The sequence below is a fragment of the Magnolia sinica genome, chromosome 2, assembly GCF_029962835.1.
Source record: "Magnolia sinica isolate HGM2019 chromosome 2, MsV1, whole genome shotgun sequence".
NCBI lineage: Eukaryota > Viridiplantae > Streptophyta > Magnoliopsida > Magnoliales > Magnoliaceae > Magnolia > Magnolia sinica.
The window spans coordinates 4,701,653-4,845,831 of NC_080574.1; the positions used below are offsets into that span (position 1 = coordinate 4,701,653).

At 39.3% G+C, this 144,179-nt stretch overlaps 7 protein-coding genes and 1 non-coding gene across 11 annotated transcripts; 4 read left to right on the forward strand and 4 right to left on the reverse strand.

Moving 5' to 3' along the window:
• Positions 1 to 3,125: 3,125 nt before the first annotated feature.
• LOC131238021 (phenolic glucoside malonyltransferase 1-like) lies at positions 3,126 to 4,825 on the forward strand. Its single transcript, XM_058236149.1, has 2 exons — positions 3,126 to 3,431; positions 3,475 to 4,825. Exons 1-2 carry the CDS (start codon positions 3,164 to 3,166, stop codon positions 4,653 to 4,655), a joined length of 1,449 nt encoding a protein of 482 aa, XP_058092132.1. The 5' UTR covers positions 3,126 to 3,163; the 3' UTR covers positions 4,656 to 4,825.
• A 20,221-nt stretch (positions 4,826 to 25,046) lies between these two features.
• Positions 25,047 to 27,369, reverse strand: LOC131232404 (transcription termination factor MTERF4, chloroplastic). Its single transcript, XM_058228628.1, has one exon. The coding sequence runs from the start codon at positions 27,010 to 27,012 to the stop codon at positions 25,159 to 25,161; it is 1,854 nt and encodes a 617-aa protein (XP_058084611.1). The 5' UTR covers positions 27,013 to 27,369; the 3' UTR covers positions 25,047 to 25,158.
• A 14,430-nt stretch (positions 27,370 to 41,799) lies between these two features.
• On the forward strand, positions 41,800 to 46,032 carry LOC131232412 (pentatricopeptide repeat-containing protein PPR5 homolog, chloroplastic). Its single transcript, XM_058228636.1, has 2 exons — positions 41,800 to 42,280; positions 44,600 to 46,032. Exons 1-2 carry the CDS (start codon positions 41,918 to 41,920, stop codon positions 45,710 to 45,712), a joined length of 1,476 nt encoding a protein of 491 aa, XP_058084619.1. The 5' UTR covers positions 41,800 to 41,917; the 3' UTR covers positions 45,713 to 46,032.
• Positions 46,033 to 47,874: 1,842 nt separating this feature from the next.
• LOC131232420 (uncharacterized J domain-containing protein C4H3.01) lies at positions 47,875 to 57,838 on the reverse strand. The gene is made up of 5 exons (XM_058228644.1): positions 57,404 to 57,838; positions 52,689 to 52,763; positions 51,158 to 51,297; positions 49,704 to 49,841; positions 47,875 to 48,270 (listed from the first exon to the last, which is right to left on the reverse strand). The coding sequence occupies exons 1-5, from the start codon at positions 57,660 to 57,662 to the stop codon at positions 48,061 to 48,063; spliced, it is 822 nt and encodes a 273-aa protein (XP_058084627.1). The 5' UTR covers positions 57,663 to 57,838; the 3' UTR covers positions 47,875 to 48,060.
• Positions 57,839 to 63,783: 5,945 nt separating this feature from the next.
• LOC131232429 (alanine--glyoxylate aminotransferase 2 homolog 1, mitochondrial) lies at positions 63,784 to 76,627 on the forward strand. 2 transcript variants are annotated; one of them, XM_058228656.1, is made up of 9 exons: positions 63,784 to 63,996; positions 65,597 to 65,827; positions 72,423 to 72,593; positions 73,594 to 73,737; positions 73,850 to 74,029; positions 74,210 to 74,435; positions 75,860 to 75,973; positions 76,059 to 76,145; positions 76,300 to 76,627. In XM_058228656.1, the coding sequence occupies exons 1-9, from the start codon at positions 63,784 to 63,786 to the stop codon at positions 76,341 to 76,343; spliced, it is 1,410 nt and encodes a 469-aa protein (XP_058084639.1). In that variant the 3' UTR covers positions 76,344 to 76,627. The 2 variants fall into 2 exon arrangements, with proteins under 2 accessions (XP_058084639.1, XP_058084632.1); XM_058228649.1 differs by lacking the exons at positions 63,784 to 63,996; positions 65,597 to 65,827 and adding an exon at positions 69,113 to 69,391.
• Positions 76,628 to 82,802: 6,175 nt separating this feature from the next.
• LOC131232439 (transcription factor TGA1-like) lies at positions 82,803 to 94,425 on the reverse strand. Of its 3 annotated transcripts, none has more exons than XM_058228677.1 (9): positions 94,266 to 94,425; positions 90,571 to 90,792; positions 90,401 to 90,475; positions 87,115 to 87,174; positions 86,938 to 87,015; positions 86,777 to 86,843; positions 85,682 to 85,953; positions 85,355 to 85,591; positions 82,803 to 83,309 (listed from the first exon to the last, which is right to left on the reverse strand). In XM_058228677.1, exons 2-9 carry the CDS (start codon positions 90,730 to 90,732, stop codon positions 83,157 to 83,159), a joined length of 1,104 nt encoding a protein of 367 aa, XP_058084660.1. In that variant the 5' UTR covers positions 90,733 to 90,792; positions 94,266 to 94,425; the 3' UTR covers positions 82,803 to 83,156. The 3 variants fall into 3 exon arrangements, with proteins under 3 accessions (XP_058084660.1, XP_058084651.1, XP_058084663.1); XM_058228668.1 differs by having other exon boundaries at positions 86,777 to 86,849; XM_058228680.1 differs by lacking the exon at positions 90,401 to 90,475 and having other exon boundaries at positions 86,777 to 86,849.
• Positions 94,426 to 122,677: 28,252 nt separating this feature from the next.
• Positions 122,678 to 128,857, forward strand: LOC131225977 (ABSCISIC ACID-INSENSITIVE 5-like protein 3). Its single transcript, XM_058221610.1, has 4 exons — positions 122,678 to 122,895; positions 123,493 to 124,328; positions 124,456 to 124,527; positions 128,478 to 128,857. The coding sequence occupies exons 2-4, from the start codon at positions 123,522 to 123,524 to the stop codon at positions 128,556 to 128,558; spliced, it is 960 nt and encodes a 319-aa protein (XP_058077593.1). The 5' UTR covers positions 122,678 to 122,895; positions 123,493 to 123,521; the 3' UTR covers positions 128,559 to 128,857.
• Positions 128,858 to 141,788: 12,931 nt separating this feature from the next.
• Positions 141,789 to 141,895, reverse strand: LOC131238130 (small nucleolar RNA R71). Its single transcript, XR_009167543.1, has one exon. It is a non-coding gene; the product is annotated as a small nucleolar RNA R71 (small nucleolar RNA).
• Between the last annotated feature and the right edge of the window lie 2,284 nt (positions 141,896 to 144,179).

The following is a 144,179-nucleotide window of genomic DNA, read 5'->3' on the forward strand; positions in this document are numbered from 1 at the left end:
TAAGAAACTCCAATTTTCATACAAAGTTGGAAAACTTTAAAAACCACCTTTAATATATATTTAGTTTTCTAAAATAGACTTCTCGCTGCATAGTTTGTTTAAAATAGATTTTACGCTACGCAGTTTTTCAAAATAGACTTCAGAGTTCATAATACACTTTTTCAGGACGATTTCAGGATTCTTCACTTCAAATCTTCGATTCTCTTCATTCCTCACTTAGTTTTCTTAGATTATTGGCATGTGAATTCTTCAATCTTGGTCTCCTAAAATCCATCCCTTGCCTTGGTGATTCTTGAGCATCAAATCCATGCTTTTAACACCATTTTTCAATCCAAGCACTTAAATTCACCTTGCAATACATACATGAGTAAAATAGAATATTAAGTTGATTTATGTTCATAAAACCAAGATATAAATGGGGAAAATTATGCAATATTTGAGTCTCAACAGTATACAATATTGCAACAAAACACTCAAATCAATATATCAATCAATCAAACAATCACAAATAATTTATTTTAATTTCAATGAATCATGAGACATGTTGGGTTACTCACTTGAGTCTGGTAATGTAGAATCCACAAGGTAATCAAGTTGGTTTGAATTCAAAGATCGTATCTATTATATAAACAATTATTATTCATCTGGCTATATATGTTACACGGTGGGGCCCACCTTTGATATACATCTTAGGTGACCAAACCCTAAATGATCAAATAATTAAAATTATATGTTTATTAAATTTAATTATCAAATTTTAAATTTTCTTTTTAAGATCCTAAAATTGAATGTCAAATAATTAATTGAGGTGGCCCACCTAATGATTAGGTCATCCAGATTCTTAAGGTCTTGGCATATTTTGCTCTACACATTAGATAAATGATATAGATCTAACCACATATACATCGATGTCCCATCTCGACTTTTTACGTTAAGTGATACCAATCAATTATGCAGAAATATAAACTTTCCTTATTAAACATTTATAGATCTAACTAGTGAGGCCCATCCGATGGTCAGATTAATCTGAAATTCAAGGCACTGTTATCTTTTGGTGCTTAGGATCAAATGACCCATTCAGATCTATCTTAACACAATCAGATTCCATCCATTAAATTTATTCCTAAAATATTACTGACCAGATCTGAAATCATAAAGCATTACTTTGTTACAATTTTCTTTACACACCTATACAATGATCGTGTGGATGATCCACACCATCCATTATATAGATCGAGAAGAAATTAACAACATAATAAAAAATTAAAAAGATCTAATGGTTAGAACTCACCTGATCAAGCCCCTCTCATAAGCACATCCTTCCTTATCTTGAATTATGACATTTGATAAAATTTATCATTATTATTCCAAGAATCAATCCCTAAACCTCTTTCTCAACTAAGAATATCTCTACCAACTCAACTGTTGGCTTGTTTTTATTTTTTATTAAAAAATAAAATATTTAAATATTTATTTTAGTTTTTTTTGCACCAAAATTTAGGGTTGTTACACAGTGGGCTCCACAATCAAGGGTCCCACCCACCTCGGTGGATCCGAGTCCCACGTAAGTTAACCTTTTGATGTAGAGCGGGTCGCGGACAGTTTTATGGCCAAGATGGATCAAAAAAGGCCCGGTTGACGACAGAAGTAATCCAGACTATCGGACCTTAGATTGGGCATATCTCGCAATTCGGAATGAGTCATCGGGCGTAGAATATAAGATTTTGGGGTAGAATAAGCTACTTTAGCCACCCAACCCCGCTATGTCAGGTTACGTAAGCCGGATTTGCGAAATACCCCTAGATCGATGATCATTTCCCTATTTTAATTCCATTTTTACTATAATAGTAAGTTTTAGTTTGATTATAAATCTTCATCTGTTGGGCTTTAGGAGTCGCTCCCAACGCGAAAATTGCTTAGAATAATTAGGAGAATAGCTTGGTGAAGCCAAATAGGACACTATTTTTGGCCGAAAACCTTACGCACTAGTATACATCATGATTGTCTATAAATAGTAAGTTTACTATTTATAGTAATTTGCGAATTCTACAAGTTTTAGTTGTAGTTTGCTTCTGATTTCTCTCCCATTGCTTGGTACCCCTATTTAAAGTGCTGCGAACTCGTTTATTTCATTCATCTATCAAATTACGAATTTATTAGAATTTATTTCTATTTTTCTTGCTTTCTTTTCTCGTGGATTTGAGAAGTCTATGTAAGGAATTCAGAGAAGTTCCATGGATTCGGAGTAGTTATCCTTGAGGAAGACAGTGATCAACCTCATCACGTTCATTCCCGCGTCACCTTTCCACATATCACCCCTTTCATGACTTAAACACTAGATATATTGGATGTATTGTTGGCTCTAGGACTAATTGTTAATAACTTAACTAATAATCCAATTGTTATGAACCTAACTACTAATCCAAAAGCCCTAGAACTGATGGAATGGGACCGTACGACACACATATCGAATCATTGCTGCCAATTGATTTTGAGAGTGTGGCCCGCGTAAGAAAGGACCTTCTTGGTCTTTGCCCAGGCCATCTTGTTGATGATGCATGCCTCCACCTTTTGGACGGATTGAATGTTTTTTGTGCACGTTCGCTGTTAGTTCACATAGAATATTTACATATTGAATCCGAATTTTAGGCACAGCCCACATATTGCCAACAGCAACTAGTTACAACTACCTAAAAGAGGTTATGTGTTTGCGTCGCCCATATTTTTTACTAATAGAATAATCAACCGAGTCAATGAAAACTGGACCGATCGACTAAGTTAGGCCCAAGCCCAAACTCAGGTGAGTTTCATGAGAAATCGACTACTCACACAGCCCACTCCAGTAATGACCTGATTCATACAAGAAATTCGCTCATTCTTGTCGTGATCTAACTCACTGGGTGAGTCGGTTCGTGTTTCCAAGCTACCCGGCTTGAAATTTCACCAAGTGACTCTGTTTGAATCGCACCGAGTCAAGTGAGTTCCCAGCGACTCGGTTCAAAACCTCACCGAGTCGAGTTGACTCGTCTAAGTTTCGAGTTGAATTGGCACTAAAGAAATAAAATCTCATTTAAGTACTCTTTATAAAATCTTATCTCATTTAAGTACTCTTTATAAAATCTTCTCTCTCTCTCTCTCTCTCTCTCTCTCTCTCTCTCCATCCATGGCGCCACCCCACGCAGTAAAGCTGCTCGAGCTTTGTCAGGTCTCTGCTGGGCTCGATTCTGTAGCCTCAGCTTCTCTCCCTCTCACCTTCTTCGACACCCTCTTCTTAAAACTGCCTCACATCCAACGCCTAATCTTCTACGAACTACAGCAACCCAACAACACCGCCATCCATTTCCTAAACACTCTTCTTCCAAAGCTCAAACACTCCCTTGCTCTCACCCTCCATCTCTTCTATCCTCTCGCCGGCAAGCTGACCTACACTTCCTTGCTCTCACCCTCCATCTCTTCTATCCTCTCGCCGGCAAGCTGACCTACACTTCCTTGCTCTCACCCTCCATCTCTTCTATCCTCTCGCCGGCAAGCTGACCTACACGTCAGAAACCGGGGAGCCGGAGATCCGCTACATTGACGGCGATTCGATCTCATTAACTGTTGCAGAATCCGATGTGGACTTCCACCGGCTCGTGGAAAACTACCCAAAAGACGTAACGGAATTCCATCCTCTCATCCCTCAGTTAGACCTACCTTCCTTACTATCCCTGCAAGTCACCCTCTTCCCGAATTCCAGCATCTCCATTGGATATAGCGTGGACCACGTCGCAGCTGATGGCTCCACCTTAGCCCACTTCATTAAATCCTGGGCGTCCATCTGTAGATCCGGAGACATCTCCTCCATCACGTCGTTCCCGTTTTACGACAGGACCGTGGTTGGAAACCTCGACTCTTCCAAGCGAAGCTTCTTCCTCAAGCAGGACAAAGTCGCCCAAAGCAAAGATGCGTCTGATATTACGACGCCAGCCACCATGGTTCGAGCCACGTTCGTGCTGAGTCGGGCCCACATCGAGTGGCTCAGGCAACGAGTCGTTGCCCTACGTTCAAAGGCGAGCCAGGAACCGTTTCATTTCTCGACGTTCGTGCTGACGTGCGCACACGTGTGGGCTTGCTTGGTCAAGGTACGAGTGCGCGAGGGTAAAACCGTCCAATTCGTCTTCCCTGTCGACTGCCGGGCTCGGCTGGTCCAACCGATACCCGCTACGTATTTCGGGAACTGTCTCGGCACGGGTTTCGCTGAGGCGGAAAGGAGCGAGTTAGCGAAAGAAGATGGGGTGGGTCCCACGTCGGAAGCGATTGGGAGAGCGATTCGAGAGTTTGAAGCAAGCGGTGTCTTGAAAGATGCGGCGGAGGGCTGGGCTGGGCTTTACAGAGCTTTGACTCGGTTGGGTGACGGAGTCGTTCTTGTTGGCGGGTCTCCAAAATTTCGGGTCTACGAAACGGATTTCGGATGGGGAAAGCCAAGGAAGACAGAGATGGTATCGATTAAGAGAGCGGGAAGCTTTTATATCGGAGATAGCAGGGACGAAGAAGGTGGGGTCGAGGTCGGTTTGGCGCTGCCCGAGGACGAAATGCGTATCTTTGCTACTCTGTTTGAGCAGGGTGTGGAAGCCCCCTCTCGTTACGTTTGGCCCACTTTTTCGTTGGTGATCTGATAGTGGTAAAATAATGAGAGGCCCGCTTTCATCTTTTCAGCTTAATCAGGACAGGACGTTCATCGCCTAACACCTCACACTTGGGAGGTCGAGAGGTAGATCTTATCCACCCATCTTGTTGTTCTCAAACGGATGATCCTAGCCATCAGTTTCTACTTTTGGATTGCTTTCCTCTTGTAGCTTACACGCGTAGGATGTGAGGGTTTATTTGGGTATAATTGGTGAGGATCCATTGCACGAACGGTCCTGATCACCTTATTTCCTGCACATGTGGGTTATTCGGCTACCCAGGATCCTTCCCGGTCGGACATAGGGCTTGGTGGTCTGATATGCCTGGTTCGTAAAGGGAGATCCACCGAGGTGGGTGGGACACCTGACTGCATGTATGTGCCTTAAATCCACACCGTCCAACCATTTTGAAACCTCATTTTAGAGTAATATCCCAAAAATGAAGCTGACTTAAACCTTAAGTGGAACACACCACATGAAACAGTTGTGATTGAATCCCCACCATTAAAAACTTCATAGATTTCACCAGAATGTTTATTTTCCATCCAACCTGTTGATAAGGTCACAAATACCTAGGCAGAGGGACCACACAAATATCATCTCGATCCAAAGCTTTTGTGGCCCACAAAATGTTTTTAATGGTCAATCCCCATGGTTTCTTTTTCAATGGTTCATATGGGATTTGGAACTGTTTCATTTTTTGGATCATGCCTTAAATGAGTTTTCAATACGGATGAACGGTGTGGATACAATCACAAAGGGGCGGGGACAGGCGCGGTTTGGCTAGTGATGCTGCCACCAGACAGGTGGCTAGTGGTCTGTGCTACTACGTGGACCCTGTAAGTTAGGTGATGCCCACTCTTGATGTTTGTGGGAAATCCATCTGCACATTCATTCCTTTTTCAGATTACATGGCGTCAGGGACTCAAATATGAGGCAGATCCAAAACTTAAGTAAACTGTAAGGGTGAAAATTTGTGGGCCACAAATTTTGGATCGGGATAATATTTTTGTGTTTTCAGTTCATCCTAAGTAAGAATGGCAATGTCCGCATGATGACATATAAATGTCATAATATATCGTGGGAGTTTTCAACCATGAGTATTTTCTTAGCAACTTCTTTCTTGTGGCCTTCTTGAGTTTTATATTCGCCTTGTATTTGAGCCAAGGGTCCGAATATGATATTTAAAAAATGGATGCAGATTTGCTACAAATATTATGGTGGGCCCTACGTAAATTTCCATCACATAAAGTTCTATGAACCTTTCCCATAATTGACTACTTCAGGTCAAGTCTTTGTGAACCCACTGTGATGTATGTGTTTCATTCACTTCAGCCATTAATTTTTGCATATCATTTTAGGACAGATCATGAAAATAAGGTAAATCAAAATCTCAAGTGAACGACATCACAACAAATAGTGTTAATTAAACGCCCATCATTAAAAACCTCTTAAGGGCTATGAAATTTTTGGATGAATCTGGTATTTGCTTTCTTCGTTCATCTAGTTTTATATGACCTAATTAATAGGTTGGATGTCAAATAAACATTACAATGGGCCCTAAGAGTTTTTTAATGGCGTACATTCAATCATTACTGTTTTCTTGTGATGTGGTCTACTCAATATTTAGATGTCTCATTTTTCGAATAAAACTTTAAAATAATTTAGAAAATTGAATGGACGACATGGATAGAACATATACATTATGGTGGGGCCCATAGAGGACCGACCAGTAGCCCCATGGCCGATGTTAGCATCGGTGGCCAATCCATGCCCCAATTAGACCTTTTTTTAATTTTTTTTGGTTAACACACATGCACACGCACCACCACACACTCATGCCGTAGTGGGATTTCACCACCCATGGGTACTCAAACCCTTGAGCAGGTGTTGAAACTCCTTAGTGTCTACCAATGGAGCAAGACTAAGGGCCCGCCCCACTTGGACCTAGCTAGAGAAAGATGGAGGGCTCTATGGGGCCCACTGTGATGTATGCATTTTATACGAGCTATCTATTCATTTTGACAAATCATCTCAGCTAATGAGCCCAAAAATAAGGTAGATCAAATGCTTAAGTGGACCACACCACAAGAAATAGTGAGGTATTGAATGCCTAAATTTGAAATTTTCTTGGGAGCAGTAGAGCTAATGGATCAAGCTGATATTTATGCTTCCCTCCATTCAGGTCTATTTAACCGTGTGAATAGAGTGGATGGTTAATAAACATCACAGTGGACACTAGAAAGGTTTCAACACTAGGAGCTGTTATCACTACCGCTTCCTGTGGTGTGGTCCACTCAGCCTTCAATCTGCCTTCTTTTTTGGCTCATGCATTAAAATAATCTTACAGAATGGATGGGCGACTTGGTCGAAACACGTGTATTACGATGGGTCCTCTAAGGGTAGTACCCAATCCACGCCTTTGATAAAGGTAGAGGCCGTTGCTAGGCAATTCAGACCGTTCATCTGATGGACCCAACCATGGATCTTCAAATTAGAAGATGCACAATCTTTAGTTCGGATATACCATGCGCAGGAACTTCCTGCGAAAGGTCATTCCGGTTTATTCAGACCGTTCTATCCCATTTGCTCATAGTTCGGATAATGATGATGATCCATTCCGGTTTCTTTGAAACCTGATTCCCCGTGACATTTTACCGAGTCATTCTATTGGCTACCACTTGATTTTGACAGTGTGGTCCGCCGTAAGTATGATTTTATTGTGAGGCCGATTTCCTGGTAAAGACTTTTGCGGAGCCCACCTTTTTGTTCGTGAGAAACCTACTCCGTTCATCCGTATTGTGAGCTAATTTTACAACATTCAACTAAAAATGAGGTGGATCCAAAACTCAAGCGAGCCACACCAGAGGAAACAGTGGGGATTCAGTAAGAATTGTTGAAATATCCTTATAACCGTAAAAGCTTTGTTTCAGGCTTCCTTCTTCTTCTTCTTCTTCTTCTTCTTTTTTTTTTTTTTTTTTTTTTTTTTTTTAAGTATTTTCACTTCATCCCAATGGTAATGACCTCATAGATGGTTTGGATGGCATATAAATATAAAGCGGAGCCCAAGAAGGTTTTAACGGTAGATATTTTTTTCCCCAATTTTTCCTCTCATGTGACCCACTTGAGTATTAGATCCACCTTATTTTTGGTGTCTTATCTTAAAATGAGCTCGCAAAATGGATGAACAAGGTAGATTTCCCACAAATATAGAGGTGGACCCTATCCACCATCCTTGCCAAGGAACTTCATCCAAACCGCGTACACTTTATCTTGGGAAACGAATTGGCTACTCTCCTGCAACCAGCCCGGTGGCTGGTGGTCGGTGCTATGTGGCGCAACCATGATGTATGTATTTCATTCATTCCGTGCATCCATTTTTACAGATAATTTTAGGATTTAATCCTAAAAATGAGAGGGATATAAATATCAAGTGAACCACACCACATGAAAACAATAGTGATTGGATATCCTTGGTTAAAATCCTCCTAAGGCTCACTGTACTGTTTATTTGATATCCAATCTATTGATTAGGCCATACAAAACAAGATGAAGGGAAAAATAAATAAAGATCAAGTTGATCGAAAACTTTTATAGCCCCAGAAAAGATTTTAATGGTCGACGTTCATTCAACATTGTTTCCTTTAATGTGGTCCACTTGAGACCGGGAAACATCTCATTTTTGGTCTTATACCATGAAATGATCTACAAAAATAGATGGACAGCATGGCTGAAACACATACATTATGGTGGGGCCTACAGAGCACCCACTACCAGCCATTGGCTGGGGGCAGGGGGAGTAGCTAATCCGTTTCCGTCATCTGCCCCGACCTCATGAACATCAGTCTTCCACTTTTTCGACATTCTGTCCTAGAAAATGACATTGCCGGCCATGTCTTTACCTTAAATATTAAAATATTTACTGAAGTAGTCTTGAGCATGGGACATTTTAGTCTCTCAAAATTTTAAAGAGGCCATCAAAGTATAAAATAAAAGGGATCTTGACAAAAAAAAAAAAAAGTATCATGGTATTCCGAAATACCCAAATATTAAGTATGATTAAATAAATATCCGGCTTAATCACTCGGCACCTCTTAAGAAAAAGTTGGGATGAAATTACCCCTTGCTGCCTTCTGCGTGGAGCCAGCATGAGAAATCCACATTGTTCCGTGCGCTTATTATGGTGTTCGTGAGAAATCCACATTGTTCGTATGTTTACTCAAATCATTTTATGACATGAGCCCAAAATGGAGGTAAATCCAAAGCTCAAGTGGGCCACATCGAAAAAATAGTAGAGATCATATGCCCACGTTTGAAACATTCATCGGGCCGCGGAAGCTTTGGATCAAGCTAATAATTTTATTTTTTCAGTCCATCCCCATGATACGGCGTTTATGAGCATTTGGGCCACTTTATGAACAGTTTAGATTGCATATAAGCATCACAGTGGATCTAGAAAAGTTTAAATGGTAAGCAAGTCCTTTCCACTATTTTCCATCGTGTGATCCACCTGAGTTTTAGATCTGTCCAATTTTTTATCTCATGTCTTTGACATGATCTTCCAAAATAAATGAATGGAGTAGATTTCCCACAAACATCATAGTGGGCCCAACATAACTTACGGTAGTAGGAACTGCCTCCAAAAAGCTTCCCTCAGAATCCACATCAATGTAACGTGACGTGAGGTAGATGGGGTAACTGGACCTGTCTAGAGATGGATGGTTTTATGGAGGCCATTGTAAGACTTGTACCCTAGACCGTACCATTCTGTTAGTTCCCGCGGTCCTCCCGGTCGAATTCCGGCAACCCTCGACCAGTATTCGACGTTTGCACGCGATCCTAAGCCGAATCCTGCATACCGAAGTTGACTCGACCCAAAACTTACACCCTAGCGACCACACTATCGCCACAGTTCTAACGCCACGACTCGCGCACCGATCCGATACCCAAGCTAGAAGATATGGGCCCGCGTTCATTTCGAGGAAAACGCCGCGCATGCGAATTTCGAGAGAATCTCTACGACCTATCCCATTAATCAATCAATCAATCAATCAAGTATACACCATACCACAAGTACAAGCAACCCATCCCTTCCCATTCCCAAAGTCAAGTCTCTCTCTCTCTCTCCACCCATCCCTTTCTAACAACTCCATCACTCCACCCATCACCCATCACTCCAACTCTTTTCATCACATCACTTCCCTCTCTCTCTCTATCATTCTCTCTCTTCACTCCCAAGCAACAAAAAATATCTCACGTCCAAGCCTCCCCAAGCTCTCCCAAAACAATAAGTGTGGCCCACTTTCCTACCCTCTCATCTCCCATCTCAACCATTCATTCCCCATCAACCTCCATTAAAATAGAAGGCAAGAAGCATACAAGTCCAAGGAGATAAGGAAGAAGGCCGATAGGTGGGTGATCTACCGTCGATTTGCATTTGAGGGCCCACTTATAGGTGGGACCCATTATGACGTATGTGTTGTAATCATGAGGGGCCCATAGTGGCGGGGTCCCTCCATCATCGTCTCTCTCTCTCTCTCTCTCTCTCTCATTTTCTTGTGGTGATGTTGAAGCTGCGTGGCCCACCCGAATGGACCCCTCCTTGATCTTATACGTTGTATCCGCACCGTCCAATCCATGGACGGTGGGAGAGGATTGGATGGTGTACCTCACGTCAACTAATCAGCTGCTATATTGACGTGAGTAAGAGCTGTGGGTCCCACCATTCTTATAGCTAGTGTATTGACGCCACCAAGCTAGTATATGTGGGCCCCACCATATAATGTATGTGTTACATCAAAACCGTCCATCTGTTTATTCAGTCGTCCAGTTGTCTGGACGTGCTCTTGGGACCCACCATGATGACAGCGTCCCACGTGCCATGTGAGGCCCTACCCTGATGTATGCATCCTGATGTCCATTCAGGTGGGGCCTACCATCTGGCCGTCCGTCCAGCGTCTCTAGACACTAGGCACTGACGCTCCACTCTCCCACACACACACACACTTATATATATATATATATATATATATATATATATAAAAGTGTGTGTGTGTGTGATATATTATTATATAATATAATATATTATATTAATTAATGATATGGTGGGCCACCCTCCCACGTGGGACCCACCTGTAACTTAGGTAATCTGCACCATCCAGATGGATCTGGACGGTGGGCAGACACTTCCTCTTTGTATATATAATATATTATATTATATTTTAACTATTTAATATACAGTATTATAATATATATATATATATATATATATATATATAATATTCACTAAATGCTATGGTGGGCCACTCCCATGTGGGACCCACCTTTAAACATATGAAGATTAGCACCGTCCAGGAGGGTCTGGATGGTGCCATAGGGCCTAACATATGTGTTTTATCCATACCGTCCACACCAAAGGATGATGGGACCCCACACGTGGGACTGCTGCACGTGCAACAGCAAGGACGTGGGGCCCTCTGATGCCCATGCAACGTCCAGACCGTCCATTCATTGGACATGCATGTGGACCCCACCCCTGATGTATATGATCCAGCCAACCGTCCATTCATCTGGCGAGCTTGTCTTAAGACTTGGGACTGAAAATAAGGCAGATCTAGTATCATGTGGACCACACTGTAGAAAACAGTGAGATTGAACCTCTACCATTACACCCCTTTGGGTTACAGAAGTTTTGGACCAATGTGATATTTGTTTTTCCTCACTGTTCAGGCCTTTGTGACCTTATAATCAGACTGGATGGGAAATAAATGCTATGGTGGGCCCTCTAAATTTTTAACCGAGGGAATCATTATCACCACTGCCATTTGTGGTATGGTCCAGATGATCCTTTGGATATGATTCATTTTTTTATGCTCTATAATGATCTCTAACTATGGATGAACGGCTTATTTGATTCGGCTCATTTGATCGGCCCATTCAACTCGGCCCATTCGACTTGGCCCATTTGAATCGACCCATTTGATTCGGCACATTTGAATCGGCCCATTCGACTTGGCTTATTTGATTTGGCCCATTTGACTCGGCCCATTTGATCAACCCATTCAACTCGGCCCATTCGACTTGGCCTATTTCATTCGGCTCATTTGACTCGGCCCATTTGATCAGTCCATTCGACTCAGCCCATTTGATACAGCCCGATGTTATATATATTGGCCCATGAGTGAGGCTCAATGTGATGCATATATGCCCCATAAGCGAGGCCCATGATGATGTATATTAGACCCTTGTATAAGACTGTGGGCCCATTTACAATTTGGCGCCATGAGCGTCATTCCTTGGGAGCAATGTTGGTTAAAGGTCCACATTGATGGGCAATGATGGTTGAACGTCCACATTGTGACCTTCCCTTAGGCTTTGTTAGGATCATTCTCATCATTCTCTAGTGGGTTAACTCAAACGCTTGGGCCCCATTGATTTTAATTGATCCATCATCGGTCGTCCATCTATGGACCCCGCCTTACGTCGAGCTTGATTATCGATGCCGATTATCGGTGCAGATTGCTGATACCGACTACCGTTGCCGATTATGAGTTTGTGACAGCATAGCATCATGATACATGCCCATACTCATCGTCTGTATGTTTGTTATGAGATGTGATTGGGCATTACATATGTCATAGTGCAAGTGATTTTTGGGACTCCCTGATAGGCAGAGTTACCCCACATGAGCGCACGGCATGAGCAGGATTGATGCATGATTAGACTGCGTGACTCATGCACATTTGCATTTGTGTGATTGTGATAATTGTGTGCCCTAGCGACATCAGGGATGTAGCATCCACAGACACATCGTGAGTGGCCGTATTAGATACCGAAAATACTATTTCTAGCATTGGGGCGTCATAGATGTCACTGGGTGAAAATTCCTAAACTCGATATACTAGAGGATAACTCCAATGTCGAGACCAAGTGGATGCTTGAGCACGCGAGGGCCGTATACCAGTAGGTTACGTCTCCCATTGTGTCATAGTCTGTTGGAAATGGGTGTGACCTTACCTGCCTGAGTGAGGGGGCAATTTCTAGGTTGAGTTTGACCAGCTTGAGGAATAGGTCCGCTATCGACGAGTCGGGCCCAATATCGGCAGGCGAATAGTGAGGTCTCTTCTACTCACCTAGTTATGCGCTCGGATAGGGGCGGCAAGCTGGCGTAGAGTGTACTAAACCCCGGTGATTATCCAGAATAAGAACTATGCTGATATTTGATGCTCTAGCGATGAGCTACATTGACATATGGATTTGGATGAGGACTGGTATGCTTAAGTTACATCTTACATCGCATGGCCTTGGTATGACCGACATCATTCACTCTTTGCATCGCATGGTCTTCATATGTCCGATAGCACTCATGCCTTGCATCACATAGCCTTGGTACGACTGATGACATTCATGAATTTACCGGCATTTTCACATTACTCTAATATTGCAAACTTGCATTTCTACTATATGCACACACTTTCACCACCCTCTAAGCTTTCTATAAGCTTATACACGACCGTTGCGTGCAGGTAACGCTAGGCAGTAACAGTTCAGGAGTAGGAGCGTGCTGCAAAGCTTTTAAAGTTTTGACTTTATTATCTTGTATTTCCCTTCTTACGCATTGTACTTTAAAGTTTTTTATCATACTGAATTTTGTGATGGTATTCTTGTGGTTATTGTTTGTGGGTTATGCTTATGGTTATACTCATTACAAATCAAATTGATGTTGAAAATCCTCCTTATAGGATCCCAGGATCGGAACTTGGTAAATGGGTGCCGGGAGTCGGGAATGGGGTTCTACGGAGGCTATCAGCGCCGGATTTGACAATCGGGAATTTTATGAACCCGGTTTCTGAGTTTGGGATGTGACATTCATTGTGATGTATATATTTTATCAACGTTGTACATCCATTTTGAAAGATTATTTTAGGGCATGAGACCAAAAATGATGGATATCAAAAGCTTATGTGGACAACACCATTGAATGTAATGAGATTGAAAACCTACCAATGAAAACATTTTGGGAGCTATAGAATTTTTGGATGTAACTCATTTTTTATCTCACGATGTTAAATTAAATTCTAAATTCAATGGACGAAGTGGATTCGACACATAACTCACGGTAGTAGCACATGACAATCTCTTCCCTTACCACGTTACAATCTTGACTCTTACCACGTTACAATTACAACCTAAACCCTTATAACATAACAACCTCGACCGTTAACACATTACAACCACAACATCGACCCACAATCTTTACCCAGGACCTTGACCCTTACCACATTACAATCATCGACCCTTATAACATGACAAGCTCAATCTCTAGCACATAACAATATGCACCCTTCACATGACAGCCTCGACCATTATCACATAACAACCTCAACCTTTACCACATTACAACCACGACCCTTACCCATATAACACAACAACCTTGACCCTTAACACATTACAACCATAACTTTGATCCTTATAACATGACGACCTTGACCCTTACCACATTACAACCTCGACCTCAATCCTTACAATATGACAACTCAACTCTTAGCACATGACAACCTTGACCCTTACCATATGACAACCTCAACCCCGACCCTTACCACATTACAACAACGATCCTTAACACATTACAACCACGACTTTGACCCTTATAACATAACGACCTCAATCCTTAACACATGACAATATCCACCTTTCACGTGACAACCTCGACCCTTAACACATGACGACCACAACTCAAACTCTTAACACATGACAACCACTACTCAGAACCTTAACACATGACAACCTTAACCCTTAATTAATACATGACAACCACAACCCAAACCCTTAACACACAAGCTCAACCCTTAGAAAATGATATATATTCATTGTCTTTCAAGGTAATGCATTACAAAATTCAAAATTTATCTCATTCATTGTCTGCCACATGATAACCATAACCATCCTTATATACCTCAAATTCTTTTTAACGATCACTTCTCCCCATGACAATAATAATCACCGCCATCACTCTCTATCCACAACCAAAAGTAGCTTCCATCTACAAGAAAATATTATTCTAAAAAAATAAAACTTTCACATATCAGTGGCTTGCCGATATGCTAGAGAAGTTGATGGTAGTGAATGTACACTGAAAAATGCTATCCAAAGAAGTTGTAGTGGGTCATTGAAAAATATTTTTGAAAAGGAATAAGAAGTCCTAAGAAAACTGTAAAGTAAGAAGAAAAATAAGCTCTATACAAATGAAGTTCTAAGGATAAAGGCAATTTAGTTCTTAAAAAAAAAAAAAAAAAACTTTTAGATGATTACTTTCAGAATATTTGAAACTACCCATCCATTTAGAGATTTTTACTATTCTTCAATGCTAGTACGATCAAAATTTTAAAATAAAATAAAAATGAAAAGGGAGGCTTTCTCTTTCCTTAAATAAATAAATTTAAAAAAAAAAAAAAAGGCTTTTCCCATATGCCCGCTGCCTTTTTGGCTATGAACCAAAAGCTTCTCACTTCTAAACTATTTATGAGAACCCGATCATAGTTTTTACTGTTAGAAAATAAACCGCTCTTAGTTTACTGTAAGAATGAATTTATATGTTTTCATATTGAAGGAATTGCCCTCACCTTACCACACTTTGCTATCTCTCCGAGCTACCTTGGATTCATGGGCGTGCCACCTTATCCTCCAACTGCACGTAGGGCACACCTTGTTATTTGTGAAAAAAAAAAAAAAAAAAATCATCCTGCCCATCTGTTTTACCAACTCATTTTGGTGTACGAGCCTAAAAATCTGCTGGACCCAAAGTGTAAAATGAGACATATAATTGCCCCAATATTCTTCAACGGTGGACGTTCAATTTCCACTTTTCCTGTCACTTGGGCCACTGGAGCTTGGTATTGGCATCATTTTTTGGTCCATGGCATAAAATAAGCTGTAAAAACAGATGAATGAGGTGGATTTGCCGCAAACATCCTGTGGCTGAATGAGTGTTTTAACAGTGAGAGTGTTTTAACAGTGAGCTTTTAATCCCACTGTTTCATGTTTGTGTGAAATACTTGAGCTCTTGAAGAATCTCTCTCTTTTTGTCTCATGCCTTAAAATAGGTGGCGGAATAGATGGACAGAATGGACAGTAAAAAAACATGGCTCCCACTTTGGTCGAATAACTTCTGTACTTAATCGGCCATGTGGCTCACTTGAGCTTGGTATCAGCCTCATGTTTAGGCACAAGCCCTAAAATGAGCTCATGTGTACCGCACCTATCTTCATGCAGAGACACGTTCATGTGGACCCCACCTATTCTCCTGCGTCTGCAATCTATGGGCATCTCTGATTCGGCTCAAATGGGGACAAAAAGGGGCAGTGCTGTCATTTTGCAAAGGTAAAACGGATGCGAATTTCCTGCTAAAAGCCTTTAGCAAGAAGTTCCTGCCGCTGGGATGCTATGTGGCCCCACCATGATGTTTCTAAAAAATTCCACCCCATTTCATCCATTTTTTTTTTTCACATCGTTTTAGGAGAAGAGACCAAAAATCAAGTGGAAACGAAACTCAAAGCGGCCATACGAGAAGGAAAATTGGTGAAAGAGTCTTACACCGTTGAAACTTTCCTGGGCTCGATCTTGGTATTTATATGCCATCCAAACTGTTTATAAGTTCATTCCCACGGAGATGAAGTGAAAACACAAAAATATTAGCCTTATACTAAACTTTTGTGGTCATACAAATGTTTAAAAGGTGGTCACTGAATCTCTATTGTTTCCTCTCGTGCAGCCCACTTGAGTTTTGGATCCAACTGATTTTTGATATAATATCCTAAAATGATATGAAAAAATAGATGGACAAGATGTATTTTTCAGAAACATCATGGTGGGCCCCAGGTAGCATCATAATGCAGGAACTTAAACTTTCCCAATCCATCATTTATGTTCACCAAATTCTGTTGATAACATAATCCATAGAAGAATGATTTAAAAATCAGAATTATCCCATTTTTCATTTTAACTGAATGAATATATGACCATTGACTCTTTTTTTTTTTTCTTTTCCTACCGCCGTTTGAGGGCCACCAATAAGATGGCTAACATTCCCTAATAGATATGCCTTTCTAAATCTATGTTGTCCATTCCAGGGATCTGATCGATGCAGCACAACCTTTACTGGGGAGAGTCTGTGATCTTTAGGATCTAGCTTTTCATCTCCTATGGTATGAAGCCCCAGAACACTACGCGCACAAAAATGCCAGAAGGGTACTCCTGCCCAGCAACTCAGGCCTTTAGGTAGCATTAAAGATGTCCGAGCTAACATAGGCCCAGCTTTTCTCCAGCCTAGTTTACACTGGAAGGAGGCTGGAGCTGAAGGCTCGTGGGCTAGGCATGAGCATGAGTTCCAGGCCTGCTAGCTAATCGGGTTTTCCCTTGATTAGGGATTGGCAGGCCTGGCAACATATGGAGAAGTAGCGAATCACAGGTGAAGGAGATGATGCAATGGAAGATGCAGGGACCCAGGGGATAACACTGTCTTATTAAGCCTACACAAGAACGAGGCCAACAACAACCATACAAAGCAAAAGAATCCATCAGGGCCCAGAACCTCAGAAACACCTGCATAAGTTCAAAACAGTCCACCAATAAACCCCAAGCAACTCCAGGACTCCACAAACATCAACCAGGCCCAAGATCAACACATACCAGAGAGGAAGCTTTTAGAAGGGTGGAGAAGGAGAGCTGGGTCATCACTACCTGCAAAGAGCTGATATTTTAGCATAGTATCTGGGAGAGAGGAGATGTGAGATTTTTGAATGAGATATTCTCATGCAATTGCAGAAGGGTAGGACCTGTTATTTGGAAAGTAGACAATTTTATAGTATGAAATCAAGCTGATCTAGTCAAGAGAAATTGATCATGTGATCCACATTCTAAATATACATATGGCCCACCTTATCATGAGATCAGACTGAGTTTTAAGACAAGACATTGCAAAGTGGGGATCACCTCATGAGCGGTTCTGATCACACGCACCTCTTAGCATTTGCTTCTACTAATGAAAACAAGGAGTATCATACAAATACATACAGAGAAGGGTGTCTGTGTATCTACAGCGCTACCATGTGAGGCTTTGTTCCCACCGTAAGATGGCTCATGTGCGATCGATCTGGACTGTTCATTCGAAGTGCACACTGCGAACGGCCGCAGATTGCCTACTGATGCTGATGGTAGCAAGTTGCCTACTGGATGGTGATCTGTGGAGCCCCACCATGATGTAGGTGTTTTATCCACGCCATCTATCTATTTTTCCATATCATTTTAGTGCATGAGCCAAAGAATGAGATAGATTCAAATCTCAGTTGGACCACACCATATGAAAATAGTTGTGATTGAACGCCCACCATTAAAAACTTCCTGAGGCTCACTGTAATGTTTATTTTCCATCCAACCTGTTGATTAGGTCACATAGACCTGGATGAAGGGAAATCACAAATATCAGCTTCATCCAAAGATTTTGTGGCCCCCAAGAAGTTTTAATCGTGGGCGTTTAATCAACCACTGTTTCCTGTGGTATAGTGCGCATGAGATTTAGATCTACCTCATTTTTGGGCTTATGTCCTAAGATGATGGGGAAAAAAAGGATAGACAGTGTAGATAAAAACATACATCATAGAGCACCGCCTGGCAGAGTAGCCTTCAATTCCTAGAGGTGCCCCAAGCACGACTTTCCCTCCTGTCTCTGCAGACGTCTATAGAACCGCACAGCAAAAACTGGTCTCATGTAAGCGAAGAATATTTAGGTTTGACCCTTCATCCCCTTCTCTAATCTAATATGACTATCAAATGTGTCGGCTCATGTTGGGCCATAGTCCAAAAATCTGTCAGCCACATCCATTATTTGGATGGGCCACATCAAGAGAAACAGTTAGGAGACAAAGGTGCACTGTTGATTTTTATTTTTTTTAGTGGGCCTAAATTCATGTGAACCATTAAATTTCACACAAAAAATTAGTCTTGAACCCTAAAAATCAAGCCTATCCTTGATTCAGGTGGGCCACACCAAGAAAACATTTCAGAGGGTTAACCAATTGTTTCAAATTATATGCCCCACCTGAATAAGGGATTAGGCTGATGTTTAAGCTTTATGTCTAATATTAGATCAGGCACCTAATGTTCCGAGTGTATTTAAAAAATACATGATGGTAAACTGCCTTACCTCTGGAGAGGGATTCTCCATATTTAAAAAATATGGGCATTCTCCGGGAGGGTGGTGGACCAAAGATTCTTCCACTTATAGAGCCTCTTACATCTGGAGAGGGAATCTTCGTACCAAAAAAGCTGTTGTTGAGAATATTGGATTTGTCCTAGGGAACAAGTCGGCAAATCGATTCTGGGAAGACCTTGGCTGGGGGAGACAACATTAAAGGACAGATTCCCGACTATCTACAACTTGGCTGTACAAAAAAACAGTCCCATCGCCTCCCTTTATTCTATGTCCAAAACGGGATTAGTATGGGACATCTCGTGCAGCAAAAATCTCCAAGAGTGGGAGGTCAGCGACTATGTTCAACTTATAGAATGTCTCTCAAGGGTGATCCCGACTCAGTCCAACCCTGACAGAATCATATGGCTGAAGGACAAATCCTCCCACTTTTGGGTTAAATCTCTCTATGCAGTCATCGCCCCCTTCCCTCCACAGACACTTCGGCCACTCCTTTCATATGGAGATATTCTTCCCCCCCCCCCCCCCCCCCCCCCCCAAATTCATTTGTTTTGGATGGTTGGCGGCAAAGAATCGGATCTTAACGATCGATAATCTGAAAAAGAGAGGAATGCAGCTCGTCAACATTTGCCTACGTTGTATGGCCGACGAGGAATCAGTTGACCACCTTCTGGTCCACTGTCCTTTTATCTCATAGGTCTGTTTCGATTTCTTTAAGAGTTTTAATATCAGCGGGTATACCCCGGCCACCGCTTCTTCCATGCTCGCTTATTGGCACGGATTCAAGATGGGCAAAATCAGATCACGGGTGTAGAGAATGTCTATCCTCGCCATCTGGTGGGTAGTCTGGAAGGAGATCTGTGGGCTCTAAGGCTATAGAATGGGCAGTTGCTGTTCCGTGTCTTAAAGATTTTAATTTCCTGTTTCTTGGCTTGTAGCCTTGGCTCTGCTACCTCAGCAGTCCCTTTTTTTTTTTTTTTTGTACCCCTCCGCTTTTTTAATATATTCTAGTTGCTTTGAATTTAAAAAAAAAAAAAAAAAAAAAAAAAAAACCTGCCTTAGGCAACAGATTTTACTAAATAGAGGGGTGTACTGGCACTGGACCCCAAAGTGATGCCTTCTTGAAAATCCACTCTGTACACCAGGCATGTCATAACATCTTAGGCTCAAGGCTAAAAAATCAGCCCCGTCTGTTGTTCAAGTGGACCATACCATTGAAAACAGTGTACAAGTTCATACCCACCTTCCAAACTATTTCCCTTGGTGTGGCTCATCTAAATTATGGATGGACCTGATTTTTGGAGAACCAAACTCATTTTTTATGTAGAATTTAATGCTTCGCATGGATTTCACATAATCATCACAGCGGGTCTTGTAAAAATCAGTTGTGCAAATCTGTCTCTCAACTGTTTTCCTTGGCGTGGCCCACCCAAATCATGACCGATATTTGGACATTAGGTCAACATGATCCAACGCATCTGATGGCGTAGATTAGAGAATCACATTAAGGGGAGACCCACCCAAGAGTTAAGACTAAATAGGTTTTGATGTGCTTTGGTTTCCTGCATGAGACCCGTTTTTGCAGTGCTGGAAGCAGCTCAGGGTAGCAATCGCAGGCTCGTGAGCCAGACATGTTTTAACGTGAGGGCACAATTCTTCCCTAGGGTGCGGTTGGTAGCGGATCACTCCTCTCACACGCATATAAATCGTGTGAAATCTTAAGACAAGCCGTGCGAACAGCAGGATGAATGATTAATCAGGTCGTTTATGCATTAAAAGCAGGCAGTTAAAAGATAATTATCCAGTTTTTACATTTTTGCAATATTTTGCCAAAAAACCAGAAAAGAATTAGCTTTTAGAAAGTGCAGTTTTCATACCTAATATATCCACAGCTCAAGACCTTTGCTGACAAGCCCCATGAATGCATGAGTAGGATTCCCAGCCCAACCCTGTTAGTATAATACAACAAAACCCATGAAAGGCTGAGTTAAATCAAATCATTTTTAGTTTCTATGAAAATGTAGCTAAAGAATTTTCCTCTTTGCACTGAAATAATTGACAATACAATACATTGTATCCAACATTACACTCTTAAACAGAGGATTGTTCAAGAAAAGAGAACAATCTTTGTTCTGATAGAATCAGTCCACACGGAAGGATTTGAACCTGAGTAATGGAACCAAAACCCATTGCCTTACCGCTTGGTCACACCTCCTTTAGAAATGTTACCTGACTACTTCTTTCCTGTATTTCAAATCCTCGCGTGTGGTACCCATGCTCATTACTAAACTAGTTGAAAAGATGAAATCAACCAAGGTATATATATATATATATATATATATATATATATATATATATATATATATATATATATATATATATATATATATATATTTTAATCAAAGGTTGAACCAATCATCAGAAGAATTAGTCCAAATTTTTGGATACATTAGGGGAAAATGAAACTTCAATAGAAGAGAAGCAAATGAAATGCTTTCATAGAACGTTCTCGTAAAGTACATCTATATGAAATGTCAATGACTGCGACATTCTTTGAATCATGTTATCCCTCTTGGAATATATGAAGATCCATCTTCATTCTGATTCAAAGCATGTCTTCTTTTCATGTTTCTTGCCCGTAATGTGTGGAGAGAGCAAATGAGGTTACCAACTCTTGATATCTAAGAACAGAATGACGAGAGGGTCGGTCGTCATTGGGAATGCGTTGCCTGTCCCAGGGTTGCATCTTCCGTTGTTTTTAAATATTTTTGCCATTTATAAAACAAATGCACCTTTTTCTTGATACCTTTCAAAAGAAAAAAAAAATGCATCTTTTTTTTTTTCCTTCTTTTTTTTGTTCTTTTTTTTTTTTTTTTTTTTTTGAAAGATTACAAATTTTTATTAAAAATGAAAATGCAAACAAACCGAAAGCAAAAGCAATATAAAAGTGACGCCGAGTGGCAGCCCAATAACAGCCCAAGGAAAATCAAATTACATCCCTTCAAATTTGAGAAATGCCTTGAACCATAATTTGGACAGTTTAATTTGAAATGAATTACTATCAAAGAACTACAACTTTTGAACATGTTTACTGAACAATGATAACCTCTGATTCATGGACACTTGGTTGTAGAAACAGGACTGTTGGATATTTTTTTCATTTTTAGCCATCCATTAACTGTCTACCAATATAATTTTTGGTCCTTTATACATCTAATATAGGAACCATAATTTGGACAGTTTAATTTGAATAACCTGTATGCTTGCGCATGTGTGTCATCCATCATACTCTCACCATTTTCATTCGTTGGGAACTCGGGCATTGTATTCTCAGATTGTTTGACGTTGCTATCTGAACATTCTTGAGACCAGTATTATGGGACTGGAAGAGATGGTGACTTTTCAAGCACAGGCTGCTATTATAAGAGGCAGCAGCCCCTCAGCCTGCACAATCCATCAATGTGAATGCACAGGAAAGCAAATTACAAGTTGGTTATTATCACTTTATTATATTAGATTCTGCAATTCAATTCAATAGTATATCCAAACACAACCTAAAAGTCTTTAATCTGCAAAATGCATAAACTCATCAAATTGCCGTATCAAACCATATATGAAACCAACATTCACAAGTCGATGCTTGTCCATGGTACTACTTAAAATACCAATTTTCATGGCTCAAGCCTCATAAATCCAAGTAAAGATCTAAGAAAACAAATATGGTGATGATCAGAGCACCATAATCCCTTAAATCTTTATAAAACTATTATTATCATCATCTTAGCCTTTTTCCCACAATGTAAGGTTAGCTTATAAAAGGTAGATTGGCAGAAGTTCCACAATCAGCTGCCCACCAAATACAGCCATCTCCTTCACCCGTGCTCTTGAACAAGGATAGCTGATGTCAACAAGAGATAAGTACTATCTACAGAGAAGTGATAGATGGTCTTCTAGATTTTAAGAGTAAGATGCACCATGTCCAACCTTTGCCTAGGTGATTTTCATGTTGTGGCATGTCCTGCACACAACTCATTGGCAGGAAACGCAGGACTGCATGTGAAACTTCAAATATAAAGGCGTGCTCTTTGTGATCATCTGTTGGAAGTGTTTTCAAGGATTTCATATTCTCCTGCTTAGACAGATTAACTAAACATGAAGCCGTCTTCCTACTTCAGCTTTTATATGCAATATATTGAAACAAAAATAGAAAAAAAAAAAAAAAAAAAAAAAGACAATAGCAAGAAAGAGAACTATCAAGATGAGAAACGGCATCATGCAGCTTGCATCATACAAGTTCTAAACTTCTCCATCATCATGATAAACGTGGCAAAGTCATTTGGTGACTGGGACTGTTGATCTAGTGGGTCACCACGTTGAGAGACCATATACCAAAAGCAAGAGTATGACTGTTGTAGCCATCCGATCAGTAGCCTGCAGAAAGGAATGGTTGGAACAAGGGCCACATTAGGCAATCACTATGATTTTTTGCCTATGGCCCCATCCAAGCTGTAGCCCACCCAATCAACATTCCTGCTCACCTAGCATGTTCACCATGCGTGCCACGAGTAGCTGCATAGAACTATGACATGAGGCGCATAATAGCATTTCTCTTTCAAGATACTCTCCAGTATTTACAGTTCTACAATATTTTGCCAGATAACCAGAAAAGAATCAGTTTTTAGAATGTGGAATTTTTGTACCTAACATATCCATAGCTCATGACCCTTCCTGACAAGCCCCATGAATGCATGACTGGGATTCCCAGCACAACCCTGTTTAGTATAATAGAACAAAACCCATGAAAGGCTGGGTTAAATCAAATTATTTTTAGTTTCTATGATAATGTAGCTAAAGATTTTTCCATTTTGCACCAAAAGACTTACAATCCATCGTATCCAACATTACACTCTTAAACAGAGGATTGTTAAAGAAACGAACAATCTTTGTTCTAATAGAATCGGTCTAGGACGGAAGGATTCAAACCTCTGAATAACAGGACCAAAACCCACTTGGCCACAACTCCTTTGGAAATATTATCCAAATGGTACTTCTTTTCCCTATTTCAAATCCTCCGTACAGTACCCATTCTCATTACTAAACTTGTTGAAGAGATGAAATATAACCAAGATATCTTTTTAATCAAAGGTTGAATCAATCATCATAACAAGAAATAGGATACATTATGGGAAAATGAAACTTCCATGGAAGAGAAGCAAATGAAAAGCTTTCATAAAAATTCTTGTAAAGTACATCTGTATGAAATTTCAATGATTAAGGCATTCTTTGAACCATGGTTATCCCTTTCGGATCACATGAAGACTCACCTTCATTCTTAGGGAGATTCAGAGCGTGTCTTCTTTTCATATTTCTTTCTTGTCATGTGTGGAGAGAGCAAATGAGATTACCAACTCTTGATATCTAAGAACAAAATGACAAGAGGGTCATTCTTCGTTGGAAATGCCTTGCCTGTCCCAGGGTCGCATCTTCCTTCGTTTTTAAATATTTTTGTCAATTATAAAACAAATGTGGCATTTTCTTGATACTTTCAAAAAGAATGCACCTTTTCGTTGATTCATCAAAGGTATATTATGATCATCTGGGCAATGAACTCTTTAAAACATGCTTTTCAAAAATAAGAATTTTAGTGGAATCCACACCAAAACATCAGCTTCCGCATCGAGAAATTGTGAATTTGGAAGATAACGTCTATTTTTGTTCCTACCCTTTTTCTTTTTAATAATTTCAGTAGGGCCTTTACCAGAAGAGAAAGAAAGCCTCCAAAAATAAGTGTGTGCTTTAAGTGGCAAGCACACATATCCTTTAGCAACTTCCGAGTAGAAACCTCCAAAATGAGAATGTGAAGGCTGAGTGTCAGTGCAAACCCAACTAAAATTCTTTTGAAGAACCATTTAAAAAAAAAAAAAATTAAAATTAAAAATCCTGTCCACCACACGATACCTTATACATTATTTACTAACAGACAACATTCCTTAAAGCATTACAACTGACACATCATCTTCATCATAGCATTATCCCAGGTTTTTGGAGTCACGAACAAAAAGCACACATTCTATATTTAAAAAAATGCCAGTTGAGAATGGGAAATAGGAACCAATATCGAACACCGTTCACCTAAAATTTTGGGCACAAACCATAGAAAAAGAAAATGGCAGCAATTACCAAACCCTCATCTATAATTTAATTTGATTTTGGCAGCAAGTAACACATAAACATCTACAATCAAATCCAATATCATTAGGAAGGTGAAAGTTCCATAGACACATCTTGCTAAAGAGATACAGTCCGTCTATAGAGTACTTCATTATCGCTCTCATCCTCTTCATCCGACACAAGCTCGCTCCCCGGCATCTCCAACTTTCCACCCATACAAAATGATGGCCCCACACTCTCCATTTCGATAAAATCAGCCTGTAACCTCTCTTCAAACCTCTGATCACTGCAGTTAAGGAACCATGCCAAACTACACCTAATCCCCTTACTGGCCAACCTCTGATACCGAGGCTTGATCCTTGACTCCAAGCTATAAGTTAAGTATTCTGGAAACTCCACCAGCTCTTGCATCGCCCGTTTCATCTCACTCTTAAAAAAGTAGAAGCTGTTCTTCATGAGCTCAACTCGAAGAGTGACCAATTGTGGGCATTTAACAATCATCTTTGCCACATCATCGACCGATATCCCCCGCCCACGAAGAAACTCGACTGGCTTCAAAATAACATTCTGGTTAAGGCTAACAATCTGAGGCATCTTCTCTATCGCCCGAGCGAAACCTTCTGGATCAATCTTAAGCTTCAAGTTGAAGAAGTACTGCTGAGAAGAAAGCTTCGCTTTCAAAGGCAGGCCAAGAATTTGTGGGTATTGCGTGACAACCGAAGCGATCGATTCCCGTCTAATACCAAAACTAAGCAAACAATCCACATTCAATTTCATCGTCTCCTCCAAATCGTACCCAAGGATGTATGCCCGCTTCTCCAACATTCGAGCCAAGACCTTCTTCGGGATTCCCAATGAAACCAAGTAATCCACGATGGGCTTGATTGTGGTCCCCACCCGCATGCCCAGGAAGTATGGGTACTGTGTGACCATTGGCCCAATATCTCTCGGGCTCACACCGATACTGACCAAATACGCAACGGAAGTGCTCATCGTGCCCTCGAGCTTGAACCCAAATAGCTCTGGGTATTTCTGCAGCACATAGGGAATGTCCTGTTTCTCGACATCTAGACCACGGAGGAATTTCACAACAGGGACGAGCTCAACGACAACGCTCGCATGGAGGACCTGAGGGTAGTTCTTGATGAATTCTCCGAGCTTCGACCTCTGAATTCCAATTTTCTCCAAATAGCCCAGAACCGGGATCGTATTCTTCCTGACACTGCAGCCTAGCATTAGGGGGTATTCATTCATGTCATCAATTGTCAGGCCTAATTTTTGTAGGAACTCAACTCTTTCTTTCATGACTTCAACCGTCGATGGCAGCTCAAGGTGTTCTAATTCATCAGGGATGATTCCGAGAGATTTCAGGTAATCGCAGATGATGACGCGAGAGACAAGCTTCTCCTTTCGGCCTTGGATTACGCCCCAAGTGACGGACGGCATTTCATATTCAGGGAATTTACTTGATTGGGTAGAAAAGACACGATTTTGAAGCATGGGTCTTGAAATTTGGGTTGTCTTGGAGAAATTGGTTGATGGAATTTGGGGTTTTTCATGGAGTTTTCTAGATTGAGTCCAACATAACAGATTTTGGAACCTGGATTTCGAATTTTGGGTTTTTTGGTGGGGTTTGATGGATTCATTTTGGCGACTTCCATAGATTCCGATTGATTGTGTTGAATATGAGCGATTTCGGAATCTGGGTTTTGAAATTTGAGTTGTTTGGCGGGGTTTTATGCATGGAATTTGAAGATTTTCATGGAATTCAATAGATTGTGTTGGATATAAGCAATCATCGAAACTGGGTTTTGAAATTTGGGTTGTTTTGGGGGGTTTGATGTCTAGACTGTGGGGTTTTCGGGAGGAATCGATGGAAAGGAAGATTGAAGCATGTTTACGAGAGATTTGTATGGAGACATTTGGATTTGAGAAGGAATTTAGAGTTCTTTTCCGAAGCAGAGAGTTCATTTCAGAAACCCTAGACGACTTCTCAAAGAGGAGGAACGGAAACGAAAGAAGACGACGACATTGCAGAGAGGCAGAATGAGAGAAGAGGAGTAGGAATTAACGTACGCACCTGTGGTTGCGAGGAAACCAGTCTTGCTAACGTGCGCGCCCTGAGAACGGAGAGGATGATGGTTCTCGAAAGAAGGGAGAAGACTGCCAGATGATGCGAGATGATTAAGCGTTGAAAGGAGGAGATTGAAGGGTTTTGATAGGGTTTTTCATCGAAGGGGGCGGCGGGACGTGACCGAGGGAAGGAGAGGTTTTGGAAGCGAGGGTTTTCATCCAAGCCCATATCCAGACGCGGATTGCGTACTGTTGTGCATACCGTGATGTATGTGTATTATCCACACCATCCATCCGTTTCGTCCATCTCATTTTAAGGCGTAATACCAAAATTCAAGCACATCCAAATCTCAAGTGGACCACACCATATGAAACATTGGGGATAATGACGTCCACTTTTGAAACCTTCCCATGGCCTACAGTGATACTTATTTGCCATCCAACCTGTTCGTAAGGTCACACTGACGTGGACGAAGGCAAAAAACAGGTATTAGCTTAGCATGATCCAAAACTTCTGTGGCCCTAAGAAGTTTTCAATAGTAGGCATTCAACTCTCATTATTTCCTGTGTTGTGTTCTAATTAAGTTTTTGTATATGCTTCGATTTTGGATTCAGCCCTAGAATGAGCTGAAAAAACAGATGGACGGTGTGGATAAGACAACTACATTGGGCCCCTCTCAGTACGCAATCCGCGTTCCAATTTTCCAATGCCTCTTTGGGATGGAGGCTTCCTCCTTACATCCGTGAAACTGAAAGATCCTATCCATACGATAAGAGTCTCCTGAAAGGGCGTTCATTGGATTTTAGGAGATTCCTGGGAAAACAAAGAGGGCATATTTAATAAACGGCGAGTGCACATCAATTCAACGGTTGGGATCACGTAATCAGGGACCTCGCTTGTTTCTAGGGGTTGCATTCAAATCAGCATCAGTGAGGTGTTTAGAATAATCTCAATGGAATGACAATCTCGTTCTCCTTTCAGATCCTCGTGCGTAGTTGATACACAATTTATGCTGTCAAGGCATTTACAAGAAAAGGCTGAAAGCATAAATGTTGAAAATATGTACATTTTTAAATTTTAAAAATAAAATTACTTTAAATGTGTCTTTATAATTATTTTCTTTACTACATGCAGATGTGCCAGAAATGAAGGAAAAACATGGTAAGATGTTAATTCTCAACCATGAGAAAGAAAACACTGTGCACATTAGGAGGTGTTTGATTTTTCATTTCTCCCAAAAATATACTAAAATATCAAAGAATTAATTGTCAATCTAATTCCTGCACCCTTCTCAATGCTGATATTGACTAGTTGCTTTTTGAACATTAAAACTGAAGAGGTTTCATTTCATTTGGGGCCTACTGTAATCTAGCTGACTTATCCACACCAACAATCTGTTTTGCAAGCTAATTTCAGGGCATGAGCCTAAAATTTACAGCTTATCCACACTGTCCATTTGAAGTTTTGGATCTACTTATTTTGGGCTCATTTGTCCTAAAATCAGCCCACAAAACAGAGAGGCGACGTGGTTAAGGCAGAAACATCATTGTGGGCTCCACATGAAATTTGCACCCTCATTGACTTTAGTATTCAAAAAGCAACCCGTCTACATTAGCATTGAAAATGGTGAGGAAATTAAATTAGTAATTAATCATTCGGTGTTTACATGTACTTCTTGGAGAAATGAAAAATTATCAAATACCTCTTAAAGTGCTATTGGGTTTCTAGGAGAAAAAAATTCTCTATGGCTAGGCTTTGAGATGGCAAAGAAGTGTCTCAAATTAGATCCTTACACTTATATTTATAGGCTTCTATTTTTTTATTTTAAAAAAAATAATGACGAGAAACTAACTCAATTATCTCTTATATTATTGTAATAATGAGATGTTTCAAATTATCATACTAAAAAAAAAAAACGAATTTGAGGTGTCTATGAGCCAAGATAGGGCTAGCCCAAGCTCTATCCGAGAACAACTCTCATTGTTTAATGTAGGCTCAAACTTGGGCCAAACCTTTGATGGACCGAAATAGTCTAACCTGTGTCCCCTTAAATGTTTGTGCTAGGCCCAAGCTACCGAGAGAGAGAGAGAGAGAGAGAGAGAGAGAGAGAGAGAGAGAGAGAGAGATGAACCTATTAAACGGCCACAAGCCTGTGGTTGGTCCAGTTGCGGAGAGAGAGAGAGAAGGGTTGGGTTGCTGGAGGAGGAGGATTATAATTTTTTGTATATTATATAATTACCCTTAACCCTAATGGGTTAGACCAATGGGCTGTTGGATAGGTCCATGCTCAACCTGACTGGAAAGCAGAAGTTTAAGTCCGATGCCAACCCTCAGGCCTAATACCCTAACCTAAGTCTGGCCCAAGGTGGGCTGGGCGGAAAAGCCCAATGAACTATCCTGGCACATGCATCACCCTAAACATAATTTACAACCTTTTATCAAGTTGATCAATTGTGAAATCTCTACCACTATAGTCTGCCCCGAGGGATGACTACACACCAAATTTAGTAGTAAACCAGAACTTATTTATTTCAATCTCCAGTCACTTATCCCAAACTGTAAATTTGATCACACTCAATCAGATAGGTTTGATTTTATAATTAACGCCCTGTGCACATATTCATAAGATCAAAGAGGTTTAGAAGGATGTTGCTAATAAAATTTAAGTTCGATGGAGGAAGTGGAAATGTTCCCTTGAATTTTTATGCGATCACCACGTATCAAACAAATTGAAGGAAAACTTTTATAGCGCAAAACTAATTATGCTTTATGACACAAAATATTGATTAGTTAAGGAGTCACATATTTCATAGAATGAAAATAGCTAAAATGAGAATATTAAGATGGATGAATAGGAATTTGATAACACACATAATTAAAAACAATTGCATTCAAGGGAATTTAGAAATAGCACCAATAGATTATAAGATTAGGGAAAGCAGATTTAATTGGTTTGGCCGCATACAAAATGGACTAACAATTGCATTGGTTAGAAGGAATAAGTTAGTTCAGTTGAAGGTGCTAAATGAGCAAGAGGAAGACCTAAGAAGATATGGGCGGAGATAGTAAGAAAAGACTTGAGGATTCTTGGCCTAATTGATGATATGGTCCATTATTGGGTAAAATGGTGAAACAAGATTCATGCAACCGATCCTAAGTAGTTAGAATAAGGTATAGATAACACCAACTAACCCTAATTACTTTGGAAAAGGCTTATATGACAACGATACACAGTCTACATCGCCTCACAAATATTCAAGGAAAACGGTTTAGCGATCCAGGTGACAATATTCCAGTGTGGGAGTTCTTTTGGATACCACCCATACATGGTGAGGTCCATCACATAAAAGGCTTGGATCCTGGAATCATCCCCTAGCATGCATAAAATCCTGTCCGCTAATAAATGAGTACTTTGGCTGATGACTGGGACCCATAACGGGGTTGGCTCTGGTGGTACCAGAAAGAAGTGGGGCCCACGTAATTTATTCACGAATGTCCGTCCATCATATGCTTCTACTCACCCTTAGGTAGGCCACCCTTAATTTTCATGGGAGGCCCACCATGTTGTGTATACAGAATCCAAACCTTTAACACACTTCATCTGTCACTATGAAAGGTTAGGACAAAAACCAGGATGCTCTCTAACTCAGGTGAGCCCTGGTGAGAATCCATGGTCTGCATCCCCTCCCACCTTGCTCACTGTTCTGTAGCCCACTAGAGTTTTAGATTAGAATTGATTTTATTTTTTTTTCAGGAAACTAATTTAGGGGACGGATCCGATGGACGGGCTGGATGTGATACATACACGTTGTGGCCCCTCATCTGTAATTCCTCACAGGTTGACTATTTAGTTGTATAAAGCTCTGTTATACGTTTGCTTGGGTTGAGCGGAATAAGCCAGGCCTCCACAGGATGGGTCTGTGCCTCTGGGAATTTCACTATTTCTATCATAGTTCAAGTTTTATATAGAAGGGTTTGCCGGAATACATTTGCTATAGAATACATGGGAACTTTATCCTTTGGATATGGTTCACCTTTCAATGATCCAAACCGTTTATATGATGGGACTCGCCCAATAAGTGATGACCCAAAAACAGAAGAGCTAATGGATTGAAAATTTCAGATCTTTTATATATGATTCTTTTCCATTAAATATGGACGTTCTCCTTGACCTTTAAATAATCAAATTGTTCAAATATTCAATGCAAGAGTATTTTTGGCTATCGTCCATCCACGGTAAGGGCCATCATATAGACGGTTTGTGTCGTTAGAAAGAACCATGATCCAACTGCTGAAGTGGCAACGTATCTATTGCAGTGGGAATGTATTCTAGCAAAACACTCATTGGAAAGTGGAAACCCAAACGCACTGGAGTTGGGAGTTGCCTCTCATTTGAAACCCAAACACGGTGGGAGTTAGTTTCCACCATTTGACTGTTATGTGCGTTTGCCGCAATTTGTAAATTGCACCGAAGGCTCATGAATCTAGCTTTGTTTTCTCTCTATAAATGAGCCACTAGAAAGCTTGTTCATTAGCATTTTATTCTTGCTGTTCGTTCCTGAAGCAACCCAGTCCAAAGGTACCATTTCTACTCTCCAAACGAGAAAATCATGTTTGGGTGCCCAATTAAAAATGAGTTCTTCTCATTTGAGGGTGCATTTGAAAATTTCTGATATTTGATGCAACCAAACATATCCTTAATCATAATTATGTATTAGAGTTCATGAATGTTTCTCATCAAAATTACTTTTAATCTGTACCCAAAAGAAATATGGTCTCTAAAACATATAAGATTAACTCCAATGAGATTGGCTCATTTTTAAGTGGCATCCAAACAGGCACTATGTTTTCTATTTTGTGTTTTATATTTTAGTAATAATGTAGTGGATCATACTCATGCAAAAACCAACATGGATCCTGCATCCATGTTTGTCAATCCAGACTGTCTAAATCATGGGTCCCACCAGGTGAGGTTAGCACAAAAACATATGGTTAACTTAGATTCATCCAATTTGTGTGATTTCTAGAATATGCCCCCATCTAGAGTAGGCCTGATTTTGAATGGTCTGGATCATAGACTAAGTAGCAGTTTTGGAGTGACCTCATATCAGCCCATATCGGTTCATTTCGGCCAGTTTTGGTCCATATTGGTATGATGACTCATTTCATTTAGGAGGGGAAGCCTATATCAATTTCCCATGGTATGATATTTAAAACCATGGTCTGGATTAAAACTACCTGTGGCTAAGTTTAAATAATGACACGGTGAATCTTATTGGAGAAAGAGAAAGGAACCATGGACACTCATCACCCGTACTGTGGGGCGCACTTACATATAATCTATTGTGGTCTCTTTAAGGTGGGCCTTGTTCCACTAATGGTATTATGAAATTTCTCACTTTCAAAACTTAGGAAAAGGGGGGAGATTACCGTACAACCTATGTTGATCTTGGGTTAGGGGTTGCGACCGACTGCGTAGGCCCATTCGATTTTTTGTCCCGCGATGACAAAGGCCATGCTTGAGCCTCTGAATGATGTCCGTCGGTCGAATATAAGCCTGATTTTGAAGCCTCATTGATAATGTATGGGACTGGATCCTTACTCTTTTGAGTAGGGCCAGCCCGAAAAGTTCAAAATCCTTCCTGAAGCTTACCACAGGCCTCGCCCCTTGGTGACCCCCACCCTGGTCAGGTCCATTGCCATGTCTGTCTTGGAGGTCCTCAATTGAGGGAATTGTAACTATAAATCCATTAGTTATCTTCTTATTATTATTCTTATTCTAATATGAATTCCAATTTTTTCCGTTGTTTTCAAGAAATCAATTACTCAGAAGAGAGTAGCAGAGAATAAAGAAGACAATCAATTGAAGTGAAGAAATCAAAGAAACAGTAGAAGGTAAGGAGAAGCTAAAGTCCCTAGTGGGGGTGGCCAACAGTGAAGTGTGAACTGACAGTGGGTGTACTAACAAGCTAACCAAAAAAAAAGGAGAAGCTAAAGTAAAAAAGAAAATGGAAAAGGAAAATGGATACCTTGAGATCATATTGACAGTTGGGAATTGCCGAGGCTGCGGGAGGAAAGTGAACGGATACTTGAGAGGATTAAAAGGTTAGGATTTTTAAGTTCAAAGGACTCACCAACGTCTTGGATCGATTCTTTTTTGCAACCGTTCGAGCCCAAGTTATTAACTCCTCCCTACTGTTTTCAGGCATGGAAGATGTGCAATCAGATGGCAAGACCTATAAGCTTGTTGTGAAGGAAACAACAACAATGGATCCACATACTCTTATACGGAGAATTCAAAGGAAGAGCAATAGGGAGGCGGAGCTAGTTTCCGTTTCAAAACCGCGTGAGAGAGATTTCAAAGTGGGAAGAGAAAAAAGAGGTTCGAGTTTTTTTTTTTTAAAATGATTTTTTTTTTTAAAAAAAAAAAGGGGGCGGGGGAGCTTTTAATCTCTTATATATGGAGTTCATTTCTAAGAGATTTTTTTTTTTCCCTTTCGATTTCTAGTAGTCAAGCATTGTACTTGTTTTAAGTATTCTAAGAGAGCGTGTGCAAAGCTAATGAAGAAGATGAAAATGCTGAAAGGTAATTTCATCAATCAAAAACAAGTTGATTCTCACCTCAATTAGTTGTCTTGAATTTCATCACCAATGTTTTAGATATTTGCTTGCCAGATCCAAATATAAGGAGCTCAAGGCCGGTGACAACGCAATGCATTTTTTATCCACTTAATATTGTCAAATACATACATGATCGAACAAGAAAGAAAGGCGCTAATCGTTGAATTGTGGACAATCATAATGAAGTAGTTATGGCTATTTTCAAGTATTACTACATTCAGATATGAGAATTGGAGTTGAGAATTCACCGTTAAAGTCATGGGCCTGCGCACATGTTGGCAAATTATATGGCGAAAATTTCCAGCTTTTATGTGCCTACCTGCCATACGAAGCACATACAACACAATGTATTATTTGAAAGAACATAATGTTTTCCCTAGGCTTGATAGTGGGTGTTATGTCATCTCTCTCAAGATTCAAGCATTTTTGTTGCAAAACATTGTAAGAATACATTGAGAGTCAAGACCGGTGGTGCATGTATATCTTGATGGATCAGGGAGACTATAAAATTTGGAGAATTCTCCTTATATTTTTTGTATATTATTTTAGCCTTTCTCGGGCATTTATAAAGATATATGGAAAAAGAATCTATACACATGGAAAGAAGGTAGATATAAAATTTAAATGTACATGGAAGAGAATGATTCGCTTATCACCCCTCAAATTGATTCAAGGGGTCAACCAACAATATTTTGCGAACTAGAGAAGAGTGACAGGCAGTCCTCATGGTCATTGTGAGAATGTCTACAATCTAATCTTGAAATGGTAGATGTGGAAGAGTGATAATCCCAATTTGAAACTTTTCTCAAATGAAGTGAGAATCAACCTGAATGTCCTGAATGTTTCAGTCCATTCATAAAAGACAAAAGTGAAGTTGGGGCAGTTATATGAATACCAAAATCAAAAAGGAGGGACTGTAACCAAACGATCTCACTGCAACTGGAGAATATAAATTGAAACTCAGCTTCTGTGCTAGACTTGGATACTATGGGCTGGGTTGTTTCTTACACTTCCAAGAGATAATAGAGGTGCCAAAAAACATATAATATCCAATGGTAAAACAACGTGTGCTAGCACAACCACCCCAGTTTGCATCGGCATAGGCAACTAGTTCAATGGTGGATGTTGAGGAGAAGAATAAAGACTGATCTAAGGTACCTCGTAAGTAATGGATAATCTTCAAAATTGTTGTCATATATTAGGTACGGGGCTCAACAACGAACTAATTAACCACTTGAACAACATAAGCAATGTCGGGTCTTGTCATTGTCAGGTAAACAAGACTACCAACTAACTAACAAAAGAGGGTTGTTTCAATAAATCGCCATCATGTTTACCATATTGAATATTCAACTCCATTGGAGTTTCAACTGTCCATTGATTAAAAATATGTGCAAGTTGATAAGATCTTATTTATAGTTTCTCTAATTGACAAGTATCCCACGATTAGTATAAGAAACTTTCAATCCGAGTATGTAAGCAAGCTCAAGTCTTTCATGTGAAATGATGATTGGAGAATCTGTTGAAATTTTTGTCGAACTTAACATATATGCAGAATAGGCCCATGGATCTATCTGTGCATAGGACATGGGGATCAAGGGTTTGAATGGCTTACCTAACTAAGACGCCATAAATACCAAATAAGAATACTAGAAACCTCTGTTGTAGTCTTCCTTTCCTTCACACCCTTATTCAAAACAATAGATGGGAATTCGAATTCTGTTGTTGTGTAGGATCGAAGACCTAACAGTCTCATATATAAAGTCTGTGGAAAGAGAGTTTGAAACTCATCACAACTCTCTCTCCCACGCTCCACATCTCTATGTCCTAGTTCAACTCAAGTAGCCCTGTGTAAGGCTATAGCATTCCACCCCCAATACGCACTGCTGCGCAACCTACCTATGCAGCGTATCACCTAAAGTGGGGCTCACTGGTTTACTCAATCTCATAGCTTAACTAAAGGACAATCCAGACCGTTTATCAGTAAGGCCCACTACATGGAGTTCTTACAATTTTATGATGCAAGTTGTGTTACTGTCAATCAAGAGCAAATCATCAACATAAACTATGAGGATCACAATATCGACGAAGTTCGTGTGAATAAGAAAGGATGATAACCACTATGTAGGGTGAAGTCAGCTCCAATCACAACTTCATGGAATCATTAAAACTAAGCACGAAGAACCTATTTTCGCCCATATAAGGCTTCCTGAAGTCTACATGGAAGAGAATGATTCGCTTATCATATCTCCCACCGTCTAAATGTGGTGTATGGGGATCCAAATGCATTTCAAAATGGGTTTTCTTTTTTCTTTTACAATGTTTCAGTTTTCTTATCATAAATATAATGGAAAGATGTCAAGAAGAACTGTCTATTTGAATAACAAGACCTAGCATAATTTAAGGAATGCCTTACCTTTTCTTTTGTTTAACCAACTTTTCACAGGCTATCAAGTAAAAAATTACACTTGTGAACTCTAATGACAGCTAACTATCTAATCAATGGCTTACAAAATGGACAGCACAGATAAGTTGTGATGGAAGAGTTCATCATCAAACAAGATAGCCCAATCTAATGGAGTACTGCATTTTATGCTTATGTCACTTAAGAATAACTTTGATGTGAAGATCCCAAGTTCCTATGTGTAAAATCAATGTCTTTGAAAATAGATTGTGAGGATAATCTAATAAATGTGATATTTGTCATAATCCCTATGGTGAGCTAAACCGTATAAATGTCTTACAGACCTGTGATCACTCAAGTGGGAAAGGGCTTGGAAAAGTGATGAGAAAGATCATTGTCTTCCTTAAGTATTCAAAATCTTGAATTCATAAGAATAAAATAAAATTTTAAATAATTTTATTTAATAATGTCTAATGTGTATTTTTCTCAATTACACCATTAATAAAGAAAAAATAAATCAAAATTCATAATTACCAAAAATTAAAAAAAAATTAACCCTAACAAAAGTCCTAATTCTAATAAAACTCTTTTAAACTCTAATTTTGCAAAAATAAAAATTCCAAATAAATTTACTAAAAGAGTTTTAGCATGATTACAAGTAATTTATAAAAAAAATATAAAATTCTAAAATTCTAAAAATAAAAAAATAAAAAAAAAATGAAATATTATAAAAATTGGAATTACTAAAAAAAATAATAAATAAATAAATAAATTCTAAAATCACATGTTTTATATGGAAGTGTGCATTTTCTCGCCAAACGGAAAGACATGACCCACTTTGTATGTCAGTTGGCTCTAAATGGCCTATTCCAGTCAAAATTCATTAGTTGCGCGTCCCATAATAATATCCGGATCAAAAGTTATGGCCAATTTATAGTTCACATTTCAAATGGCAATTTCTTCATATTTGAATTGAATTTCTTCGAACCAAATATGCTTGTGATGCATTTACATCATGCCCTATATGGGATTGGGCACGAATCTAATGGATTACTTCCACTTTCATTTGGCTTTCTTTTAATCTAAGTATGCTGAGAGTGTACCTATGTAACATCACATCAGTCCTCTGCACTTGGAAAGAACTCGTCTTCGAGTTATTCGACGGACTTGGCTCATGATACCCATATGTGCTCTGCTACATTGAAAGTATATGAGATCTCTATGTCCTTGGGGTAATCAACAATATAGGTGTGTTATTATTAATTTTCCTGAGGATCGAAATAGAATTTGTTTTCTTATTCATCAACTTATTATACGTCAAGTCAAGAACCTCTCAAATAACAGGAGCTAACCCTAGTTAATTTGGATAAGGCTCATATGACAACGATACCCAATCTACATTAGTCACCTCATAAATATTTAATTTTGGCAAATCTTAAACCCTGCAGTCTATGGCCGATCAAACCTAAAGTAACTAGGCATGATCCATCTTCAAAATGAAACAGTTAAATGAATTAAGACAATGATATTCCACCGTGGGAGTTCTTTTGGATACCACCCATTCACAGTGAGGTCCATCACATACAAGGCTTGGACCATCGGAATCCTGACCGCCAACAAAGAATACTCTGACTGACTAACAAGACCGGTTATGGGGTGAACTCTGATGGTATAAGAAAGCAGTGGGGCCATGTAATTTATTCACAAAATCTGGACCGTCCATTGGATGCGTGGACCCACACTTAGATAGGCCACAGCACAAGGGGTATGGTGAGAAGGGACGCCCACACTTAATTTTTTTAAGGAGGCCCACCACGTTATGTATACAGAATCCAAACCTTCAGCACACTTCGTCTGTAACTATGAAGAGTTAGGACGAAAACCAGGCTGTTCTGTAACTAAGGTGAGCCCCAGTGAGAATCAACGATGTGGGTCCCATTCCACCTAGTTGGCTGTTATGTGGCCCCCAAGAGTTTTAAATAGAACTGATTTTTTATTTTAATTATTATTATTTTGGAGGGGCCCTGTAATTCCTCATGAGTTCTTTTGTAAAAAGTGTCTTACGTTTGCTTCGCTTGGGCGGAATCAGTTAAGCCTTTGCCGGCTGGGTTTGTACATGGTCATTTCACTCATTTGCATCCAATCGGAAGAGAGAAAATTACCACTTTATACCCGACCTTTTATCCAGCGTCTTTTATGAAGAATCCAAAAATTACCTTCCCAAGTTAGACCTTGCACGTATGGGCAGAGCATTTGAGGATGTAAAGACCCTTATTCTACCTCTAGCTATGGTTATAATCCGTAGCCACAGGTCAATCACTTTGAAAAGCAGAGTATTTTCGTCCTCAAATGCTCTGTCCGTACGTAAAAGGTCTAAGTTGGGAGGCTAAGTTTTGGATTGCCATAAAAGATGCTGGATAAAAGTTGGGGCATACAGTGGTAATTTTCTCATCGGAAGTTCATGCTGCATTTTTAGGTTTTTTGCCGGAATACACCTACCATAGAACAAATAGGGACTTCATCCTTTTGATTTTGATTACCTTTCAATGATCCAAACCGTTTATCCGATGGGACTCACCTTATGGGTGATATCCTAGAAACAAAAGAGCTAATGGATTGAAAATTTCAGCTCTTTCGTCATTTGATTCTTTTCCATTAAATATGGACGCTCTCCTTGACCTTTGAATAATCAAAGCGTTCAAATATTCAATGCGAGATTATTTTTCGTGATCGTCCATCCACGATAAGGCCCATCATATAAACGGTTTATGTTATCGAAAAGTACCCTTATCCAACTTCTTAAGTGGCAACATATTTATTGCAGTGGGATGTACTCTAGCAAAACTCTGATTGGAAACCCAAACACAGAAGCGTTGGCAGTCCTGGGGTTGGAGTGGAAGTTGGTTTCTGCCTTATGACTATGACGTGCGTTTGCCACAATTTATTCAGTCATGAGAAGGCATCCCGGTTGATACCTGGCATGCGTGCATGGCAATCCTAACTCTCCAGATCATTGGGCCCTATTGTGGGTGGATCATATCCGTCCATTGGATGGCCTACAGATGACATGTACAGTTGCGGTCATCACATCAGTTTGAATTTTAGCTAATGCTCCATCCACATCCTCAGTCACGTTCTGGTAATCCAGATTAATAGTTTCATATTTGCTCGTGTGTAGCGCACGAGTTGCCACAATTTATTAATTGCACCCAACCCACATGGGTCTAGCTTTGTTTCCATGTTTCTTTCTCTACAAATAAGTCACTATATAAGCTGTTTATGAGCATTTTACTCTTGATATTGGTGCCATTTCTACTCTCCAAATGGGAAAATCCTGTTTGGGTGCCCACTTAAAAATGAGTTCATCTCATTTGAGGGTGCGTATGAAAATTGGTGATATTAGGTGCAACCAAACACATCTTTAATGATAGTTATGTATTAGAGATCATGATTGTTTTTTTAATTTTAATCCTCACCCAAAAGAAATATGATCTCTAATACATAAAAGAATAACTACAATGAGATTGACTCACTTTTAAGTGGCATCCAAACAGGCCCTATGTTTTCTATTTTGTATTTTTATATTTTGGTATTAGTGTAGTGGATCATGCTCATGCAAAATCCAACATGGATGCTGCATGCATGTTTGTCAATCCAGAATGTCTAAATCATGGGTCCTGCCAGGTGAGTTCGGCACAAATTAAAAAAAGCATGCTTAAGTTAGATTTGTCCAATTTGTGTGGATTCTACGTTTTTTAATGGCCTGGATCATGGACTAAGTAGCAGTTTTGGAGTGCAACTATCTAGAGAACAAAAATGCATGGGTACAACTTGGCCCAACATCAGTCCATATGAGTTCATTTTGAACAGTGTTAGTCACTCGTTTCATTTCAGATAGGAAGCCTAAATCAATCTCGCATGGTATGATATTTAAAGCCATGGTCTGGATTAACACTACCTTAAGTCTAAGTTTAAATAATAACAATTGGATTTTTGGTCCCGCAATGACAAAGGATCATTCTCGAGCCTGTGAATGAGGTCTCTAGGTCGAGCATAGGCCTGATTTTGAAGCATCATTAATAATGTCCGAGGCCAGGCCTAGACATTGCAATTTGCAAAAGTTTCCACCGGGCCCAAACAAAGCCCAAGAAGGAGCATGTATGTTATTTTAATAGGCTGGATTGGCTCTAAAATCATAGGCCTAGTTAGTAAATGGGTCAGACCCAAGTCTATTTTTAGGCCCAATTAATAATTTGGTTATGCTTGGGCTGATCCTTACCCTGACTTATAATTTGGTTCATTAGCACATGTGGCACGTGTGCCGCCACTAACTATAATTCTAGGTTTTGAATCTTTTTGTATTGAACGTTTTCTTGAATAATATTTTTTGAAAATTTTCATATTTTATTTTATTATTGGATTTATTTTAACAAAAGTAAAGTAAACATATCCAAAGCATTTATGGGAATAAAGAAGATCTCTTTAGCAAAAGCATAAGAGATTCTTGAGTAGAGGTGTACACGAGTTCATCCGAGTCGAGTTTGGCACAACTCGACTTGGCTCAGCCGCTAGATGATCTAAGCTTGGCTTGGTCCTCGAGCCTAACTTGTCAGCTTGGCTCAGTTCAATCAACAACTCAGGTCAGTTCGAGCCGAGTTCTCCTGTGCAGCATTTTCACAAAACACATGGATTATGCTTTTAAATTCTCACTGTATGTAAAATATTAGCAACAGTTTTATGAGTATTTTATCAAACACCTTGTAGGCAACATCAAAATCAAGAAAAAATGGTATTTGTTTAATGAAACATATCGTCCTTGCCACCAGCCGGCACTTCATTGAGTCATTTCATCAAACACTTAGTGAGTAACATCAATATCAAAGTAATGGAATCACCGAACCAATTCGATCCGAGTTTGATTTGAGTTGAGTTCGATTTGAGTCGAGTCGAGCTCGGGCAAGCTCAAACTCTGTTCGAAAATTTTTCAAGCTGAAAAAATCAGCTCAACTTGGCTCGAACTCAGTTTTGAACCGCGCCAAACTGAGCTTTTTTGAGTCAAGTCAAGCAAACTAACCTAGCTAACTTGGTTCGTGTGCAGCCCTTTTCTTGAGTTCAGTTAAAAGTATGGGACTGATCCTCCCACTGGAATTCCAAAATAGGGTTCATTTGTGTTGCATATCCACGCTGTCCATCCGTTTTTCCAGACTTAGAGCTCAAAACTTAAGCAGATTCAAATTTAAGTTGGACCACACCACTGAAAACTGTAGTGGTTAACCATTAAAAACTGAGCTATTAAAGTTTTGGATCCAGCTCATCTTTGGATGGCAAATGAACATTAAGGTGGACCCTAGGTGGGCCCTGGTTATTTTTTAATGGCAAACATTCAATTACTACTGTTTCTTGTGGTGTGGTCCACCTCAGACATAGATCTGCTTGAGTTTCTAGGACCATGTCCTTAAAATGATATAGAAAAACGAATAGACCGCGTGGATATATAACACATTCATCAAGGTGGGCCCACGGTCAGGGTAACACCTAATCGGCTCCCCATCTTACACGTGTACACATGATGAAAAGCTCAGATATCGCACATGTGAACGCATGTGAATGGGCTGAGCTCCACACACGTGTGGTCTGAGCGAACTTCATAGCTTCTCCCTCTCTTCTCATCCTTCTTTCTCCTTCCCATTGCAACCCTCAGCGCTTTGTACGACGAATCATCCCATCCGTTGATAGAAAAATCCATGGCATGACCCATTTCTCCAAATCTTCTCAAAATGCACCCAAATCTGTCCACCTTCTCCCTGCAACTCCCATCTTCCTCTCCATTGATCTCCAACTTCAGAGCAATCTCCATTTCAGGCCTCAAACCATGCAATTCACGGATTCCTGAGAGGTTTCGGAAGGAACCCATCACCAGAATCTACTGCGTTTCAGCTCGGCCGAAGAGGAGAGAGGTAACGAAGAGCAGCGAGCGGTCTGAAGCGGAAGATCTTGTTCGGGTTCTGCTGAGGAATTCCAGCGATGAGAAGCCGCTGGCGTCGACGCTGAGTAAGTACGTGAAGATCATTAGAACGGAGCATTGCTTTCTCCTTTTCGAAGAGCTTGGGAAGAGAGATCAATGGCTTCGATGCCTCGAGGTTGGTTTTGTTTCTCTTCAAATGAATTTTCTATTTATTGGAATTTTCAGCTTTTTTGGGTGCCTTCTAAATGTTTGATTGTTGGTCTCTTTCTTTTTCCTTCTTGTCTATGTGGTGGGTGGACTCACTAAATATCCAGCCGGGTCAGATTGACTGGAAGACTCAGTCGAGTTTTCACTAGACTCAACTTGGTATTTAATAATTGAGTTAAATATATTTAAAGAGAATTGCTCCAGTGTTCCTAGTTGCATTGGGATACTTGGACCATCCAATCCATGGATCTATGACTGTTCATTAGGTCCAAAGCATGTTTCAACGATATTAACCTTCCGATCAATGGCGTTAAAAATGGTGGTCGAGATCATTTACATAAAAATAGGTCTAATCAACAATTGGGCCCTTACTCTTGCCCGGGTGGTAGACTCCCGGGAGTTTCAACTCCCTGTCAAGGGTTCGAGTACCCATAGGTGGTGAAATTCCACCAGCGTGAGTGTGTGGGGTGTGTGTGCGTGTGTAAAAAATAAAAAATAAAATTAAAAAAAAAGGTCTAATGAACAATTTTATTCATCTATTTGTTAGGGACCATTATGGATTGCCTATGATTCTAGAGAATCACCTTTGTAAGGCAATCGTAACCATCCCGATCCATGGGTTGGAATATGGATGGCTACAGAAGATAAAAACCAAATTAATGATGAGATTAGATCATCTGATCAGTGTGATTTTTAACTAGTAGCCCATGAAATGTGTTCTAAACTTAATGGACAATTCTACATCAATTGCTTGGACCGTACAAATGAACCAATGCAACTAGGAGTAGTATAAGTTATAGTGCTCTGAGAGCACTGGAGCATTTCTCATATTTAAAAATAGGGGCTGGAGTTCTTTTTTTTTTCTTGCTGACATTTAGCCATCCATTTCATAGCCATTAATTGGATGGTTATGATTGCTTGACCAGTGTGATTTTGATATTTTCTCAATAAAAAATTGGGACCCACAATTTATATGGTCTGGATAGTCGTACATCAATGCCGTGTGTGGGGAAAATGAGTCACCGCCATTTTTCAAATGGTGTAAAGCTAGAAATAGGAGTCTAGCCCTTAAAATAGTTATGTTGAAGAATATAAAATGGTGAAAATAAGCAAATGCATTTCTAGGTGTTTACTTCATTAGTGGGGTTGGGAATTCAAAGGTCAAAACTCTGATCATTTTTAGTTTTATAACCAAGTGACTCAGCTTGAGTCACTGTGAGTCAACAGAATCAGCGAGCCAACGCATCAAGTTCTATAGATCCGAGTCGCATTAATTAACGAGTTTCCTAGACTTGGTTCCAAATATCATTGAGGTGAGTTAATTTGGCTGAGTTTAGATTCAAGTTGCGAAGTTTTAGAACCATCTTCGGGTTTAGTATATTGGTTGTTTCGAATTATGGGTACTTTTTGAATTGTGAAATCAATGCCTTGGAGTTGGTTTTTTGTTTTTCTATAAAATATTTTTATTTTGGGCAGTTAAGAATAGCAGCTGTAAGACTAGCCATGCTTTATGGGATAGATGTTTGGCAGCTAAGGAACAACATGCTCATAGGATGAGCGTGTAGCTGAAATGAGGATGTTGAGATGGATGAGTGGTAAAACAAGGCAGGACAGAATCAGAAATGAATGCAGGATCGTAGAAGTAAAACCAATAGGTAATAACTAATAAGACGAGGAAAAGTAGACTTAGATGGTTTGGCCATGTGCAATGGAGACCAAGAACTGTACCGGTTGGGAGTGAGCTGGCTCAAGTTGAAGGATCTAAAAGGGCAAGGGGAAGGCTCAAAAGGATGTGGATGGAGATCATAAGAAAAACCTAAGGGCCTATGGTTTAACCGAGAATATGGTCCGTGATAGAGTGGAATAGTGAAACAGGATTCATGTAGCTGACCCCAATTATTTGGTATAAAGCTTGAGATGATGATGATGATGATGATGTGGATGATGTTTTTATTTTGAAATATTTTGGGGTTTTTCATTTTTGAGGATTGATTATCTTGTTTCACCCATTTTTGGTTTGCCAATATACAAGTAGAAAATCTTTTTGAATTTGGCTGGTAATCATTGTAGGGAAGGTAAAGTAATATGCTTGTATGATCATGGGTCCTTTGAATGGTGAAACAACATCTTCATGTTGGTTTTTCATTAGCTTATGTAGTTTTTGGATTTGGCAGTAGAGGCCCGGTCTTGTAGTCCACGCACTACGGAGTTAAATTCACAACCCGGTAGTTGGGCCATCTCACCACTGGCATGATCTGAACTTCCATTTTACATGACTCCCTTTCAGGTATTCAGGTGGATGCAGAAGCAACGATGGTATATAGCAGATAATGGTGTATATTCTAAGTTGATATCCGTGATGGGGAAGAAAGGCCAGACACGGATGGCAATGTGGCTCTTCTCTGAGATGCGTAGTAGTGGGTGCAGGCCAGACACTTCAGTCTACAATGCACTGATTACAGCACATTTGCATTCTCGAGATAAATCCAAAGCTTTGGCCAAAGCCATTGGATACTTTGAGAAGATGAAAGGCATGGAAAGGTGCAAGCCCAACATCGTAACCTACAACATTCTTTTGAGAGCATATGCTCAGGCACAGGACGTAAATCAGGTCGAAGCCTTATTCAAGGATATCGACGGGAGCATAGTTTCAGCTGACATCTATACTTACAACGGGGTGATGGATGCGTATGGGAAGAATGGCATGCTAAAAGAGATGGAGTCTGTGCTCTCACGCATGAAAAGCAATCAATGTAAGCCAGACATTATCACATTCAACCTACTCATTGATGCATACGGGAAGCGACAAGCATTTGATAAGATGGAGCAGGTCTTCAAGAGCTTGCTGAGGTCAAAAGAGAAGCCAACGCTACCCACATTCAATTCGATGATAATGAACTATGGGAAGGCCAGGCTTAGAGAGAAGGCAGAATCTATTTTGGATAAAATGGCCGAGTTGGGCTATCAACCTAGCTACATCACATATGAAAGTCTCATCACAACTTACGGATATTGCGATTGTGTTTCAAGAGCAAGAGAAGTGTTCAGCGAGATGATAGATTCAGGGAAGGAGATGCAGGTCTCGACTTTGAATGCTATGCTTGATGCTTATTGCATAAATGGGTTACCAACTGAAGCTGATATGCTTTTGGATTATGCATCGAGTAACAGTTTGTTGCCAGATGCTTCGACATATAAACTTCTTTACAAGGCCTTCATGAAAGCCAACATGAAAGAGCTGCAACAGAAATTGCTAAAGCGCATGGATGAAGACGGTATTGTTCCCAATAAGAAGTTCTTTTTGGAGGCCTTGGGAGCATTTGGTTCATCCCAAACAAGATCAGGGTCTGATCATGACTTGAATGTTTCAAACCCACCACAGATTAGTGCAAAGACATAGCAAACCTGAGAAACTCCCTTGGTACACATTGTTGCAAGAACTTGGGTTGGCTTAACTTGAAAAGACAGGTTGTTGTTAAGAAGTTGGATTTTGCGTCGAAGGGTGCAGCTGCAATGTGCTTCATGCTTATGGATGCGTTGACCATTGCTGATAATTGTTGAATTGGGCATTTGCCTTGCCTTGTTCTTGTATTGTGTTTTTTTTTTCTCTCTCTTTTTTTCCTTTTTTTTTTTTTTGTCTGACGGTCATGTTGTATGTCTTTTGAATTCAACAATGATTTACGATTCTTTGACAGAAAGAAGCTGATAGTTTCTTTCGAAGGTCTTTCTTAAGAAGGATTTTTTTTACACTTTCTTTTGAGAAAAGCAGCAGTGGTGCTTGCGCTTCACAGAGTTCATGAAGAGCATTCCAGAATATCTCTACCATACATGTGCCATTAGGGTCCAGTGATCAGGACTCTAGATTTGCCGAGATGCCGTGTTGAAACGGAAAATAAAGGTGGCCAGATTACATACGTCATCCAATCAGAGGCCTGCAAATTGGATGGTTTAACCCAAAATCATGCCAATGGAGTAAGAAGTTGTGATAAATTTCTTGTTGTTTTCAACTGGATTTCAGCTATTAATTCGTAATTTTTAGACAACTGAATATGACAGGGCACACATGTGCATATGATCAGAACCACCGATCAGATGAGCCCCAATTGACAGACCATTGCCCAAAATGGCAGCAAGTTGCCTGGTCGGTAGCCTGCAAAAGGACAGGTGAAAATTCACCAATAGTTACCCATTGATTAGCATCACCAAATTTGTGGTTAGGATCATCCCAATCAATATGATTTTCTGGCTATGGCACATCCCAATGTTAACTTGGAACGTTGCTTTGCTACAGTTACTAAAATGCCACTACTGGGACAAAAGTAATTGTATTCGTACTGGTTGAGAATGATCTATTTTAGGGGGACTGGGATCAGAACCAGAAGACCCCTATTGATATCCCAAAAATGAGGTTTGGGTTGAAAAGAGTGGGAAAACAGAATCAAACTTGGTGCTCTTGATTTTTTGTGCATCCACAAACGCGGCGCGTAGGTTTCTGTTGAGGCCACAAGGCTCACTGAACTCCTTTTTCTGGCAATGGGGAATTTCTGCAAGGTTTCTTTGCAACAATCACCAACTTTCTAGAGAACCTGGGAGCATTTTTCAGTAAAATGCATTTTCTTTTTCTTCTTCTTCTTCTTCTTGTGTGTATGGGTGATCAGATCTGCCAGTAATTGAATTGAAGATGTAATTCTGTCTTGGGGCTTGGTTTATATTCATAGTCTTATTGAACTTTTCATATGTTTGCTGATTTTATTTTTCAGATGGTACTGAAATTGATTTTCCTTGATTTGAGTTTCACTGCTCCAAACAGATATTCCATTGAAGAAAGCCATCAAAGCCCTAAACAAGTACAAGATGCACACCCTCATGGCCATGAGGCCATCTACACACATTGAAGAAATCATAGTCGTCCAGAAACCGCTCATCACCACCTATTAGAGAGATGCCCGCATACTTCTAGCAATCCAATATTTGGCAGCTCCAATTTGTCAACCTCGGCTACAAAAGATTTAGTGGGCCATCATTCCCCTCCTGATATTTCCCTTCTATCAACATTGACAAAGCTTCCGGACAGACCTGATCACATACAGGTACTATATATGCAAACATTCACATACAACCGTCTTACCCACTCCACGTGATCTTGGGAGCGCAAAAGACGGGCCACACAATGAAGATTACTGGGGTAACTCATTAGGTGGGCCACACCAGTCCATTGAGTTGGAGTCAGCGGTCCACTGATTTTGATGGTCTGGACTGCTAGTCCAGCTGAATTTCATCAGCAATTATCTTCATGGTGCCCACCTATGGCTGGGATGTTCTAAAGCAACCACAGGTAAGGAGTTCACAAGCAGTGCCTATATGTGATCGTTTCTCATTTATATATGCTAAAAAGATGATCAATAGAGCCCCATTTTGGGTTATGGGATCCATTTCTCTCATCTGATATTCTCAGCAAAGGACATCTTATGGTGTGGCTGTCGGATACTTCTATATGCCATGAAATTTGAAAAAGAACCCAAAAAAAAAAGCACTCCATTAATCAATTGTAGAGAGAGAGAGAGAGAGAGGCATTTCTCATCCTTTTTTTTATTTTTTTCTTTTGAAGATATTGAAACAATTATATATACAGTTGTGTACAAAAGAAATATGCAATTCAGTAGAAGCCTTGTCTCATGTTTTCATAGAGAGCCAAGTCCACTAACAGGTAAAATAAAACCCTAACAAGTAAAAGGAAAAAAATATACTCTAAAATGCTTCATCATTGTCGCTATCAAGCTCGAGGCCTTCTGCAGCTAGAAGCTGACTGATTACCTTCTTCTTCTCTTCTGCTGCCTTCTTCCGCATTAAATCCCTCTTCTTCAGAACAAGGGTATGCCTTTTGAGGGTAGTTGAGAAATTCTCCATGGATGCCTTCTTTTCTTTAGCCAATATCCTCCTCTCTTCCTCTGGATCTATCTGAAATCACAACAAAACAGGAGGAGAAATTTCTGTGAAGATGCAATCAACAGAAATTTATTCTATTCGTCACTCATCTATTCTGAACAAACGGGATATGGAATTATGCAATACCGTGCAAAGTGGAGGGGGGAAAAAAAGAAAGAAAGTGCAAGTGGAGAAATTAGGGCCCATTGTTATGGGATCCAAACCATCAAATTGATAGGCCATCCAGTGGATGGTCCATGCCCCTAAACTGACTTGACAATATTATATATAACCCTTCAATTAGTTGCCTGGAAACACACGGCTCAGAAAAGATGCATACATTCAACTGAAAAGAGACAAGTGATTGAATTGATAGAACCTTCTCCAGGAGATTTTGGGGCAAGGTCCATCCATGATGGAGCCACCAAAAGGAACAGCTCTGATCACTTGTATTGATTACCCTACTTGTACAAAGTGAAAACCTGAGAATACTTGCATATCCTCAGGTCAGAAATCATACAATTCCTTGTGCAGGCAACCATCGTACAAGGCACATAATATTTAAATACATTGAGCAGATAATATTTAAATACATTGGTATGCTGTTCTGAAAGTATTACAAATGCAAGTTTCTCAAAAACCCACCAAAAAAAGAAAAGGAAAACTCCTACTTTTGCAGCTAGGTCAGGTTGATCTGAAGACTCGACTCAAATCGCTCAATATTTAATACTTAAACTAAGTGATTAGATTAAGAAAATGTGTTTACTTGTACAAGTATAAAATAATGGCTGCATCTATCTTGAAAATAGTGCATGGGAAGTTCGTACCACATGCATATCTAGCTTGTGGGGTCGGGCATTTGGATCTCGTCACTCACTTTGACTTTTTAAATAAAAATCCATCTGACTCGACAAGTGACTCGGTTCGAGTCACACCGAGTAGCATCAAGTCAACCAAGTTGGTGAGCCAACAGAATCAGTCGTGGCAATTCAGAACCGAGTCTTCCTTGACAGAGTTTCTTGGTGACTCAGCTCAAAATCCCACCGAGTCAAGTTGACACAGCCAAATTTCAGGTCGATCACTGAGTTTCGGTCAATACAGAAACAACCGGTCAGTAGGAAACTGTTCAATTCAAGTACCTAACTTGAATGAGTATAAGAAAGAATTCCTGGAATAATTAATCTGCACATATGTAGGTTGCAAGTCCAAGTGAGTGGGGGTGTGTGTGCGTGTGTAAAAAAAAAAAAGTCCAAGTGAGCAACAACCTTGTGTATTCTCTCCAGCAAACGTAAGATTATCACGGCATTGTTCTTGAAAAACCACAGTCCTGAATGGACCATTGAAAGCAGAACAGAAAATGCAACAGGCACACTCCACAAGCAATGCATTTGCATGATGGGATCTTGGTGAAATGATGGACTGGACATACTTTAAATAACAATCATATGAACAAAGTACTTTCTAACCTTAGAACGAGAAAGACGACGTGCGCGGAGATTCATTTCACGCTGCTGTTGCTCAGCCCAAGCCGCAATGGCCATATCACCCCGCTGATCAAATGCTTTTCGCTTTTTGATCAGCCACTCCATCCATGCTTCAGAAGCCTGATGAGGTGATAACAGAAGAGCAAGAGGGGAAAAAAAGAGGCATATTATTCACTAAGTAAAATGATACAAAGAAGCACCAAATGCAATACCCATAAGAAAACTATCCATGTAACATCTTCGACTTTCTATATATAATCAGTCAATGGTTTACCATGCTATTTCTATCAGTCATGTTTTAAAATGAACTCAACAGTCATCAAATGTAAGTTCTAATTTCTTTTACACTCAAATATTCTAAAGAACTGAATAAGCTAACAGCCTAAGAGACTAGTCTGCATTTTGTTCAGCTAAAACAATCAGCTTGGTTATTTGATATTTCGAACAGCAATTTCTTTTTTCTATTCTTTCCTCTCTTTTTTTCTTTTTTTTTGGTATCTTATATAAGATGTTTGTTCTACATAATAACTTCACACAGGTAAGGAAATTAATAAATACAATGGAAATAAACAAATAAACACAGTCCGCATTTGATGTTTTCAAAAAGCATATAAATAATCTGGCCGTATCTCAGCTTGTAATTGAGAATAAGGCTGCAACTGGATTCCATAGCCTACCAACTTACAATAATTCACATCTACTAAGCAAGGGCTGCTGACAAATACTGGGATGGATCAGTGCATTGAGAGCCCAAAATAGACGATTTTCCGGCTGAGTACCAAGAAGGCACCATCATCATCCTTACCTAACATATAAATTTGAGCACAACTGTAATGTATCAAATGAGTGGAACTAAAAGTCCCAGTAAGTTCCATTTATAATTATTCAGCCAAGGTTGTTGGCAAATACAATTGTACTAATTATTGATCCATTTTTTATAAATATAATTAATTGCTTAAAATCATGGGGCAAGCTTTACTCAGCGCAAGTTGCATTTTATGTTGGAATTGAATGTGCAAAGACCATAAGATTCTGGTTGCAATAAAAATGATTTATCAATTCCTTATCTAGCAATAACGCGATCAGATTAAGCACACAAAAATTCTGCCTCAAGCTTAAAGTTGAAAATATTCTCTAGAGCATACTAAGCAAGCATTTGATTTATTTATTTTTTTTACTTTGGCATTTCCGCTGGTCAACTTCTGCAACCATTATCTATGTTGATATTTTGAATCATGTGCTCTGTCTAGAAGAATAGCACAAGTGTTTACTTGGGCAGCAAACACTGCAAGCCCTTCCTCTGTTTAACAAATAGGGAAGCATCTGTTTGGATAATTGATAAATAACATGCATAAAAATTGTAAAGGAAATAAAATTAGCCAAAGTTATTTAGAGACTTAGAGACACAAGAATGACATGGAAAATAGAAATCGAACCTTCATTGGATTAACACGATGATCTCTATCATATTGCCTCCGCTTCTCCTCATCTATGAGCAACTCATAAGCAGCTTGGATCTTAATGAATCGAGCTTCAGCTGTTTCCCCTTCCTCAAGTGTCCCTCTACCATCATACACTTAACAAAGGGAAAAAAAATCTATCAGCTAATGATCAAGGCACTGATACAGAACATGAAGCACATGCAAAATATCTGAAGACCAAAAAAAACTAAAAAAAAAAAAAAAAGATAACAATGAATGCTAAACAAGGTCACAATATAAAACTTGGCAGCTACAGAATTTCTTACATAGGGCAGCTTCCAAAAAAGCCTCACTAGTGTAACCAAAGTAAAGGTTGGTCTAGCACATTCCCCAAAAGCATATTCAATGCTTACTGCATATGAATCGCAAGGAGCATCATCTCCTAACCACACAATCATGATGATTTGTGGCCGATGCATGAAAATCAGAAGAAATTTCTAATTCCATTGTTCGGAAGAGAAGTGAATCCTGTCATGCCAGACCAATACCCTGATCCTTCCAATGGAAAATACAAAACTTTTGCATAACCCACTAAAACATAATTTTGAAGGAGGTTTTCATAAAAGAAAACTGAAACAAGTCAATTTCAGTACCATGTATGCAGTAAGGATAACTTAAATGAAAGATGATGAATTTCTACTGAAAAGCATAAAAATGTACAGGGAAGACTGAAGAGAGCACAAATATACAATCAGGTTTATCAACAGTGATCCTGGTACTGTCGATATTAATATTATTGATAATATCGACAAAATTATCAGTATTGCTGGGTTACGATACAAATACTAGGGGTAAAATAAAATTTGCAAGATACCATTGATATTATTGATGATATCATTGCATGTATCGAAGATATCACAAGACATAGGCAAAATCCCTTTGACAAAATACACTGCATCATCAATATCATGCGCCATTATTGATATTACCAATGATACCAACATAATACCAGAAAATTTCCAGAAAATAAAAAACAAAAAAACCACAAGTGTTTCATTTTTTATTTTATTTTTTTGGATCTTTCATGGGAATGATTTAAATTTGGTGCATCATATGCGATGCATTGTTGCATTATTTCTTAAAAATTAGTGCATTAGCATCATATTATTAATTAAATATTTTTGTCCAACAACACATAATTTGGACCCTTACACAATGGAGATCTATTTTGTATAGTTGTTTTTTGTAATATTTTGAGTTATGAGTGTGTAATCATGTCTTTTAATGTTTCCCAAAGTTTCACTGAAATTTTTCACCATTTTCCTAATGTTTCCCCAATGTTTTCTTAGGCAACAATATTTTACCTTCCGATACTATCGACGATATTGATACATGTTTCCGTATCCCAAGTCATTGATACATGTAACGATGTAGACATTCTGAACACTGTTATTATCAATTTTTAAATCGGAACAAAGTACCACCACTGAAGAATGCAGCAATTCACGTTTGAAGACACCACATAGGTTGAGATAAAGAAGCAAACCATCTGGATGATAGTATTTAGCCAGTCGCCTATAAGCAAATTTAATTTTCTCCTCATCAGCATCCCTTTCCAACTCTGCACATTAGAAACAAAGCAAAATAAAATCACACAGTTGGACACCTATGTGCACAAATTAAATGAAAGATCTCTGTGTTATTTAATGCCAAATTAGCATGGAAGAACAGACTATTAAATTGCGACTTCATGTATTATCAATGCATAAGTGTCACAAACAAACAGAAAGTTGCATGTGGTAACAAAGGAGCATTGGAAAAATGAAATTAAATCATGACTCATGAGACCAAGCAGTCCAGCCTTATGGTACAAAATTGACTAGATGACTAAAGCCTATATAATATATTTACTATACAAGTTGTATCTCCTGCTACATCAGCACAGGTAAAGAAATGGGATATGGGGTATGATCCTGAACTAAAAGGCTCTATGCACATCCCCCTACTACAAAGTACAAAAACGCATGCATACAAATGAGTATCAAGGTGTGCCAAAATGGTTACGTATCGGCCGTTACGGCCGATACGTAACGGTAACAGTAGGAACCGTTACGCGTTTCGGGGTCGTATCGGCCGATACCCGATTTTGTACCCGTATCGGCCGATACGGGCCCGTTACGGGGTGTAACGGCCGTAACGGGCCGTTATGGGCCCGTAACGGTAACTTTTTTCTTTTTTTATTTTTAGCTCTGTTTTTGCTGTTTTTTGAAACTTCTTGCTTCCAAACTGTTTCTCACTTCTTCTACTACTAATTTCGACCAACCTTGGCTAGGTATTTGAGATAAAAACACATTATATTATAGATTTTTTTAATCAAAGCTCGGTGGGCCATTTTTCAGAAATTTGTCAAAAATAGGTATTTATACTTTTTTAATATGTTTTGCTGTTTTAATCATGTCATATGATGTGTTAATCATAGTATAACATGTTAATGTGCATTTTACAGATTTGGGGTGCCATTTAATAATTTTTTATTATTTTTTTCTATTTACGCATGAATTTTTGGCCCCTTTTTTTAAAATTCGATGATGATGCATGTATTCTTGCATGTGAATGTGTACATGTAGCCGTTTATATATACATTTGTATTCATGCATGTTTGGATATGCTCATCAGGATGATGTAGCACCTGCATGTTTCTTTATTCATGCATCTGAATGGGTACATGTATTTGTTGGTATACACATTTCGTCACCCTCCGTATCGGTTGTACTTGAATCGTCACATTCACATGCAAGAATACATGCATCATCATCGTCATTATCATCTAAGCCTTATCCTAACTAATTGGGATCAGTTGCACAAATCATGTTCCGCCATTCCACTCTATCAAGGACCATATCCTCAGTTAAATGCCACAGTATCTTTCAATTAAACAAAATTGAACCACATAAAAGACCTCCAAAGAGGAGTAGAATCTACAGGATTCAAGCAATTGTTGTAAGGGCCGTGAATAATTTAATAATATTAATAAATATATATATATATATATATATATATATATATATATTTAATCTTATCTTTATTATTATTTATTTATTTTAAATCTACCTTATCTCCTATCCTATCTAAATCTTTAACTCGTTTAGTTTAAATATACCTCTAAACACTCCTCGCATCTCTCGAGATAAAAAGAGTTCTAGTCAAACTAAAATATTAACAAAGAGGCTACCTGCGACAACAGAGAAAGGGAGAAAGAAAACTTTGGAGTGCTTACATCGGGTATGTATATCGTCCTCATTCTAGTATTTTTATATATCTAATATAAATTGATTCGGTGAATGCAATGAACGGTGTGGATTGGTCACACGTTCATTGTATTGGATTATGGGTGGAGGCCCTTTAAAGGTGAGGTGAACCTAAAATTATGTAATTGTAGTTGGTGCGCATCTGATCAAATTAGATTTGGTCTGTACGGATCATATGATCCCTAAGGCCAAATTATACAAAGGCCCTAATATTCAGATCAATCTAACCATCAGATGGGCCACATTAGTTAGACCTAGAAGTGTTTGATAAAGGAATCTTGGATATTTTGCGCAAGTGTTGCTATCACTTGGCGTAGAAGGTCAAGATGGGCCATTGGTGAATGTGTGGTTAGATCCACACCACTCCTCAAATGCATAGAGGTAAAACATGACAAGACCTCAAGAATCTGAATGATCTGACCATTCGATGGACCACCCTGATCAAGTAATTATCATTCAATTTTAAAATCTTGTGAGGGAGAAAAAAAAATAGAATATAAATTTGAATTACTTAATTATTTTGGATCTGGCCACTAGGATGTTAATCAAAGGTGGGCCCCACCATGTAATACAAATAAATGAATAATAATACCGTTGATATAATTGATAGGACCCCGACATTCAAATCAACCTAATTACATTGCAGAGTCAACACTACCAAACTCAGGTGAGTAACCCAACTTGTCTCATAATTCATTAAAATTAAAATAAATCATTGTGATTGTTTGATTTATTTACTGGTTTGAATATTTTTGTACGATAAATTTATATGTGAATATTTTAATTGAGACAACTATGCCAAATATGAAAATACGCATTTGCTTATCATCCCTTATTCATTGCATTGCATAATGCATGGTCGATCCTAGGGGCCCTCCCTAGAAGAAATGTCGATCCTGGTAGAGCGTTACCAGATGCGGGCTATGCCCAAGCCTACCGAAAGGTGGAAGCCTACCCAACGGGTGGATGCGGGTTGACGACCTCCAACCCAAGCAGATGGACGATCACCCCATCTGATGCATTCATACCCCATTTTACATTCATATCTTTGTACATGTATTTTTGCATTATTTTAATTATTATGATTATGAACCATGCTGGGTTATATCACTAAGCCTGGCCAGCTTTTTTTTTTTTATTGATGGAAAAACCATACAGAGGAGCCATTAGCAGATGACGTGGCGCAAGAACCAGAAGGATCTACTGTACCTGAACACGACCCACCGGAAAAATGGCCATACCTATTCAAGGATGAAGTGGCTGCATTAGAAAATTTTTAATTATATGTTTTATTTTGTTAGCACAGCTTAATTAACGAATAATGCATACTGGTATTCATTTTGAGACTTTAAGGAATTATTTAACTTTATTTCTTTAGACCAATATTAGCATGGAATAGATATCATTATAGTATAATGGTATAATAAATGAATAATTTTAAGGTTTATTTTATTTTTAAGGATTATCAAGATTTACAAATGCTTAGTTGATTGGTGTTATGTATTATGTATGTGTGATTGAGATTATGGTAGACTTTATATTGAATGTAAATATCACATGCGATTAAACTAATTAAAGAATTAAGTTGGTATACTTGTGTATAAGTTACGAACCAAAACTCAGGTCTGAGGGTGCACACTCTGTACCCGGATTTTGGGGCGTGACAATTGTCCTGCAGCAATGCAACTTATAGTGATGGAATGCAAGCAGCTTTTTCCATCAGGCAAATATTGAACTAAACAAAATTGAACAAAGTAAAGGCCCAAAAAGAACAGATTTACAGGCTTCAAGCTATTGTCCTGCAATATGCAGCCTCTACTGACAGAATGCAAGAAGTTTTCCAAACCATTCCAAATTATTAACAATTGCAAAAAGGAAATTTTCCATAAAAGAGGCATTTCTGCATTGGCATCTCATAGAACTGATTATTACATAAAATTTGGAAGAAATGTATGAAACTCTTATAATGTATCACCAATCAAATCCACACACCCATCATATGTGTCGCATACGTCAATCAACTCGATCCCAAATACTCTGAATTGTGGGCTCATTGTTGATGGCGCATCTCCTGATTATTACAGCAATCGGCGATCCTACCATCTGATTTTTCATAGTAGTTAAGGACAGCTGACCTTCTTCCTTTAACGATCCATCCAATGGCCACTTGTCAGATGGTTAGATTGTTTAATCATTTGGATTTTCGAACCATATCTATCCACAACAGGGCCCAAATTAAACATTCTGGATTGATGTATACGTTTATTCTCATAACAATAATAATAAAGTGAAATATGATTTTTTTTTTTTTTTCTGGGTGAACATTACTGAAGCAAGAACAAATGTCTGATAGCAAGACAATTAGTTAAGTCACTAAGAGTTTGATCCACCATCATCTTCCAGAGCAGCATATAGTTACACTGGAATCTACATCAAGAAGAAAGAGAAAAATGAATGCTGAAAAATGAAAAAAATGAAACAGGATTTTATCAACATCCAACTACAAGGAAGCCAATTGGTCATTTGGCAACCCAGAATTTGAAAATTAGTTCAACCCAGAATTTGAAAATTAGTAAGAACTGGATTCCAGGGAATTTCATTCCGTTAGTCGTGTTTGGCAGCTTGCAACTGGAATCCAATTCCCAGGAATCAGCAAGCCAGCGATTTAGAAAGAATCGCAAATGGCTTAAAGGAAGGATTTGACCTCCTGCAGGAATTGAATTACCAACCAAATCTCAGGTTGCCAAACATGAAAATTGGATTCCAGAAGGACAAATTCCAGGTTGCCAAACGACCCCACCATTGCACATCAAGAATTGCAATATTCTGCGTAACTTCATCCAATTCCACGAAATTTTTGAATTGAAATTCTAGAAGATACTCCTAATAACTGAAAGAATGGACAAGAAAAAAACAGAATATTGATTCCAGAGAGAAGGATTTAGACAATTACCGAGCGTTTCGTAGGGTGACTTCTCCGATTTCCATGTGGAAGCCCTGGCGACCGTTCTCTTTGGATTGAAACGAGATGCTGGATCGATCCTCGGGAATTCAAGGGGATCGAAGCAAGGAGAGAATACGGAGGGTGACGAAACGTGGAAATTAGGTTTCTGGAAAGGAAATCGAAGGTGGTTTTGGTGCCTGCAGCTGCAGAGGAAGGAGGAGAAGAGAAGGTGAGGGCGACAGACAGCTGCTGCTCTGAGATTGCTCATGCTTGCTTTCCTTTTGATACAGAGAGAGAGAGAGAGAGAGAGAGAGAGAGAGAGAGAGAGAGAGAGAGTATAGGGTTTTAAGGAGAGATGGATAAGGGTATTCTAGGGTTTCATGTGAGGATCGATTGAAAGAGGTGAGAGTGAGAAAGAAAGACGAAAGGTAAAAATATGAAAAAAAGGAAAAAAGAATTTTTATTTTTATTTTTTTTTTTTAAAATGAGAAGAGAATTTGAAACCCAGACGCAATCTCTTCTCAGAAATGAGAATGAAGAATGGGAAAAAGACCAAAAACTTCGATGCTCTGGCAGAGTGTGATAGATGATACGCATGCACTTGCAAATTGCACGCCTCTCATGCAAAGAAGTTAAATTAAACTGTACACATTATAGTTACCCGTTTAAAAGTATTATGGACACAGAATTGCGGTTATTTGATTATCTGATTATCCGATTAGCGGATATTGATTGAACGGTCACAAATGAAAAATATCCAACGGTCCAAATTTAACAAAAGTGTCTACGAATAAATCGTTGGGGTCATCCAACCAATCTGATTTTGGTACTGACAGTTTCAAAAGTGGGTTCCACAAATTACACTTGTATAATTTCTCAGTGCATACGTATCATATCTCTTCAAGAGGAGTCGCATATACGTGGCCGGCATCTTCGCATGTTACACGAGGTTTTCAGTTCTGACAGTGGGCTCAAGGTTCTGTAATCCACACCGTCTGTCTGTTGTGTCCAACGGTAGGTGCACCATACCTCCAAAGTGTACTTGGGAGGACAATCTTGACCTTTCGATTTGCTGCTTACAGATGGACGGTTAATAAAAGTTACAGAAACTCTCTATATTTTAGCTTAAACAGGTCTTAACATGGTAGCCGGGATCTTCCAAGAGATTTTTTAGTATTTATCGACTGAACCATGGGCTACTTGAAAGAACTTAAAACGCGCGTATACCGTGCGAAGATGGAGCGGCCGGATACATGATATGAGAAAATTACCATTGTAAACTCTACCTTTAATCCAGCATCTTTATGACAATCCAAAACTTACCTTCCCAAATTAGACCTTTTAGTGCTGAAAGAGCATTTGAAGACGCAAATACCCCTGCTTTTAAAAGTATTTTTCGTTTCTGTAGACATATGGCTACGGATTATAACCGTAAGCAAGGGGTATTTTCGTCTTCAAATGCTCTGTCCGTACGTAAAAGGTCTAAGTTGGAAAGATGAGTTTTGGATCTTCATAAAAGACGCTGGATAAAGGGTGGAGTTTACATTGGTAATTTTCTCACGTGGGGTGTGATATATGATATTATTCATCGATTCCATCCTTGAGAAATGTTACGTGCAACTTGCGTCATATAAGTTCGGTGCAGCTCCCACGTGGCATTATACATGGCAAACTTGTGTGGTGATTGGGACCATTGATCTAATGACCACATACGTGAACGTAATACAGGCTAGAAGAATTTCTGTTTTGGACAACTCTGGCCATCATCAGTTGTGAGTTTTGCTGATTGAATGTCGACCATTGCTCCAGCCTTTCCCTTTGGCAGGCCACTGATTGGATGGTCCAATCCTCTTGTTTTTGGAACATCACTTACAACGTGACCACCCGAAATAACAGTCCCATATGCCAGATACCAGTTAGGCTATCAAAACCATGGATCTGGTTAGTCAAAAGCAATATTTAGAAGTCGTGATCACGGGAGCCCTGGAAGTTGCTCATTTTCATGCTCCTTTTTTTGTGGACCGTCTATTTTTCATTCCCACTGGCGCCATATCAAGTTGGTAGCCCGTCAAGGTCAAGATCAGGCCCATTCATGGAGCGGCCCATCAGATCAACAGCTCCAGTAACTATAGACAACTAGCTGCACATCTACGTTGAGGCTATGGATCTGCTATAACTGGACGGTTGTGCCTAGCCAAACAATTCCCAATGTACACCTGGGCCCTCAAATCATAAATCCAAACCATTCTCGCAAACTGTGTAACAGAGAAAAAAAAAAATACTCTGGCAAAGTGTGGTTGATGATACGCAAGCACTTAGAAATCACTTAGTGTTATACAAGCATTTAAATTAAACTGTCCAAATTATGGATACCAGTTTAGATTTATCATTCTTATTTGATTTTCTGACTATCGGATAATCAGATATTTATTGGACCCTTGAAAATAAAAAACATCTAAGGGTCCTATTAGGATCGTTCAACCAATCTTATATGGCAATTTAATCTCTCATTGTCACACCCTAATCCATAGCTTAATTGGTAGAATGACTGAAGGATACCTCGTTGCAACACAGAGGTTTTGGTATTGATTCTTGGTAGGGGTTGTTAATTGTGAACTGATAGTGTTGTGTACTAACAAGTTAACAATAAAAAATAAAAAAATCTCCCATTGTCCACAAATTTGAAGCTTTAAAATGATTTCACATGCCACCTAAAATACAACCAACGTATATATCTATACTCCATTTAATATAAGTGGCTAGGATAGTTTTACCCAGTAAATTAATACGCTTAGATATGAAGAAAAGCTTCCAATGTCATCTTACATTTTAAAAGACGATATGAGCATCATGATAATAGAAAACATTGTTTTTTAAATCTATTTATTCAAGTAAGACGAAGGTTTCCGGGAGTCAATCTCAAGAATCCTATGACATTCACTTTATACATTTATTTATCTTAACTCATATTAAAACATTAACTTAAAAAGATGAAAATTTAATGATCCAATGGCCTATAGAATTGAAAAGGTTGGGATTGATTGTGCGGCATGACCCTTGCTAAACCGTGCCATATATATCCCTTTGAAAACTCACATTCATAGTACTTTTAAAGCAAAAGAATAAATAATTTTTTTTTATTTTATATTTTGTGATTTATGATGGTGCAAACGGACAACCAATTATAGATAGGTTATAAATAGAAATATTATTTAAGATTTGTTCGGGCTAAAGGTAAACTCAATCGAATAACGTAAGACAGCCAATTTTACCTGATTAGATGTACGACATTGATTGCATGTGTGAAATGGAATTAAAACCCATTTTCCTTTCTTTTCCTCTTCTTGATCAACCATCCATTCTTTCCCTTGCACAGGCGTTAGAAAAAATGCTTTCTTTTAAGATGATATCTTAAGTAACAAAAATGGAAGAAAAAAGAGGTATTTATTTATTTATTTATTTTATACTTTTCCTAGTTTACCTCCCATCCTAACATTTAAAAATTTTAAAAAAAAAATGCAAAAGAAAAGTATTTTTAGGACTTTATTTTTAATGACAAAATATATGATTGCAAGGGATTTCCTTCCCCTAATGCGGTGTCAAGTTATTTTCTGCTTAAGTTACTATTTTGCTTTCCCTCACTTCCCTTAGTTTACCTCTAATCCAAAAAGGCCCTTAAAAATGATTTTAATATTTCATTTACAAAAATTAGTTTGTCCAATTTAAATGGTTGATTAATTTTTTAAGCAATCATCAATTAAACATCAGCTAATCAACCAATTAAAGCATGATTTTAGGATAATTGATGTTGTTTTATAAACCATCTCAGGCCACGTCTAAATAATTTGATTTGAGTTGTATGCACCTTAGCCCATGGTGTTGAAATTGTGGATCCTATCATGGAACGAGCATACTTGTAAGTGGACATTGACTTTTAAGAAGGACCTATATCTCCCACATGCTTGCAAACATTGGCACTTTCTAAGAGAGCATTCTAAAGTCTACACTCAGGTGTAAGTCTTGGAAGCAAGTGTAACTTAGCTGGGACCCAAGAACCAGCTGTGTGGGTGCGACGTTGACCGTAAGGCCTACCCTGATGCATGTGTTGCATATCAATGTCCATATGTTTCGTTGGTGTATTTGAAGGGAAGGTTTCAGGCTATTGGAATTGGAATAGATTTAGCAGCAAGCAATGAAATCTTCACAATCTTTGTGGTCCACAAAATTTTTGGATCAAGCTAATCATTATTTTTTCCATTCAATCTAGGTTTGTTTAACATTATTATTATATTGGATGGTCAACAAACATTACTGTAGACCCTAGGAAGCTTTTAATGGTGGGTGTTCAACAACCATTATTTCCTGTGGTGTGGTCCTCTTGAAATTTATTTTTTCTTCATTTTTGGTACCACACTCTCAAATAAGTTGGCAAAACATATAAACAGCGTGGATATGCCATGCATGCATCAAAGTGGACCCTGCAGTCAAGTTCACACCCACTTAGCTGGTTGGAGTGACAGCCAAGGGGCTATATTTGCAAATACAAAGCAACCAGCGTGTAACTTTATCATTTTCACGGTGGAACCATTAAACACGAATTCATAATAATCCGAAACTAGTGTAGACCACATCGCAGAAGATGGAACGCCGAGAATAATTTCGTTTTGGACCTATTAGGGTGTTTACATAGCATTTATTTCATTCATAGCTGTCCCTTTTCCAAAAATTACAATACTTTAACACTCAGGTGGCTCAAACCATGTGAATTTAGAAATTTTATTTATAATTTTTAGGGTAGTCCATCTAATGTTAAATCATCTTGATGGTGGAATCAAGGCCCGGCAAGAAATGGTGTACTTGATGGACGGCGTGGATTTCATGCAAGATAAATCATTTCTTCCCAAAGCAGGGACCTAGCGCCAGTTCCGCAGGTGTTTCAGTGAGTATGGAATCTTTCTTCCTCGACAGCGACGCGGGCTGTCCTATCAGTTCCTCGTCAAAGCGCCTGAAAGCGTCCAAGCTTATTGCTTATCAAGCACTCAACAACCGTACACGTGTGCATATGATATGAAAGAGGTACAGACCATCCATCTATTTTGTATTACCATGGATAGGCCATACGGCAAAAATGTATTTATTAAAATCATCATACCCACCGATCTTTACGATTTTTATTTTTTTTTCCATTGAATTTCCACAGGTAGTTAGACATTTTCTTAACAGCCCATTTGCAATATTCAGGAATCCTCCAATCAGTGCCTTGAGTCACAAGATCGGCTTAATTTCTGTGGTGCATCCAATCCACCGTAGGGACCAGTATTTGAAACGTCCAGATCTATGGACATCTCATGCCCTAATTGATGATTAACCTATACAACATTGGCAGCGGCACCATATTTTCTTTCGGATTGAAAGACGGGGAACGGATAATTTTTTACTATAAATATTACTTACCACCTACTCTCTTTTTTTTTTTTCAAACTGTACGGAACTTATTTTATTAAATTAAACCTTTTCTATGTAAATGAATTAAAAAAGACAAAAATATTCTTACCTTTTTGGGCTATTTTACCCAAAAAAAAATAAAGGCATTTCTGTTCAAAATCTTCTTTTCATAGTATGAAAATTTACTTCCATAACATAAGTACTTTTTATGGTAAAAACAAACAAAGCATAAAGGGTGTGGTACTTTGACTGGGTTACTAAGCTGAGTGTGATGGTTAGTACAGAGGCACTCAAAAGCTGTACGCATGACAGATATTAACTCAAACCAAACTGTCTAAATTGTGGACCATAGATCATAAACTCAATATCATCTTGATTGAACGATCTTAGACTCTGATTCGTGGACACTCAAAAATTGAATCCGGACTGTTGTCTTTTTCATCCAACCGTCCAACAAATGTTCAAGTATTGATATTTAGTTAATCAAATAGGGTAGATTTTGGTTTATGGTAGATCTAAGGGGATCCACCACTTCTACGGTTTGATTGTAGTTAATTATATGCCACGTGTACAATCTTTTAGCGCCTGCCTATGGGCCATCACAACATTCCAAAGCATCGGAGTTTTTTATTCTCCCGAAAGAATCTTGACACGCAAATACCACGTCAGCAACCCAAATCCAAAATGGCACCTTGCCGTCATGTATTCAGATCAGTCGACGAATGGAATCTTTCCTTTTAATTTTCCAGCCGGGAAATGATTCAGTAGGGCCGTCCACTACAGATGAAACCTACCCTACATTACACGATCCGCTTCCCTTCATTTCTTGAAAATCTATAAAAGGGGCGCCAAAGCCGCTTTTTCTAGCTTCAAGAACCAGCTGCAGAAGAGCTGGCCCCTCGCAGAAAAATCCCAGCTGCAGAAGAGCTTCAAACCTTGCCGTCATGTTTTTGCAGAGAAATCTCTTGAAGAGGAGCTTCGAATCGAAGGAGAGGTTTGGATGGCTAGTATGTCGTCGATTCTCTTCGGTTTCGGCTCCGAAGCTCCCTCCTTTCGACTACGAACCAAAACCCTACAAAGGGCTTCTGGGAGATGAGATCCTGCAGAAACGGAAGAAATTCCTCGGTCCGTCGCTGTTTTATTACTACCAGAAGCCTGTAAGTTCGTTCTGTTCATTTACTTTTGCCCTTAGTAGTAGTCAGAAAAGAGGTGGAATCGATAGAACTAGGGTTTTGGAGATAAATATGAAAAATGCAATGGTCTGCGGAATATCTGGCATCTTTCGTTCGAGCTGCATCATTTTGTGGGCATGCGGCTCCCTGGGCTGTCAATGAACCGGGCTGCCTGGCTGTTTATCTTTCGGACTCAGATTTAGGACTGGCGACAACCATAAACAGAGTCAAATTCAGCCCCAAGTTGAATCTGGGCCACTTCTTGGCTGTTTTGTAAATAAAATAACATAGAAATGAAAAGATGATTGGGATTGTTTGACGGCGGAAGCTTTTAGTCCATATTCCACATCCCATCCGCAGCAGGGACCACCAGATCAACAATCAATTCCTAAAATATGGGCTGCATCTCTTGGAATGCTGGCCTGAATGGAAGTGCTGGTAATTCAAGCCGAGCATTGTTGGATACCTCTTTTGGGCTAGTTTGAAGATTGAGAGCTCCTAACGTGTTGCCATTCCGCACGCGCGCGTGTGTGTTGGGGGGGGGGGGGGGCAAAACCCTGTGTGTGTGATGGTTGTTGTGGAACCCGCTGTCATGTGTTGATGAAATCCACTCCAACCATCGTGCTCACCTTCCCATGTTTGGCCTTGGGCCCAAAAATCAGGGCAATAAATGACTCAAGCGAGTCACAAGAGTAGGAACAGTTAGGAGGGTATGGCCACCGTTGATTCTTGTTGCGCCCAAGTCTCAAAATGGCCTGACTTTTTTACGTGTGCCATCATCTGGGGCAGATGTTTCATATCAATGGATTGGATGGCATATATACAATATGGTGGGCACTCAATGAGAATCAAGGGTAGGCGTCCACTCTCAATTGTTCTTGATGGTATGGTCCATCTAAGTCATGGATTGACCCGATTTTTTGGCGGCTGGCCAAATGAGGAAGGGTGTGTCTGATGGTCGGAGTGGATTTCATCAACACATGATGGTCGACTCACAACAAACTGTTTGCACCACATTGTGTTGAAATTGTTTGCACTAGATAATTTATTCTTGTGTGTGTGTGTAGCTATCTCCAGCGTGCATGATGCATATTTGTACAGTGTAAGGTTAGCTAATTTGACAGGTCATCACGTGGATGGATCATAGTTAGAATATCAGGGTCACGGGACTATATAATTTTCCCATGGGTGCCCTGTAGATGGGTGGTTGAAAACGTTTGAGCATGAAATGGGCAATTTTCTCAGTTAATAGCCAAAACCCACAAATATATTTAAGCTTTTGGGCTGCGACCATTTATGTGATACCCACTAGATAAATGGTCCTGCCTACCAAAAACACGAACATAATGAAGCGTGCACCACAAATATTACTTTTCAAAGGTTTATACTGATGCACGAGTTTCTGAGGAAAATGTTTGGTCTGGAACGGAAAATGAGAAGTTTGGTTTGTAAGAAAACAAAAGGCAGTTGTAATTTTTTTTACAAAATTTTTGATCCGTAATTTGTCAGATTCACTGATAAAGAAATTCCTTTTTGTAGCTTGCATTCAAAAAATGATTTTTTTTCCCTACATTTTCGTGTGCAGCTCAATATTGTGGAAGGCAAGATGCAGTATTTGTTTGATGAGAATGGAAAGCGTTATCTCGATGCTTTTGCAGGTATTGTCACAGTATCTTGTGGGCATTGTCATCCAGATGTTGTTAACGCTGTCATGGAGCAAACGAAACTTCTCCAGCACACTACAACTATATACTTACACCATGCGATTGCCGAATTCGCAGAAGCCCTAGCGTCAAAAATGCCGGGTAACCTAAAGGTTGTTTTATCTTTAAGTTTTTAACGCACTTTGCAGGGTTGAACTCTGTAATTTAAACCACGATACAATTTTTAAAGGGTTTTGTTAACCTCTACCATGTGGATGAGATGTGTTAACCATCACCTGCACTCATCAGGGAAGGTGCTTATAGGTCTGGGCCATCGATTAGGATAGCCACACAAATTGGATGATAGGTGCTTTCTTACGAGAATTGTATCAACACACCCATGTAATGGACATCGCTGGTGGATGATAGGTGCTCTGTTACAAGAATTGTATCAACAAACCCAATTAACTGAGATCGCCAGTGACTTTTATCCTCTGCATGGTGCTGGCCATCCAATCAATCTGTTCTTTTGGCAGTGACCGATACAAGAAGTGGCCACTCAATCTATGAGTGCCGTTCGCCCTCTTGGTGAAGCTTGACAAAACCCCTTATTAAATTATAGCATATTCTTTTGTTTGGTACAATAAATTGTTGGTTTGACTTTGATCTAAGCATTGAAATGTAGTTAGGAGCTCCATACCACTGGAATATGGCTCTATAAACTTTTCCTTTTCTTCTTCTTTTTAAGAGATTGTGTGGTGCTTTAATCATGATAAGGAGGTATTAATAATTACATTGTTTTGTAATTGAAGAAACAGTGTCTATATGTTCTTACAATGGAGGAAACAGTGTCTTGGAAAACTGAATCAGATAAATCACGTGAAAGGGGAGATTTTCATCATGATAAGGAAGTTCATGGAAAGATGAAAATAAAAGTGGACAAGAAGTTGTTATTGGAAATAATATATGACTAAAGTTTTGCATGGTTAGTGTCTTTCTGATTGGGAATGCAGGTTACAGTTTCTTCTGAAAGATCAAGCTGTGTGGAAACATCATTTGGTTTTCTTCCACCATTGAGAAAATGCTTAACATGTGATTTTGCTGATACACTGCAACTACCTAGGATTTAGGGGATGTTTGTTTATCACTATGTCACCAAAATCTTAAAAACAGATTTCGGCCACTTAATATGTTATTTTAGGTGTTTTTTTTAACACACTTAAAAATAGTCCTTAATTAAAATTAATCACGGAATTAATTCAGGGGTGGTGTATGCGCCAAAAGCGGTAAGTGATGCGGCCAGAATGCGGTAAGTGGCTTTGGGTTAATTTTTTTCTATAAATGACAACTTTGCCCCTTCCATATGTGATCCAATTCTGGAACCCACTCCATTTTGATGTGACAAAGTCATGTGGGCTACACTATGATGTATTTGTTATATCCACATCATGCATCCAATTATCCATATCATAATAGGGCATGGCCCAAAAAATGAGGCAGATCCAAAATTCAAGTGGACCACACCACAGAAAGCAGTGGGGACAATGACTTCCACCATTGAAACCTTCCTAGGGTTCACCATGATGTTTATTTTCCATCCGACCTATTCATAAGGTCACACAGACCTGGGTGAAGGGAAAACACAAATATCAGCTTGATGAGTTGATCCAAAACTTGTGGCCCCAAGAAGTTTTCAATGGTGGTGTTCAATTCCCACTGTTTTCTGTGGTGTGATGCAGTTGAGCTTTGGATCTGTCTCGTTTTTGGGCTCATGCGCTAAAATGATCTGACAAAATGGATGGACTGTGTGGATTTAACACATATCATTGGTAGGGCCCACTTAACTTTGCCATGTCAACACGTCACCTACCTTGGTGTTGTGTTCACTACCCCATCCAAGTCTGCCAAATCCAGTAGTTGAGGGGTGTTACCCTGTTAACACGTTAGTGGATGTTTCCCTGACCGCGGGGCCCACCTTGATGTATGTGTTGTATATCTACACCGTCCATCAATTCTACAGCTCATTTTAGGCCATGGTCCCAAAAATTAAGCTGATCCAAATATCAAGTGGACCACACCACATGAAATAGTGGTCATGGAACGCTCACCATTAAAAACTTACTAAGGCCCAACGTAATGTTTATTTGCCATCCAACTTGTTGATAAGGTCACAAAGACCGGGGGGTGGGGTTGTGGTTGTAGCATTCAATCCTTGCTGTTTGGTTCACTTAAGATTTGGATCTGCTTCATTTTTGGGACCATGGCATAAAATGAGATGTAAAACTGATGGACGGTGTGGATGTACACCACACATCAAGGTGGGCCCTGAATGGAAGTGCTGGTAATTCAAGCCGAGCATTGTTGGATACCTCTTTTGGGCTAGTTTGAAGATTGAGAGCTCCTAACGTGTTGCCATTCTGCACGCGCGCGTGTGTGTGTTGGGGGGGGTGAGCAAAACCCTGTGTGTGTGATGGTTGTTGTGGAACCCGCCGTCATGTGTTGATGAAATCCACTCCAACCATCGTGCTCACCTTCCCATGTTTGGCCTTGGGCCCAAAAATCAGGGCAATAAATGATTCAAGCGAGCCACAAGAGTAGGAACAGTTAGGAGGGTATGGCCACCGTTGATTCTTGTTGTGCCCAAGTCTCAAAATGGCCTGACTTTTTTGCGTGTGCCATCATCTGGGGCAGATGTTTCATATCAATGGATTGGATGGCATATATACAATATGGTGGGCACTCAATGAGAATCAAGGGTAGGCGTCCACTCTCAATTGTTCTTGATGGTATGGTCCATCTAAGTCATGGATTGACCCGATTTTTTGGCGGCTGGCCAAATGAGGAAGGGTGTGTCTGATGGTCGGAGTGGATTTGATGGTCGGAGTGGATTTCATCAACACATGATGGTCGACTCACAACAAACCGTTTGCACCACATTGTGTTGAAATTGTTTGCACTAGATAATTTATTCTTGTGTGTGTGTGTAGCTATCTCCAGCGTGCATGATGCATATTTGTACAGTGTAAGGTTAGCTAATTTGACAGGTCATCATGTGGATGGATCATAGTTAGAATATCAGGGTCACGGGACTATATAATTTTCCCATGGGTGCCCTGTAGATGGGTGGTTGAAAACGTTTGAGCATGAAATGGGCAATTTTCTCAGTTAATAGCCAAAACCCACAAATATATTTAAGCTTTTGGGCTGCAACCATTTATGTGATACCCACTAGATAAATGGTCCTGCCTACCAAAAACACGAACATAATGAAGCGTGCACCACAAATATTACTTTTCAAAGGTTTATACTGATGCACGAGTTTCTGAGGAAAATGTTTGGTCTGGAACGGAAAATGAGAAGTTTGGTTTGTAAGAAAACAAAAGGCAGTTGTAATTTTTTTTACAAAATTTTTGATCCGTAATTTGTCAGATTCACTGATAAAGAAATTCCTTTTTGTAGCTTGCATTCAAAAAATGATTTTTTTTTCCCTACATTTTCGTGTGCAGCTCAATATTGTGGAAGGCAAGATGCAGTATTTGTTTGATGAGAATGGAAAGCGTTATCTCGATGCTTTTGCAGGTATTGTCACAGTATCTTGTGGGCATTGTCATCCAGATGTTGTTAACGCTGTCATGGAGCAAACGAAACTTCTCCAGCACACTACAACTATATACTTACACCATGCGATTGCCGAATTCGCAGAAGCCCTAGCGTCAAAAATGCCGGGTAACCTAAAGGTTGTTTTATCTTTAAGTTTTTAACGCACTTTGCAGGGTTGAACTCTGTAATTTAAACCATGATACGATTTTTAAAGGGTTTTGTTAACCTCTACCATGTTGATGAGATGTGTTAACCATCACCTGCACTCATCAGGGAAGGTGCTTATAGGTCTGGGCCATCGATTAGGATAGCCACAAAAATTGGATGATAGGTGCTTTCTTACGAGAATTGTATCAACACACCCATGTAATGGACATCGCTGGTGGATGATAGGTGCTCTGTTACAAGAATTGTATCAACAAACCCAATTAACTGAGATCGCCAGTGACTTTTATCCTCTGCATGGTGCTGGCCATCCAATCGATCTGTTCTTTTGGCAGTGACCGATACAAGAAGTGGCCACTCAATCTATGAGTGCCATTCGCCCTCTTGGTGAAGCTTGACAAAACCCCTTATTAAATTATAGCATATTCTTTTGTTTGGTACAATAAATTGTTGGTTTGACTTTGATCTAAGCATTGAAATGTAGTTAGGAGCTCCATACCACTGGAATATGGCTCTATAAACTTTTTCTTTTCTTCTTCTTTTTAAGAGATTGTTTGGTGCTTTAATCATGATAAGGAGGTATTAATAATTACATTGTTTTGTAATTGAAGAAACAGTGTCTATATGTTCTTATAATGGAGGAAACAGTGTCTTGGAAAACTGAATCAGATAAATCACGTGAAAGGGGAGATTTTCATCATGATAAGGAAGTTCATGGAAAGATGAAAATAAAAGTGGACAAGAAGTTGTTATTGGAAATAATATATGACTAAAGTTTTGCATGGTTAGTGTCTTTCTGATTGGGAATGCAGGTTACAGTTTCTTCTGAAAGATCAAGCTGTGTGGAACCATCATTTGGTTTTCTTCCACCATTGAGAAAATGCTTAACATGTGATTTTGCTGATACACTGCAACTACCTAGGATTTAGGGGCTGTTTGTTTATCACTATGTCACCGAAATCTTAAAAACAGATTTCGGCCACTTAATATGTTATTTTAGGTGTTTTTTTTAACACACTTAAAAATAGTCCTTAATTAAAATTAATCACGGAATTAATTCAGGGGTGGTGTATGCGCCAAAAGCGGTAAGTGATGCGGCCAGAATGCGGTAAGTGGCTTTGGGTTAATTTTTTTCTATAAATGACAACTTTGCCCCTTCCATATGTGATCCAATTCTGGAACCCACTCCATTTTGATGTGACAAAGTCATGTGGGCTACACTATGATGTATTTGTTATATCCACACCATGCATCCAATTATCCATATCATAATAGGGCATGGCCCAAAAAATGAGGCAGATCCAAAATTCAAGTGGACCACACCACAGAAAGCAGTGGGGACAATGACTTCCACCATTGAAACCTTCCTAGGGTTCACCATGATGTTTATTTTCCATCCGACCTATTCATAAGGTCACACAGACCTGGGTGAAGGGAAAACACAAATATCAGCTTGATGAGTTGATCCAAAACTTGTGGCCCCAAGAAGTTTTCAATGGTGGTGTTCAATTCCCACTGTTTTCTGTGGTGTGATGCAGTTGAGCTTTGGATCTGTCTCGTTTTTGGGCTCATGCGCTAAAATGATCTGACAAAATGGATGGACTGTGTGGATTTAACACATATCATTGGTAGGGCCCACTTAACTTTGCCATGTCAACACGTCCTTGGTGTTGTGTTCACTACCCCATCCAAGTCTGCCAAATCCAGTAGTTGAGGGGTGTTACCCTGTTAACACGTTAGTGGATGTTTCCCTGACCGCGGGGCCCACCTTGATGTATGTGTTGTATATCTACACCGTCCATCAATTCTACAGCTCATTTTAGGCCATGGTCCCAAAAATTAAGCTGATCCAAATATCAAGTGGACCACACCACATGAAATAGTGGTCATGGAACGCTCACCATTAAAAACTTACTAAGGCCCAACGTAATGTTTATTTGCCATCCAACTTGTTGATAAGGTCACAAAGACCGGGGGGTGGGGTTGTGGTTGTAGCATTCAATCCTTGCTGTTTGGTTCACTTAAGATTTGGATCTGCTTCATTTTTGGGACCATGGCATAAAATGAGATGTAAAACTGATGGACGGTGTGGATGTACACCACACATCAAGGTGGGCCCTACGGTCAGGGCAACACCCACTAACGTGTTACCAGTAACCCCTAATCCGACGCAGATTGCCAGCGAAATCCTTTAGCAGGAACTTCCTGCCACGGGAAGTTAGGTGGGGTCCACTGCAATGTTTGTGAGAAATCCACCTGGTCCACCCATCATGTTAGGACATGGGCCCATTAGGTAAAATTGCCAAATTTCAAACAGTTTTGCCAAACAGAAATTTTTGGATTCAATACTAAATTTCAGTGTTCAGGAAATTTTTTAGACAGTTTACCAACGGGCATTCCAGCACATATCAGTACGCAATGGATCCGGTACTTGAATTAATTTTGGACTTTTTTCTTATTCAGTTTACCTAACGCACCCTTAGTGAAGTTCCATGATGTCATTTTTTTTTTTTCTGGATAATAACCCATAATTTTTGATGAATTGCTGCACAAGATTCTATATTGCCATGCACTATTTAATATTCTCGACGGCCATTTCTCCTGATTCAGGATTGACAGGTGGCAATATCAGGTTTGTTGCTGCATGCTTTCTCTTAGTCACTGGGTATACTATCTATTCAGTTTGGTGTAGAGTTCCCCAGTTACTTGAAAGTATTAAGGAGTGCTTACCCTCGAGAATGGCATTGCTAGTCCATTTTTTAGCATTTCAAATGATACGTTTGTTTTCCTTTGTTTATATTTTTGAGTTTTGTAATCCCTCATGTTGATCGTTGTGTATGCTTTAGGAGCATCTTTCTTCATTTTGGAATGCCCTTTGCTCTTGTGCTCTCGCATGTAAAACTATTGAGAAGTAGTTGTTTAGTGTCCACGGTGCTTCTGTTTCTCGAAATAGTTATTTTATGCACAGAATGCTGCTAATAACCAGTCTTGAATAAAATGCAGGTTGTATACTTTGTCAATTCTGGGACTGAAGCTAATGAATTAGCCATGCTGATGGCTCGACTATATAGTGGAAATCTTGGCATGATTGCCCTAAGAAATGCATATCATGGTGGTAGTGCGGGAACAATTGGATTAACTGCACTAAATACTTGGAAGTATGCAATACCACAGGTTGGTATTTTAGTCAGAAACTTTATAGGATTCATTTCCATATAGTGAGATTTTGGTAGCTTATTTCTTCTACGATAGACATTTGCCTCTTAGTAGCCATTAACGATATTGTTCACTTAGTTTCCAGTTCTGAAATGCATTTTTCAAACCGCAATTTTTTTTCTTTTTTCTGTTGCTGTTCTTATATGTGCATGGCCATTTGCTGAGTTACAATTGGATGATTAGTCTATAAAAAATTCACATAGATGCAACATCTACTGCCCATGAAATGCTTCTCAATTTTATCTTGTATCACATACGCCCCTACTGCTGATATAACTGGGCTATAATGACCCATCAAATGCATGTTTCTTGCACCTGATATCTCCACAAGATGCACCACTGGTAGACTTATGCTTGTTACTTGTAATCAATTGTTCTGCACTTTGACATTTAGGTGATTATGGTCCAACATTTTATTGCTTGTCTAAGCGACATGAGGGTTTAAAGTTTATACTTTGGCAAGGATCCTCTTTAACTTTTTCAATCATACATGTTCTATTTTATGGGTTATCAATCCATATTTTTTAAAAATTGACAAGCTTTGTTGAAGAAAGTAAACCCAAGAGTTCAGAAAACCAAGTTGCCAGGTGTCAAGATATATCTGTACATTAGTATAGTGGTATATCTGTACATTAGTATAGTGGGCACCATTCAGGTAAAAAGATAATATAACAAAATATGCAACAAAGGAACAGTCAACCCAAGTATTTCTCACTGCTTGCTGAAGTTTGTCTAATAATATCCCCCCCTCTCTATTCCATGTTATTTAAGCTGATGAAGAGTTTGCTTGTTTTAGCTTCTAACACTTTTTTTTTTTTTTTTCATATCTGGAGAGATTATTTGTCTCATACAGATAGTATACTGTTGTGGGTAGAAATTTAAGAAAGCAAACACTTTGAAAGGCACATTTGACCATATCCACATCACCTCACCGAAATTTCTTCCAAAACTTCTACAGGGGGAAATTCATCACGTTGTAAATCCAGATCCATATCGTGGGGTATTTGGCTCTGATGCTGCCCGTTATGCCAAAGATGTACAAGATCATATTGACTACGGCAGTCCTGGAAAAGTAGCAGGCTTCATTGCAGAAACCATTCAGGTAAAAGTCAATTTCTTTAGTGGTATCAGTCTACATTTGGTATTTGTTGATACCAAAAGGACACATCTATGTTTCTCTGCTCAATGCAATTTCTCAATTTGACAATTTCTAGGGAGTCGGAGGAGCAGTTGAATTGGCCCCTGGATACCTGAAACTAGTGTATGATATTGTACGGAAGGCTGGCGGTGTCTGCATTGCTGATGAAGTTCAGAGTGGATTTGGTCGAACTGGAAGCCATTACTGGGGATTTGAAACGCAAGGTGTCATTCCTGATATAGTCACGATGGCAAAGGTCTCTTATTTGCCCTCATGACTCTGTTATCTCGTAACACTTTCTTGCATTTTTATCCGATCTGGTTATTCTTTTCTTTCATAATATGGCCTCATTGGTTTACCCTGTCAAAGTTCTCGATGTTGTAACTGTTGTGAGGAGTATTTTCATTGAAGTTTTCACCTTCATGTCACTCAACAGGGTATCGGAAATGGATTACCATTAGGAGCAGTTGTAACAACGCCAGAAATAGCACAAGTAATGGCCCAAAAAATTCAGTTTAACACTTTTGGCGGGAATCCTGTATGCTCTTCCGGTGGCCTTGCAGTGCTTAATGTCATTGACAAGGAGAAGCGTCAGATGCATTGTGCTGATGTCGGCTCCCACTTAATCGAGAGACTGAGAGGTCTTCAGCAAAAACATGAAAGTAACCATTCCTCAAACTTGGCATCTCTAGTTAAACTGTCACATATTCTAAGGTTATAGCCTTTTTGGCATTAATAAAATCATTCTGTGCATCAAAATACTAATAATAATCTAGGGCCCTGTTTGGTAGATGCCAAAAATTGAACTGATCTCATTTTAGTTAACAGTAATCGTATATTAAAGATCTTGATATCTAATACATAATGAGTTCATATTAACAGTGATTATGTATTAATGATCAATATATCTAATACATAATTATGTTAACTAAATGAGATGAACTCATTTTTAGGTATCTACTGAACAGTGCCTAAGCTTGTTGATCTCCACATTGGAGTTCCAATTGATCCCTTTCTAGTAGGTGTTTCATACAACTCTTGGTGTATTTAGTTTCAATATATGCAAACTCAAATTATCTTCTTTCAGCTCTGTTGAATATTCATAAGATTAAACGTCACAGGGATGGATGCCATTCATTTTTATCCTCTTCATCTTTCGCCTTGTAAATCTCTTTACAACTTGGTTGTGGATAGAGCTGAGCATTCCACAAACTGCTTTTTGAGGAAATAAAATTAAAATTAGTTTGTGGAAGAGAGCAAGAAACCAAAATCAGACACTTCACATTCACTAGCTTTTATTTTTAAATATAGGTAGCATAGGGACACAAAGCTGAGACCTCAATGTTGAAACGCTCTGTCTATCAATGAAGCAACTATGCACTATGCACTTTCTAGTGTTAGCCACTACCATTCTCCAAATCAACCAACTTGCAGTTTCATGGCTGCAAGTGCAACAATGCCCTTAGTTCTTTCCCTGAAATGCATTTCTTCCAGGAGTTTGAATAACAATGGTTATTCAGACAGCCATAAGAAGTAACCCTGGTTATATAAAAAAGACAGAAATTCACAGGTGCATAGCAAATACACTCGAGCATTCAAACTCTCTCTTATAATCAACGTTGGACCTAATGCTTGTGCATTATATGCACCTCTGGCTGGACCTGTAGTAGAAAATCACTGCCTGTTACATTCTAGAATACCAAAAGGACAAGACGGCCCATTTCAGAGAAACTCTAAAGGGGGTTATTATCTAACTCCTATATATATATTTCAAATACGTCAATCTACCAAGGATCTCTTTCACCCATCAAAAGAGCTAATTCATTTTTGAGTGCATCAAGATATCTCTTTCACCCATCAAGATCTCTTTCTTTTGTGTTTTTGTTTTTTGGCTTTTGTATTCTTTTCTGCCCTTGGCGGCCTCTGAATAAAATCATTACCTTCCATAAAAAAACAAGAAGATATCTCTACTAGTTGTGGGAAGTGGGAACTAATATGGCATTCCTATTTGCAGAATGGATATCTTGATCACTTCCCACATATCATTGATTTTTTCTTTTTCTTTTTTCAATCCTTTTTTCCACAGTCATAGGAGATGTGAGGGGCAGGGGATTAATGGTGGGGATAGAACTCGTGACAGATAGGAAAGAGAAGACGCCTGCTAAGGCTGAAACTGCAGTTTTATTTGAGAAACTGAAAGGTAACAGCACCAACTCACAGTTTTCTCATTTGAGCTTGTTCTCTCTTATGTCATCCCGCTAAGACACATTATTTCTGGGTTTAAGATCTGGGAGTATTAGTTGGCAAAGGAGGCCTGCATGGAAATGTTTTCAGAATAAAACCACCTATGTGTTTCACCAAAGACGATGCCGGTACTCTCTCTCTCTCTCTCTCTCTCCACTTAGAACATCAGCAGCTGCGCTCAGATTTGTCTGATTGACATGGCACATTCACGGGGAAGCTAAGGAGTTGTCTTTGTCAACACAAAATGCTATTTGAGTGTGACTTTTATTTCTTTACATGCAGATTTCCTTGTAGACGCGTTGGACTATGCCATCTCAGGGATGTGATGATCAGCCTACTGGGAGTAATGGGACTAGTTCTTCAGATTTGTGGGCACAGAATCCAACAGAGGAGAATGGATCGTTGGAAATAAAATACATCTGTTCACATCTCAACCACAGTGCTTTCACCAGTAACATGATAAATCCGGCCATGCCTTGTTTTCCCCCAAGAAGTAAAAAAGAAAGTAGATGTGGTTTAGGATGGTGTGAACAGGTGAAATGAATGATGGGCCTGCTTGCTGAGGATACGGTTTCAAGCATAAATGCCATGCTTGACCATGTTTTGTGATCATTTGAGTCAACTCTGTCTTGGTTGGACCTGGCCTGGTTCCCCCCACCCTCATCTCGGGTAGGTAGTGACTCAACTCAAGGCTGAATGAGTTGGGGGTAGTCTCCAAGTCTTAAATCGATGGAAGGACATGAACTCAGATGTGATATCGTGATGAAGTCATCTTTGTTACATGGCTGTATGGTCCATGAATCTGTACAGCGTACCTGGTCGGACATAAACCAGTTATATGCTCCAAGCCATCTAAGATCCTTTCTGTTTGAAGGATGTTGATCAAACAACTAGGATTGCCTGATCAGTATGGTCCTACTATGAGCCGCTCATAGTAAGTCTCACCAGGTGGATGATAAGGATTTTCTGAGTATATAGCCACATGTATGAACCAAGTACCCTGTGCACATTGGGGTGCTTGACCGATGAGAGCACAACTGGGTGAACATTTGCCTAGTGAGAGAATCCAGGCTTCCATTCAAGCAGGAGTACCATAACATTTGCCTAGTTCCCGACTATGTTTTAAACCTTGCCCACACCACTAATGTTTATTAATGCTCAAGCCTGTGGGCGGCCTGAATTATAAAACATGAACCACCATTTTTTTAGGTGTTTAAATCAAAAGCATGTCATGACTAATTCAAAACGGATGCATTTTTACCTTCCTACATAAAGACTTGCATAAAGGCATACAACTGGTGTTGCCATGAGGACCACGAGGTCTGCAGCCTTCAAAACATGCAGGGACAACTGAGGTGGATTTTGATAGAATTAAAGTGCACCAGAATCCTCTATAACTGTTTTATGCAGTGCATAAAACGGAAGCCGATTGCGTGGTGTGCTACACCTCAGTGGTCTGTTGACGTCACCAATTTTTGTGGGCCCCACAATGATGTATGGGTTATATCCACACTGTCCATCCGTTTTACAAGGCCATTTAGGGCAATGGCCCAAAAACGAAGCAGATTCAAGGCTCAATGGAACCACACTTGTAGAAGCAGTGGGGATCCAACGCCTACCATTGAAAATTCCTTAGGGGCCACCGGAGTTTTGGATCAAGCTAATATTTGTATTTTACCTCCATCCAGGTTTGTGTGACCTTATGAACAGGTTTGATAGCAAATAAGCGTAATAGTGTGCTCTAGGAAAGTTTCAATGGTGTGCATGATTGTCCCCACTGTTTTTTGTGGTGTGGTCCATTTGAGCTTTGGATCAGCCTCGTTTTTGGGTCCATGCCCTTAAATGATCTTGCAAAATGGATGGACGGTGTGGATATAACACATACATATAAAGTTAAGATGAGAGTTGTCACCTCATGCGCGCAGTTGATTTGAACATGTTGTGCCCCACGGAGGTTGGGTGTTATAGGTAGACATTCCGCTCCAATTAAAGTTGGGTGGAGATATGCTTTTCAGATCACTGCAATCCAATGAAATTATAAATAATAATAATTAGTTAGGTACCATCCATAGTATATGAGATAGTGTTGTTACAATTAACTGGTGACAAGAATAGCTTCAGAGACGAGGATACTGAGATGAGTTACGAAGACTACAATGATAGAATTAAGGATGAGGATAACCATTGAGAGACGAGGATACTGAGATGAGTTGCGAAGACTAAGAATGATAGAATTGAGGACGAGGATAACCATTGAGATAAGCTCTGCTACATGCGAAGGGTGGAGACCGGCCTTGATGCAGTAAAGATAGCACTAGAAGGTGGAGGGACTCGAGAAAATTAATATGACTAGTTACGCCAAACCCCAAATAATCAGGGCATGGCTATGACGACGGATGATTAGTTATCATAATCAATCACCTTCTCCCATGTGTGCTCATCAACCTACTCAAACAGTGGACACAAACGATCAATCTTAACAGTACATCATTTCTGCCTAATGGAGTCTGTTATGGTGATCCTATTGCCACCGTGTTTTTCTTTTTTTTCCCTTCCAACGAGATCTGCTTCTTTGAAAACAGGAGGAATTCTTAATTAGATCCTGCTACTTTGAAAACTGGTGGTGTAGCAGTTTAAGGGATTGGTACACTTGGCCGTCCTACCGAATACTACTGTCTAAATTGATTGGGAAAAAAATAATAATAATAAAGGGCAACTGATACGGCCCGTGCTTCACGAGTGGGGACTAGTGCCTGATACAGTATGGGGGAAGAGCCACCTCCTAGTGGACACAATTCACTGAGCTTTTGAAGGGAAATCAGACTAAATAATTTATTATTTGATAACAACCATATACATAAGAAAGTAGCGGACCACTATTAGAATTGGGCTTTAGATATTGATGATAATGAAATACACAGGAAAGTGCATGACTGATCCAAAATTTGGTTATCCCAAAGAAAGCAACAAAATAACCATGATTAATCACTGCATCACCAGCAGAAAGGATTTTGAAAGGCTTTTCATTTTCTTCATTTATAGGTACCACTAAAATTCAATGTAAGACCTCAACATTTAACTGCTTCAAACTTGAAAATCGTATATAATCAGCAATCTCTTAGATGGAGCACATCTTAAACATCATATAAGCATCATCTTAGTCTTGCTAAAGTAATTTTGGGCTGGCTTTTAAATGGTAAATTGCCAAATGTTTTCACGCTCAGCTGCCCACCAGACATCAACCCAACCTCATCTTTTACTAAGGCTCTACAACCAGAGCCATGGCACAGGAAAGATTGTAAACATCAAGCATAAGGCTCAGCATATGTGATTTATACAACTATCCCCATACAACCCCTTTTAACATTTAATGTGAAAAGTTATGTCCCACAAAACATCTAGCGTGCACTTGCTTTGCATCAAATGAACTGGCACAACAACACATCATAATATACAATATGCACCTCAGGTAAGTGGGGGAAAATAAAATAAAAAAAGACTCGTACAATGGAGCTTTGGGTTTCCCAATGAAATATACATCTTCTAGATGATCACAGCCGGGCCACCTCGAAATTGCCACCAGCTTATATACATTTGATACGCCGTTGACCATTACCAAGGGCCCTTCATAATTAACAGCAGTTCTGAAGCACCACATTGACATCCGAGAAGCTGCAGCGGTTGCATTGCCTAAACTAGGCCGGTTCATGAGGACGAGCAGCCCAGAGGGAACTTAGGGCCCGAAGTCTTTGGAAATAATCACCCAAGGCAAGCAGGCCTCGAGCTGCTTGACGGGGTGTTAGAATGAGATACATCTGCTGCATGGTCTGCTGGCGAAGGTGGTCTGCCTGTTTACGGAAATGCATTCGCAAGTGGTAATAAGTCACGATGAATTTCACAGGCATGTTAAGGTCTAGAAAATTGTTAAGATAGTCAAGCTGACATTCTGATTATATAAAAGAGGCATCATAAAATGCTCGGGTGAAAGTTTGGACACTACCATCCAGGTTTGTTAGATTGTACAAGAGGACTCCATGGTTGACTTATCCAAACATTGACCTTACATGACCATAATCCAAAAATTTCTCAGATGTAGAAGTCCCAACCTTAAATGGGTGACCAACAATTAATGATCAAGATGGAAAATATATTAACTGTTCACACTCACAGCAAAAAAGGCTATTTATTTTATCTGTTAAGATCTTCCAATCCAGCAGCAGACCATCCAGGGTGAGGCCCATCATCTGAGCAGTTTGGACCACTTAAACATGGGCCCCATGTTTACAAACTGAAAACCAGAAGTGTACAAATTTCCACCCAACAACTGTACAATGCCTGTGTACTATAGCCTCCCTCAGATTTTGACATAAATAATTTTGCAATAAAAGGTTAATAGACCCTTTTTATTAGAGCAAGCAAAAGTGAATAGTTGCGGTGGGAGGTGGATCAATAAGTTTCTTGATTGAACATGGTAAGCAACCATGAAGCAGTGATGAATTATTGGGTCCTGATGCCCATACGGTGATCCTAATCGTTGATATGGGCCATTCAGTGGATGGGAGATGCCCCAAAAGCAATTCCACATTGGTAAGTTCTTTTTCTCCAATTTTTCTCCAATCTTTGACCTTTATTTCTGGACCATCATTATATATCCTTTCCCTGCATGTCATGACTAATTCAAAACGGATGCATTTTTACCTTCCTACATAAAGACTTGCATAAAGGCATACAACTGGTGTTGCCATGAGGACCATGAGGTCTGCAGCCTTCAAAACATGCAGGGACAACTGAGGTGGATTTTGATAGAATTAAAGTGGACCAGAATCCTCTATAACTGTTTTATGCAGTGCATAAAACGGAAGCCTATTGCGTGGTGTGCTACACCTCGGTGGTCTGTTGACGTCACCAATTTTTGTGGGCCCCACAATGATGTATGGGTTATATCCACACTGTCCATCCGTTTTACAAGGCCATTTAGGGCAATGGCCCAAAAACGAAGCAGATTCAAGGCTCAATGGAACCACACTTGTAGAAGCAGTGGGGATCCAACGCCTACCATTGAAAATTCCTTAGGGGCCACCGGAGTTTTGGATCAAGCTAATATTTGTATTTTACCTCCATCCAGGTTTGTGTGACCTTATGAACAGGTTTGATAGCAAATAAGCGTAATAGTGTGCTCTAGGAAAGTTTCAATGGTGTGCATGATTGTCCCCACTGTTTTTTGTGGTGTGGTCCATTTGAGCTTTGGATCAGCCTCTTTTTTGGGTCCATGCCCTTAAATGATCTTGCAAAATGGATGGACGGTGTGGATATAACACATACATATAAAATTAAGATGAGAGTTGTCACCTCATGCGCGCAGTTGATTTGAACATGTTGTGCCCCACGGAGGTTGGGTGTTATAGGTAGACATTCCGCTCCAATTAAAGTTGGGTGGAGATATGCTTTTCAGATCACTGCAATCCAATGAAATTATAAATAATAATAATTAGTTAGGTACCATCCATAGTATATGAGATAGTGTTGTTACAATTAACTGGTGACAAGAATAGCTTCAGAGACGAGGATACTGAGATGAGTTACGAAGACTACAATGATAGAATTAAGGATGAGGATAACCATTGAGAGACGAGGATACTGAGATGAGTTGCGAAGACTAAGAATGATAGAATTGAGGACGAGGATAACCATTGAGATAAGCTCTGCTACATGCGAAGGGTGGAGACCGGCCTTGATGCAGTAAAGATAGCACTAGAAGGTGGAGGGACTCGAGAAAATTAATATGACTAGTTACGCCAAACCCCAAATAATCAGGGCATGGCTATGACGATGGATGATTAGTTATCATAATCAATCACCTTCTCCCATGTGTGCTCATCAACCTACCCAAATAGTGGACACAAACGATCAATCTTAACAGTACATCATTTCTGCCTAATGGAGTCTGTTATGGTGATCCTATTGCTACCGTGTTTTTCTTTTTTTTCCCTTCCAACGAGATCTGCTTCTTTGAAAACAGGAGGAATTCTTAATTAGATCCTGCTACTTTGAAAACTGGTGGTGTAGCAGTTTAAGGGATTGGTACACTTGGCCGTCCTACCTAATACTACTGTCTAAATTGATTGGGAAAAAAATAATAATAATAAAGGGCAACTGATATGGCCCGTGCTTCACGAGTGGGGACTAGTGCCTGATACAGTATGGGGGAAGAGCCACCTCCTAGTGGACACAATTCACTGAGCTTTTGAAGGGAAATCAGACTTAATAATTTATTATTTGATAACAACCATATACATAAGAAAGTAGCGGACCACTATTAGAATTGGGCTTTAGATATTGATGATAATGAAATACACAGGAAAGTGCATGACTGATCCAAAATTTGGTTATCCCAAAGAAAGCAACAAAATAACCATGATTAATCACTGCATCACCAGCAGAAAGGCTCCATGATTTTGAAAGGCTTTTCATTTTGTTCATTTATAGGTACCACTAAAATTCAATGTAAGACCTCAACATTTAACTGCTTCAAACTTGAAAATCGTATATAATCAGCAATCTCTTAGATGGAGCACATCTTAAACATCATATAAGCATCATCTTAGTCTTGCTAAAGTAATTTTGGGCTGGCTTTCAAATGGTAAATTGCCAAATGTTTTCACGCTCAGCTGCCCACCAGACATCAACCCAACCTCATCTTTTACTAAGGCTCTACAACCAGAGCCATGGCACAGGAAAGATTGTAAACATCAAGCATAAGGCTCAGCATATGTGATTTATACAACTATCCCCATACAACCCCTTTTAACATTTAATGTGAAAAGTTATGTCCCACAAAACATCTAGCGTGCACTTGCTTTGCATCAAATGAACTGGCACAACAACACATCATAATATACAATATGCACCTCAGGTAAGTGGGGGAAAATAAAATAAAAAAAGACTCGTACAATGGAGCTTTGGGCTTCCCAATGAAATATACATCTTCTAGATGATCACAGCTGGGCCACCTCGAAATTGCCACCAGCTTATATACATTTGATACGCCGTTGACCATTACCAAGGGCCCTTCATAATTAACAGCAGTTCTGAAGCACCACATTGACATCCGAGAAGCTGCAGCGGTTGCATTGCCTAAACTAGGCCGGTTCATGAGGACGAGCAGCCCAGAGGGAACTTAGGGCCCGAAGTCTTTGGAAATAATCACCCAAGGCAAGCAGGCCTCGAGCTGCTTGACGGGGTGTTAGAATGAGATACATCTGCTGCATGGTCTGCTGGCGAAGGTGGTCTGCCTGTTTACGGAAATGCATTCGCAAGTGGTAATAAGTCATGATGAATTTCACAGGCATGTTAAGGTCTAGAAAATTGTTAAGATAGTCAAGCTGACATTCTGATTATATAAAAGAGGCATCATAAAATGCTCGGGTGAAAGTTTGGACACTACCATCCAGGTTTGTTAGATTGTACAAGAGGACTCCATGGTTGACTTATCCAAACATTGATCTTACATGACCATAATCCAAAAATTTCTCAGATGTAGAAGTCCCAACCTTAAATGGGTGACCAACAATTAATGATCAAGATGGAAAATATATTAACTGTTCACACTCACAGCAAAAAAGGCTATTTATTTTATCTGTTAAGATCTTCCAATCCAGCAGCAGACCATCCAGGGTGAGGCCCATCATCTGAGCAGTTTGGACCACTTAAACATGGGCCCCATGCTTACAAACTGAAAACCAGAAGTGTACAAATTTCCACCCAACAACTGTACAATGCCTTTGTGTACTATAGCCTCCCTCAGATTTTGACATAAATAATTTTGCAATAAAAGGTTAATAGACCCTTTTTATTAGAGCAAGCAAAAGTGAATAGTTGCGGTGGGAGGTGGATCAATAAGTTTCTTGATTGAACATGGTAAGCAACCATGAAGCAGTGATGAATTATTGGGTCCTGATGCCCATACGGTGATCCTAATCGTTGATATGGGCCATTCAGTGGATGGGAGATGCCCCAAAAGCAATTCCACATTGGTAAGTTCTTTTTCTCCAATTTTTCTCCAATCTTTGACCTTTATTTCTGGACCATCATTATATATCCTTTCCCTGGGAAAAGCCTCCATAAGTCCACCAGTCAACAGGTTCGACCCTCTTCTGCCAAGATCAAAAGTCTGCATCACCAGATCATGTGGCACACTTGTTTGGACCAGCAATTGAGGATACCAGATGCATCGTGGCCCAGTAATTCAATTCCTCAAAACAGAAATTGGGGGAATTCATTGAATTCAAAGACGAACAAGGGAATTTCTTCCAGTCGGGAGAACAAAATGAGGTCAACTCTAGGCACTCATTGTACAAAAATTAATAGCAGATATAGGCTTTATTTCCTGTCAGTAAATAAATCCCATATCTTCAATTAATAGCAGATATGGTGAAAAATATTGAAAACCATACATGATTGAAATAAAACAAAATGGTCTTAGCAGAGGTAACAATAAAATGATTTTCTACTTTTAATCATACTACCATTGTAAGATAAACATGACTCTTATCCACTAAATGCCCTCCAATAGCTACTTCGGAAATTTCAATAATAATGTGTTTAAAGAACTCAATATTCAACTAGCGCTCAGGACTTTCTGTTGAGCATTAATTAGGGTTGTCTATGAGCCAGGGCCAGGCCAAGCAAACTCAAAAATTTGAATAGGGTGGGCCTGTCAACCTGACCAATTGAAAATCCAGGCTGAAGACAACCCCAGGCCCAGTCCATTGACAGCTCTAGCTTTAATACCTCAAGATGCAGAGGATCATAATTACTTATTTCTTGCAGGAAATTTCATCTCCTATGATTTGTAAATACTAAAGATAAAATGAAATGAAATATACAAATGTAAGCTTCATAGTTCCACTTACACAATTCAAACATCAAAACACACCACAAGAAGCATCAAATTCAGATCGATCAGATGACCTCTAAAAAATTATACCTATGTGATGCCTTATGATATGAATTTTACGAGTTCTTCTATGTAAACTGAATGCAGACCAAATTGCTAGGAGAAAGGCAATCATGATGATGATGATATATGTAAAACAGAATGCAGTAACTCAAACCTATTTTTAATTGAATTTTTCTATGAATCACTGGAGATGAAATCAACTTCAGCATAAAGCCAATTCCAAGAATGAAACTGCATGGTAAAACCATACAGAGGAATGACTAAATTCAGAACAAAAACATGCATAACAAACTATTAATTGCAGGGAGTTATTATTATTATTATTTTGAAGGTGACAAAAACATGCATATAACATTTACTGCAGGGCATATGTTGTACCTGGTTCACAAAACTCGCAAGAGCCTCCAACTTCCCCATTGCCTTCGTCATCTGTCCCATATAATTTGCCACATCCGATATACCCAATGGTTCGGATGTCAGAGTTTCAGCCAGGGTCTGCTGAAGTTTTTCCATCCCTTGGGAAAGAGCATCTTCAGCTTGCTGGGATGATTGTTGCAGATTACAAACATCCATGACTTGTTTTTCAGTTAGGGGTTCAAGTCGTGGACTCAGAACCTGTAAACAACATAAAGCATAGACAGAATAAGCAAATTGATGAAAACAGAAAGGCCCTTCAAACCCCATTAAAACTGAATTGAGCATCACCTTTAGAACCTCCGAAGGGCGGAACCCTCCAATCCACAGGAAACAACGTTCTGCGGCCGTTCTCCACATGCCAGATATCAAAAAGAATACATCGGACTTCGCTGCGATTGTTTTCATACGGAAGAGATCATCATAGTGGCTCATGCCACTTTCTACGAGTATGCGAAGCTCAAAATCACTCACATGAGCTTGCAAAGCACTTCTTAGCTCACGAATCTGTCTGTTTTGCTCTTCAACCCAGTGTCCAAACTCCAATTCGAATGCAACGACCCCTACCAGACCCACCATAAGGAATAGAGTCAGGAACACAAGTAGATTGATGGCACAAGAAAATAAACTGATGAGCCCCATCAAAAGTTTACAAGAAATTAGGTGTTTCAGATGAAAAAGGAAAGGATGTGAATCTAGTCATCTGGATCTTGTAAATTTACATAGAGCCAAATCATACAATTCTCTACAAACATTTCTCTCAAAAGGCGTGTTCGGTATTTATTATGGACACTAAAGCCAAGATGAGATAATCATGGTCAAATGGTTCGGTAACTTCATTTGCTTTCAAGGTTAGGAAAAAGAATGCACGAACCAACAATCACTTTTGCCTTGGAGAGTTGACGTAAATCATAACATCAGGCGGCGTGCGGCATTAAAAGTATAAAGGCATTCTAGAAATACAACTCAGCAGTTGGTGACCAATCAGTTTAAGAGATCAATTGAATAAGCAAGCAACCAGAGACTCCCACAAATGTTACGTGATCCTGAAAGCCAAATTTGAAAATAACTAGGTTTAAACCATACAGTTTCTAAGTTCACAAAAGTAACATGTGCAACAGAATTTTTTTTTTTTATTTTTAAAATTTTTATTTTTAATATATATATTTTGCTTTACTGTCATAAGATGCCAAACACCCAACAAACTAAAACAAGAATCTGCTGATAATATCTTTATCTTCCACAGGACATATTTCCAGATACATCAGCTGCCATTTGTCAGGCTGCGTATCCATGGACTCGTACAAGATTGACAATTGGCAGCCTCTTTTGTGAAGGCAAAAAGACAGATGCACACCAAGACATGTTAGAACAGCAACTACAGACCTGAGTTAACGGTTCCACCAAACGGAAGGTGACTGGAATCTCCTACATATCCTCCTAAGAATGCACCCTGCAGCTAGGTATTCACTCCCCATTAGATAAGAAACTCAAACGAAATGTTTGTTTGCTTGATCCATGAAATACTAATCCAACGCTCCATGCACCTGCTGTCTGGTTCGTTCTAGCTCCTGCTCTATTTGTGCCAGCTTCATACGACTTGACTCTAGTTGTTGAACATAGGCCTGCAAAGTGAAACATAAATCAAGTTGGCTTAATAATAACTGTAAGATCTATGTCATACATGGCCATGTATTTGAATGTCCATCCTTCCAAGAGAGTACCTTCTTCCGCAAACGACTTTTTCGGGCAGCCTCTCGATTTTGTGCAAGGCGTCTTAAAACCTGTAAAAAGAAACATGAATTTAATGGGAACCTCAAAATCTGCAAATCATGGGAAAATTCCTGCCAAAAAAATTGCTAACCATGACATTCATACATGTTTGGCCAATTTGTCTCCAAACCAGGCTAAAGATGCACAAAGATGATTGCAATCACCAACAAATGTTCCAACACAAGAAACAGTGAGCTTTGGATGAAAAAGAATATCAAAATAGGCATCTATCATGTCAAAGTGAATTGGGCCCTGCTTAAACAGACTCAGAACAAATGAACCTGCTTCTAGGAGACAACTGTATGCAGATTGAGATATGGCTAACGTCGCAGAATTCCTAAAAGAAGGTAGTTCCTGAAAGTTAGTTTTATTTATTTATTTATTTATTTTTGAGAGAGAGAGAGAGAGAGAGAGAGAGAGAGAGAGAGAGAGAGAGAGAGAGAGAGAGAGAGAGAGAGAAGCTTATTCTTCTTAGTTGCAAAGAAATGAGAGAGAAAGAGGAGAGTCAGCTGTTGGGCAATTTATGCATGAAATCCTGATTACAGCTCCCATGAATTAGGGGCAATTTCATCCTTTTGAATTGTTCTAATGTTTTAAATATGATATGGGCCTATGGGACTAGAGAATGGGCCTGAAACCAACCAGATTGTGCTCTAGGCATAAGGAGCCAAGACTGAGGCTGATAGACGGTCGGGCAAGTGAGCCTAGCAAAATTCACATCACCATTGTTTGGGGTTATGAGAGAAGGATTCGCCATAGTACTGATGTGAGAGAGTAAAGGGAGTGTTGGGAAGTTTGTGCATTCAATATACCAAAACTACCCGATCCTAATAATTACTTCTCACAATGAATTAGGAGCAATATTGTCAAATTGTTGTTCTAATGTTTTGGGCCCTTATGGGTCCAGAGGATGGGCCCGACCCCAACCGGACTGCTCTAGAAGGAGACAAACCCAAGACCCAAGCCCAAGCCCAGAGAGTGGGCATGATAGGAAGTGCATGACCCGGAAAAATGCAGGTCAACCTAGATGGGCTAATTGACTTATTGTCATCCCTAACTACAAGGTGGCAAGTGGGCTTAGCTAGCTGAGCTGCCCAAGAATGGCACAGGTCCAGCCGGTCTGGGTTTGGGCTAGGCTATTAGATCCATGAATTGGGCTTGGGCCTAGATTTTGAGCCCAATTACTAATCAACCTACATTTGTGCCTCTAGAACCAATGGCTTTGCTCAATCCGGCCTACATTCACTATATTAGATAATTGATATTTTATTACCTATTATTGTGTATTTTATTTATTACCACATGGTTGGGTTGGGCTGGATTTGACCTCAGGCCTAGCCAAATGAACTTATGAGGGCTGTGGTGGCTCAGCTATGGCCTTCCTTTTCCTGCAATGGGCTGGACATGGGCTCTATGATTCTGCCCAGTGACAAGGGCTTGGTCTAGATCTGGCCTCTGGTCCTAGATCCTCGTATTAGACATGGATGAGCCCTGGCCCTGCCTGGGAACTCATAACCCTAATTAGGTATGAATTATTACTCTCGTACTTATGCACTAAATCTTGCTCCTATATGCATATTAAACAAGCATTAAGGGCCTGTTTGGTTAAAAACAAAGTTTTGTTCATATAAAGCTTTTTAAATGCGTATGTCCAACAAAGGGTATATGAACTTACCTTGTATGGATGGACTATTTTGTTTTGTGCCCGTCATTTGTCAAGCACCTTGTTTGGATTTGGACAAGCATGAGGCTCTTGCACACATTTGGCACATTGGAACGTATGAACTATGGTGCACTAGTAGATTACTACTGGATATGTGGAACATGCCGGTTACTTGAAGATGCATGGCGGCACATGTTGATCTCTCCAACATGCACGGTAGCACGTGTGATATATGGTACACATGGGGATTGGCACATGTGAGGCGCTTAAAGGCTAAATGTGGTGCATGTTGTGTTTGGAGATGAGCGGTCTCACTTGTGGAACATTCACACATATGGCTCATGTGGCAAATGTGTCACACGTGCCATGTATGTGTACGAAGTATCGCAACTTCATGCACTTTGTGAAAAATGGGCTAAGACCAACTTTGTGTCTAGATTGCCCAATGCTCACCAATGGCTAGTTTTCTGTTTTATTGGAATCAGTGTCAGTGCCATGGTATGCCAAAACGGTTACATAATGGCAATGGTCATAGCCATTACATGTTACAGGGCCGAAAAGGCTGTAAGGGCCATTACAGAAAAAAAGACTCATAATAACTCCATAATGGTCCTGAAACAGAATCTTTAAATTTATTTATTTATTTTAAAAAAAAGACAGCAACGGCCTGAATCGTAATGGTAACTTACAATCACCGTTACTGTTACGAAAAACCTTAGCCAATGCACTAATAATGGTTGTTGACAAATCAAGGAAATGTGCATTGTCGGGACAAGGCTGTCCAAATGCACTTTTCAATAACCGATAAATGAAGGTGGATGATAGCTCATTCTTTTAGCATAAAAAGGATAATAAACTCAACCAGGATATTGAAAAAAAAAAAAGGAAAGAAAAAGAAGACAACATAGAATAGTGAGTGTAAAAGGAAAATAAAAATGCAAGCAATCAGTTTAAAACTGCCAACAAAACCCAACAGAGAGCAATTGTTATAAGCATGCACACATCACTGCAAGGCACTCTGAATGCCAAAATAAGTCATCAGTCAGAAGCCTATAAATAAGAAGCCTACAAAGGCAATAACATGTACTCTCTTTGGTTAGATATCATCTCTTCTTTCACAAAGATCATCATAGATTCAGATCTTGCCACAACCTTTTGTCCTTGATAGTGGAAATGGCGGAAAGAGATCCATGTAGCCAACCCCAGTTAGTGGGGCATAAGGCTTCGATGCGGATGATCATGAAATAAGAAGCCCACAAAAGGTATAGGAGGACATGTCAAACATGATATTCTACGAAATAATTAGCAGGTAAAATTGGAAATTGACTTGAGGAAAAAGAAAGAAAGAAAGAAAATGCTAACCTACAGCCAACCATTTAACAAAAACAGTAAGCTTCATCAAATATTCAAAGGAGAGGGTTAATTTACACAAAACTACATGCTCTAGACAATAAACTTTTTTTTTTCCTTTGAAAGTTCCAGCTAATAAACATTGAAGAAATCCTGGAAGAGCATGTAATCAATTTCTTTCTGACAATAATAAAAGAACAAAAAATCCTCAAGAATGATGTTACCTTATCACTGATTTTGTTTGGTTCTTGATCAAATGTTTCCATGGGTCCCAGCATTCCATGAGAAGCATTTTCAGACTAGACAAGTATTATAAGAAAATAAGCATGGCAATAAGAAGAGCATAGCTTTGGCTTCCAATAACCAAGATAAGTTAGGGTTCAAGAACTCGCACCCTATTGTCTAGCTTCATATCAGCCTCCACAATTGTGGATTCACCTGTATGTGGAGTGCTATCACATCTAAAAGATTCTCCCCACATGCCAATCTGGTGGTGGTTTGGTTCGTATACACCCATCCTTCTTAAGGTAGCAAACTGAGTTGATGGAGAGCTCATACTCTTTTTAATGGAAACAAAAAACAATCTCACTCACTTATCTGCAGCTTTGCACAACAGCTAGCAACAGACACAAAAATAAGCAGTAAGTATGAAAACATAATTATTTCAGATGGAATACTTTATGAAACTAAGTTAATGATTTCAGTGAAAATAGCCGAAAATGTTATGTAACGGTAATGGTGGTAACCCTTGCACGTTACATGGTCGTAATAGCCATTATGGAAAATTGACCCGTAATGGTCTTGTAGTGGCCATAACAGTCCATTATGAGGCTGAAATAGGTTTTTTCACAAAAAAAAAAAATTTTAAAAAAAAAAAAAAAAAAAAAAGCTGTAACAGAAACAACAGTGGCTGTTACGGCCACCGTTACCGTTATGAAATACCTAGGTTTAAAGTGCACATCAACTAAACTTATTTGCCATGATTAGTGTATTGTAGAAGATAGAATTGTGTCAAAAACTTTAATAGAACTTTCTATCAATCAAAACAGCAACCACTTCCTTTTCTTTCTTTCTTTCATTTTTCATTCTTTATTTTTTTGAATGGTAAAACAGAAACCACATTATTCAGAGAATATGCTGATTGTTGGACTAAGAAGCCAAGAAGCTGTCTGTACATTTGTATCACGGATCAGAAAACCTTATGGGAGCTTTTTTCTCTATTATTGGTTTTATAGGTGCTCTACTACTACTAAAGGCCAATAAAGACGACCAGAGCACCAGAAGATTTCTATCACAGCATCGCCACCTCATATACCACTCCCCCTGAATTATTAGGGCAACGAATCATGCACCCTTTCTATGAAACAAGCAGCAAATCATGCTCGCCAAGGCATCCTATCTCAGCATCTCCACATCTCTACACCACCACCTCATATGCCACTCCTCCCGGATTGGTAGCACAATCAACCACGCACTCTTCTTTTATGAAACAAACAGAAAATTATCTTTTACCAAGATTTCAGAAAATGGAACTTGGGAAAAGGATTTCTATAACTCTAGTTAGATTAGTCCCAAACTGGATAAAAAATGATTCTTATGACTGAACACAACAAGAGAACTGCATCCACCCAAAACAATAAAATAGGGTTACGAAACCTGCCAAAATAAATTCAACATGCAAGAAACATATATGCATCAGCCAAGATGCATGTACACTCACAGCATAGCAGGGAAAAAAAAAAAACTAAAGTTCCTGTGAATCCAGGAAAGCATCCATGGCTACATCATTTTTCTTTATGTCAACACCTGCTTCAAGACTCTTTATGTCATAAATGCAGGACAATTTAGAGGTACAACCACTCCAGAGAAAAGAGTATTCACCAGTGCCACAAATTTTTTTTTAAAAAAAATACTTATCCCTCAAAAAGAAAACAGAGAAAAAAAAAATTATCGCCTCCTTCCTTATCTACAGCCTTAAACTTTCAAGTCTTGAGCTTGTTTATTTGGATACTGCCTTCTCTAGCGTGTATTATCCGTTAAAAAATTAAATTGTGACAAAGTATATGATAAGTTCTAGTACAAGGGTTGGCAACCAAAAGCTTACTAAGTAACAACCAAATTTGCAATTCCTCCGCTGGTAAAATAGGATTAAACTTGCCATGAACTTTCCATTTTACATCCTGACCACCATGCATAAAGTTCAAGCTGTTAACCATCAAAAGAGAAGGAAATGGAGGGTAAAAATGTGACAATGTGGGAAAGGTCTCCATATGCCCAGGAAAGAAAAGCAAAAGAACAACTACACAACAAAAGAAAAATTCCTCTCTATCCCATCAATTACAGTTAGTTGACTGCCAAGTTTGCTTCTCCATGCACAAAACAAACAAGGCCCACCCCAAAAGTAAACAGAATATAAGTGGCATCATAAAAGACAGTGTTATACAATGTGCAGCCTGAACAAGCAACATATTAGTTCGGGCCAGTATTCTGTAGATATGCAACCACGTTTTGGTGATCCATACGATTCGCATAAAGTGCCTCTCCGGGAATGGGTTATGAATGAAAAAATCGTCCAAAAAATTCACAAGGTCCCTACACAAACACCTTGGGGGGGGGGGGGGGGGTGTAGGGAAGGAATGAGTAAAATATCAAAGAGATTATATACCTGAAGACATTTCTTTTGTCTCTATCCTATCAGCTAGAGGAAATTGATGACCAAGTTTGCTTCTCTCCATGCACAAAAGAAACTAGGCACACCACAAAAGAAAACAGAATATAAGTGGTACCGTAATAGACGGAGATGTGATACCATGCTAGGCCTGCACAACCAACAATTTATTTCGGGCCTGTATTCTGTGCACGTGGAACCACCTCTCAGTGATCCACACGATTCATCTAGAGAGACACTCTGGGAACAGGCTATGTAAATATCCTCCAAACAATCCCAGCCATCAATTGATGGACTTTCTTCTATGGACTATGGATTGTGTCTACATGTTATTATTAACCATCCATTTTTCAGGCAAACAATTTGAAGGGGAGGATTCTCCGAAGAGGGTAGTTTTCAGAGCATCACCCATCCACAGTGGGACTCGCCAGATGAACGGTCCCGATCTCTGAATGGTGAAATCCACACATACAAAATGATGGGACTAAAATGCTGTTAATTCGAGCCAAGAATCATGTGCTCCTCTACGACCCGCCAGATGAATCATGTCTATAGTATTATTAATCATCAATTTTTAGGCAAACAATTTGATGGGTCGGATTGTCTGAAGAGGATGGTTTTTGCAGCATCACCCATCTGCGATGGACCCGCTAGATGAATGGTCCAGATCATCAAATGGTGAAATCCATGCGCACAAAACCGCTAGCCAGACTAAAATGCTGTTAGTTCGGGCCAAGAATTATGTGTTCCTCTAGGACCTACAGCTCCACAAGGCCCATCCACCAGCCCAAGCTCCTTGGCTTACGTTACAATAGCATCAATAACGACAAAAGATAAACCACAATGAAATTCACCAAAACCCAGTTGCATCTGGCTTACTACAGCAACTCCAAGTTCATTCTCAAATTCCCAATAAGAGGAGTGAAGGGAAGACAGCAAAAAACAATAAAATATTCTTCCCAGCCACAAGTCACCAAACCGCCACTAGAGTGCCCAAATTTCAAACTTCACTTTGGAAAAGTAGCTCCGATTACTACAAACCTAACACCACGCTCTTAACACACTCATCCTTACAAAACCCTAACAAAATCTCTACACACTACTTTCCACGATTACGACCAAATCAGAACAGATTTTCATAATCTTGTAAATCAGAATATTCTTCAATCACATCCGCTACTTGAAACTATCATCACCTCTATGCATCAAGCTCATCGTTTCGCTCCAATCAAAACCGAGAAAATTAAACAATAAACAATAAATCCACATTTTCACTGCAGAAAAAATGCAAAAACATACGAAATTTCTGAAAATTCACCGAGCAACAACGCAGCATATATATAATAAGCAGCAATAAAAATAAAATAAAACAAAAAAGAACATCAGATGAATTCAAAGAAGAGAAACTCAATAATCCGAACCTCGAATCACTGCAAGTAGAACTACGTGAACAATCGCAACCTTGACGAATCGACGTAGCTCAAGAATCGCAGTTCGACGAAACCTAATCGCAATCTGCTTCCAATTCTAAATCCTAGATTCTCCAAAACCCTAATTTCCATCTCGAGGAATCGAACAAGACAGTTGTTTGAAAAAACACAAAACAGAGACGACTTCTCACTCCGCTCATTTTATACGGGAGGTCTGAGAAACTCACACGCGTGCAGGCACCCTGCGAATATGAAGCACGCAGACCAATATGGCACACGCAAGCTAGATGCGGTGGGCCACCTGGCCGTATTATGGGAGAAGCTTCTTCGGTGGATACCTGACTCTCGGGCCCACTGTGATGTATTTTTCTTATATCCACGCCGACCATCCGTTTAACCAGCCCATTTTAACGCATGAGCCCAAAAATAAATCATATTCATATCTCAGATGGACCACACCATAGGAACCATAGGAAGCAATGGTGATTAACCATTAAATAATTCTTGTGGACCACAAAAGTTTTGGATCAAGCTGATATTTGTGGTCCCTTCATCCAGGTATATGTGACATTGTCAATAAGTTCGATGACAAATAAACATTCCGGTGGTCCCAAAGAAGTTTTTAATGGTGAGCATTCGATCAACACTGTTTCTTTTCGTGTTGTCCATTAAGATTTGGATCTTCAGAATTTTTTTTAATTATACTCTAAAATGAGCTGATGAAATGGATGAACGGTGTGGATATAATAAAAATAAATACCAGTAGGCCCTACAGCCAGGGATCCACTCCAGATCCACAACACTCGCGACCTATCTTGGGGTGTAGTATGAAATGCCGTTGCGGTGTGGTGGTGAGGTCGGTAACAGCTTGAGTGGCTGAGCTCCTGTCTTTGAGGCCATCTCTTTTTTTTTTCTTCTTTTTTTTTTCGGGTTAGCTTGTTAGTACACACCTATGTCAGTACAGACTCCAAGTTAGCCAGCCCACTGGGATCGATACCAAGACGACAAGTGTATAAACGAGGTATCTCTACTCAGTCTGCCAGTTGAGCTATGGATCTGTGGGGCCAGCCTGCTGCATGTGTTGTATATCTACGCCGTCCATCCATTTTACCATCTTACCACGGGACGTGGTTAAAAAAAAATGGGGTAGATTTAAATCTCATGTAGACTACACAATGGGGATTAAATTCCTACCACTAAAAATTTTTGTGGGCCATAAAATTTTCTGGATAAAGCTGCTATTTGTGTTTTCACTCCGTCTAGGTTTATGTGAAATTATCAACAGGTTTGCTGGCAAAAAAACATTACAGTGGGTCCACTGAAGTTTTCAACGGTTGAAGTTTAATCACCTATGTTTGCATGTAGTGTGGTCCGCCTGAGATTCAGATCTGCATCATTTTATCATTTATGCCCTAGCTGAAATTTTTGACGGACGACCTGGATATACAGCACATACATTGAGGTAGGCCTGCGGACAGGGTCTTTTACCCACTAGGCTGTTACCCTGCTACATACAACCCGCGCTCCTAAAAAGGAGTTGGATATAAAAACATGTTTTAGCCATCGACTGTTCTTGCATAGTATGGCCCACCCACTGAGAGGGTCTGATTTTTAAGCCAGAAGATTCAATCAGTGGGTCCAGCACGACGGAAAGCTACGATCTCAACACGTGTGCAATATTGGCACATGAATTCCCTTCACTCCTCCGTTTTACGTTTTCAGAGAACTGATGGTGTGCGTTGAATCAGACGCTGGCCGTCCATTTATATCTTGATTGTCTAGCCCGCTTGATGAGTGTACCGGCCTGATTTTTGCACCATGTGATCGTCATGATGAGTCTTTCATTCCATTTCGAAGGCATGGCCACCTGATGAGTGGACCATCAGACAGAATTTGTAATTGTACTCGCGCGCGTGTCTTTTCCATCGAATTATTTTTTTGTTTGATTTTGATAGGCATGATTAGGATGTCATTGTATTTATTCTGTTATAGTAAGTTATCTTGTATTGTTTGTGTTCTAATACACGTCAGCTTCTGTGTCAGATTCCACTCAAATTCCCACAAGCGTGTAGACATTGAACACGTCATCTCCCATGATACGACGGGTACGTGGCACAAGTGCAGAAATCAAATACGTGTGTCATTCGGAACCGTTCATATAGAGCGTAATTTTGATGATTCCCTCGAGTAAAAACCAGACTTGTCCATTTATCATTTGCACGCGAAATATGTGCAGAATATGGACCGTTGGTTATTTTTTCTAAACGTCCGTTTGCCTAACTAATTAGTCAATCTGTCTGGATTTTAGATCATGGTATGAACGAAGTGCGATCTATCATTTGAATGGATTAGATCTCTCACAAGTGTTCCATGTTGTCACGTGTGCAGCGAAGGACCTTTCCATCTCCCGCTGAGTGGGTGGAACTGGCGCTTCTCAGACAAGTGGCGGGCGATGTCCCGTGCGCAACAGCTAGAAATGCGAAGGCCATTTGCGCGAGAAAAGATAATAAGAGGTGGTTCGTACACGTGAGCCGGCGTGGCACACGCACGAGATCGGACCATTATCAGACGGGTTTTACTGACTGTGAAACCATTTCGACAAATAATGGTGAAGATAACTCTTGTAGCCTGTTTCTAACCGTTTTTAAAATATATATGCTTAGAAACGTACCTATGTCATTTCATATAACATATATAACTATTTAAAAAGATCTTCGGATGTATTTGAAATGCTTTTACGAAAGTATGGTTAGCGTTGAGCTGGATGATATACCTCATCAGTGATAAGTTCAGATATACATGACAAGGCCTAGTTGACAAGTTCAAAAAATAAAAAGCATCTTAGAGGAAAAAATGACTAAAGGAATAGGTATCAAGAAAAGAAAAAAAAATCTAAACGACCAACATGACAACGATTTAATTAGCATAATCATAGCAATAAAGAAAGGAATGTTAGAACAAAAACTATAACATAAATCTATAAATAATAATAAATTCAGTAAAGCAAATCATTTAATTATACCAAACAAATCAAATTATATATTTTTCATTTTCATATCTTAGCTCTATTCTAAGAGTGGCAGTAATCCTTAGTCATAATTTAGTAGCGAAAATCTTTAGTTGTAATCCAATTTTATGCTTTTGCATTAGACCATTCTCGGTACCAATATAATCACTTCATCTTTCAAAAATGCATCTTATTGTTACTCCCTGTGATGGACCATAAGTATTTTCCTTTCGTTTGTCTGTTTCCGTTTATAAAAGTACTTTTGTACAAAAGGCAAGGTACAACCCATCTTAAAAGTAGAAACACCACCCTCCAATAATCACTTAATCATCTTACAACTATATTACAAGTGGTTGAATAGGCGACCTATGTTCTCAAGTCTCGATCATATACATTCACGTTTGACGTATCTGCCTATTTTGTGCTTTGGGGGGTCAAATTATTCGATTTGAATCAAGCCACACATATGCAATCGATTTTGGCATGCCTACACAGGTCACAAACCGAACCAAACTGAAAGCCAACAATTTATTGTATGCCCAGTAGGGGAAAAAACACTTGGTTAGAGAACCGTCGCTTCTCCTTGGGGTGAATCTGATTCCTCTACACCTTAACCAAGTTAGCTCCTCAAGTAACCTCGTCATGTGATCCATTATTCTAAATGTGTAAGGTATAGGTCATTAACTCGGTGGTGTATGGAGCTTAAGTAGAATTAATCTAATTGGGTCCATTTGGGCAGCATTGTTTGGAGAACCATCACAAGCTAAATCCCTAACAGAGTGTAATCGGGAATCAAGCCTATCACCACCTTGTAACAACTTCAAGTATAGTAAGATGGTTCCTCAATACCTCATTACTTAGGAATTATTAAGGTTGATTGGTTGCCAAATTCGATTCCTCATATATTATGTCTTCATCTAGACAGGTAGCTCCCATTCAAAGTTGACTCAAATCAACTGCCTTACTCCAATTAGAAGGGGAGCAAGTATGATTCAATCTTAAGCAGCACACACATACACCTTCTAAGAACAACGCCATTAGGAGGAGCAACTCCCAAGGTGATGATTTCTTCCTCTTAAGCTTTCCATTTTTAAATTAGTTTAAGTAATAATTTTTATTAGAATCACAGATGCTATCTCATAGCATGCGATCTTTTATCAATTCTTAAGGTATGACTTATACTTGAATTATAGTTGACAGTTGTGAACCATGATTTCATGCAATAACTACCTATATGATGGTTTTCATTTAAATTTAAATTGATAGTTCTTATCATGACTTATTGCGATTATTATGAATTAACTTATGTCTGGCATGCTATAACTATATGCTTTATTATGGATTGTTGTGAGTCGCTTATGGATCTCTATTCACTACACTTAATAGTGGGTGATCCCTCTTATGTTTGTGAACTCATGCTTAGGATGTAACAAGATAGAGTGTGGTAAGAAATAGACCATCGATTTGGAGGTTATATAGGATATGGAACATTAATGTGGGATTTACCATTCATAAGTCATACGACTGGAATGACTTAGAAATGACCTCTTAAACCGTTCTGATTTAACCTTACCTGACTCCTTTGCCGTCTCGCTTTAATGATCCGAGCACCCTTTTACCGCTGCGATTTAATATCCGTCCCATGTTTCGATGATTGTCTTACGTGGCTTCGATGGCCTATGCTTATGCGATGGTGATCCCTACTTATTGAATTTGATTGGCCCTTGGTCAACGGGCATCCATTAAACATTCTAAAATGGAAAAATCTCATGAGCCGAGGATGGTGGGAATGGAACACTATGCCCGAGCTGTCGGTCTACGCTGGGTGACGAGCCCCGTAGTGACCATTGAGTTACTCAAACCGGCTGATTGTAATTGGAATAATAATGGTTTTGCTAATCATACATTCATAACATATTGGTGATGACGGGTGACTAATTCTGGATGTTGTAGCACGTGCCCTTAGGTTTAGTGGGGTATCATTTTGCTAACTTCCAGACCACTGACTATCGACCTACATACGTGATGTATGATGACTTAGTCATTATGCTGTACGTGATATGCTATGATGGTGACCAGTCATATGCATAGGTGACGAACCCAAGTTCGACTGAATGAGCATCTCCAGGTCGAAGTGCATTCACGCATATATGCATTTAAACAAGACGGCATCATGTATTGTTTTGAATGTCTTGTTGTTTTTAACTATGCTTAGCTAAGGCGGCGGTATGTAATCTTGAGAAAAATTCACACTGAGTCGGCCACTCATTCATCAAATATTCAATCGTACAGGAAATATAAGTGGCTTAAAAGATACTCACGTCCAGAGTGATAAAGTACAGGGTACAATTATCAGGGATGTATGGCTGTATTTACCAAGAGAAGCTGCGCGATCTTGCTGTCCAAGCTTATATGCATTTTATTATTTCTCTTTTGTAAATTATGTAATTCTTGTATTTGTTAATACTGAGACATTGGTTTGTATAAGTTATTATGGGCAACTGCTTGTAGATTCTGGATGTAATGCAAATTTTCCTTTATGTTTGATTTGTCTATCTTTCACTAAAATACTAACTCTGAAAGAAAAAGAAAAGAAAAAAAAAGAAAAATACCTGAACTTGACTATCTTTAAAGCTTAACACTTGGATTTTTGGAGGACAAGTCATATACTCGGGTTCCGAAAACTCAGAGCGTTACAGTTTCTGTTTATAAAAGTACTTTTATACGAAAGGCAAAGTACAACCCATCTTAAAAGGAGGAACACCACCCTACAACAATCACTTGATCATCTTATAAGTATATTGCGAGTGGTTGAATAGGCGACCGATGTTCTCAAGTCTCGATCATATACACTCACGTTTGATGTATCTGCCTATCGGTCTGAATCAAGCCACACATATACAATCGATTCTGGCATGCCTGCACAGGTCACAAACTGAACCAAACTAAAAGCTAACAATTTATTATACGCCTGGTGAGGCTAAAAACACTTGGTTGACATAAATATTTATTATGCATCAGTTGTGCAATAATTTTTTGCACGCTCGATGAGACTCGGGAGTTTGAATATACATATCGATGTAATAATCTTGTGAAAGCATGAGCCGAAAAAGTACTCGTAATATTTTTGCAGTTTGTGAACCTACTGCACCAGAGGAGGAGATGAGGAGATGAGGGTGCAACTAGCGCCTAAGTTATTGCTGAACCCGGTACAAAATCCTCCAAATTAGGATAGGACATCATCATCTCGGACTGATCTACTTAAAATAATGTTGGTTGGGCTACACGATATGCAAATAGGGATTCAACATATTGCAGAGTTGTCACGAGATCATATCGAGCAATCTCAAATTTAGGCTAAAACTTTCAACAAGTGGATGAACAATCAAATTGAACGCTTAAATTGGATGATAGCTATTTTTGTTGAAATAGCACATGTTGTGCCTCAACAAACTTTTGAGATTAGTCCTGTTGAAAACCTAACATCAGTACCACCAGCACTGTCAATGCTTATTCAACAACGGAACATACATCCTTCTCTAGTATAGGAAGTGCAGAATGTTCATTCATTTATAGAGTTCCAACGATTCGAACGAGAAAACATGAATTTCATTCCTGATGTCAGAAATTAGGAAATACCCATGGGACAACATTTCCCTAGGAATATTCATCACAATGAGAAACAATACCTACTAGGTCATGAGCCAACTCCTTTAGCTGAACCGCGTCATTTGGACCGCGATCAAGTTTTACAATTAGTGTAAGAAGCAGCTGTAATCTAAGTTTATGCTTTTGTACTAGACTATTCCCGGTATCAATATAATCATTTCATCTTTCGTAAATACATTTTATTATTGCTCCTTATGATCGACTATGATTATTTCCTTTTTGTTTATAAAAATTCTTTTGCTCGGGTAAGGTGCAACTCCATCTTTCAAGGAAGAATTCCAACCTTTGAGAATGACTCAATCATTTTATAATCATATTACGAGTGGCTAAATGAGCAACTGATCTTTTCAAGTCTTGATCATATATATATATATATATATATGCTCACATTTGAAAAACATATTAGCTTATCTTGGCGTTTGGGTTAAGCTATTTGGTTTGAATCGAGCTTCACGGTCAGCTCCGGCCTACTTGACTAAAAGCCAACAATAACCATCAAGCCAACCTGCTCCTTATGAGTAAATGAACGGTCAAGATAAATCCAATCATCACCTATATTTATTCAACATGCACGTGTGTGACCCATCTTATGAGCGCACCAAACTGTTTGTTTGTGCTGCATGTTTTAATGTGGCCCACATTAGTAATGCGTCGAATGTGGGACTTGTCAGATGCGCCAGATATGCGCACGGTTAATCACCACTTCAATCTTTTCTGCCGGGAGTGTCCTCATCATTTCTCGACGATTCGGAGACTATAGTACAAGAAGTTTTAGAGTTACATGATATACGCTATTGGAGTATGAAGAACCATGCACATGTGCTCAGCCGACATCTAAGTGAATCGAAACCGTCCAAAGTAGTGATACGTGGATGGTTTGTAACATGAAATAAGATTGGTTTTATTACTTTAATTACTTTTCATCAGATGTTCGTTTACTAAACTCAGTCATTTGACCTTGTTCATCTTGACCATCCGTAGATGCCTCCAAACCGGCCATTTGAGATCATTCTTCCAGTGTTATTTCTGGCTCATGATAAATCTAGAAGTAGCTCCACCATTTGGACGGTCTGGATTACATTTCGTAAATACACTAGATTAGTGCATGGGTGTGGATGGTTACGCTCTGCAAGATTGCCAAAGTTACTGAGTGCGATTCTACTTCTGGACTGAAGATTCAGGAACACGATGACGAATGTTGATGAAAGATGTATCTAGCGCATCAGGAGGAACGAGACTTACTTGCACGCGTGGCAAAATAGACTAGATCCAAACCGTTCATTTGACGTTTTTTTTCGTAAAACCTATGACTTAAATCGGGGCCCAGGAATGGAGAATAATGACGAATGAAGGCGGATGGCTTACATTCGGTGCGAAAAGGCATGTTTTTTTTAGATGGTTAAGATAGTTCAGTCAAAGCAATTTTTTTATTAGCAACCAGCCAATGGAAGAGTCTGCATGATGGTTGGTTCGGATCAACGCACACGTGTGTGCCACGTGGGGAAAGAAACGCGAGTCTCCACAGGCAGTCGATCAGGCTGAAGGCTGAAAAATGTCTTCGGAACAATATATTGTAGGACTGTTCCATCAGAAATCTTCGGGAATAAGATGATTTTACGCGGGCTGAGAGTGGGGGAATTTGGAATATATATATATATATATATATATATATATATATATATATATATATATATATATATATATATATATATATATATATATATATTGTGTGTGGAAATGGTACTATGAGGTCCACCTCATAGAAATTTCCTGTGTAGGCCTCATCACGATGTGTGTCAAATATCTACTCCATTAGTCAGATGTACCATTCCATGGTGGGCCACGGGCTTAAAAATCAAGTCAATCCATTACTTGGGTTAGCCACACCACATACAACCGTTGATCATTCATTGGGACTACTGAGATGTGGTTGACAAACCCAAACTGTGTCCCACTTGGATGAGGGGCTTGACCAAGTTTCAGCCACATCCAAAACTCACATGGCCCCACCAAGTACTTTCGTATATTTTAGACATGTTTTCACATGGTTTTAAATGGTGTGGCCCACTTGAGTTTTATATATTGCTGATTTTTAGGATATCCCATGACTCAAAGGAGACCTAACAAATGTACAATGTTGATGTTCAACATACATCATGATGAGCCCACATAGCTCAACCTCATGGTTTGTTTGTATGTGTGTACATATATATATATACCATGCGCTCGACCTCACTATAAGCTCCCGTGAGGTCGAGCTATGTGGGCCCCACCATGATGCTTGTTGACCATTAACATTGTGCATTTGATGGGTCCCCTTTAAATTATGGGATATCCCGAAAATCAGCCGTATACGGAACTCAGGTGGGCCATACCATCTAAAATCATGTGAAGACACCGTTAAAACATATAAAAGCACTTGGTGGGGCCCACTTGAGTTTTGAATGCTGCTGAAACTTGGTCTAAACCCTCATCTAAGTGGGACGCACATAATGGATGGGCTAGATTTGCAAACCACATCTCAGTGGGTCTAAAAAATAATTTTGAATGTTTTAATGGTGCATGACCCCTCCCCACTTCTGTATGTGGTGTGGCCCAACAAGTCACGGATTGACTTATTTTTGAGACCTAGGCCCGTGATGGAATGGTGCATCTGACTGATGGAGAAGATGTTCGAAACGCATCACGGTGGGGCCCACATAGCTCGACGTCATGGGACGGACTCTTGAGGTCGAGCATATAGTACCTCCCCCCGCCCCCCCAAACACACACGTGTGTGTATGTATATATGTGTGTGTGTGTCGGCACGGAAGAACCTGTGAACTTTTTTGAGAACTCCTCGTATGTTGAACGGTCCGCATGAAGCAGCGCTTAGGTGGGCCATGAAAAATGAAAACAATTTCTAAGCCGTTTTCACGAAAACTTGTGAATACTGTTTTCGAACTCATCATGCCTTAATTGGGCCCAAAATCTAAACCGTTCATGTGTTGTAGCATCCCATGAAACCCTCCAGCTTAACTTTCACTCTTCCAAAACTTTGATAGGCCATCGCAAAAAAAAGAGAGACAAATCGAAAACCTCCAAATTCACACGGTGGCCCACCCAATGGTTGCATCTGCTGGATGGGTGTCCAATTTCACACGGCGGCTGATATAATGGTTGGATCCGCCTGATTTCAGGGCATCCAATTTTCATTGTGAGTTGACTTTGGTGGACAGGTTGGATGCCATAAACCCACCCCAATGGGCCCCACGGACAGCACTTGGACTACTAGAATATTTTCAATCATAGAGGGTACAATGCGATAGCCATTAGTGAGTACTAATTGAAGAGGTAAATCCCCGCACGTGTAGATAGCAGAGTGCCAGACTCGTGCAAGATCCAGGCCATTCGACAAGTGGGGCTTATTATGAACATGCCCTATCCAAAACCCAGCCTGGCCTCATCATTAGGTGGGCTACTCGAGGACTGTGAGCGGCCTTCGTTGACTTTCTTTCCAACCGTCCATTTTTCCTACGTTAGTTTCACCTAAACAATAGGTGAATTCACCTCATTTGAGAGCAGGGCACATTCATGTTCGCCTCACAACGACCGGTCCATAAGTCGTACACGTGTACGCCGTGTCTTCACGTGTGTCGTGATTCACGTCTTCAATCTTTCTACTCGCGCGAATCGCCGTAGCATTTCTTGGTAGATTTGTGGGGAGGCCCGGACCTAAATTTGGTGAAGACGAAGAGCCACGCTACTTTTTTAGTATACTTGATTCCCTTTCCCTTTCAGTTCGTTCTGCCTTTGTTGCCTCTCATAACCCAGCGTGTGTCGCTGTCTACTGGGGTCCACATACTTAGTGTTTGGATGATCGGGACCATCCATGTTATGGAATATATATTATTTGTACTATCACTATCTACAGTTGAATTTATAAACATGAAAAGGACATTTTCATTGGAAATACATATAACCTTAAAAAATCGAAATATAGGATATCTATGAAGTGTCATCATGGGATAATATCTTACTCAAGATAGTAAAGAGAATACGGACGGTTCAAATTACGGTAGCACCTCATCATGTGGACCCTAGTGGGTGGCGATACATGCTCTGTCCTGAGTCGCGACAGAGGAAAGCGAACCTGATTCCCTTCGGCTTTTGAGGTACTTTCTTTTGGAATCATGTCTCAGCAGGGGCAGCACTACAATGGTAGTTCACCTTCATTATTCAAATTATGATGATTTATCTTTTCTAAACGTGGAACGCTCAGCAATCCGGACCGTCAAAATTGTGGGCCCGTCGTGGATAGATCATGGTAAGAAAATCAAGATTACTGGAGTGTCTTAATCATTTGATTTTGTCCATTGAATTTAGAACGATCAGCATTCTACACTTAGCCATCCATTTTCTAGAAACTAATTGAACGGTTAGGATCGTTTTTTTTTTTTTTACTGTGATTTTCAGGGTATGTTCCATCCGCAATGAACCCATAATTTGGATGGTCAAGATGGACGTCCATGCATGTAATACATGAGGTAACTAAGCTATAGTTGAAAATACGGTCGTGGTGGATCGTCACCATGGTCTTATTGACTCATGTGTCAGCAACCGTAGGTCCCGATGGTCGTATATGTAAGTCAAGGTGGGACCCACTAAGAAGTATTGGGTCTGCCACTGACATATCGACCGTCCTTTTGGTTTAGGCCGTTTGATGAAGTGGACTTTGATGAGCTTTGCTAAGCCACGTGTGTACAACTCAGCTAATGCACACGCCACCACAAATGCCAGCATGGAGAACACGTGCAATATCTAAGCCATTCATCATGTTGGTACCGCTACGTAGATTTCATATCCAAAGAATAAGGTGGACCACTAGTCAGGTGGGCTGCAATTGACTGAACAACTGTACGGTTGTAAAAATCACCCGTGGACTTATTTCCGATATCATGGCTCACCTAGTAAATGGACCACCTTTTTTAATCTTTGGATAGTAACATCCACGTGGCGAAGTACAACTGATGGATGGCCTGGATATTGCACCCCTCTGCCATGCTGTCATACGTAGCTGTGTGTTCTTTAAGTGACTTGTGCAGGCACGTGTGCCAGTGCCTCGCGAAGCTGCACTTTCAAAGTGGAAACCAAATGGAAGTCACGTGGTGAAGAATGGAAGGAGATAAAGATCAAACACCCCCTCATTATTGTATCATGGTGAAAAATAGGAAGAGATAAATATCAAAAAAACCGTTAATTATTATTTTTGTGACTTCTGGCATTTATTTTTAGTTTTTATGAATCTTATGGGGCATTAATTTTCTTTTATTTAATTATTAGTATTTGTTACCTTCTTCAAGTTCCAATCTTCTATGAGTTTGGAAATTATTGGTAATCGTGGACTAATGTTATGGTACAAATATTGCATGTGGGGCCTACCTGAGTGCGTGAATAGGATAACCTTTTTCTTGATGTCGCCCCACTATGAGATTCAGGATTGCCGAACCATTGTATGGGACACCGTGTGAATTTGGATGTTTTTAGGGGCGGGAATTGGATACTGACAAGGTCAGTCGCCAAAAGTGACGTCACCAAGCTATGTGGACCCATCACGGTGCATGTGTTATATTCATACCGATCCAATCATTCGTGGAGATAGTTTTATGGCATTACAAAGGGAATGAGATAGATCTAAATTTCAAGTAGACTCACTACATAAAACTGTGGGAGCAGTCATACCCACCGTTGAAACATTTATAGGGCCCACTGTGATGTATTTTTGAGATCTGAGCTATTCGTAAGTTAACACAGGAATAGACGAAGTGAAAACAAAAAAAGCAGCTTGATCAGAAACTACTATGGCCCCTAAGAAGTTTTGAACGGTGGATATCACTGTCCCCACTATTTTCTATGGTGGGGTCCACTTGAACTTTAGATCTATCTCATTCTTTTTATAATGCCATAAATCGATCCCTACAAATGGTTGGACAGTGTATATACAACACATGCATCATGGTGGGGTCTATAGAGCTTGGTGACATCCCTTTAGTAGGGATTTGGCTACTGACCTTGTCAGTATCCAATCCGCGCCCTATATTTAGATGGTTGTCCATTTTTTCTATAGTGCGCACATCGTATGTGTATATATCATCCAATAAATGTATTATGTATGTGTAGAGGCCCTGCTCATGATAAGACACCGTGTGAATTTAATTAGATGTTTTTAGATGGTTGTCCATTGTTTCTATAGTGCGCCCATTGTATGTGTATATATCATCCAACCCCTGTATTATGTATGTGTAGAGGCCCTACTCATAGTAAGAGAAACTATTATGCGGGATTTTAGTTGAACTTTAAAATCAACCTCCAATTTGCTTGAAAAAATACCGCAAGTTCAAGATGTAACACCGGGAGAGGAATAATTGAATTTTCGTTGGTAAAAGAAGTTCACTTATGCACATGATAGCTCTTATCACTCAAAGGACCTTGAAAAATGCAAAATTATACCATATTAACACGGGTGAAAATCATATTATGACCGGTCATTTTTTTCATTTGCAACAGTTGGCCGTGATAAAAAAGGCATGGATAGGCTCAATAGATGGGTTGTGAGAGTTGGAAATGGTTTTAAGGGCTTTGTGAAGTTTTCTCTAAGTGATCTCCTTCACACCGAAAGGTTTCGAGATTCATAAGAGAAAAAAGAGAATTACAAAGAAGTAAAGAAGTTCATTGCAACCGATGAGGAGGGCTGCAGTTGGGAAAACACGATCATTTCTTTGATAAAACAGTATTTGGTTTCACCTTCTCCTTCTCATATCTTATATGAATATTGCATTTCAGTCTACACGCATCCCATCTTGTATCTCTATTGTTACTGTTTAATTTCATTCTCTTCCATTTTTTAACTATATTCGCCTATCACTTTTACTATTACTGCTTCATTTTCTTTTACTTTGGTGAATTAGTTGACATCCAGCATGGTGTCTCCACAAGCTGACCTGAATGTACTTTTTTTCAAAAACTTAGTTCAATCTTTGTAAAATTTAAAAATCTTGCTAAGTAGAGATCACATATTAATTGTGCGGGTGAAAAGGATTACATAACCCTTTCATTTTTCATCACTGAGGCCTTTCAAATATTTAGCCATAAAGTTCGGGAGTCGCGGATCCCTAGTCCTTAAGTAATTCTATAATTTCTAATCAATCATAAATTCCAAGTTTCATTTAAATAGTAGTGACTCCAAGTTATACATATTATCTCATGTGAGACAACACTACACCACAACTACATTCAACAAAAGAGGAAAGCCAAGAGTGTGTGAGGCCTGCTCATAGGGTAGCATTTATAGTATGTCTCACCATGACAATGAATGACTAAAAAATCAGTCCTTTACAATAGGTGGGCCGCACTATAGAAAACAATGAATAACCATTAAAAAAAAAAAATCAAATTCAAGTGGTGGTATGTATTAGGATTTGATAAGCTTAATTTTTAGGGCGTCCAACTTACATGCTAAGAAAATGTTTAACCATAATGGTTCTATGAACACAACAAGCGAGCCCACACAAATGCACTTGGGATTAGTACTGCTTATAACACCTACTTTATGCAATATATAAAACACCCAAGCTCTATGTAGTCCGCCATATTGCTCACTATATCCATCAATCAATAACTATTATTTAACGGTACACACGAAATATAAGCCTAATTAAAAGTTCATATTGGCTGCAACAATGGAAAATAAAATAAAATCAAAATTACTCTCAAAATTGTGAAGTTCATAGTGTGGGCTATTAGAGTTTTTAATTGAGTACACACTATAGTGGCTGCAACACAAACTCATGGCCGACATTACATCCCTCATTGTTCCATGTGATGTGTCCCATTTGAATTATAGATCGAGAGTGTTTTATGCACCACATAAAATAGCTATTGTAGAAGACCAAAGTTTTTTATGCACCACATAAAATAGCTATAGCTACTGTGGAAGACTTTGGTTTGCAAACTTGTAAGGAAACCAAACCAATTATGATGGACCGGAATCGTCTACAACACCTAACCCATCTCTATGGGCCCATCATGCTGTCCATGCAAATCTACTCTACCCATCAGGCGACAACCGTTGTTTTAACCATCCCCACAAAAATATCAGCTGGGTAAAATCTCTTTGATGGGCAACACCAGTAGGAACAATGTAAAAGTCTCCTAAAATCTCCCACTTCACCCAGCGTGGCCTGTTTCATATTTGGATCACTCTGATTTTTGTATTTTCACTTTATCTCAGTGAATTAGTTACGCTTCATTAATGGATTTGATGAAAGATATAAATCATGGTGACCTCACCTAACTTATAGTTGGCATCCTATCCCCATTGTCCAAGTTTTTGTGGCCTACCTGGGTTATGGATCTTGGGTTTTTTGTTCTTTTGTTTTTTTTCCCGCCCCTAGTCCTAGAATCAAGGATGGAACCCGTTGGAAGGAGAGGTTGCTACCCATACCACATGGTGATCTCCACAAGCTTGGGTGTTTTATGTATTGCATAAAACAGGTTTTGTAAAGGATTGGGGTCCTCTTAAAATGGAAGATGATAATGCGGTTTGATGATGTAGGATGCACACATACCCTAGCTAATATATGGGCAGCAATTTTTTTAGCCTGGCATTGCATTTTAGATGATAATTTAAAGTATTCATATTATAGATTCTATGCTACATGGGCCATCCTAAGAAACATGATGAATGGATGATCATATATGAAAAGATGAATTTAAAACATTGAAAAGTAAATATTGAATAGCTAGTATTCAAATCCAAGATTGCGGTATTAATATCATTGATGAAGCATGATTACAAGGCTACAATAACTATATAAGGTGGTAGTGAGAAGATGAACGGCTGAGATCACTATATAATATACAATTTTGTGAAAACCCCACTCCATGCAGTATTGCAGTACTACAACATGGAATCAAAACCCAACTGAAATATGGTGAGCCAACCTAGATGGTACTTTCTTACTACCCCTTCTTTAGGGACCAGCTCATGTGACCAAAAGATGTGGGGCCCACCTAATATAGTGTGATATCCAATCTGTCCATCAGTTTCATTAGGATATGAGCCAAAAACTAAAGTAAATCCAAAACTTAAGTGGGCCACATGTTAGGAAATGGTAGGGGCTCCGTAAACTTCCTGGGGCCCACCATGATGTTTATATACCATCTAACCTGTTCATGAACAGTGGTTACCATTGAGATGAAGGGAAAACACTAGTCTTAACCTGATCCAAAACTTTTGTGGGCCCAAAAATGTCTCAATGGTGGCATCCACTCAATATCTTTTTCTTTTTTCTTTTTTTTGTGTGGTGTGGGATCACGTCTTCACATGGGCTGCCTCAACGGATGGACGGAGTGGTTATAACACAGCTATCTTGATGGACCCGATTGATACATCATTCTGTCTGCATCATTACCATATTTGATTTCTTCTTTCAAAAGCATCAGACTGGTCTGAGTCAGATCCGACTAATCGAGTTGGCACAGATTCGTCGAGTCTGATCCATCTCAGCAACGCCAACTCGGCTGAATCATGGCTTGACTTAGAACCTGACAACTCGGTCCACACGTGTACTGATTGATGGTACATTAAAAAATAGATCTGCTAGGCTCACACGTGTGCCCAATAAAGCTCATGTAGAAGCTACACGTGTCTGCATCCATCAGAATAACACTATTAGATTGATGTCAGAGTCCAAGAATCAGATTGATCCACTGGTCAGGTGGGTCGCAGTTTGAGAAACAAATGAACAGCTTTGAAAAATTCTCAATGTTGAGTGGACCGTATCTATTTTTGTGAAAACACGTGATAGGAAAGACCAACCTGTATATCACGCTGGCACATATTGGAAGTGTATATAAACTTTATTGCACCTCAGAAAATTAAACTGATTTAATTCCTTGATAGGGACTTGGTGGACATTAATCGAACTGTACAATGAAAAATAGCCGACAGCTCAAATTCAAGGACGGGGATTGCATACTAACCCCGCCTGTCGCGAGCTCCGAACAGGCTAGAGGTCTGAGGGCCCACTGTGATGTATGGGTTCATCCACACTGTCCATCCACTTTTTTTCATATCATTTTAAGTCTTAAGTATTTAGAAAAAAAAAAATCATATCCAAGGCTCAAGTGGATTACACAGTCGGAGTTAAATGCCCACCAATAAAAACTTCTTGAGAGTGGTAGGAGTTTTGGATTACGCTGATATTTTTGTTTCGCCTTCATTTGGGTTTATGTGATCTCATGGACAGGTTGGATGGTAAAAAAAACATTACAATGGGTCTTAGGAAGGTTTAAATAGTGAACACCATTATCACCCTGCTTCCTGTGGTGTGGTCCACTTAAGCTTGGATCTGCCAGTTTTAGGTTTATTCCCTGCAATTATATGGAAAAATGGAAGGCTGTTGGAAGAAACCCATACATGCATGACAGTGTACCCCTCAGAGCCTGAGCCTGTTCTAAGCTACAGGTGGGGTAGTACCCAATCCGCGCCCAAATTGGACGGACATGAGTTTCCTGTAACACCTGTTACTGCAACACAATATTAATTATAGGGGGCCACCATAATCCTGGTGTAAAATCTACTCCTTTTGTTAGTTTTGGAAGCTCGACGACCAAAGACACCAGAATGGACCATACACAATAAATAGTTAGGATTACTGTGATGTTTATATGTCACAGTAATCTTCCAGCAGCTTACTGTAATGTTTCTATGTCATCCAACCTCAATAGGTGATTCTCACCGGGATGAAAGATAAATACAAACATCAAATTCTTTAGCCCCGATGAACTTTCAACGGTGGGTGTTCAATTACTATTCTTTCTTGTAGTGTGACTTACTTGAGTGATACATCGAATTCATGTTTAGCTCTTTGTAAAACGAGTATATCAAGAGTCGATTTTTCATAGAAATATTGGTGGACCCTACTGGGTAAGGGTTATAGGAAATTGACGACCCAATACAAATAACAAATGTCCATTGATCAGAGGTTAATGAGCTATCTACGGGACGTTCCTCTAATTTCATTCAACCATGCCGTGCGTATGATCCCTGGGTGGCTGAGTATCAACCATCAGACTGCCTGAGTAAAAAAAAAGCACCTCTCAATGTCGCATCGTTCTAAATGACCCGTTCAGTCCTGAATCGAGTCGTGGATCGGTCAAGTTGGGGTGATTCAGCTGGTAATGCTGAGTCATGGTGTTGAATCGGATCGTACTTAGACGAACCGCATTTGACTCAGCAAGTGGCATCCGACTCGGATGAGTTCAAATCCTATTGACATATTTTCAAGGAAGCGGATTGCATAGTAACTTATCACGCTTAGCGTACTGAGTAAACTCTGTGATGTCCACCATGATTTATGTATTTTATCCGCTCTATTCATACATTTTCCCATATGATTTTGTGGCTTGAATCCAAAAATGAAACATAGAAAATGTTCAAATTGACCACACCACAGGAGGGTGAGACACGTCACTAATTGGATGATTAATGACGTGGGCCACTCTCATACCGAATAGGAGAAATGCTATCTTTGATAGACACCATTTGAATGATCATAACAGCTCGAATTCAGGTCATCTTTATTCTTAACCGTCCATTTGGTATACACCAATTGCATGGCTAGGATCATTCAATCAATGTGATTTTTGGGCTATGTTCTGCCCCACCAAAGGTCCATGATTTGCACGGTTTGGATCACATGTCCAATGGATGGGCTGCCGTGAATGATCATCATAGTCTGGACCCACACTTCTAATTTTTCTTTAATCACGTGAGAAAAAAGCAGATAAGAAATTATTTTAGATGATCGTGTGAGTGCGTCCGGAAAGGTCATCAAATTACATTTTGATAATTTGGTGGTGTCCCAACTTAAATTTGTGGGGCCCACAAATCAAGCTGCTTTCTGGTAGGTAATTGATTGGTTTACAATTTTCATTTTTTTAAAAACCCCATACAGGGACTGGTATCTCACCACCACTGTGAGAATGGTGGTCACCCTATGCACACATGGTCAGCAATATGGACCGTCCAAATCGTGAGTCCAGTTATGGATAGAGCATAGCCAAACGTCACGCTAGGGCAGTCAATGGGATGGCCTGGGCCAAGTAAAATGGAAATTTTGAATATAGGCTCTGCCCGAATGTTGAATGCCTCAGGCAACCCCTGGCCCAGCTCGTTAACAGCCCTACATCACACTGATTGGACGGTCTTAAATGCCTTACTTTTGCCTTTTTGAATTTGGGACGTTGGTCATTTTACTTTTAGCCGTCCATACGATAGGGATTAATTGGATATCCATTCAATGAGTGTTATTTCTGGGCTATGCTCTAACTACAGTGTAACCCACATTTCTGACTGTCAAGATTTCCACGTACATATGCTACGTGTACGTTGTACAAGTGATTTTTATGTAAAGATTTGTTGTTAATGTTTTAAATCTGTCTGTAACTGAGTTGTATATAACATCTCATTGCCATGTATGGGCGTGTGTGAGATAAAGCCAGATCAAGCTGGGCTGGACCTAAGTCTATGTCAAGACCCATCTAGCCAGGGCTGAAAGTCGGGCGGGTTCAAACCGACCGCCCTGTATCTGACCCGACATTGGGTTGGGCTCGGGCAGGATGTACCGGGATCAGTCTTAGGCTTGGGCTATACAAACACCAACTTGATAAAATTTGTGTCGGAATCGAGTTGAGGTCTCAGGTTTTCCAAACCAACTTGAACCCGATTTATATATAAGTTACTTAGAAATTATAATTGGGTGTGGATCATTTGTGTTGAAGGCACATGAAATTTCACTGCCGTCAGGTCTCCCTGGTCAATGTCATTTCCACTGACTCAAGCTAACAAGATACACCTGACTTCTCTCTCCCCAATAGATTGGGTGCTACATAACACGACTCTTAAAGGAGATATGATTTGTTTAGAAAAAATGAAGTATTTTACAATAAATAGCTGCATATATAATTAATAAAATCATAATGACAAAAAATAAGACATGTATTGAAATATAATAAATTAATGTAATAATGAAAATATTAGCATATATCCATTCAATCAACTTGACCAACCCGACTAAGTTCGCTTGGGTTGGGCTTAGGTTAAGAATTCCTAACCCAAAGTTGGGTTGGGTTGTATTAGGGTTGAGGTATAGGAACCTTGGGTTGGACTATGGTTCAGCACCAACCAGACCCAACCCGCCAGACTTTCAGCCCTATATAGCTAGCCCCGAATATTGATCGGGCCTTATATTCCAGGCCCACGCCTAGATATGAGCCTAACAAACAGGCCCAAGCCAAGCCCAAAAAAGAATGGCTGAACTAGCTAGGCCATGCAGGTGGCCCATCTCATTGCCACCCTTAGATGAAACGACAAAGGGGTATTGGGTATCATGGAACTCGTAGATGAACGGTCCGAACTTCGGCCCAGTATCTTTGCTCTCAGGTTTGGCTTGGACCTCCTCGGTCTTTTATATGGGCTGAGCCCGACATTCTTGTGCCCATATCGGCCTGACCCAGCCCAGCAGCGACGATGATCATGATAAACCTTCTAGTTCATTGGCCCCAATGGACCGTGATAGATGGGCACAAAAGACAAACACGTTCCATGGCCCACCTAGACATTATCATCATCCCTTGTTCAAATCACCACTAGTTATTTTCAGGCTTTCTTCTAATCCATAGCTTTTTAGAAGCAATGGCCCATCAAATTGCATGTTGAAACATCATCATTAAGGTCCTACAGGAATTACGGAATCCAGATGCATAGGAATGTGAACCGTTGGTGAAGTGTTGGTTTGTACTCAGATCTCAACCATTGATGTAATGGGACTCACAGTAGATGGGCAATGCCTAAAAATTCTTCCTGATTAGACAATTGTCACCCTTGATGAGTGGCCAACGAATGTTTCCATCACATCAACGATCTGAATCGTTGGATGATGGGCCCACGTCAATAAAATAGATGCATCTGGACGCTATTTGCATTCGGGCATATAAAGCGTTAAAAATCCTCTGAAGGATATCCACTTTTTGCACATACGCAGCATTGCTGGATTCTTGCACGGTATTATGGTATTTTCGTTGAGGAATTCTACGGTCCTGATGTATCAGGACGTTAAAGTCCTGATTCAATCTACACCGCGTGGTCCACTTGAACCTTGGATCTGCCTCATTTTTGGGCTTATAACCTAAAATAACATGTGAATGACCGTGTGGATGAAACCCATACATCATGCTGTAAGACCCTATTTTTCTTCACAGTGGGTACTACTGATGAATGGTCCAGATTAATCACAGGTGTGAGGATAAAGCCTGAGAAAAACTTTCCAACATCCATGACAAATACTCCTCTGTGGAATAATGGGAAGTCACAGGTCTGGTCATCATGTCTGAGGTGGGGCATTTCTATTCTAATTCATCATTAATCTTCTAACACAACATGACTTTGTCTTATTACTTGGGAAGTGGTCATGAAATAATAGAGTACCAAATCACATGATGCATAACTCTCATTAATCAGTGACCAGTATATTCAATCTCAAGTTTCCAAAAACAACTAAATGATTCTAATTTTTTAACCAATGTCTACTTATATTTATAATACTCTCACATATTAAGTATGACATAATCACGTATCTATCTAAAACCTATGGTTGTCATGATTTATAGCCAAAATCATTAGTATCATGTCCACATCTCCAATGAATAGTTTATATTAGTTTTTTAGACACAACTCCAACAAGTAATATTTTAGATATATGAAAAACCTAATATGTTAAGCCTTATAATCGAACGCATACCACTTCAATATTTAGGCATAGAGAGACTTTAATGAAATCTACAGATGAATTTATCCTAATTGTATTCATTCAATGCATACAATAAATAAAGTTTAGTGAAGAGAATATATGTAAAGATTTTTCACAATGTCTTCCAACATATAAAATTGCAAATGAGAGGATTATCACGATCATTTAGTCATTCAAGTAACTATGAGCAAGCCGTGGTGCAAAAATCATGCCTATTGTATTATTTAAACCCTTTGAATGAGTCCAATTTATTACAACTATTCACAAATCACATGGTTAGAATCATCAAATTTGAATATTATTTATGGGATCTATTTAGTAGTTGTTTCATGATGATGATGACCAGACTGATTTTGTTTTTTCAATTAATCTTGGCCATCCAAGCTTAAGATCACTTGATTAGCATGTTTTTTCAATTAATCTTGACCATCTAAGCTCAACTGAACCAATGCAACTAAGAGCACTATAACTTTGAATGAATTTTTGGACTTTTTTTATTTGACAGTGGAGATGAATTTAAAACACATTTTGGTACTTTTTGCGTCCATGGTTCGTTAGTCCATTGATGTCAGGTTACCATCGTCGATAAGGGAAAATCCAAGACTCTTCCATATTGAAGATGCTGGCCATCGACTTTTTGGTGTTTGTTTTGGACCGTTGTTGCAATATTCTCTTAACCGTCTATTTTCAGGTCATTAATTGAGGATTGATAACCTCATATCTAGAAGGTTTTGTGGGAGTCCCTATCCACAGTACTGCCCTTAAGATGGGCGGTCTAGATCCTCTTACCATGGCCCCATTTATAAATAACGGTCCATCAGGTCGCCATTCACGTTCTGATGCATCGGGTCTTTATAGATCCTCTTTTTAAAAAAGGGTGCTGGGATCCTCTTCTAAGCAATTCCTCTTTTGGGTAAAAGAAGGAATCAAGCATTCCCAACTATGGACATGGGTCATTATCAGACGGTCGTAGTGTCTTCACATCAAACGATCAGAATATTCCTCTCTCTCTCTCTCTCTCTCTCTCTCTCTCTCTCTCTCTCGGATGTATTATAACAATTGTGTGGACGCGGTTTGGTTGCTGACCTCCACAGCAGCCAGCTAGCTGATGTCTAGACTCTGTGGGCCCACCATGATGTATGTGCTTTATCCACTCCGTCCATCAATTTTTCCATATCATTATATGGCATGAGGCCAAAAATTAAGAAAATAAAAAGTTCAAGTGGACCACCCCACAGGTAATAGTGGGACAATGACGTCCAACATTGAAACCTTCTTAGGTCCCACCATGATGTTTAATCGCCATCTAGCTTGTTTATGAGGTCACACGGACCTGGATGAAGGGAAAACACAAATATTAGCTTGATCCAAAACTTCTGCGCCCCTAAAAAGTTTTCAATGGTAGGCGTTCAATTCCCACTCTTTCCTGTGGTGTGGTCAACTTAAACTTTGGATCTGCCTCATTTTTTATTTTATGCCCCAAAAATGATCTGGAAAAATGGTGGACCGCGTGGATAAAACACATATATCATGGTGGGGCTCACAGACCTCTGGCGGGTGCTGGGGTCCCAGCCAAACCGCCTCAATTTCTACAATTCGGCCTCGAGGGATACATGCCGTTTATATTATGGGCCTCACCTTGGATGGCACATGCACCACAAATCCCCTGGATCTGAAGATCCTAGATACATATATTTTCGTTCTTGACCGTCTATCTGTTCGCCGCATATTAAAGGGTTAGGATTCTTCCTAGGTGGGTGATCTTTGCTTCATTGGACATCCACGGTGATGTCCGTAATGTCATCTGTTTGGATCATTGAACCATGGGCAAATTAAGCTGGTCATCAAGTGGGCCCCATTGGAAGCCATGGAAAGGCCATGGTCTAAGTCAAAATACTGGTGTGGCCCATCTAATGAGTGGATAACCCTGATTTTTTAGATGAGTGGTCTTCTTAATGGGGCCTACCGTTTGCATGGTAGGGATGTCTTCCAAGAGTGGGAATTCATGTGTTATCATCTAAACTAGTTGGTCTACGAACATCCATGCACACGATAACCACTGTGGATCTGAGCCCTCATTACAGACCGTCAAATTAGTCAGATCAGATCTGGATGGGTCTCAATCACCATATCCATCAGATTAGTGTCCATCAAATGGGTGTTTATAGCTAAAACAGTCAAAAGTTCAAATTCAGCAATCCATCTGATTTTAAGCTGCTCCACCTACAAAGTAGGACCCACCCTTTATATCACAAGATCCATCCCGTCCATCAGGGGAGCCAACCCTTTTATGATTTTTATCTTGCTTAGGTGGGCCACACTATAGAAAACAGTATAAAGTCATGCCTAAACCTCTAAAATCTACACCGTCCATTAGGGAAGCATTTTACATTGTTCTCGTTGGTATGTTCCATATGAATTTTTAATCGAGCTTGTTTTGTAAGTATAATTCAAATAATGGTTTTTGATTGATAGATGGAGTGGATTTTACATTTACAACATGGTGGTCCACCGAACTAGCGTGTTTTGTAATATTCAATGGCATATAAACACCACGCCGGGTTCTATTTCCTGTGGTGTCGTTGAGCTCTGGATGTGCTTCAATTTTGCGTACGTTAAAATGAGTTAGAAAAACAGATGGACGGTGTGGATGAGACACATACATAACAAACATACCAAACAAAGGCTTTTTACGATACATGGCCCCTTCGAACCTTGAATACCTAGACGTGGGTCCATGTTTTTGTGATCCCAACCAATGATGAGGCAGTACCCATGAGTGGACCGAAAAATCAGCTTTTAAAATAAAAAATAATAAAATAATAAAAAAAAACCTTCTTTCCATTAAATGGGATGCAGATTGCATACTGACCCTGAAGGTTATCCGTTGACCCATCATCCTTTATGTATTTTATCCACACCGTTTCATCTATATTGCCAGCTCATTAAAAATTGATGCAGCTGTAAAGCTCAGGTGAACTACAACACAGGTAAACAGCGGTGTTTCAATTGTGACCATTAAAAACTTCCTGAGGTCCGATTTAATGTCTCTTTCCCATCCAACCTGTTCGTTAGGTGGTGCAAACCTAAATAAAGGGAAACCATAAATATAAGCTCCAAAATTTTGTGGCCCCAAGAAGCTTGTAATGGTGGCCGTTCAATCACCATGGTTTCCTATGGTGTGGTCCACCTAAGATTTGATTCTACTTATGTTCCGGCGCATGCACAAAAATGAGCTGGCAAAATGGACGAAAGGCATGGATAAAAACCAACATGTCATGGTGGGGCTCATGAAGCATTGACCAGTACTCTGGGTGGCTACTTTCTGGTCGGTATGCAATTAGGAGTCTTTTGGCACCATGGATTTGGAGATTTCAAACCCGGCTGATATGTTTGGCACTATAAAGTAACTGGCCATTTAAAATAAAGAGATTTCAAATCCCTTTGGAAAATAGAGGGTTTGAAATCTAAGGTGTAAGTTTGGATTACATTTAAAAACTTTACAAGACCTGTAGGTGTAACCTGTGTGTCCGGGTAAATTAATCAAATTTCTCAAAACAATTAGATTATCATTTGCATCACTATAATTACTTTAATATGATAATTTGCACCATCCAAACATTGTACATGTAAATCAATGGTTAAAATTATTGGTTAGTCACTTGGATGTGATTGTGTGCTTGTGGCCCATCTAAGACTTAGGATTTTATTATTTTTGGGCAAAGTATATATTTCAACGGACTTATTATAACTATTGTATCAAATATTACATACACACATTAATTAAAGATATTAAATTGATTTAGTAATTAAATTAAAACCCCTCTAAATATACTATGCATAACTATTTTTGGATTACATGTGATTCACAACTCCAAGGGAAATCCACGCTACCAAACAGTTCCCTGTCCGGATTTTGAACCGTTGGGCTAGGCCTACAGGCGGGGGCATTTTCAAAATTTTGATTTTGCTGCCTGGCTCGACACATTGAGAGCCCTATATGTAATCCACGTCCCCAAAGGAGTATTTTGCCTTTTCAAGTTGCTAATTCGATGGTTCAAGCAACTTCAGGACACTGATTTCAAAGTATCGCATTTGAACTTCATGACAACCAAATCAATGGTTCCGATCACCTTGAGTGGGAAGCACAGTAAGATGGAGATGATGGAGTGTAAGATGGAGATCGATGGCTCCGGCAATCCAGACTGTTTGTCCGGTGGGTCCCACCATGAATTCGCCACAGGGAAAGAACCCCACAGCCCAGTTCCGACTGCACCATACTCCTTTGACAAGAGGGAAAAAGTTTGCATGTAACAGTAGATACACAGGAGATTGGTCACCAGGAATAAAATAGTAATGATAAAAATAATAATAAATTGGATAAGGACAACCACCAATAATAATAATAAAAATAAAAAATTGGATAAGGATAACGGCCACCACCAATCAACGGTAGAGATCATTGTCTAATATATCTATAACATGTGACACGTACTTTGAAGACTTATCCTTGTGAGTCATTGCGAGCATAAATCCATGGAATAGGGGTTAATTGGTGTGAATAAAGGAGTGTATTTGATGTGAATTGAAATATATTTACATCCAATATGAATTGTTTTTTAAAACCATAATTCAATTCACATCAAATATGCCAAAAGGTACATTTATTAAATTGCATGAATCAGAAGTAATAAGTGTGAGTTAAAGGACTGAATTTGATTCAAATACACTTAAAAAAAAAAAAAATTTTAAAAACACAATAAAATTATGTGATTACATTTTACGTGAATTCTCATTTTTCCTCTTTTCTCTTTTAAATACAAGTTGCCAAGTACAATTTAATAATTTCAACTACAGCTGGGATGACACAACTCGGCAAACTCAAATTGTCCGACTCGTTCAAATTCGACTTGATCTAAATTGAGTGAGTGAGTAAGTCGATCTGAATCGAGTTGACTTCATCCAATCCGAACTCAAATAGAGTCAAGTTCAAGTCACCCAGTAACTTAACTCGATTCAACCCGAAATCCAAACCAAGTCAAGTTCGAGTCATCCAATAACTTGACTCGACTCGACCTAAAATCCAACTTAATTCTAACTCGACTCAACTTGAAACTTGACTCGTATGTATATATTAAAAATAAAAATAAAAATAAAAAAACCTTGGATATGAGGCACCGTGTAGTTGATATAAAGGCCACAATTTTGACAAGTGAATCTAGGCTTTGAGTGGTGATTTCATCTTGTGAATACACACTGCACCTGACTCAACTCGATGCTGACTCAACTTGATTCGGTACTTGTGACTAAGCTGAACTTAGTTTGGATTAGTCCAGGCTAGACCTAGACTCGAATTGGGTCAGGCATGCTGGACTCGATACCGTATCGGTTCAAGTTTGGGTCTAGCTTATTTCAAAACCGAATCGAGTCAATTCAGCCTTAACTTGGTTTGACTTGACTCGATGCCCAGCCCTAATTTTAACGATTGCATTGCCATATTCCAATAAATTTCCATTACAAGCTCACAAACACAATTAAAATGATTTCAAATTACATGGATTTCATAATAATTGTCAATCCATATCAATGTATGTCAAATACAAGCTACCGGATGATCCTTCCAAATTATATTCATATTTTCTTGTAATTTACACCCGTACATATAAATAGGAACATGTGAATACTAGTAATTTCCATAGAACTTTTCAAATTCTTAGTACCTGTTTGGAAATTTGCCATGAATAAAAAAAATTTATTCTTATTTGATTAGCTGACCATTCAATTCTTAGACATTCATTTCAACGAAAACATGTATTCATGAATCAAGATAATTATCTGTCAAAAAAATCTGGTTATCGGAATGTTGCTTAGAGACAGTTACTACCAATATTTGTTACTTCATGTAATATTTTTGAGTGTTTGCACATCAAGTGTTATGGTAAGCTAGAGCATCAATTAACTTCCATTACGGAAAGAAAGAAAATCGCCTTCAGTTGTGCACTCCACCACAAATAGTTCGTTTCTTTCACAGCACAGGCATTACCGTGAGTCGGTCCACAGTTTGAGTGGTCTGATGATGGAAACCTTACATGTTGTAGAGTCTATGCTCTATGTGACACTATTAAAATCTTAAACTGAATTTATGATTTTGACCGTCATTATCTATAGATAAATGCAAAACAGTGAAAAAAATTATTTTCAATGGTTCTTATTCAACTCTAAAAATCAACGGATGACGATGTATAAAAAAAAGTTGATTATAAGAAAATAGCTTAATAAGAATATTAAAAAAAAGTATGAACAGTTAAAATCATAACGCCATCTTATCATGTGGACTCAATGGGTGGCGACGGACGCTAGATCGTCAGTCGCGTCGGAGGCAAAACGGACCGAGCCCAGAACGCATTTCCGAGAAGTTATGGACGATCTTCGGCCGTAGCTTACTCCCAGTATATTCGGGTTTTCAGTTTGCTAGAGTAAATCTCATATTTACATGATCCACACCGTTGATATGATGGACCACACTAAAAATGCACTATACGTAGAACTTCTCTTAGATTAAAAAATAACAGCCTCCAATCTTTGGCTTTTGTTCAGCTCGAACTTGGACCCTTGTTGTATTTTTGGACCACAAAGTGAAATCAGAAACATATAGTGAAAGAAAATCTTTAAAAAAACTACATCCATACGTTGATAAAACATCGGACGGTCTAGATCACTAGTTAATGGGCTGCACTTGTAGGAATTTGAAATCAGAGTATAATGTTCGGTCGAGTATGTTAGCAAATCTTCCTCCCGCTTTCTTCAAAACCGTCACTGCACTCGCCAACCTATAAATCCGCAGTGACACCCATTTTCTCTCAACAGCGCGCGATTTTAATCTGGGAGAGAGGGAGAGAGGGAGAGAGAGAATCCTCCAATCTCTAATTCCCACCGTCTCTCGAATTTTGACTGAAAAGTCCAGCTTCTGTGTTTCCGGATCGATCTCTAACCGTTCTTCGATCTCCTTCGATCTTTCTGGCGCCTCAAATCGCGCTCTGAAACTTCCCTTGATGCCATCCGATCGGTTTTCGCCTTTTCTGTTTTCCCAGAGGTGAAGATTTTATTCTTCTTCTTGCTTACTTTCTTGCGTTTTGTTTGAAATCTCTGTTCTTGATGTTGTTCTCGATTTCTACGTTTTGTCTTTTACTTTTCTGATTTTCTTGAATCGGAAAGAGTTTAGGGCTTTGGTTTCTCGGAATGAATCACTATCTGTCCGTCTAATTGTATTGAATTGATGCATTTCCTGTTCTTGATTTCGATTGATATGCCTTTGATCATTTTGAATTGGAGCTGTCTTTAGGGTTTTGGGTATTTAGAATTGTAGTTCGTTCGGTGGAATCTAGTTGGATTGAATTAGATTGGATTTAGGGGATTTTTATTTTTTATTTTGCTTTGATTTCTCTTGTTGTTTTGAATTGACAACATTTTCAAATATTTTGGTTTTGCGTGCAATGTGAATTGTAATCGGTTTGTGGAATTATACTGATATTTGTGTGACTCTCATATTTTGTCGATTTTGATTTCTTGATTTTTTGTCTTAAGTTTTTAACGGCAAGTTTTCTTGAATTTTAGACTATTTTAGTTGTTGATTTTGATTTTGAGGTCTCTGTTTTTTTCTTTTCTTTTCTTTTTTGTTTGATCTTTGCAGAGTGTTTTAGGGCTCTTGAGTTTCAGTTAATGGGTTTTAGAACCATGGTTTCTCCGGACAGAGGTCAAGCACCTCATATCCCATCTTTGGCGAGGCAAGGTTCTCTTTATAATCTCACCCTCGACGAGCTCCAAAACCAGCTCGGAGATTTAGGGAAGCCCTTGAACAACATGAATTTAGATGAGCTGTTGAAGAGCGTGATCGCAGCAGAGGAAAATCAGCTGTTGCAGGCTTCACAAATCGGCAGCAGTAACGCGGATGCTTCTTCATCCTCGGCTTCTTTAGTTCCTGGGAATTCGGATTTCAACCAATCACTCAATCAGAAGACTCTAGATGAGGTGTGGAAAGACATTGTCCAGAATGATCAAGAAAATGTGGGTGGGGATGGGCCAGTACAGAGGCAGCCAACCCTTGGAGAAATGACACTAGAGGATTTCTTGGTGCGTGCTGGTGCGATTAATTTGGGGAATCAGAATATGGCCACAGTTAATACACAGCCATTGATGTCAATTGAACCGACAATTGCAACCACGCAGAGGGCGGATTGGTTGCATTACCAGATGGTTCAGCAGCAACAGATGGCAGTATTGGGTTTGAGTTTGCCCGTTCCTGCCCCAGTGTTTGGGAAATCGGGTGTGGATGTTGGATATGGTGAGAACCAACTGGCACTTACTACGACAATGCCGATGGTGGGAGCCACCTCATCAGACTTGCAGGCAGTGGCGGAGAGGAAGAGGAAGTTTCCAGAAGAGATGTTGGAGAAAAGTATTGAGAGGAGACAGAAAAGGATGATCAAGAATCGGGAGTCAGCAGCTCGTTCAAGGGCCAGGAAGCAGGTGTGGTTTTGGGGATCTTTTCTTTTCTATGAATGATTGGAAGAAGATTCAATAGGTAGTTTTGGTTTGTTTGGTTGGTCTCTGTAGTGACATTTTCTTCTCTTTATTTCTTTTGCATTGATTTTAGGCTTATACCAACCAGTTGGAGACTGAAGTTTCAAATTTGAGAAAAAAGAATACGTTGCTCAAGAAACAAACGGTATGGTAATACAGAATCTTTTTGTTCAAATTTCAAAACCTGATTATTATTTTTTTTTTCGTTTTTTTACTTTTAATAGATTCATATACAGTATGTATTTCATGGTGATGTTATGCGCTTTCAATGAGAACATACAGGCATGTTAGACAAAATGTCACTCTCCTTCACTATAATGGAAGCTTTTTGAGTTTTGTTATTCATCATGTATGGGTTACTTTTATGAGCTGAAGATATTGATAAGATGATTGATGAGATTTTCTCATTGAGGGATATTTGCATCTATCCTAAAGTTGCTTCATTCTGTTTTTTTGACAGGAAAACGTGATTGTTTTTAACAAATAGTTTTGGTTTTCATGTTAGACCTGTACACCCGTATGGGTGTGGTCCACACATGGAAGTGTGGTTTTCCTTTTGTTTTAGGAAAATATTGGACTCTAAGTAACTCAATCTCAATCAATTTAGGAATCCTATTAATGAGCTAATGCAAATAGGGAAAGTGAGTTTGGGATCATAGAAAGGGGAACCAAAAACCTATAAATAGAGGAATAATCTTTGGCACTCTTCATCTACTAAAAAACATGTGAGGCTTGTCATCCATAGTGCACACCTAGAGAGGAATGAGGAGAAGGTGAGGGAAGAGAGATCAACACCATAGGATGCGTGGAATGGTGATCAGGACCATTCATCTTCAAACCCAAGCACTCTCAGTCGCTGCTGTGCACTCTCGGATCTCATGGCGTAAGATTTGTGCTTGATTTGATATTCAGCATCTTTGTAGTTTTTATTTAATAACTTGTGTATGTATGTGTTTCTGATCCTTGATCTGAAACTTGAACCATTGATTATGTCCAATTAGTGATAACAAGTGGTATCAGAGAGTAGTCTTTGAAACCCGTACATATGCAAATTCATGATCAATAGAAAACTGCATGCACGTTCTTATCCGTTCAATAGCATTGAGAATCACATCTGTTTTGGTTCAATTGCAATCTGAAGGCTGTACGCTAATAGGCTTATTGAAGATTAACAATAGCACCCTAAATAAAATCTTTGGCCAAAAATCCAAAATCATAAGGTTGCTTTGCAAGCCACCTAACCTGTTCTAATATTGCGCGTATCGTTTTGCATAGCATGGATTGTTTTTTCATCCTGTCATATGATGCATAAATGCCATGTTATAGTTGGGGTATGAACCTCATACAACCCCACATAATCTTAATATCTTGTTTACATTGTTGTGTTGATGTACATCTTTGTACCAATAGCACTTGAGATCGTGCATGCCTCTAGGCTAATGTTGCTTGAAGCTCCGAACGGTTATTGCCCATTTCATGCACAAATCATAGAAACAAACATTTGGACAGATCTAAGTTTTCTGTACAATGGATGTTCCACTGTTCAAATATCTGATTGAATCAGCAGATGGTGATATCTTTCTCATATTCCCTCTAATTCTTATAAAGTATTTGAGATTTTATCTTGAACCTTTTGATAATTTTTTTTTTCTTCTTGAAGCCTTTGATTATCAATCATACTCATGAAGTCAAAGTACAATTTCTTCTGATTCTCTCAGGTCATGCAGTTATTACGACAGGACTGTTAAGTAGTTCGAATCTTTAATCAGCTCAATTTGGACTCTTATATGGTCTGGATCTCTAACCCAGACGATTGGTTCAGGTCTTCAACCTGGATGGTTGGATCTTAATTCATTATTCAGATATTCAGCTTGGATAGTTTGATCTTTAGTCAGGACCCTCATATGGGCTTAATCTTTAATTGCTTGGAAATGGTACTCCTTGTGGTCTCCCATTAGATGATCTAATCGTCTTTCGTTAAGTCAATATGATCATTTCACTCATGGTTGTAGCCCATGGGTGGGCTTAACATCACCATCCACCAACTTCACCATCAACTTAACAGTGTGCGCTGCCTTAAGGGCTTGTATTACCCCCACTAAAATGTCATGGCTTTAATGAACTAGAGCATTTTTGTGGACATACAAGCACTGGATTGTCAAGAAGGTGAATTAGGTAGTGATAGCTTTCGCCAAATCCAAGTTCCCATGTGCTTCTTTCTTGTTCCTGTTGCCGCTGTCATCATCATCATATACTTGTCCCGACTATTGGAATTGGCTTTACAAATCCTCAATCTTGTTCTCAGCAATCAAGATTTGAAACTAGAATTCCCATGATTTTTATGAATCATAGGCTTTATGAATCCTCAATCTTGTTCTCACCAATCAAGATTTGAAACTAGAATTCCCATGATTTTTATGAATCATGAGAGAAACACATGATTCTTTATGTAAGGAGAGAAACAATAAGATTCTTATGAATAAGATGGAAGTATAGAAAGAGAAAAACAACAAGATTCTTATCATTAAGATGTATGGCAAGAGAGATCTAAGGAAAGATGAATAAGGTGTATGGAAAGAGACAAATAGGATGTGTCAGAGCCTTCTTGGAGGGGAAGTAGCGGGAAGTTGGATCCCAGATAAGACACTGCAATGAGAGATGAATGACTTTTGTGGGCTTTCTCAAGCTCAATTTCAATAGAAGTTATCTTGTTAATCTAGGTACAAACTGGAGTCGTTTCTCTTCCATCATCGTCATCCTCAGCTAAGCCCTATCCCAATTAATTGGGGTCAGCTACATAATCCTTCTTCGCCATTCCAATTCTATCAAGAGCCACAGCTTCAGTTAGACCATAGGTCATCAAGCCTTTTCTTACTACGTCCACCCATGTCGGCCTTGCCCCTGGCCCTTTTAGAGTCTTCGACTTGTACTCACTCCTAATCAGCGTAGTCTTTGTCTCCATTGCACATGACCAAACCATCTAAGTCGTAGTGGTTTCTCTTTGATCTATTGATATATTTTTCCTAGAAAGTTATCTAAGTATCTCTAAAAGAAAGTACAGTTATATAGACATTTACTGTTGCTCAGTTTTCTTGTTTCTGATTCTTGTGCTTCATTGTCAAGAAGGATTTTGATTAAATGCATTTTAATCCTTTCTTCCATAGGGTAATTCACCGTTGAATCATGAAATAACATCTGCTTCTTTTCTAAGTTCTGTTCTTCGATGTTTTTGGTGATTCTAGGGTTGACAGGTCATGCCAAAGTACATTTTCTTCAGGAAAATTTAGAAAGATTTTGTAATCTTTTGTCAGTCCATCTGCACCTTCTGATCTGCCACAGTACCACTAAATGTAAATTGAGGAATGATCACCTGCAACCAGTTGTAGGTGACAACCCTTTTTTTCTTTCTTAATGTTTTTTCTCCAAGGACAAAGTGAGTTGTATAAATGGGTTGTAGGTGAACCTACTATCAGTTGTAGGTTAACTTGGATGGCAGCTCATTCAGTCAAAATGCTTCAGAATTTCACTTCAATGGTCCGTGCCTTTGTGGTTAAAGAAATGTAAGAGACTAAGGAACTCTGTTATATTACAGAGCTTCTGCTTTATATAATGCGGCAGGTAACCTTCACCACCATTCGATCTGATTTTTGCCTACATCTGATGCCTGAAACATTAAGCAGCCAGCCAGTTGCTTTAGCATTGTATATAACAGCTAAAAGTTGCCGGCATCAAATCCCAGGCAAAACCAGTTCCAACATCTGTGAAGGGTCTAATGCTTTTATGTGATGCATAGGCTCTGTAGTCTTTGTAAAACTAAAAGAGGAGGTCTTATTTAAGTAATCACTGCATCATCAACCATTTTAATGCATAAATTTCACCCTTCTACATGACATAATTGCAGTCACAAAAATGTTGTCATTCCATTAGTTCCATTAGTTGTCAGTCTACTGGTCTTCTTTTCGGTGGTGGTGTTCATCTGCTAGTTAGTTTCTAGTCACACAGTTTAGTCATCTGCTGGTCAGTTTCTAGTCACATGGTTTAGTCCCTAACAGGATTGCGCATGCAACTGATATATCCCTTTATTGCTCTATGCAGGAGTTCAATACGCTTTTACCTTCGAATCAAACTCAAGAGCCAACATACCAACTCAGGCGTACTAGCTCTGCACCATTTTGAAGTGTGTCAGTAGAATCCATACATTTTGATTATGCGGGCACATTGGTTTTTATGAGAGGCTTTTTGTACATGATTTTTGAGCTGAAAGGTTGGGTTGAGCACCATTCTATGATAAAGAGGAAGGTACCTATTCCGAGAACTCCATGCTGTGGTTTTCACAAAAGGAAAAAAAAGAAAGAAAAAAGAAAAAAGAAAAAAAGAAAGAAATTCTTTTCTTTAGTTGTATATAGATTTTTTCTCATTTCTTGGTTATGCTGAAAAGAAGTATTACCAAACTATTGAAGCTTGTGAATATTTGTTACAGGACATATTGTAAGCATCAATTTTCATTCATTGTCATTCAGCATTTTTTATTAACTTCAACCTATGATTATCCGTAGGAAGCATTTAATTGGATTTATGCATCTTGTGTAGATGTATTTTCTTTTCAGGTTTGTTTCTTGGAGATGATCGTGATAAATCTCAGATTGGAAATTACTTGGGAGCTCTCCAGATTTTGGGTTATTATTAGGAAAATCTTGTTGAAAACAAATTTTTGAAAAAATTAAATTAATAATAATTTTAAATTTATATAATGAATCATTTTAGATTTTTCATATTTTTTTCAGCAATATCTTGGCAAAGCACAAATTTTCAAATATGCCGGTATTTTGAAATGTGCATGATAATCTTGTAATAAAATCACCATGATCGACTTAAAAACAATGGTTCGGAGAAGCAATTTAAACTCTGGCCTAAACATTATTGACTAGCTCCAACTGTGAGATCGTTTCCAAACTCTCCACATGTTGTGGGAGCTCATAGATGAAGGGTCTGGGTCATCACTTGGTGAGGGCTAGGGATATACATCGAGCCGAGCCAGGTCATGGTGGGCCAAGCTTGCCTTGACTCGTTTGAGCTCTCCTCAAGCTTGCCCTTGAGCTTACCATTGGAGCTTGCCTTGTTTGCCAAACCTTTCAAGGCGAGCTAGTAGATCGAGTTGAGGCAGCCTGCTTCCACCTCAATTTATTATATTTTTTGTTACAAAATACAAATTAAAAGTCCACAATATTAAGTCCAAAAAGTTCCACATGCCACAACATCAATTCTTAAAAAAAGTCTCATTATAGCTTCTTCAAAGCTTCTTTGTGATCCTATGTATACGCAGTACCTATATTCTTGTAAAATGAACTGAGCTTGGAGAGACTTTTTATTACTCTTTTTATTTTTTGACACGAAAAGTTTTACTTATAAGATATATTTTTGCCTTGACTTCGTTTTCGTCATCATCTTCCTCAACATCAAAACTGCTACTACCCTAAACTGAATGCAATCAATATTATGTATATATCAATGCTTTAACTGATTTCAAGGCGAGTGAGCTTCAATACTTGCTCACAATTCTACTCCCTGTGCTAAGAGCTGATTTTGATGCCATGGTTGAAATTAGAATTGATAATATATCTCGTTCCATAGCCGAAAGTTCGGGGTATTCACGTGCTCTCGACTTCCGCTACTGCAAAACATCAAAATCCTTTTCTTGTAACCTTATAACTGGCTCATTTACATATTTCTTCACTTCTGATTCAGTTTTGTGTCTCTGTGTCTTCTTCCGCTAAGAAAGACATAAAATTACGAAGTCACTTTCCTCTAGTAGTAGTACTACACCCATATTGAAGAGCAACTACTGTGCTAGATGTTGCAGTGACGGTACCAACATATGAAGTGAACAACTCTTCAACTGCAGCACGAATAATAACAGTCTCTGTTGAAATACTTTTAAAATTGGAATAAAGCAACCTGAAAACATATCTAACCATTGACATCTTGTACTGTGGATTCATAACAACTGCAATGACCATTAACAAATGGTAACCAGCCTAATACTTATTAAATTTCATTTACATTTTCAGAGCCATCACTTGTAATTAAAAAAAAAAAAAAAAAAAAAAAAAAAAAAAAAAAAAAAACTTTAAAAAACTTGTGAACATATTCATCTTTCGTCCAGTCTTTATCATTAGGCATGTATGTGTACATTTTATCATGAGGAGGCCAAACTGATGGATGAGTGGATATCATGCGAACATTGCAGTTTGCACGGACATGGATGCTATCCTAACCTGCCAACTGACCCAGCAATACTCGCGAGGAGAGATTGAAGTAGCCTTTCACTTCAAACGTGCCTACATGTCACACCTGGTTACATCTGAGCCTTTCATCGGTAAGGTACGCTAACAAACTACAAATCAAGGCAGTCAATGTATCAGGTAGGCCAAATGATGTTGGGAAAAAATGAATTGTTGAAAAATGGGTGCATCACTTGTCTAAATGTACAGGTGGAAATCTGGCTTATTAGTGGACCTTGTTCTTTGGTCAGAACGTGTCACGGTGGTCCCACCTGACAAGTGGGCTCGATCCGGCACACATTTCCATGTGACCAAGAAGGGGAGGACCCACCATGTACATACACTTCCCAAATTGGTATGCCGTTAAGATCATATCACCAATGTCTCTGGTTGGTAGGACAGCCGTCTATTGTGTGGACCACTTCATTAAGTACGTCTCTGGACTACAAAACTTGAGCTGAATTAATGGAAAAAAGGGGAGCGGACCCGGTGCGGCCCTGGCCTTACATCCACATTGTCCTTCCATTTTGATTGCTCATTTTAAGGCATGATACCAAAAATGAAGCGGATCCAAATCTTCGGTTTACCATACCGTTGGAAATAATGGTGATTGAATTCCCACCACTAGAAACTTCATGCGGGCCACCGGAACCGGAATATTCATTTGCCATCTAACAGGTTGATAATGAAAAATATGAACATCAGCTTCTTCCAAAACTTTTATAGCCAACAAAAAGCTTTTAACGATCGTTCACCACTTTTTTTTTAGTGGTGTAGTCCAACGTAGGTTTGGATCTTCTTAATCTTTTAGATAATGTCCTGTAAGTAGCTGAAAAAATGGATAGACGATGTGGATATACAACACATTCATCAATTTGGGCCCCAGTGGTAAGGGTAATCTGTTACCGCCGTACCATCTAATGTGCTCCTCCAAACATACAGTTTACTTGCTTTATGTGAGCTACGGCCACAGCTGTCAATGGCCGGCCTGGGGTAGGTCTCTAGCGCTGTCAATGCGCCGTGGCTGTGCCTGGGCTGGGCCTAGGTAAGTGAATTTTGAGCTATTTTGGGCTGGGCGTTGGGACAGGCCTATTTAAAATTCTGATTTTCAGGCCCAAGCTAGGCCCATTGACAACCTTAACTACAGCTATACCTGTTTTATATTACGTCACTACCTGCAAAACCCCATGAAACACGTGATAATGAGCGATTCCACACACGTTCGGATTGCCTGCGTTTTCACATGAACTTTTGCGAGGGGAGAGCGGGTTAGGTGAGACCCGGAACTTTAAGCTTTCGACCAGATATGCAGGGAGGTCCGGAGTGATGTACCGGTTTATCCGCTGTTTATCCATTTTCTCAAATCAAGTTACCGTATGGGCTCAAAATTGGGAAGCGGATTGGCTGGTGTACACCACCGACCTGATTGGTGTGGGCACGTGTTGTGCAAGACAAGGGCCGACACTCCTCAATCTCCGGGTTGTACAAACGGTTCAAAGGAGATTAAAGTTACATGGCAATGTATTTAACTGTTCATTTATTTGACTAAATCATTTTAGAGCATTAACCTAAAATTAAGTCACATTCAAAGCTTAAGTAGACCACACCACAAATTACAATGGGGACAGTAGGGACATTGTAATATTTATTTTTTATCCAAATATATTCAGGTAAAACATTAGAATATTTATTTTTAATCCAAGACTTCTTCTGTGACCCCAGAGATTTCAAATGTAGGCGTTTTTTTAAATTATTTATTGATTAGCTTGTTAGTACACCCCACTGTCATTTGACACTTCACTGCTAGCCACCCCCAGCTAGTCTAAATTTTATATTTTCACTTCATCCCAGGAGAATTACCTTATAAAGGGTAGACATTTGTTTCTCCAAGGTTTCAACTGTAGACATTTGTTTCTCCAATTTTCCTTCTTTTGTCACGCATTTGAGTTTTAGATCCATCTCATTTTTTGGTCAAAAGTCCTAAAATTAAATTTAGATTTCAAAACTAATAAACGGAGTAGATTTTTCACAAACATCTTGGTGTACCCCACCCAACATCCCTGCGCAGGAACTTCAAGAAAAAAGCCTTTTGCAGTAAATCCGCGTCCAGTGAAGCATCTGATCTTTTCACTTTTAGGCCCACTTTAACTGTATACGAGATAAGAGATGAACGGCGTGGATAAACAGATACATTAGATTACGCCCCACAAAGATATGGTCGGACGCTTAAAGGTCCAACTGAATCCACTTACCCGTAATTTATGCTGCAGTGGAAATAGGACCGTGATATGGTATATCCATGTCACCACAATACACGTGGCACTGTGATGTGTCAATATTTACACCATCCGTAGAGTGGGACCCATCATGGATGGCTAATATTTAAAAATAAAATAAAATTCAGATGGTCGCAAGCACATATTTTCTTCACCGTGCTTAAATATCGACAATCTACAAATTTTGTTTTCAGCCGTTGAGAACCGTTCGTTAGATTGATATGGATCGTATAAATTTTGTTTTCCGCCGTTGAGAACCGTTGGTTAAATTGATAGGATCATCCCATCCAGGTGTATTTTCAAACCATTTTCCCTACACAATAGGTGCATCTAGATGGACGGTCAAAAATGATAAATGACTCCCCCACGTTTACCGTGTGGTGAGATGGTTCTACTGTAATCGATTCTACCATTTCTACCGTACGGGGACCATTAAGTAATCGGGTGATTTTTTACCACAGACGTGACCGAGCATCTAATTTTTTTTATTCAACCAAAACAAAATTTACTTACTAAACTAACCTTTATCCGTACGCTCCTCTTTTTCCAGCTCCTTTATCTCATGGGTATTTTTGTCCATAAACTTTTTTCCGTACCCTAAATATCTATTTTCGTTACCTAAGCTTTAGCTGTCGGAGAAAAAAGACATAGAGGGGAAGCATCTACAGTTCCAGTTCTTTCTTAAGGAATCATTTGATTCATTAAACGATACGGTACAGCCGATAGAAACGGAATATGGTTCATGCCTTTCTTTACCGAACGGGTCTTACGGGAAAGCTTTAATCAGATCCGTCCATCTCATGGGTTCTGTCAGTGATGATGTATATTAAGAAATACAGATCTTTTAGACGATCATATATCATCCTTTTTTAATCTTCTCATCTCAATGAATATATACCGTCAATTTTTTATTTAAAAGGCATCGTCTGGATGTATTGGATTATACGACTAATGTAGCTTCGGATCATTTTTATCTACAATGGGTTCATAAGATGAACGGTCCTGATTTATGTCCTTGCCACGTGTACTATGGTAAGAGACATCTACCCTGTATCGGTTCTACCTGCTCCACCGCATCATGCCGCGAAAGCAGAACCAAATCCAAGCGAATTGGGTTCCGAGATGGCGAGATTGGAGAGTCATTTGATACTCTGGCAGAGCGTGGTAGTTCGCACACGTGCACCGATAATTCATACACTAGAAACAATGATGCAAATCAAACCGTCCACATACTGACATCAAATATGGATTGCTCCTAACCATATAGATATTTAAAACTTTGATTACAGATTACGAACTGTTGGTTGTTTTCATCCAAACCGGCCGTTATATGTGGCTAGATGAGATGCTGTTCGGTGTATTTCTTGTTTATGATCCGTCTAAAGTGGGCCCGGCTTTTTGAACGGTTCAGTTTGAATTTCAGAATACAATTTAGGAGTGCATGCTACAAACAATCATACTCTGCCAGACTATCTGTAGTTTATCCACTGCCCGCTGCCCGAGAAAGGGCTTGCCTCACCTAACGGTGCAGCTCTTCAGCCACACGCAGCCCTTCCGAAGGTTAAAGGGACGTCATACGGCTACCTGATTTTTATTAAGATAATTGTAAACACCTCCCTTGTCCTTACGATAATTGCAAGGTTTGGCACCTTGGAATTGGGGGAATTCTAGGGTCTGTTGGGGCGGTGGGATTAGAAGGGATTAGGTGGGATGGGATTCAAAAAAACATAATTACTTGGCAGGGATTGTCCCCTGTTGACATGGGATAAGATTAATGCCCTGCTTTGTTGATAATACGGTGGTACATTGCATGGATATACCCACCATCATTTGAAATTATTGAGAATAACACACATGTTATATCTAAACTGTTCATTTGTTTTGTAACTTCATTTTATGGTATGGGCCTAGAAATGAGGTAGATCCAAAACTTATGTGGCCCCAAAGAAGTTTTCAACGGTAAGTATTCAATCCCCATTCCTTTCTATGGTGGGGTCCACTTGAGCATTATATTTACCTGATTTTTTGGCCCATGCTCTAAAGTAATCTCGATCAATGGGTGGACAGTGTGGATATAGCCCACACATCATGGTGGGACCTACAACAACTTACTAACATTGAGTGAAATTGGCATTGGACTCAATGCAATTCTATTTAATGTAATTCCAAGTTTTTCCATTCTTCCCAAACATGGAGTGGAATTGGCACAGACCAGATGAATCCTATCCCACCTAATCCCTTCTAATCCCACCGCCCAAACAGACCCCTAGGGCGTGTTTGGCCGGACCGATCCCATGGGATTTGGTGGGATGGGATCAATTTTAAGGTAATGATGATGGTGTCAGTGGATTGTCTCATGATCCATGGAATTGCTTATATCCCTCGGAAATTCACCGGGTCTGTTTGGCACGCCCTGCTTATCCTGGGATTTTACCTTCCAATCCATTCAACCAAGGGCTAGGATCATTGTTAAGGTAATGATGGTGATGTCAGTGGATTGTCTTAAGATCCATGGGATTACTCGTATCCCAGGACAAAGCTCACCGGATCTGTTTGGCTCGTCATGCCGATCCCGGGATATTGCCGATCCCATCCCTCCTAATCCCACCTAATCCCAGATCCAGCGCCCGGCCAAACACGCCCCTAGGGAGTTTCAAATCGCACGTTGTTTGGAGGGGGTTTGAAATCTACGGTCAAAGCTTGGATTACATCTAAAATCTTTAATGTCACGTGTAATATGTGTATCACTATACTGTTAATCTATTGGGCACATGGCCCACTAATGATATCCCAAAACCATTTAAATTATCAATTGCATCACCATAATTACATTAATAAGATGATTAGTACCGTCGAAACATTGTCCATATAAATCAATGGTTAAAAATCATTGGTTAGTCACTTAGACATGATGTCGTGCTTGTAACCCATCCAAGACTTAGAATATAATCATTTTCGACTAAAATATATATTTCAACGAGCTTATTACAACCATTATGCCAAACATTACATACTTTCATTAATTAAATATATTAAAGTTAATTTAGTAATTAAATTCAAACCCCTTTAAATATACCTATATATAACTTTTGGATTAAAATTGATTATGAATATAAGATGCCAAACACATATAGGAGGATTTCAAATCCAAGGGGTTTGGAATCCAGGTGGCTCCAAATCCACACTCCCAATCAGGCCCTAACTCCTTCAATCTATTTGTAATTATTGCAAGAAGGCTTTGTTTGAATTTTCTTGTCACATGTAGATACCTTGTAAATATAGGTAATAATTGTTTACCTAAGTAATCATCGCTGCGTAATGGACGGGGTGACAGCCTACTTTTTGAATGAGGATGGCTTTGAAACGGATGCAAAGCCATGGACGTGACTTATCCATATCGTTCATCTCAAAATGGAGGCTGATTTAAAGATCAAGTAGACCATATCACATGAAATTGTGAATCAAATGCTTATTATTAATTACTTCTTGGGTCCTCCAAAGGTTTTGAATCAAGCTGATATTTGTGTTTTCTCCGAGTCCATTTTTGTGTGACTTTATGAACACGTTGGATAACAAATAAACACCAATGGAAGCAGGTGAATGAAATAACTTTTAATGGTATACATTTTAAGGACATTGGTCCTTTGTTGCGGGCCATTTGAGTGTTGGATATGCTTCTTTTTTCAGCTCATGCCCTCAAAATGTTCCATTAAAATGGATGAATGGCATGGATATGTCACATATGTCACGATATGGCCCACAAATTTAAGTGGGTCATTTTGGACTGATTTTCAATGCAAAAATACACCCGATTACCAATTTGGCTAAATATGTAATAATTAAATAATGTACTTATGGTGAAGTGAAAAATCAATTAAACACAACCTTAAACATGTTTAAAACCTGTATTTAAAGACAAAAGTTACCCTCATCTTAGGATATATTTCCTAAATGTGGGGCCTACCGACGTACATAATTCCAACACATATGGCAAGGTTTTTTAACTAAATTTTATATACTAAAAAAACAGGTTAATCCAATCATCAGACGGCCACACCCACACTTAGCCAAAAGCCTTCAAGTTTGTGGTGGGCCACCTGATAGCAAGATTAGCCTTATTTTTGAAATTTTTTATTTTCATGATAAAGTGACTCCGATGAGTGGACCGGATGACATAAATACACTATGTTAGGCCACATGCTTACAATTAGTTACTTTTGAGCCAGGTGTTTACAATCGTAGGGAGTTGCTTTCAAGTAGTTACCTTTCTACACTGAATAGGTAATAAGAGCAATATTTGAGGAGGCCTTTACAATGGTGGGGAGTTGCTTTTGCTTATATTCACCTGTTCTTATTTTCTAGGCTTGAAATCATCTATGCAATTTCTTATGTTCGTGGTGGAGAGAATTTGAAACGTTAGCTAGAATGCATTGCCACGTATTACAATGAGACGTGATCGAGGCTCTAAACGTTGGATTTGGACTTTTCTTAAATGATGAAAACTGTTTATTTAATAGGATTGCCATTAGATAGGAATCCTTGGGAATCCTAAAATATTTCAATCCACCGATTATACAAAGCCTACGGAGACCGTTCTTGTCCATTGAAATAATCAATTTCTGAGCTTTTATTTGTTGTCTTTCGACCATGCAACGTAAGACTAACAGTATAAACGGTTTGGATCATTGTAAGATAACCGAGGTTCAAAGGTTAAAGTGCTGACGAACCTTATTCCAATACGTACTTTATGCATTCCAGCCTTCGAGAATTTGATACCACTACTGAGTGCATTCGCTTGTATTCTATTTGCAAGTTAACTAGTCCCACAAGTGGAAAGGAGAATACGTGTACCAGATCTGAGCCGTCCAACAGATGAGCCCCAATGCGCTGATGCTATTTCTTAAAAAAAGAGTCATATGTAATCATCAAATGCGCCACAAGTGCATGTAGAATTTCCAACGTTGATTAATCTATCTAAGCAGTTCATTATTTGTACACGGATGGGCCACTTCATAATCATATCATATCAACATATCTTAGAAATATCACATAAATAAACTTATTCACTTAACATGAGAGTAGAATAAATAAAATTATATTAATGAAAATAAAAATAAAAATTTATAAAGATAATCCTTGACAATCTAACAATTGTAGCGTAGATAGATCTTCTAAAGCTAAGTCTTTATTGGTGATCTGTCAACTTAAACATAAACGAAAAGAATTTCACTACTGAAAAGAAAATAAAATGCTTGTCCTTGCAATCCAATGATTAGTGTAGATGGAAAAAAATTATACTACTTCTAAGTCGGACAAGCATAGTAGCATAAATGGATTGGATTATAGTATTATCCTAGTCTAAAGCCAGTCTAGTATAACAACTCATATGAACTGGATTACATATTGAGGGTCAAATATTGTATATTAGACCTCATTTATTACCTGGATTTACGAGCATGATACTGTTTAACGCTTTATTTTTAATCATGTTGTGATGCAAGGTGAATCTACGAGACTGGACCGAAAAGGGTGCTTAAGGCATGGATTTAACACTCTGATGATACCAGAGCATGGGACGGACTCCAGAGAACCAAGATCGACAGAATTACACACCAGGGACCCGAAAAAATCGAGAAACTAAAGCTCAAACGGCCTGAAAGTCAGCCAGAATGCAAGATCACTGGGTTTCCACCATCTGTTCAGCTTGAAACTTTATACATGGCTCGAGGACCAAAAACTAACCGTATATGTCAAATTTCAGTCATTGGAACCTTCTAGAAGTGGCCCAACGGACAGATCAACCCATAAATCAGTGATTTGGGGCCCACCTGATATCTGAAAATGCGTCAATTTTGGATTCAACGCCTTAAATGAGGTGAAAAAATGGATGGACGGTACAGATTTCTCTCGAACATCACGATGAACCCATATGTACATTGCATGTACATAAGGTACATGTGCACGAGAAGTGCACCGGACAGAGAGTCCGGTCAAACAACGGGCTAACCCGAAGTCCGTTTTTAAAAAAAAAAAAAGAAACAGTGTCCGACGCTGTTTCGACGGGTGATCGCTGTGGGCCCCACTCACTCCTCAGTTCGATGATCCGCTCCGTTCATTGAAATCAGGAGGTCAAACTGACCGTACCCTGATCTGTTTTCTGATTTTTTCAGATGCTACATGTACATGAAGGTTTCGTTGCAGGATGGATGGCTCCAAGAAAACTTCCGTGAGTCACCACGAACCTGACCCAAAACCGATTATGATCTACCGATTTTTCATGAAAAACTCGGTGGACGGAATGGATTTCTCAAAAACAACATCAAAGTGGGCCCCACCAACTTCGACAGCGATCCCCCCGTGCACAGGCCCTGTTTCCGCATCCGGTCGAGTCCGGGATTTGCGGGGGGTAGTGGGTCACGATCGTTAATATTTTGAGTGATCCAGACCGTCCAATGTGTCCACAGGGAGGCCAATAACCTAGCCAAGATTTTAGAAATGACGGATAAGTTGATATCGCGCCGTAAATACACTCCAAACGCAAGATGTTTTGCACTTTCGCTGCGCATGCGAACGCTGCTGCGTAAGCAGTTGTCCGTCTCTCCCTACGCAGCAACTTAGACTTCGGCATGAAGTCTTCACGTCCCAGCAGACCAGAGAAGACCATATAAGGGAGAGAGCACGGCTGAGGCTTGGGGGGGTGGCTGGAAAGAAAGGAAGCTTGGACGATTGGAAGGGAGAGAGAGAGAGAGAGAGAGAGAGAGAGAGAGAGAGAGAGTATTGTTATTTTTAAAAGTTTTTTTATTTGTTTGTCTTTATTATTTTTTCTATGAGATCTAGTCCAAGCATGTTGGGCTAAACCTCTTAGCTAGGGCTAAGATGTGAAGCTTGTATTCTGATGGGAGAAACTTTGCTTGTGCCTATTGTTTAGACGGACTGATGTTGATTTTTGTTCAAATTGAAAGGAATACTTTCAGTTATTTTTAATGGTTTGTTGTGACTGAAATCACAATAGATCTGCGATGGTTTTGAGTATTTCTTTCTCCTTTTGATGTTTATGACGTCAGGAAGCCTTGTTGTTCACCATAGTCTGCTGGGCATGGTCGGATGGCGGTATCCTTCCTAACTTTCATGTATTGTTGATTGGTTGGTAATTAGTTTAATTCTGTTGTTTGCTCTGTCTCCTGGGCATGGTTTGATGATGGAATCCATTCTAATTCATATACCTTTCATCTCTTTAAAATTATAACAGAAGAAGTTCAGTTTAATTTTCATAATTTTTGGAACAGGCATAAGATCTCTCTGATCTCTATAAGTGGATCCTCTGAATCCCTAGTTTTCTTCCTCTGAATTCCTTAAGTTTTAGATAATTATTCCACAATTATTCCTTAAATTCTATTTGGTTTAGATCACATCTTAGTCTAGTTCTAGTTCTACTTGGTTTCAGATAACGTACAGGTATCAGTTCCTTGGGATTCGACCTCAGTCTTACCGAGTTTATTACTACATCACAACCCTATACTTGGGGAGTGAACAAGTTTTTGGCGCCGTTGCCGGGGATTGACGGTTATGTTTTCTGAAATTAATTAGTTTTAGAATTAGGTTAGGATTAGGATTTTACTAACTTTAGGTTAAAGGTTTTTATTTTATTTTATTTTTAAGAACTAACCTGTTTTCCTGATTTTGTAGGACCCTGACATGAGTTTCTAAATTGGTAATTCCTTCCTAATTTCTCTACTTTTTCTACTCTTAAAATTAGGGTTTAAATTTTAGAAATTTTTGAATTCTAGTATCCGCCTATCTATAGGAAATAGTTTATTTTTAGAAACTTTCCTCTTTTGTTTTTAGAAACTAGGTTAGTTATTTCCCTTTTTAGAAATTAACTTTCTATTTTTATTTTTAGTAACTTTCTAATTTTAACTCTTTTAGAATCTAATTTTGTTTCCTAATTTTCTACTTATAGAATTTTTGTTTAGAAACTAACTTTCCTATTCTGTAGGCTTTTAAGATAGAAATTTCTAATTCGGTGAGTTCTTTCTCTCTACTTTCTATTTTTCAATTCTCTTTTAGTAATTTACTTTCTAGTTTAGGACTTTCTTCTTTTAGAAATCAGTTTACTGCTATCTTTCTTTTAAAAGATTTTTCTTCTCTTTTTAGAATCTAACTTATTTTGTTTTATTTTGCAGGTTTTTAACTTAGGGACTCCAATTTGGTAACTTCTTTCCAACCCTCTCTTTCTTTTTAGATTTTCTTTTCTTAGGATTAGGTTTCAAATTTGATTAAGGGCTGCGAGTGTTTCATGCCCAAGTGGGCCCATGACAACACTCGACGTCTCTTGACTGAAGGAGAATTGGTTGAGGGGTTGACTATCCATCGTAGGACTAGACACCACTCAAAATTCCCTGAGTTAATTGAAGTTATGGCTGAAGACCAACCTCCTCTACTTCCACCCAGGGTGGAGGATACTCAAGATGAGAATGAGGTGCATCAGGCACCCCCGCCTCGTACTTTATGAGATTATCTACAACCGGCGGGAGTGAGTACGCCCTCATGCATGATTTTTTCTGAAAACACAAGACAAATGGACATCAAGCCAGGAGTTAACTTGAATCAGAGAGTCCATATTTGCATTTGAAAGTCCATATTTACATTTGAAAGAGTTTGATGAGATTATATCTGTATTATATTTTCCTAATGTATCTGAGGATACAATCAGGCTGAAACTCTTTCCTTTTTCCTTAAAAGAGAAAGCTAAGACGTGGTTACATTCACTGCGTCCCAGATCCATTGGCACATGGAACGACATGCAGAGGGAATTCATAAAAAAATTCTTCCCACATCATAAAACGATTACCCTCAGAAAAGCAATCATGAACTTTGCCCAAAATGAAGATGAAACATTCTTCCAATGTTGGGAAAGGTTCAAAGATTTGGTCAGTTCATGCCCACAACACGGATTTGAAACGTGGCGCATTACAAATTTTTTCTATGATGGACTGACATCTTCCATGCGCCAAATAGTCGAGACAATGTGTAATGGAGAATTCATTAATAAAAATGTTGACGAGGTATGGGATTACCTCGATAGTCTTGCTGAAAAAACACAATCATGGGACTATTACCCAAAGTCGAACACCACGTCTAGGCCGACTCAATTAAAGGAAAAAGGTGGATTATATCTCTTGAAAGAAGAGGATGATCTCAAGTGTAAAGTGACTATGCTCATAAGGAAAGTTGAGGCCATGGAAGGAAAGAAGGATAAGGTTAATGAAATTGTTTGCGGCATCTGTGATTGCAACATTCATACAACTGAAAATTGTCCTACAATACTCGCCTTTCGAGGAGTGTTGAATGAACAAGCTAATATCTTAAACAACTATCAAAGACCTTTTACTGGACCTAACTCCAATACGTACAATCCTGGTTGGAAAAATCATCCAAACTTTAGTTGGAGGAATGGACAGACGGCTACCCCTCAAGGTTTTTTCAATCAAAATCCAAATCAAGTGAAACCTCAAGAGGAACCGGTTCAAAATTTCATACAAGAGCTGGCTCAGGCAATGCGGGGAATTACAGATTTTATGCAAAAGATAGATTCTCGTATGACGGTTATAGAAAAGGGGATGCTTCCTGCACAACCTCTCCTTAATCCTAAACCGCAATACGATATTAATGATCCCAGCTCGTCAAATCAGATGGGGCACGCTAAATCCATCACCACTCTTAGGAGTGGAAAGATCATTGATAAAACTCTTCCGGTTAGGCCCGAAAAGCCTCAAGAACTAAAAGAGGACAACAATGATGGATCTAGTAATGCCCCACAAAAATTAGAACCGAAACTTCTAGAGAAGCCAGTTGCTCCGTTCCCCCAACGGTTGGTCGCACCAAAACCTCTCTCTAACTCTCAGGATATCCTAGAGGTGTTGAAACAAGTGAAAGTCAACATTCCTCTACTTGATGTCGTAAAACAGATACCTTCATATGCCAAATTCCTGAAAGACTTATGCACGACCAAACGACGGCAGAGTATTCAAAAGAAGATCTTCTTGACCGAGAAAGTGAGTGTCATCCTAAAGCAAAATGTGCCACAGAAATTCAAGGATCCCGGTAGCCCAACCATATCATGTGTAATCGGGGACCATCGAATTAATCATGCACTTCTTGACTTAGGAGCGAGCGTCAATTTGATTCCCTACTCGGTATACAAACAGTTAGGTTTGGGTGAATTAAAATCCACCCTAACCACACTACAACTTGCTGATCACTCTGTTCGTGTACCAAGAGGGATAATTGAGGATGTGTTGGTCCAAGTTAATAGATTTTACTACCCTGTAGATTTTATCATCCTGGACACTGAACCCATAAATAACATGAGCACTCAGATCCCCGTCATCCTTGGTCGCCCATTCCTTGCCACTTCAAACGCAATTATCAATTACAGGAATGGTGTCATGACTATATCTTTTGAGAATATGACATTGGAGTCAAACATTTTTTTTCAATAACGGCAGAAACTTAGAGGATGATGACGATTTCCACGACATTAACATGATTGACTCTTTAGTGGAAGATACGACACCTCTGACCTTATCCTTTGACTCTCTAGACACGTGTCTGGCCCACTCTCATGATTTTGATGATGACATGATTAGGGAGACATGTGACTTGCTTGATATTGCACCGGTACTTGAAGTTAACCGGTGGAGGCCACAATTTGAAGAGTTGCCCCAAACTAATGTAGTGCCTCTACCGTCTAACCTCAAGCCACCGAAGCTTGACCTAAAACCTTTGCCCTCTGATTTAAAATATGTCTATTTAGGTTAAGATGAGACATACCCGGTGGTGATCTCTGCCCACCTGGAGAAAGAACAGGAGAGTATGCTCATTTCTACTCTCATTGAGCATAAAGGAGCCCTGGGATGGACGATAGCAGACCTCAAGGGAATCGATCCTTCGATTTGTACTCACCGCATATATCTTGAGGATAATGCAAAAACCGCTCGGCAACCACAACATGGACTAAATCCAAACATGAAGGAAGTGGTTAAGGCCGAGGTTCTTAAACTATTGGACGTGGGTATCATATACCCTATATCTGATAGTCAATGGGTGAGTCCAACTCAAGTGGTCCTTAAGAAGTCCGGAATCACCATCGTAGCCAATGCTAATAACGAACTCGTGCCAACTAGAGTCACTACTGGTTGGAGAATGTGCATTGACTACAGGAAGTTGAATACCGTCAC

What these genes read in the sequence shown, in the direction of transcription:
- LOC131238021 (XM_058236149.1), top strand. Translation starts at nt 3,164, where the DNA reads ATGGCGCCACCCCACGCAGTAAAGCTGCTCGAGCTTTGTCAGGTCTCT. An exon ending in CGGCAAGCTGACCTACACTT is followed by an intron (nt 3,432 to 3,474) that starts CCTTGCTCTCAC and finishes CTCGCCGGCAAG; the next exon opens with CTGACCTACACTTCCTTGCT.
- LOC131232404 (XM_058228628.1), bottom strand. Translation starts at nt 27,012, where the DNA reads ATGAACTCTCTGCTTCGGAAAAGAACTCTAAATTCCTTCTCAAATCCA.
- LOC131232412 (XM_058228636.1), top strand. Translation starts at nt 41,918, where the DNA reads ATGCACCCAAATCTGTCCACCTTCTCCCTGCAACTCCCATCTTCCTCT. An exon ending in AATGGCTTCGATGCCTCGAG is followed by an intron (nt 42,281 to 44,599) that starts GTTGGTTTTGTT and finishes ACTCCCTTTCAG; the next exon opens with GTATTCAGGTGGATGCAGAA.
- LOC131232420 (XM_058228644.1), bottom strand. Translation starts at nt 57,662, where the DNA reads ATGAGCAATCTCAGAGCAGCAGCTGTCTGTCGCCCTCACCTTCTCTTC. An exon ending in TAAATACTATCATCCAGATG is followed by an intron (nt 51,298 to 52,688) that starts GTTTGCTTCTTT and finishes CCCTTTGTTAAG; the next exon opens with TGTATGATGGTAGAGGGACA. An exon ending in GTCGTCTTTCTCGTTCTAAG is followed by an intron (nt 48,271 to 49,703) that starts GTTAGAAAGTAC and finishes TTGTGATTTCAG; the next exon opens with ATAGATCCAGAGGAAGAGAG.
- LOC131232429 (XM_058228656.1), top strand. Translation starts at nt 63,784, where the DNA reads ATGTTTTTGCAGAGAAATCTCTTGAAGAGGAGCTTCGAATCGAAGGAG. An exon ending in GGAAGTATGCAATACCACAG is followed by an intron (nt 72,594 to 73,593) that starts GTTGGTATTTTA and finishes AAACTTCTACAG; the next exon opens with GGGGAAATTCATCACGTTGT. An exon ending in TTTATTTGAGAAACTGAAAG is followed by an intron (nt 75,974 to 76,058) that starts GTAACAGCACCA and finishes TCTGGGTTTAAG; the next exon opens with ATCTGGGAGTATTAGTTGGC.
- LOC131232439 (XM_058228668.1), bottom strand. Translation starts at nt 90,732, where the DNA reads ATGAGCTCTCCATCAACTCAGTTTGCTACCTTAAGAAGGATGGGTGTA. An exon ending in TGGTGGAACCGTTAACTCAG is followed by an intron (nt 85,954 to 86,776) that starts GTCTGTAGTTGC and finishes TGGGTCTGGTAG; the next exon opens with GGGTCGTTGCATTCGAATTG. An exon ending in TTGCGAGTTTTGTGAACCAG is followed by an intron (nt 83,310 to 85,354) that starts GTACAACATATG and finishes TTCCGTAAACAG; the next exon opens with GCAGACCACCTTCGCCAGCA.
- LOC131225977 (XM_058221610.1), top strand. Translation starts at nt 123,522, where the DNA reads ATGGGTTTTAGAACCATGGTTTCTCCGGACAGAGGTCAAGCACCTCAT. An exon ending in GTTCAAGGGCCAGGAAGCAG is followed by an intron (nt 124,329 to 124,455) that starts GTGTGGTTTTGG and finishes CATTGATTTTAG; the next exon opens with GCTTATACCAACCAGTTGGA. An exon ending in CGTTGCTCAAGAAACAAACG is followed by an intron (nt 124,528 to 128,477) that starts GTATGGTAATAC and finishes TGCTCTATGCAG; the next exon opens with GAGTTCAATACGCTTTTACC.